Genomic DNA, 144,179 nt, shown 5'->3' on the forward strand with positions numbered 1-144,179 from the left:
GCCTTGTAGCAGAAGGTGCTTAGAGCATGATTGGGTTACAATTACACATCTGACACATAGATCTACTCCCCAGTTTCTGCAGTGATATAATATGCTCAGTGTGTTTTAATTTAGCTCAGAGGTAAAACTTATATTAGGTGAGGAATAATATGACCTAAAACAAAATCTTTGATTACTTTTCTCATATGCCAAACAGTTTCTATTTCAAACACATTGAGAGAACTGTGTGTTTAGAATAACTTCCTCTGGCAGGAGCAATTTCAGTTTAGTAGGTAAAACGGCACTGGATAAGCTGGATAGATGTTTTGCATTAAGGGCCCATTCACACTTTGTGGTCAGTTAACACACATTCCTGCAACGCTTTTTTGTGCATTAAACCAGCCCATTCATTTTGAATAGACTGGCAATTATTGCACAAAAAGGCTGACCCTTTTTTTTTTGTGGGGAATTGTAGTGTGGGTCCATTGCCAATGCCCACTACTGTTATGCCCTGTACACACGGTCGGACATTCCAACTACAAAATCCGTCTGATTTTTTTCTGATTTTGGCCCAAACATGTCTTGCATGCACATGGTCGCACAAAGTTGTTGGAAAATCCGATCGTTCAGAATGCAATGACATAGAACATGTACAACGGGACTATAAAGAGGGCAGTAGCCAATAGCTTTTGTCTCATAATTTATTCTAAGCATGTGTGCCACTTTGTCCGTTGGAATTATCTACACATGATCGGTATTTAAATGATCGGATTTTGTTGGAAAATTTTAGATCCTGTTCTCAAACTTTGTGTGCCGGAAAGTCAGATGGAGCCCACACATGATCGGATTTTCCAACAACAAGATCTGACCGCACATTTTCCGTCGGAAAGTCTGACCGTGTGTACAGGGCATTATTGTACGCTGAGATGCCATGTAAAATGGATGGCACCACGATACACTGTGGTTTGCACTTTATCGTGCCTTGATGTAATGCTATTGTAATGTGAAGATGCAAATGGGCCCTAAAAAAATTATTTGAGCAGGGAAGTATGAGAACTGTCACATCCATTAAGGCATGGAATCATGTGTTAACACAATATTAAAGCTGGGTATAAACTAGTAGATTTTCGAAAGCCATATGAAAATTTGTATGAACATTCATTCAAAAACGGTTTGATGAAATAACATTCTAAAACTGTTCCAAATTTTGTTTGCTTTTGCCCCGTTATTGTTGGGAACCTTCCCAGGGCCCTCTGACCATTATGGCTTCTGGACCATGCCAATCTGTTGCTGTTTTATCCGCTCTTGGGGGGGGGTTACATATCTTGTCTTCTTTGCCTTCTTTTGTAAACTAAGCTTTGTTAGTCACATATAGTACACTGTTGGAAATATATTAATTCCAGAAAAAATTTCCATCACCCACTTTTCTACATAAATGTTGGGATTAATTATAAAAATAGAAAAACCGCGCTATTCAACACCGGGAGTGGGTAAACAAAAACATAAAACGGCTCAATACAAATCCTATGTATGTCTTATATGCCTGTATATATATAATTCTAGGTTGCTGCCCCCCCCCCCCCCCCCCACAAGAAGAAAATCCCCTTTTAGGGTTTCTTCCAAGAATGGAAACAATATAACGACCGGGGAAACTGGCGCTACCTATTTACCATGAACCAAAAAAGGTTCTCATTCCACCTAAATGAAAACCTTTACCAGGAAGCCCTAAAACTTATAGACTCCTATTTCTATTGAAACCAGGAATAAATACAGGAACAGCTCCACCCAGAAGCTATTAAGTCACACAAATTATATAGTATGCCCTAGTGAGTGTGATAAGTCTCATATAATCCCAAACAAAAAAATCAAAAAAACAATAAAAAATAATATTAGTAGAAAATAAATAAAACTAAAAAGAAAAAAGTATATTATCCAATAGTCCAAAATATATATTCAATAGTGCAAATCCAGAAAAATGTTCATAAAGTGACTTTAGTGCTTCTTGTGCAATCTTCAACGTGACTTCCGTGCTCCCCCACAAGGAACCCCACTCACCAGAAGAATGTACCCCTGCAGGGGTTGTTCGCCTTCAGACCAAATCTACCGATGTCCGGCTCTTTAACCCGTAATTTGGTGATTGATCATATCCAGAAGAAAATTCCATATATCCTCATAAGAAAAAAATTGGAGTCTCCATAGTGTAATCCGTATAAAAAATCTATTTATTTCCACAAAAATGATAAAAAACATATAAAAAAGCAGCAGTAAAAAACTAAAAATAAATAAATAAAACCACAACTCTCATATAATGAGAAAAAAACTGTGGAAACGCAGTCCACCAAGAGATCTAATGAGTTAATTCATCCGAATATTCCGATGTTGCTCCAGAAAAAACAACATGTAATTAAACAAAGTTAAGGAAAAAACGCTAATTTGCTCTCTGTCCCAGGGAAACAAAAAAACTTCTACGAGTGAAACACACACTTCAGGGCAATATCCCGGGATTTACCCTGTTGAAGGTGGTAACTCTAGTGCTATACTTCCCCTTGGGATAGAGTCCTTATGGCGCAAGTTCCAATGCACCCGCGGATGCCGTACGGTGGATACGCAGCTTGCGCTCCACCTGCGTTCCAACCACCGTCGGCGACCCGGAAGTGACGTAATCAGCGTAACTCCGTCTAACGCGTTTCGTCATTGACGTCTTCACAGCCGCTGAAGTTGTCAATGACGAAACGCATTCGACGGAGTTACGCTGATTACGTCACTTCCGGGTCGCCGACGGTGGTTGGAACGCAGGTGGAGCGCAAGCTGCGTATCCACCGTACGGCATCCGCGGGTGCATTGGAACTTGCGCCATAAGGACTCTATCCCAAGGGGAAGTATAGCACTAGAGTTACCACCTTCAACAGGGTAAATCCCGGGATATTGCCCTGAAAAATAGAAGCATCCTCAATGTCAAAATGAATGTTTGAAAATTCAAACTCAACTGGAACTTTGAACATAAAATCTGAAAAATAGCAACCTTATTTAGCAAGTTCGGCATGCTTTTGTTCACATCTAAAAGTGAAACTTTAGTCATAAATGTAAGTCTTGCTAGATCACTTAATGCTGGCCTCTTTTGTAGGTCAAGCATTAAAAGTAAGTGACAGTAATACACTGTCTTGCTCTGTCTGTACATGTTCAGTTTCTCTCTACTTTTTGGCACTGTGCCAAAAATGTAGAGTCTGATCTCCTGATAGCCTAAAAATTTACTACTGTTCAGAGGCTCTGGGCTTCTGCAAAATGGCAGCCTCCAGCAAAAAGAAACAGGAAAAATGCTATAGGCACTTCACAACACATTTCTTAATGTGGAATGTTTGTTCCTTGCTAAAGAACATTATTTGTATCAAGTTGTTATGGGTAATGTTCCACTTTAAGCTTTTTTAAGTGTGTTATCAACAATCAAGCTTTATTCATGCATTGTCATCAATAGGTCCTATACCATATGCTGAATGAAAAAGTGGACATGCACATTAGTGAGCTAGCACAACTTAAAACATTGGCCAGCCTATGTATATCCATTGACATACAAGAAAATATACATCAACTTCTATTCAGCCGCCCTGACAGATTTTAGCCACTTGATCAGTGCATGCAGCTAATGCAATCTGTGTATTCGAATAGTAGGGGAAGTCTCCTGGCCTCCTTGCTGTCAGAATACAATAGCACAGCAGGGAGGATTCACTCATTCACCTCAAATGTGTGAATGTGGGAATCAGTTCATTTGTCTTTTTCATTCAGCCAGTGGGTGAATGAAAAAAAACTGAGCCATGTATGGCCAGCCTTGGGCTTACATTTGCTAAAGTTTGATATCTCCTCTTGTTCCAGAGACTCTTCAGAATTTTTGAAATCAAACGTTTAGAACACAATTTAATGGGGGAATTTGAAATGTAATGCTGTGCAATAAATATATCATGTGTTTTTTAGGAGACTGTGGGTGGGAAATTCTCTTATAAAAGAATACTCCTAAACATTATATAGGACCCTAAGAATGTCCTTAGGGTCTCATATGCTGTAGAAGACAATAAGTTATTTTGGAGGTTAATATTAAAATAATAATGATTACCAATAACTATCAATATTATTACTGTAATTCGAAACAATAGCTTTTTGTTTAGATGGAAATTAATTTTTAACAGAGGTCAGTACTGAAGAAGAGGCTGAGTTTTTGCTATTGCTTGCAGTAATACTTTTGTTTGAGTATTTAATACCCATTCACTAGAACAAACACAAGTACTGTACATGGATTTTCATTCAGAAAGGAATTCTACAACATCATAAATATGAAGAAAATATACATCACAGAAAGGAAGACTCTGCCTACGCAAACAGATTGATAAACATGAAGGTTTGTAACTTGAATATTTTGGGGAAAAATCCATGAGAAGAAGAAAATTGTCGTAAACCTTAATATAATTTAAAATGCGTATGTAAATCTAATTAAATAACAAACTTTTGCTCATAACACCTTTTTATATTTACATTTTTTAAACTCTGTTAAAGGAAATGAGTAGTAATGTTTTTTTTTTTTTATGGACAAAATAATTAAAATACCTCAATTTAAAAAAAAATCTAGTCAGGTTAACATGAACATTTATTTTTGAGCCAACCAAAAAAGCTCTCTGCTCCATTTCACATATTGTATATATCTATCTATTTACAGTACTGCCTGCTGAAAAAAAATGTTTTTGATTATAAGCTCTGTAGATTAAGCTGCAGTTTACACACAGAAGAGGATTCTTCAACAGTGACCCATCCCTTATGGTACAGTTCTTAATACAAAGTTTCAATCAAAGTCAGCCAATAACGATTGTGTTGTTTGTTTGTCCTGCCCCATAGTATTCTGGCAATTATCTGTCATGTATTAAATTTTTATGCGTAAAAAGTATACATTATATAAGGTATACAGTACATAGTTAAAGCACTACTCCTGGATAATCTTCTCCCCTGCTCACCCCCTTTAAAAAAATCGAAATGTCCTTTACTTACCTTAAACTGCAGTATGTGATTCTGCGGCCCTGAGTCATCTGTTCTTCTCTTTACTTCCTGTTTGGGGTCCTTCTTTGGGTGTCTATGTCAGTGCCTGCATGAATTGGACAGTTCCTGTTAGATGTCCAGCTGCAGGATCCTGAAGAGGATGACATTAGATGAAGGGGGTTGGCAGGGTTACCAGAGATCTGGGTAGGGTGTCATACCATTCCACCCACCCAGAACCAGAGGCAGAAATGGACCTGATGGGGGACTTAGGGGAGTATATTTGACTTCACAAGGTAAGGAGAAAATATTACATATCACATGAGTTGGAGGGGGGTGGAGGGCAAAGATGGTGACAAAAAACAGATATAAACAGTTTAAAAAAAAGCGAACTTAAAAAGAGCAATTAAACAAACAGGCAGTGTTTTAATTTTTTCTGAAACAAGTTTTGCCTTGCTTTGTTCTCTGCAAATGTTGTGCTGACTTAATTTTACTAAGAAAATCAGTAAAACACATAATTTGATGGAGGGACCCAATACGAGTCCCAACTGTCACATTATTTCACAGTATAGTACTGTACAAGTAGACTCACTAGCCGTTTAGGCCGACCCTACTTTCCAAGGTGGCCCCAGAGCAGGCATCTCCAGGTATGTTTCCAAGATGGCTTCCAGCTTTCATCTGAATGTTTATGTGCAGTCAAGGTTTAAATACAAAGGATGCTGTTTTTCCTCCAAAAATGTAATTTTGGGTTTATTATGGGGACATTAGGTGCAAATAGTGCTTCCTGTAATATGTCTTTAATGCTGCTGAGAGGTATTTTACATGGTCCAATCCAAATCAAAGATTAATTTCTTCACTGTTTACAAATATTACTCTAATGCCCTGTACACACTATAGGATTTACCGACAAAAAAAAATGTGAATTTTTTTCCGAAGGATGTTGGCTCAAACTTGTCTTGCATACACACGATCACACAAAGGTTTACGGAAATTTCAAACGTCAAGAACGCGGTGAAGTACAACACGTACGATGAGCTGAGAAAAGTTAAGTTCAATAGCCAGTGTGGCTCTTCTGCTTGATTCCAAGCATGCGTGGGCTTTTGTGCGTCGGAATTCTGTACACACACTCAAAATTTGAGAACCTGCTCTCAAACATTTGTTGGGGGAAATTCCGCCAACAAATCTTCCATGGAACATACACACAGCCGGACTTTCCAACAACAAGCTCACATCCAACATTTCTTGTCGGAAAATCCTATCGTGTGTAAAAGGCATTAGTCTACAGTGATACGCTACACAGCTGAGAAAACAGAAAGAGAATAGAGCTCTTGTGGACAGACAGACACATAGCTCAATAGCTCCATAAATATGCGCTCAGTTTTAGATTAATTTCCAGTTTAATCTGTAATTTTATAATGACAGATTTTCTCTTACTATAAATGATGTTGTATTCGCAAAGGAACAATCAAATACAAGTGAGAACAATTACTTGGGCTTTTTCTCTGTCTTGCTTTTTTAATATACTATGACATCCAGTTGTAGTTTTATTACAAACCATTAATACAATTTGATGTTAAAGTGGTTTCTAAAGTCGATCAGTTTTTTTAACCTTGCATTCCCTGCATTAGGTTAAAAACCCCATGTACTTACTGTTCCTTCTGCCTGTAGCTCTTTTCCCTTCACTTCCTGGTCTCGCAGGAAAGCAGCAGGAGCCATTGGCTCAAATCCTGTGAGGAGGAGTTGGGGGGTGGGGCCAAGCTGCACTGTGTGTATCTATGAAAGCACACCGACTGGGTTAGGAATGCGCCCACGTAGGTGCCCCCATAGCACACAGCTTGCTATGTGAGCACCCACAGGCAAAAAAGCAGACAGTGGCGGTGGGAAATTCCAGAAGTAGAGGTAAGGGACCCCTCGGTTCAATACCACTGTACAGAGCAGGTAAGTACAACCTATTAATTTATTTTAATTAAACAAAAATAGGCTTTAAAGAGGAAGTAAGTTTTCCTTATTAATTGTACCTATAGGTAAGCCTATTATAAGGCTTACCTATAGGTACAGTAAATATCTCCTAAACTTGCACCGTTTAGGAGATATTTACTATCTACGCCACTGACGACGTCATCAGCACATGCGGTCTGAAGAAACGGCCGTCCGTGCTGTTTCTTGAGGGCCCTGTGCCATGACCGACAGCTTCCACACGCAATGCGCCAATCACATCGGCGGAGCCCATGAACCTGGAAGAAACACCGGGAAGATGTGAGCCATCTTAGCGGTGTGTGGGCGCCGCTGCGGGGGCTTCGATCTAAGGTAAGTATTTCATAATAAACTAGTATGTGATGCATACTAGCTTATTATGCCTTTTTCTTACAGGTTTTTTTATACATGTTTTCTATAGGGTTTACTGCCTCTTTAATATCACTTTATCTATTTACTAACCAGAAGATAAAATGCTTTACATGTGGTAATAAAAGAGATTGTTGACCTGACTGATGATTAGAAACAATCCACCTAATTAAAACATACATTTCTTTATAACCATGTTCCCTTCTTTTAGTCCCTCCTCTAGTTGGTGCGTATCGATTTAAACAGATTCCAAGCACAGACAACACCTCCTTCTACAGAAGTTACAGAAACAGTTCACTCTTTCATCATGGTAGGATATAAAGGCAAATTAAAGTACGGTATATAAATGTTACCTGTTTATAAACTTATCTGAAAGTATTTGCCTTTTAGCACTTGACAAAATGTCTGTATGACAGTGACAAATATGGAGATGTTCAGCCAAAATGATTACCCACAGTAGAGGCACTGTTACACTGAGCAAAATTATAAACGCAACTAGGGATGAGCCCGATGTTCGAGATGAATATAAGTTCAACTCAAACATCGGGTGTTTGCCCGTTCGTCGAATTTAGAACATTATGGGGCATTCGCAGGAAATTCTAGCACCTGCAGAATGCACCATAATGAAAGGCGAAACTATCAATGCACTGCGAGAACTGCGTTGGCTGGTCGGGAATCGGTTAACAAAGGACTCTCAAATTGTCTACTGTCATTTTTACTTTTTTACACTTTTTTTGGTGAATATGTAGGGGTACAATGTACCCGATACCCATTCACATGGGGGGGTGGGATCTGGGGGTCCCCTTGTTAAAGGGGCATTTCCAGATTCTGATAAGCCCCCCACCGCAGACCCCCACAACCACCAGGCAAGGGTTGTGGGGAAGAGGCCCTTGTCTCCATCAACATGGGGACAAAATGTTTTGGGGGACCCCAAAACACCCTCCCCATGTTGGGGCATGTGGCCTGGTATGGTTCAGGAGCTCTCTCGCCCCCCCTTTTCCTGTGGCCTGCCAGGTTGTGTGCTTGGATAAAGGTCTGGCATAGATTATGGGGGGACTCCACGCCATTTTTTTAAAAATTTGGGCTCGGGGTTCCCCTTAAAATCCATACCAGATCTGAAGGGCCTGGTATGGATTTTGGGGGGACCCCCGTGTAAAATTTTTTTACATTTTAGTGCAGGGTCCCCCTTTAATATTCATACCAGACCCAAAGTGCCTGGGGGGCACCCATGCTGTTTTAAAAAAAAAAAATTATGTATATTACAATACACTACAGCCGCGAGCAGTTTTAAATTACATTTTTTCCTTTAGGAATTTAATTTTGCTCTGCTACTGTTCTAAACGGGAAAGATGCGCTACTTTACAGGCAGACTAAGGACAACCCCCAGGCACGATATTTAACCCCCCTGACGGTATTCCCGAGTCTGGCTCGGGGTGGAATTTTCATACCAAAAGCGGTATCCCCGAGCCAGACTCGGGACTGCATCGCTGGATCCAGGAGGACGTTTACTCACCTTCTCCCTCGGATCCAGCATTGTCTCCCCGCTGTACGAGCGAGCCATGTCTCGCTCGATGCATCACATCGCCGATCTCCGTGCCCTGCGAGCGTTGCAAACAAACAGTAAACATACAGTATAATGTAATCTTACAGCTTACATTGCTGTATGTAAATATTTCACATCCCCTTTGTCCCTAGTGGTCTGCCCAGTGTGCTGCATGCAGTTTTATGTAATAAAAACTGTTCTTTATGCCTGGAAACTGGAGATTGTCCATAGCAACCAAAACTGTCCTTTTACATCAAAAATGGTTTTAGACCAGCTAGAAAACAGCGATAATAAATTAGAATCACTCGCAGAATTGAGCGATAGCGATTTGTGGGGAGATCCGTCATCAAATACTGAAAAGTAATGACAGTGACAATTCTGCAACTGAGCAAATTTCAGTGTTTTTGATTTGATTACATTATTGAATAATTTTTATTATTGTTATATTATTATTTGGTACAATTATTTATAATTATTTATTATATTATAATTTATGATTTCATTTTTCAAACTTTATTATACCCGGGATGTCTGCTAGACTCTTGTTTGGACAAATTTAAGTGAGTTATTCCTAAGAATTGCAGGACTACAAGATAAAACGCCAAATTTTCATGCAAAATAATGGTACCGCTTTTAGCACCTAAAATCCGAAATAATCGTACCGCCAGGGAGGTTAAAGGAATATTTCATTTTTATTGTTTCAATTAAAGCATTATTAAAATCACTGCTCCTGAAAAAACTGCAGTTTTTAAAACTTTTTTTTTGCATTGATACATGTCCCTTGGGGCAGGACCCGGGTCCCCAAACACTTTTAGAACAATAAATTGCATATAAGCCTTTAAAATTAGCACTTTTGATTTTTCATGTTCGTGTCCCATAGACTTTAAGGGCGTTTGCAAGAATTTTTTGCCTGTTCGCAAGTTCTGGTGTGAACTGAACGGGGGGGGTTGGCTCATTCCTTAATGGAACACACATTTGTATTTGCCCCTATTTATCACGAGCTGAACTCAAAGATCTGCGACTTTTTCTCTGTACAAAAAAGGCCTATTTCTCTCAAATATTGTTCACAAATCTGTCTAAATCTGTGTTAGTGAGCACTTCTCCTTTGCCCAGATAATCCATCCACCTCTCACAGGTGTAGCATATCCAGATGCTGATTAGACAGCGTGATTATTGCACAGGTGTGCCTTAGGCTGGCCACAATAAAAGGCCACTCTAAAATGTGCAGTTTTATCACACAGCACAATACCACATATGTCACAAGTTTTGAGGGAACGTGCAATTGGCATGCTGACTGCAGGAATGTCAGCCAGAGCTGTTGCTCTTGAATTGAATGTTAATTTCCCTACCATAAGCTGCCTACAAAGGTGTTTCAGAGAATTTGGCAATACATCCAACCGGTCTCACAACTGCAGACCACGTGTAACCACAACGGCCCAGGACCTCCACATCCAGCATCTTCACCTCCAAGATCTACTGAGACCAACCATCTGGACAGCTGCTGCAACAATCTGTTTGCATAACCAAAGAATTTCTGCACACACTGTCAGAAACCGTATCAGGGAAGCTCATCTGCGTCGTTTTCATTGGGGTCTTGACCTTACTGCAGCTCATCGTCGTAACCAATTTGAGTGGGCAAATGCTCACATTCGGTGGCATCTGGCACTTTAGAGAGGTGTTCTGTTCATGGATAAATCCCAGTTTTCACTGTACAGGGCAGATGACAGACAGCGTGTATGGCGTGTGGGTGAGCGGTTTGCTGATGTCAATGTTGTGGATCAAGTGGCCCATGATGGCGGTGGGGTTATGGTATGGGCAGGTGTATGCTATAGTCAACGAACCCATGTGCATTTTATTGATGGCATTTTGAATGCACAGAAATACTATGATGAGATCCTGAGGCCCATTGTTGTGCCATTCATCCACGATCACCACCTCATGTTACAGCATGATAATGCACGGCCCCATGATGCAAGGATCTGTACACAATTCCTGGAAGCTGAAAACATCCAAGTTCTTGCATGGCCAGCATACTCATCGGACATGTCACCCAGTGAGCATCTGTGGGATGTTCTGGATCGGCGTATATGACAGTGTGTTCCAGTTCCTATCAATATCCAGCAACTTCACACAGCCATAGAAGAGGAATGAACAATATTTGAGAGAAATAGGCCTTTTGTGTACATATAAAAAAGTTGTAAATCTTTGAGTTCAACTAATGATAAATAGGGGCAAACACATAAGTGTTGCGTTTATAATTTTGCTCAGTGTATATTATGTATGGGTTTCTGTAAAGTTGCCTTTTTTCTGGTATTGTAATTATAAAAATGTTTTAATAACCACTTCAATACCGGGCACTTATACACCTTCCTGCTCAGACCAATTTTCAGCATTCAGCGCTGTCACACTTTGAATGACAATTCCATAGGTTGTAATTGCGTGGTCATGCTACACTGTACCAAAACTACATTTTTTATCATTTTGTTCCCACAAATAAAGCTTTCTTTTGGTGGTATTTGATAACCTCTGGGATTTTTATTTTCTGCTAAACAAATAAAAAAATAATAAAAAATTTTTTTTGAAAAAAATACGTTTTTTTTTTGTTTCTGTTATAAAACTTTGTAAATAAGTAAGTTTTCTCCTTCAGTGATGCGCACTGATGCAGCTGCACTGGCAGGAACTGATAAGGCAGCACTGATGGGCACTGATGAGGTGGCATCAATGAGGTGGCACTGATGATGGGCACTAATATGTGGCACTGATGGGGCACTGATGGGCACTGATATGCAGCACTGATGGTTACACATAGGTGGCACTGATGGGTACACATAGGTGGCACTGATGGGCACTGAAAGGCAGCACAGATGGTCACTGAAAGGCAGCACAGATGGGCACTGATAGGTGGCACAGATGGGCATGGATGAGCACTGATAGGTGGCACTGATGTACATTAATGGATGGTACTGATGGATGCCAATCAGTGCCAAACAATAATGCTTGCCAATCAGTGATGCCCATTGTGGACACTGATTGGCATCCATTGTAGGCACTGATTGGCATACCCGGTGGTGACTAGTGGTGGGCATCCCTGGTGGTCTTGGTAGCATCCCTGGGGGTCCAGTGTGGACATCCTTGAGGGGGCTACACTGATAATCAATCAGCACAGACCCCCCTCGTCAGAGGAGCAGCTGTCTGACAGACGCGAGTGAGGAAAAGCCAATCAACGGCTCTTCCCGTTTACATGGTGATCTGCCGTGATCGGACATGGCTGATCACGGTGGTCTCCATCAGAGGCTCTTTACCTAGATCGGAGTTGCGGTGTGTCAGACTGACACACCGCAACGTTTGCCGCGATGGGGGTGTGCATATGGCGTCCGGTCAGGATATCACAACCACTTTGCCGATGTCATATTGCTATATGGTGGGCAGCAAGTGGTTAAAGCTGAACTCCAGACAGATATAAAAAGCACACAATTATTCAGCTCGGTTTTCATAAATACATCAATTGCATTTATTTTTACAAATGCATGCAGTGTAAGTACACAAATTTGACTTGCTACTAGCCACTTGCAGTCTACTATATAGTCTGGAAAACGGAGATCAGAGCATTCAGGGGAGAAGCTGCACAAAGAGCAAATCAGTTGGCAGAGAGAAGAGCTCATCAGTGTGCTACTTCTCCTTTCACCGTCTAGTCACAGTAGGGTTGATTTACTAAAACTGAAGAGTGCAAAATCTAGTGCAGCTGTGCATGCTAGCTTATCAGCTTCTAACTTCATCTTGTTCAATTAACCACTTAAGGACCAGGCCTCTTTTTCAGACTTGGTGTTTCCATGTTTAAAACAGTTTTTTTTGCTAGAAAATTACTTAGAACCCCCAAACATTTTATATTGTTTTTTTTCTAACACCCTAGAGAATAAAATGGCAGTCATTGAAATACTTTTTTTCACACCGTATTTGCGCAGCGGTCTTACAAGCGCACTTTTTTTGGGAAAAAATTCACTTTTTTGAATAAAAAAATAAGACAACAGTAAAATTAGCCTAATTTTTTTATACTGTAAAAGATAATGGTATGCCGAGTAAATTGATACCCAACATGTCACGCTTCAAAATTGCGCCCGCTCGTGGAATGGCGTCAAACTTTTAGCCTCAAAAATCTCCATAAGCGACATTTAAAAAATTCTACAGGTTGCATTTTTTGCGTTACAGAGGAGGTCTAGGGCTAGAATTATTGCTCTTGCTCTACCGATCTCGGCGATACCTCACATGTGTGGTTTGACCACCGTTTTCATATGCGGGCGCTACTCACGTATGCGCTCGCTTCTGTGCGCAAGCTCATCATAACGGGGTGTTTTTAAAAAAAAAAAATTTTTTTTCTTATTTATTTTAATTGATTTTATTTATTTTTACACTGTTTTAAAAAAATAAATAAAATGGATCACTTTTATTCCTATTACAAGGAATGTAAACATCCCTTGTAATAGAAAAAAGCATGACAGGTCCTCTTAAATATGAGATCTGGGGTCAAAAAGTCCTCAGATCTCATATTTGGGCTAAAATGCAAAAATAAAAAATAAAAAAAATAAGTAAAAAGAAAATCTGACATTTAAAAAAAATATATACCTTTAAGAGGTATGGGCGGAAGTGACGTTTTGACGTCGCTTCCGCCCTCCTATGGTATAGAGACGAGTGGGGGCCATCTTAGCCTCACTTGTCTCTATGCCCAGCAGATGGAAGGACCCGATCGCCTCCGCCGCTACCGACGGCTCCGGTAAGCGGCGGAAGGTGCGGGAGGGCGGCGGGAGGGGGGTGGCACCTCTCCCGCCGCCGATAGCGGTGATCTCGCGGCGAATCCGCCGCGGAGACCACCGTTATCGTACAGCCGACCGCCGCCTGAAGAGATGGATATCTCGGTTGTGGCAGCAGCTGCTGCCGTTACCGAGATATCCCTCTTCAAAAATAGGACGTACATCGTCGTGCAGCGGTCGGCAAGTGGTTAAGCTTTGTCAAAAAAACTTGGAAGCTGATGATTTCTATGCAGAGAGAGCTGCACCAGATTTTGCACTCTCCAGTGTTAGTAAATCAACCCCATTGTGAGAGAAGACCTAGTAAGTAAGCTATAGGACTGGATGGACAGAGACACAAATCCTCTGGCAAGTAAAACAGCTCCTATATTTCTAAAGTGTTTGCAAAGGTCCAACGTTTTTTACCTTCAGGCAAACTATGTATGAATATACAAAAACCTTCTGAGTGCTGCTCTCCCCATAGCACCCACCCACCCAATACTCACCCGCCCACCCAATACTCACCTGAACTCCTTTTGGATCCAGTGATGTGCTTGGGAGGCTCAGCTGTCCCAGGACTCCTTCTCCTCATTGGCTGAGACAGCAGCTGGAGCCATTGGGTCCTATTGCTGTCAATCACAGCCAGTGAGTCAATGACTGGAGAACGTGGGTGGCTCTATGTGTCTTAGGGCACTTTCACACTAGGGCATTGGGGGCGTATGCGGTAAAGCGCCGCTATTTTTAGCAGTGCTTTACCGTCGTTTTAGTGGCCAACTAAAGGGTTAAAAGCACCCACAAAGCACCGCTCCCGTTGATTTTGCAGGGCAGGGGCGCTTTAGGAGTGGTGTATACAGCGCTCCTAAAGCACTGCAAAGATGCTGCTTGCAGGATTTTTTTTAACGTCCTGCCAGTGTACCGCTCAAGTGTGAAAGCCCTCAGGCTTTCACACTGGAGTGACAGGAAAGGCGCTTTTCAGGTGCTATTTTTAGCGCTATATTGCCTGCAAAGCACCTCGGTGTGAAAGTAGCCTTATGGTTGCATAGAGCAGGGCTCGGGAGCCACCATGCATTAGTGTCCCAATAGCAATCGACTTGCTATTGGGGGCACTGGTCGAGGGAGAGGAGGCAGGAGCATCCGCATGGGACTCAAGAAGAGAAGGATTGGGGCTGCTCTGTGAAAAACCACCACACAGAGCAGGTAAGTATAACACGTTTTTTTTTTTTGTTTTGTTTTTTAAGCCAAACCTTTATTGCCACTTTAATATTTCAAAGAAGTGAAAACAATAACAGACCTAATAAGAAAAAGAGATGTTAATCAATTTTTGGGAGCTTCCAGGGATGTACTTTCTGTGAAGTGGTAGGAGGTTGGGTTGACGGGATGACTCCCTTGTCAACAAACCCGGCACTCTTTGGATTTACATGTCTTTTAAAAATAGAGGCAGAGACAAGTCTATAAGATGCTTGTTTCGGATACCCTGGCGGAGCTGGGCATTACCCATGTTAGCTCTGGGATTACAATCCAGTATATAAGGCAGAGGTCTCAAACTGGTGGCCCTCCAGCTGTTGAAAAACTACAAGTCCCATGAGGCATTGCAACGCTGACAGTTAAGAGCAAGACTCCCAAAGGCAATGACATGATTGTACTTGTAGTTTCCCAACATCTGGAGGGCCACCAGTTTGAGACCCCTGATATAAGGGCTACATTGCATTGTGACAGACCAGCCCCAAAAAAAAGAAGTGAGTGTGGTGTGTTTGTCGGTGTGTGTGGGGGTAAGGGATACTAATGTACACCTGTACTCATTCCCCTAAGCCCCCGTACACACGGTCGGAGATTCCGGCAACCAAATCCGTCGGATTAATTCAGACGGATTTAGTCCGGAAGAGGTCCGGAAGTGATGTTGCATACACACGGTCGGACTCAGTTGTCGGAATTTCCGGTTGCCAAGAACGCAGTGACGTAAGCCGCGTACGGCGGCACTAGAAAAAGGAAGTTCAGCACCACGTCCGGCACCCTTTGGGCTCCTTCTACTGATCTCGTGTCTATCGCGTGTTAGTAGAAGTTTGGTGAGAGACGAATCGCGCTTTTCAGATTTGTGCTTCAGTTCGGTACTGCTCTTCAGATTATCAGTACGTGTAGTCAGTAAGCATTTGTTTCTCATTGTGGACTATATCTTGGTATAGTACGCTTTGATTTGCATTGCTTATTGTCTGCTTGCTTCTGCTTTTCAGGTCGTTCTTTCAGGCCTTGCTGTTTATCGGTGCTTTCTGTTGTCCGTTCTGACCAGCCGACCGTTTTAAACCATGTTTTGTGTACGTACTCGTCATAGAGTTTGTGCTGTGCAGGGGCTTTGTGTTGGGGTTCTTACTTTGACACAAGCCCGGTACATGAACATGGAGAGGAGGCGTTTGTGGACCAAGAATTGGTTGCACCAGCGTGACCAGTTCTCGCACATGCCTTTGCTCCGTGAGATCCAGGAGAATAATCCTGATGATTTCAGGAATTATCTCCGGGTGACGGACCCCGTTTTTCACCGTCTGCTGGCTTTGCTGTCCCCTTATATCACCAGGCAGGATACCTGCATGCAGCAAGCCATCACTCCGGAGCAGAGGCTCATCGCCACGTTGCGCTACTTGGCGACAGGGAGAAGCCTTCAGGACCTGAAGTTCTCCACAGGCATCTCCCCCCAGGCTCTGAGGATCATTATTCCAGAGACCTGTTCTGCCATCATTCAGGTCCTGCAGAAGGACTATATGAAGGTAAGTTTTATCCTTTAACATCACATTCTATGTATTTAATGATTGCTAATGTCTTGCATTTCTTTCCTCATTCCCTAATTACCATTATTGTAATATGCTCTAATTGATATGCTGTGCCCCTTTGTCCTCATGCATATTTGCCTCACTAACTTCCCCACCATGCTCTTCTTGGCCCATAAAACTATAGTCTAGTCACTTACCAATGTCTTTTGTCAGCTCCATAGTATTGCTTTCCCCTAAACACCCCCTAAAATGTCTACAAATGTTATATGTGTGCTTCAATTCATTCAATATTTTATTTTTTTGGTTATGCCAAACTCATTAGGAACCCCCCTCCCCCCAACTGCTAGGTCAGCTGATAGCAATCCTCTGCTGACTTTACCAAACCCAATACACACTCTACCTACCTTTTTTCTGGTCACATTTATGGACGAATTCACCAAAGCATGTAGTGCAAGGGCCTGCCTCAATACTTTCAAATGCTATAATTTTTATTTTTTCCCTATTATTATCTTGATATGTAATAGCAGAATGTCAAAATGTGCTTCAATTTTTTTAAATTTTTGGTATTATGACACTTCTTACCTGTCCGGTGGGCTGCCAATAGTGTAAGTAAGGAGGGCTTCCCAAAGTATCACACATTATTTAGGCATTCAGCTCTCAATCAAGTGGAGAGGGTTACCTGTCCAAAACACCCCCCCCCCCTTAATTTTTTGCAAGGGCCCATCAGATGGGGGGATGGGGGGGGGGGGGTGATGATTCTGAAGCCTGATACTTTAGGCTTTAAATACTCATTTCCCAAAATGTTATAATGATCTTGGCCAAAAATGTTGGTGTCTAATCTGCTTGCAATGTTGGTTATCAAAATTACAAATTTTTTGTCTTGTTTCACTCCACAGTTTCCTTCAACGCCACAGGAATGGCAGACTGTGGCCTCCCACTTTGCCAGTCGTTGGGACTTTCCCAATTGTGGAGGTGCAATTTATGGGAAACATGTCCGCATCGTCCCACCCCCCAACTCGGGGTCGTACTATTATAATTACAAGGGGTTTAATAGTATTGTGATGTTGGCGGTGGTGTCAGCGACCTATGACTTCTTGTATGTGGACGTGGGGCAAAATGGCCGGATGCAGCCTTTCCCGATGAGGACCCTCACCCCGGATCAGAGGATCTTTAATTTCCAGCTGGCCAGAGCCAGAAGAGAGGTGGAGAACACTTTTGGAATACTGGCCAGCCGGTTGCGCATTTTTTTAATGCCTATCCACATGGCAGAATATAAAATAAATCACATAGTGCTTGCCTGCTGTGTTCTGCACAATTTCTTAAAAAGACATTCAGCAAACTATGTGATCTCAGTTGGCCAAGATGCAGACTTGCTTGAAAATGAGAACCTCACGTCCCTTAAGCTGCTCGTCCTGGCTTGCCCCCCCAAAGCGCCCGTGAGGTCCGAACCCAATACATGGAGTACTTTGTGGGTAGGAGGGCCATTGATATGCCAGACAATGTCTGAAAGGCATTTTTTAATAAATTTTTCTTTGAAACTACAATAATCTTTGTTTTCATTTACTGCTTGGCTTGGTTTTTTAGGTGTCTCCTAGGTAAATTTTTGATTTTTGTTGTTGTGCCTTTTTCTACAACAGTGCAAACCCAAGTTCTGAGCGAGATGAAGGGACAGTCTCTTCTTCAGATAATCTTATTATGTTGTGGGTCTGCTTGTTAACTAATGTATGTAGTTCATTACTGACAAAAATCTTGCTCATTTTCAGCACCATGGCAGAAATATGTGGGGTCAGGAAAATGGCATGATTGTGAAAATTAACACATCACTGTGGGTGTTATTTACTAAAGGCACATCCACTATGCACTACAAGTGCACTGCGAAAGTACACCTGAAACTGCACTTGGAGTGCAAAGTGGAGTTGCCTTTAGTAAATAACACCCATTGTCACCGAAAACAACAATTTTACTCCAAATACTGCTTTTGCGCATTGAAAAAGGAAGCCACACATTGTTGATAATTTAACTTTTTAATCAAAGCACATTCACATGTGCGTTTAGAAAAGGGTTTTACAACAAACCAACATATTGGGTGTATCAAAAACATTATTTAAGGTAATTTTTTGGTAACTTGGTGTTTTTGTGTAAACAGGCATGTATCAAAGCGTAACATACAGAACACAGGAACTTACAAAGTTCAACTTTGAAAAGTGAAGACAATAACAGACCTGAGTATGTACAAACTGGGCTGATATTGCCTTCATCAGATGAGGTGTCACCCCTGGAAAAGCCAAATTTGGAAGATGCACACAGTGTGTCAACATGTGCTATCTCCCATCATGGAGGATCAATGTACATGTTTTGGGGCTGCAACCCCTTCATTTCAGCCACTTTCCACAAAACACGTACATTGATCCCCCATGATGGGAGATAGCACATGTTGACACACTGTGTGCATCTTCCAAATTTGGCTTTTCCAGGGGTGACACCTTATCTGATGAAGGCAATATCAGCCCAGTTTGTACATACTCATGTCTGTTATTGTCTTCACTTTTCAAAGTTGAACTTTGTAAGCGCATGTTGACACACTGTGTGCATCTTCCAAATTTGGCTTTTTGTAAAATACAAAGGTTGTTTTTTCAAAACACAAAAATAAAACCCTAGCTAGTTTGGGGTGTTTCACACTCTCCCCAAAACATCAATGATGTTCTTCATTTTATATTGAACATCATTGATGTTTTTCTGTATATCTTCTAAATCCCGATTGCACCCCATTATCTCCCCAATCAGGATCTGGGCACTTTCACTGGTAAAATGTGAGTCTTCTTCCACATCACCTACAAAAAAAGCAAAAAAGCACACCATGTATTAGAAATATGCCGACATACATTGATGAGCTTATCGGAAGCTGTGGTCTCCGACACTCACCTGTTGTGGTGACAATTTGTCCAACTTCAACGATCTCTCCTTCCTCCTGCTCCTCTGCTTCTGGTGTTGGAATTTCACCTTCTTTGGGAGGGGTGGGGTCTCTGGTGTCCTCAGACTTCCCGAGTCTTCTCTCCCCTAGGAGAATGTAAAAAAGGAATACTTAGCACACAGAGGGCAGAAATAGGAATATAAAACATTGCTTGGAAGTGTGGTACAATTGTGTTTTTTGGCCGAGTTCAAAGGTGAGAACATTATTGTGGACACTTTGTTAAGCTGGAATACTTACCTGCAGAACGATGTTTCTTACGAACGATTGAACCCATGAACTTGAAAGTGGCCATTTTAAACTGTACAACATGAAACCAAAGCACATGGAGCAGTATGCAAGCAAGAATAATCATATGAACACACGACAACTACTTACTTTTTTGAAGAACACGCCCCATCCTTCTGTACTGATCGTGCTCCCTTAGTTTCAGGTCTGACCAGCGTTTTCTCAGTTGATCCTTGGATCGTCGTACCCCAAAATTCTTCTAAAGACTCTTCACAACTTTAGTCATGATCTTGACCTTTCTGATATTTGAGTTTGGGTAAGGTCCATACTTCCCATCATAGTCGGTCCTCTTCAATATGTCCACCATCTTCAACATCTCTCCAAAAGACATATTTGAGGCTTTAAATCTTCTCATCCAGGATCGGGACGTTTCAGGCTCCGGGCTTTCCTCGCTCTCCTCCTCGTTAGTGGAACTCTGATTGCGCACCTGCATTCTCTCCGCCATGTTCTCTCCCCAGTGCGCCAAAAGCGAAGGGGCGGGGAATAGTCTAGAAAGAACGTCATGGGCGGGCGGAGTTTCACGCATGCGCACTGTATATAAAACGCAACATGCGTGTGTCATATGTACGATCTGTGAGGGAGAAGCTGACGCGACGATCGTGCAAACGAAGGCAACATTTTGAACTTGATACATCACTGCTTCTAGATTGAGGCCTAAATTAATGGAGTTTAGCCTGACATTAGGGTTTGTCTTGTGTTGTGTCTTGCAGACATTATGGACGGTTTCAACGATCACAGTTTCCTCCCTCTGTTCATTGATCAATACAGGGAGCTGCCCTGCCTGTGGCAATCAACACACCATCAATACAAAAACAAACTAAAGAGGCAGGCAGCGCTGGAGAAACTGATTGAGTTTGTGAAGTCGGTGGTCCCCAGGGCAGACGTCAATTTAAAAGTGAAAATTGGTGGCCTGAGGAGTACATATCTGAAGGAGAGGAAGAAGGTGCTGAAGTCCATGCAATCTGGAGCTGCAGCAGATAAAGTTTATGTCCCCAGGCTGTGGTATTATGACAGAATGCATTTTCTGTCAGACCAGGCTGAGGTCAGAGAATCCCTCTCTACCCTTCCTTCCACGCGTCCTATGCTACATTCCACAACCGCTGAGTCTTCTGACGCCCAACCTGGGCCTTCCACTCAGGAAGAACTGGAGGAGCCCAGCTTGAGCCAGGTATGGTATTGTTGTACATATTTTGGGAGTAAAAATGAATGATGTTAACTTGATTTTTGCTCACTAATTGCTGATTTTAGAAAGTGTTTCACATATCAATAGACAGTAGTGGCCAAAACCTTTGGGACAAGAATGAAAAATGCTGGGCTCAGAATGACATGTCTTTTCTATTGGTTAACAATTTGCAACAGTCTTGATGTGAAAATTGTGTGTGTTTGATGAACCAAAAACTAAAACTATGTCCCCTTTTCATACACAGGAGGATCTCAGCCAGGAACAGGAGGGTGTGGAGTGCAGCAGCCAGGAGGTGGCTGTGGAAAGTGGCAGCCAGGAGGAGGCAGGGGTAAGCGGCAGCCAGGCGGTGGGCAGGCGGAGGAGCCTGACAGAATGCCAGGTCCCTTCCCTCCGCTTTCCACACAAAAGGGCCAGAAGGGGGAGGAATGTGGAGGAGTCAGCTCTGAGGCTCATCGGGGAGGCTTCAGTGACCCTCCAAGCCACCCCCACCTATCAAGAGGCCTTTGCCGCCTTGGCTGCGTGCAAACTTGAGCAAATGGAGGAGGGGCAAAAGATCTTGTGCGAGGAGCTAATTCTCCACACCCTCAACAAGGGTCTTTTGGGCCAAATCACACAAGCAACACACTTGTGTGGTTTGACCCATGCCCCTCCTCCTCCTCCTCCTTCTGCCACACCTCCAGCACCACAGCCACAGCCTGGAAGGAAGCCTGGAAGGAAGACCAGAGTGTGATTACCTGGGTTCAGTCTGGTCTGACAGAAGATGCAGCCTCTTGTAGTACCACAGCCTGGGAACATAGATGTCATCTACTGCTGTTCTGGGTTTCTTGGACTTTAGGACCAGACTTCTCTCCCTCAGACATGTACTCCTCAGGCCACCAATTTTTGCGTTTAATTAGTTGATGTGTGCCCTGGGGGGCCAAAGGCTTCGCTAATCTCTTCAGTTTCTACAGCTCTGCCTCCCTCTTTATTTGTTAATGGTACCTAAATAAAGGTTGTTTTTTTTTGAAGAAATACTTGCGTATGTGTTTTACTTCAAAAAGGACAGTTTATTTGTGAGCAGGCAGGTACATTTCAAAAATACAAAGTGAAATGAATAACAAGGGGCACCAACACTAAACAACCTCCTGTAGATTAAAAAAAAAAATACAAAAAAGATAATAATGGTGTTGTGGTAAGTTGACACACAAAACACACCCCAAAAAATGCAAAGACGAGCAAACTGACAAAAAGGAGATGTTGATGAAAAAAAAACAACCACAAAATTCCCCCCCCCCCAAAAAAATGTGTAGATGTGACGATTTAAAATATTGTAGTGCTGAAATGAGTAAAAAAGACTCAGGAAATACGTTTGGGAGAAGTGTGTGTGACTATGAGCATCAAAAGAAGTTCATTCTTGCAGCATTGTAAAGAACAAGAGAATGCGCTTCATGAAAGAATTTTTAACATTGCAGCGTGACGAATGTGCTATATCGATTACGAGCAGTAGTTTTACCTGAGCGAGCGCTTCTGTGTCCGAATTTAATTGTGAGCATCCGTGGCACCTTGTCCGTCGGAGTAGGCTACATATGATCGGAGTATGTCAGATCGGAGCATTTTGTCGGAAAATTTTACCGGCAAGTTGGAAAAGCTGGTCCGTCGGATATTCCGACGGAGACAGTCCGATGCAGACCACACACAGCCGGAATATCCGACAAAATGGTCCGATAGGAATCTCCGACCGTGTGTACAAGGGCTAAGAGAGATAGATGTCTGGATATCCACTTATAATAAAGGGGACTTCCAGATTCCACCATACGTCTCCCCAATTTAACCCAAATTCTTTCTTGGGGCACCAGATGCTCATGAAAAGACTCTCTCCCCACTGTATAGTGTTTTTTTAATTTTTTAGGGGAGAATGTCCCCTATGGCAATGCCTAACTTACTATGAATAAGGTAGTTTGCCTAGTTCTCCTTCAAATTTCCAGAACTTACAAGATTTTCCTACCATAATGTGGTTTAATGCTAATTTGGGGTTTGAACATTTTTTTAAGCAGGATTTTACAAACCCCCCCCCCCCCCCCAGCGAACTGAACCCCACCAGATTTATTTATCTCTACTCATTATTGAATGCTGAGACTATTTGGTACAATCTTTTACATAGCAAGCAGTTTGCCAATGTAAAATTAAAAATATTAAATTGCTCACATCATGCAATTGTCTTCCTTTGTCATTGTCCACTACACTATGGTAACTCACCTTAGGGCATGGTCTTTCTTTCCTTTCTTTCCATGTCAAAATGAAAAGCAATGCCATGACTGAGGTTGGGGTTCTCCAAAAGTACATGAAACAGAAACCCTAACACACTTCAGTGACCTTCTAGAAGGGTTTTGTAAGCTGTATTTAAGATCAGCAAATCAAGCAGATCTGAAAATTCTTCCGCTGCTCAGTAAAATGTTGAAATTAGTAAATAGTAACACATGTGTTTACTTGGGTAAATAATAACAACTGAAGAACAGAGAGTTTTTTCTTTCCCATCTTAAGGCATCTCTGAGAATACCAATGTGTAGTATAACCATTTGTTAAACAAAGTGCTTACATTTGCCTCGGTGTCCCATGTCAGGCGATGTAACACTAATGATGTTTAAAGAAGACTGACACCTCCCCAGCGAAGGGCCATTATCCCAGCTGACAAATGTACAGCTAATTGACTTGTTTGTATGGCTCTACTCCTGGGAAAATAGGATCGTGTGCTCAGCCCCATGTCATCCAGTAGTGCCAGCTCACACCCACCGATAGAAAATCATTAATAGCATGCTATGGTTACAAATGTCTATTACAATCAATATTCTTTGTGTTATTTATTTCAATTCAGTCCATAAAATTATTTCTCATTGGTAGTCAGAAGTGACATGCTGATTGTGTTATTGGTGGGATACAAATCATCTTCAATTATTATTATGACCTGTATGATTATCATGTATATGCATTGGAATTTACTAACTGGAAAATACAAAATCTGGAGCATCTGGGCAGGACAACCAATCAGCTCTTGTCTTTTATAAATATATAGATAGATAGATAGATAGATAGATAGATAGATAGATAGATAGATAGATAGATATTTCTTTTTATAGATAGATATCTATATTTAGATATATATAGATAGATATCTATATCTATCTATCTATCTATCTATCTATCTATCTATCTATCTATCTATCTATCTATCTATCTATCTATCTATCTATCTATCTATCTATCCATCTATCTATCTATCTATCTATCTACCTGTCTGGATAGATAGATAGATAGATAGATAGATAGATAGATAGATAGATAGATAGATAGATAGATAGATAGATAGATAGATAGATAGATAGATAGATAGATAGATAGATAGATAGATAGATATATATTACAATTTTACCATTTCAATGCCACCATACATGCACCCCCCTCCAAGGAGTCACTTAACTTAATAAATATGGTGAAGTTGCTTTAAATTCAATCATTTATTACTAATTAAGCTATTTTCGTTTATTTTATTTTTTGCTTCAAGATGCTTTGGTAGTCTAAGAGGCTAATTAGGCAAAGGTCTAGAGGCTGTTTACTTAGCAAAGTAATCATTTCCAATTGGATTAGTAAAAATAAAATAAAAAAAGGGAACAACCAAAGATTTGCAAGCTATTGTTTAAAATTCGTTTTAGTATGATTCAGTGTTAAAAATTGTCACAGCTTTATCTTATTTAATAATATTCACTGATTCGCTTTACTATGTGAACACATATTTTGCAAAGTGAACAGTCTTTTGTAAATCAGTCCTAATGTGCGAGCTATAGCAACATACAATTTACAAAGTGAACAGTCTTTAGTAAACCAGCTTTAGCTTTTGAAGGTGAGCACAGATTTATACAATTTGCTAACTATAGGAACATACGTTTTGCAAAGTGAACAGTCTTTAGTAAATCAGTCCTAAGTCGCTAGCTATAAGAACATATACAGGCGTACCCCACTTTTAAGTACACAATGGGATTTATTTACTAAAGCTAGAAAGTGCAAAATTAAGCTCACTTCTACATAGAAACCAATGATCTTTCAGGTTTTATTACCAAACCTTTATTGAACAATCTGGGGTTAGAAGCTCATTGGTTTCTATGCAGAAGTGAGCCTGATTTTGTACTTTCTAGCTTTAGTAAATAAACCCCATTGTGTACTTAAAAGTGGGGTATTCCTGTATTTTGCAAAGTGAACAGTCTTTAGTAAATCAGTCCTGAGGTGCTAGCTATAAGAACATATATTTTGCAAAGTGAACAGCCTTTAGTAAATCAGCCCCTAAGGTGAGCAAAGATGTCTGTTATTTGCTAACATTCACTTAGTGGTACAAGTGCAAAGTGAACAGTCTCTACTCTTTTGGTAAATGAACCCCAAAGAGAGCACAGTTTCACCTTTTCACTGACATAACTGATCATTCACCTTACAAGTGAACATTGTCTTTTCCTTCAGTAATCACCCCCTCATTTACCTCTGGTTGTTAATTCTGATATTTAAAGCCTCAGTGATTGAAGCCGCCTGGATGGGTATTCCATATAGAAGATAGCACTTGTTTCCCAGCTGATAGTACTAGCCTGCTTATTATCAGTATACACTGACAGCAATTTACCAGTGCTGGATTCTCAGCAAATCTATATAGTTCATGTAGATTGATTGTTTCTTTGCTTTTCATCACTTACAATGAATTTCCTTCTTAAATTCTAGACCTCTCTACTTTGTCAAACATGCCAGATGGATTTTCTTCCTATTGCAGTTTTACGAGAGAGGAAAGGCTCCCATGTGTGTATACTACACATCGTCGTTAACAAACATGACAAAACAGCATCCCACAGCAAGACAAATAGAAGGCTGAAAGAACTCACATCCTCCAAAAAAAAAAAATGATTGGTTTAGCGTGCGAGAAATTTTATAAAAGTATCTAAAAGGAGATGACTGTCACATTATGATCTGTAACCATAATAGGAACATGTTGTGACTTTGTAACTGTATTTTGTTACCACTAGAATGCTTTTTCCCACAACATTAACCAGCTGATTCCTCCTTAGATAGCAAGTATCCAAACTCCATGATGACTACTTCGTCCTATAGTACTGATGTGCTGTCATAAAACCAATCCCTAGCAACCAACTAGACTTCAGGTAGCTGTGCATCCCATCACTGTGTTATATATATATATATATATATATATATATATATATATATATATATATATATTTTATATATATATATATATATATATATATAGTACATGTACACAGTATATAAAAAATATACACATACATACAGTAAATATATACACTGTGTACATATACTGTACATACACTGCATACATATTATGTATATTTTTCATATAGTGTGTACTGATGAGTTGCATTATATAGGTATTTTACAAATACTTATATGTTTATATGATTCAACTAGTGTGTACTGATGAGTGGCCTTATATAGGTACCTTACATATACTGTACTTATATGTGTATATTTTTAATATACTGTACACTGATGAGTGGCTACACACACATGCACATGCACACGCACACGCACACGCACACGCACACGCACACACACACAAACACACACACACACACACACATATTATACTGTACATATACTTATATGTGTACTGATGAGTGGCCTTATATAAGTACTTTGCATTTACATACACTTTACGTTTATGTGTATAGTGTTCAAAAAGTGCGTGCTGATGAGTGACTTTATATAGATACTGTACACATACTTAATGTGTATATTTTTCATATAGTGTGTACGGATGAATGTCTCTCTCTCTATATATATATATATTATACTGTACATATACTTATATGTTTATTTTGTTCAAAAAGTGTGTACTGATGAGTGGCCTTATATAAGTACGTTACACATACTGTACTTATATGTGTATATTGATCAAATAGTATGTGCTGATTAGTGTCTTTATATAGATACTGTATAATGTGTATATTTTCATATACTGTGCACTGACGAGTGGCTATATATATATATATATTACATGCACAATACATGAAAAATATAAAAATATACACACACGTATATACAATAAATGTATACAGTGTATATATATATATATATATACACTGCATGTTGTAAATTTTTCATATAGTGTGTGCTGATGAATGACTTTATATATATATTGTACATACTTATATGTGTATTTGTTTTTAATATAGTGTACACTGATGAGTTGCTTTATATATATATATATATATATATATGCTTTATATATATATATATATATATATATATATATATATATATATATATATATATATATATATATATATATATATATATATATATATATATATGTGTGTGTGTGTGTGTGTGTGTGTGTGTGCAGCACACATATATATTTATATGTGTATATTTTGCATATAATGTGTATTGATGAGCGGCTCATCAATATATATTCCCAATTTACTGGAAAAAAACACATTTCTTTTGAACAGTGGTGAGTGGGGTTGGGGTAAATAGGACAATAAGCCCCTGGTGACAACTCTAAATAAATATGTTTTTACAGCTATAAAAGGGTCACATGCAGACATAGCCCATTGGAGTTAGTGGGGTTTGACAGGTGTAGCTTGGACAATCATCAGAGTAGTATAACGTTTGTTATGATTAGCAAAATGATATGTGCCGAAAGGTAGTATAGAACTGCATGATTGTAAACTATGATTTGTCTATAGACCAAGAAATAGAGAAGAGCCTTGTTTTCTATGATGTCATAATGAATTGTTTTGTAAGCCAAATGGTCATATCATATGATAGAACATGGCATAGATTGTGCCCCTTTATATTGTATCCCATTTCCTCTTTATGCCATGATATATAATAGTCGTGGAGTGTGAGCCCTCTGTAATCTGGAGCTATGACCATGATAAGCCGGCACGGTGTACCCACCACTGGCACAGTCCACATCCACCACTTATCCTTCATTCTTCACACTGGCTCAGCTAAGGACCTTGTTATGGCTCTGACTGCAGGAACTCAATCCTCCAATTCCACTGGCGGAATCCGACACATCACCATACACCCCGACCTCGGGGAAGATGGCATTCATCACTTTAATTGCATCACCTGCTGAAAACTTAACATTGTAGCTGCTGGACATAAGAAGAGTTCGGTTATTATGCAACGCCTGCATCGTTGGCATAGAGAGGGCACCTAGGGGCTTATCATTCAAATATAAAGAAATACAGGAGTCAATCTGCTATTACTACTTCTCTAAATAATACCATTGCTCTCCGTGCTGTGCTTTTTTTTTCATTTGAAACTAATTTAAATGAATTCAAGAATTCCCAGTTTCTATTAAAATGATGTGTCCAAATGCCCATCAATACTATTACAGAAAGGGTACATAGGATACGTTTTTTATAGTTTACAATATTTCTGCACTATCCAGTTATTTATGCCATGTTTATTTTTGGCTAATCTACAACAGGATAACTACCAAGATCTGGGGGGGTGCTAAGACTAGAGCAACAGCATTTGGTGCAGCTTGGCATAGTAACCAATCAGTTTCTAGCTTCATTATTCAGTTCAGTAGCTTGAAAAATGAAAGAGAGAAGCTGATTGCCCCGCACAACTGCTTCAGATTCTTCTTACGTTGGTCGGTCTTAGTAAATATGTATGTTTGTTAATAATAATAATAATAATAATTTTGCTCTTATTATTATTATCATTTCCCCCATGCAGGCATACTGTTCTTACCTTCGTCAAATATTTAGCACACAATATTCAGAAAGCAAAGTTAGCTATTTAAAATGTTATAATATTTAATGCTATTGCAGGGCTAGGGTTCTGTGTGCGGTTACCTCTGCTTCAGCCATGTAGAAATTCTGCATATATAGCAGTATAACTTTAATTACTCCATTTATTTCATAACCGTAGCATGTATCGAGCAAACTCAACATAATGGTGAATGGGAGTAGAATATTTTGATCACAAAAAATAAATAACTAGGGAAATTCACTGACTTCTAAAGAAATCCTTTAAAATTCCCTTTCTTTTATTAATAAAATAGACAGATTGATTTGATAATAATAATAATAATAGAAATGATAATAATAATAATAGATATCATAATAATAACAATAATAATTATTATTATTTTGTGTTATGTATGTTATTATTAATATTAGCAGTAGTAGTAGTGGTAGTAATGATAACAAATAAATATTATTATTATCAAAGTAATATCAATATTAATAAAAATGATTATTAGTAGTATAATAATAATAATAATAATTATTATTATTATTATTATTTTGTGTTATGTATGTTATTATTAATATTCACAGTAGTAGTAATGGTAGTAATGATAACAAATAAATATTATTATAATCAAAGTAATAACAATAAAAATGAGTATTAGTAGTAGAATAATAATAATAATAATAATACTATTGCTATTAATACTACTAACAACAACTATAATAATAATGATAATAATACATTGTTATTATTATCGTTATTATTGCAATCATAATAATAATAACAATAATAATAATAATAATAATAATAACAATAACAATAATAAAAATATTAATAATAATAATAATTATTATTATTATTATTATTATTATTATTATTAATGATAATAATAAATCTATTATTATGATTGTTGTTGTTATTATTATTATTATTAGTAGTAGTAGTAGTAGTAGTAGTAGATTAATACTTGTAATAATAATTTGGTGTAATTACTATTCTTTGTTTTCTTTGTCTGATTGCAAAGCAGGGGTTAAAAGAAAGAAAAAAATATGATTCAGCCCACATGTGTGCATACCCTGAGATCCCCAGGTTCCAGCCAACACAAGTGAGCTGTATATGAGAGACTTAGAGGCTGAGGGTATGCTGGGAACAAAGTCCTATTTCCTTCTCCTCAGTCAGGAAAGCTGTGAAGTCCTCCATCCCGTTGCACCTCTAAACATTTTAACAACTCCCAGCATAAACCTTCTCAACCTATAAAAAGGAAGCCTTAACTTTTTATTAAGGTGCTAAATTCAACTTACTGTGGTAAAAACACCAATCTTCTTCTTCTTTTAGGAAGGGAAAAGCCTCAGCCAGTGTGATAAAATTATACTATAATTAGGTGAAAACCTGACTAATTGAGATGAAAATGCATGCATAAAGTTTAGAGCATAACTTGCAAGAGCCCATATGTTTAATGATGTTACTGGAACGTGTTTACATCTCCAACTAAAGTTTGCCATTCTGTCCAAAAGTTCATTTGATTGTGTCCCAAAATATTACCCACAATCCCAAGACCCTTTTACAAGCTCTCTTCTGGCTGACCCAACTAAACTATGGCTCATTTACAGATAGTTAATGGGACCCTGTCACCTGATGCAACACCCCAAGTCCTAAATGAGTTTTTACATATCAGCTTAAAGAAATATTTACTATTATTAACCAGCTCATGGACAATCTACTGTAAAAATGTATTTCTCGTGGAGAAGATTAATGGCATTAGAAGTAGACTTAAAAAAGGTTATGCACTACATATACACTCCAGTATAATACTACACTGCTACCGTTGCAGAGCCATTGATGCTGAATTACTAAGGAGTCATACACTGTATATTATAGTTGCAACGACTAGAGCCATTGATGATACATTTGTAAAGTGTATAAATATATATATATATATACATAGGTATATATATATATATATATATATATACCTATGTATATATATATATATATATATATATACCTATATTCATTGCAACTCTTATATATATATATATATATATATATATTAGAGTTGCAATGAATATAGAACCATTGATGCTGGCCTGAAAGAACTTAAACACTATGGGGCTGTTTTATTAAAATTGGGGAGTGCAAAATCTGGTGTAGTTGTGCATGGTAGCCAATCAGCTTCTAACTTCAGTTAATTAACTTTTGGCACAAAAAAATGGAAGCTGATTGGTTTCTCTGCAATTCTGCATCACATGTTGCACCCTCCAGCTTTAGTAGATCAACTCCTCTGTATATAGTATAGTTGCAAAGACTCGAGCCCTGCATGCTGAAGTATTAGGAGTAATACTAACTAGAGTTATTGTTGCTGAATTACTAAAAGCGTTATATACACGATTTGTAATATAGTTGCAATGACTTAAGCCACTGATGCTGAATTACTAAAGGGAGTATATGTTATAGTTGCAGCCACTAGAGCCAATGATGCTGAATTACTAAAGAAGTTTATATATATGCTATAGCTGCAGTGGATATCTATTGATGCAGAATTACAAAAAAAAAAAATCTAATATATATATATATATATATATAGATAGATAGATAGATAGATAGATAGATAGATAGATAGATAGATAGATAGATATAGATATATAGATATACTATAGTTGCAATGGCTACAGAGATTGATGCAATATATATATATATATATATATATATATATGTGTGTGTGTGCGCGCGTGTAATGTTGTAGAGACTATGGTATAGCTGCAATGAATAGGGTTGATTGATTGTTGTATTGTAATATTAATACTGAATTAATAAGATGAATAAAATAACAAAACATTTTCAGCCATAAATATTCATTGTAATTGTGCAATCGTGTGAAAAGCCAATTCCTCTCCCCCTATTTGATCGACACATGATTGGTTTGCATTAGTTATAGTAATCATTCACACAATTTGATGTGTGCAGCTTTTTTTTTTATACTCCTTTAGTAAATCAGTGTTGATGTGGATATATTGGATTGTCCAAACTTTCTTTGCAGACGTTGAGATGCATGATCAGCGAATTGTTCCCATAGTTAGTATGAGAGCAGATTTTTGCCTAGACTAATGAAGGCTGCTTGGAAATGATGGGCTGTGAGTGCAGTATTGGGTGGGATGAATGAGGAATAATAATGAGGAGAGCAGGGTTCCAGGCTTGAGGACATGACAAGCTCAGACCTTCCTCAGCCTAATTTGGAAGTAGGTCCGGCTCTGCTCTAATGATGGCACTGTGATTGGTCGGATGTCCGTGTGATTGACACTTGTGACGGCTCCTCCCTGTCCTGCAGCTTTATTGTCACTAATGAAGCAAGTTCTTCCCGGCCCTCTCCTATCCGAGTGCTGACAGTCCCAGGCTACAAATTTCAATTAGCAGCTCTAATTTGTGTCCGGGGCTCTGCAAGCCGTGTCAGTGTGTCCTGGGCCGCCGGACCAGTCACAGCTTGGAGGAGGAGGGAGACAAGGAGAGGAAGCCTTCACATCCCAGTGTGGGGGGACTGAACATTCCCGGGACTTATACAGGACTGGATTACACCTAATGCCTGAATAGAGCCTGAAATCTGCACCGGACATACATGGCAGACAAGAGGAGGTCACCTTGTACCATGAGCCTCAAGGCACACGCCTTCTCCGTGGAGGCTCTCATCGGGGCTGAGAAGGAGAAGAGGAAGAAGAAGAGGAAGCTGGAGGATGGACATGGCGACCGGAGTTCTGCAGAGGGATCCGAACTTCTCCAAGGACAACAGTCCGCGGTCACCGACCTGGATCACTCTGTGTGCGGGATACTGGGAGCCTGTGAGTGTACCCTACTCCTCCATGATATATCTACCCCCTTTCTATAGTAGGTGTACCCTACTTCTCTATCATAGATCTACTCCCTTCTATAGTAGATGTACCCTACTTCTCCATAATATATGTACCCCCTTTCTATAGTAAATGCACCCTACTTTTCTATCATAAATCTACCCCTTTCTATAGTTGATGTACCCTACTTCTCTAAAATAGATCTACCCTCTTTCTATAGTAGATGTACCCTACTTCTCCATGATATATGTACCCCCTTTCTATAGTAGATGTACCCTAATCTCCATAATATATGTACTCCATTTCTATAGTAGATATACCCTACTTCTCCATAATATATGTACCCCATTTCTATAGTAGATGTACCCCACTTCTCTATGATAGATCTACCCCCTTTCTATGGTAGATGTACCCTACTTCTCTATGATAGATCTACGCCCTTTCTATAGTAGATGTACCCTACTTCTCTATGATAGATCTACCCCCTTTCTATAGCAGATGTACCCCCATAGGTGTACCCTACTTCTCTATGAATGATCTACCCCCTTTCTATAGTAGATGTGCCCCCCATAGGTGTACCCTACTTCTCTATGAATGATCTACCCCCTTTCTATAGTAGATGTGCCCCCCATAGGTGTACACTACTTCTCTACGATAGATCTACCCCCTTTCTATGGTGTACCCGCCTCATAGATGCACCCTACTTCACTATGATATATACACCTCCCTTCTATAATAGATTCACCCCTTCTCTATAATAGCTGCACCAAACTTTCTCTATAATAGCTATATCTCCTTCTCTGTAATAGATGAATTCCCTCCTCTACATGTACTCCATTAAATGTACAATTAAATGTACCCCCCCTTCTCTGTAATACATGACTCCCATTCTTTAAAATAGGTGAACCCCTTCTTCATAATAGACGAACCCCTTCTTTATAATAGATGACGATTTAACCCCCTTTTTTTTATATAATAGACGACCCCCGTCTCCATGATGGGTAAACCCATTCTCCATGATCGATGAATCCCTTCTCCATAATACATGGACCCTTCTCTCTATAATCCATGTGCTCCATTAAATGTAACCTTTCTTTTTAATAAATTAACCCCCCTCTATAATCCATGGCTCCATTAGCTGTAACCCCTTCTCTATAATAGATTAACCCCATCCCCTATAATAGATGGACCCCCTTCTCTATAAAAGATGTATAGGCATACCCCACTTTTAAGTACACAATGGGGTTTATTTACTAAAGCTAGAAAGTGCAAAATCAGGCTCACTTCTGCATAGAAACCAATGAGCTTCCAGGTTTTATTACCAAAGTTTAATTGAACAAGCTGGGGTTAGAAGCTCATTGGTTTCTATGCAGAAGTAAGTCTGATTTTGCACTTTCTAGCTTTAGTAAATAAACCTCATTATGTACTTAAAAGTGGGGTATGCCTGTAACCCCTTTTCTTTATAGCCCATGTGTTCCATTAGATGTACCCGCCTGCCCCTGTCCCCCTCCCCCTCTCTCTATACCCTACTTATAATAACTGTACCCCCTTACCTATATATGTACCTTCCTTCTCTAACAGATATACTCCATTGGATGTAATACTTCATTAGCACACTGCTCCAGGAGGCACACTGGCAAGGGAAAAATAACTACTTTCCCTTCACTAAGCAGAAAACTGTACTTCTTTCTCTTTCTCCTCACTTTGAAAAAAAATCTCTTAAAAAATACAACATTTTTTATCTTTGTATTTCGATATATATATATATATATATATATATATATATATATATATATATATATATACCCCACTTTTAAGTACACAATGAGGTTTATTTACTAAAGCTAGAAAGTGAAAATCAGGCTCACTTCTACATAGAAACCAATGAGCTTCTAACCTTGGCTTGTTCAATTAATCTTTCTTTGGTAATAAAACCTGGAATCTGATTGGATTCTATGCAGAAGTGAGCCTGATTTTGCACTTTCCAGCTTTAGTAAAGAAACCCCATTGTGTATTTAAAAGTGGGGTATGCCTGTATATATATATATATATATATATATATATATATATATATATATATATATACATATATATATATATATATATATATAGTTTTTCTATATAGCTATTAATGCTTTCGCCTAAGATGAATATCTATCTATCTTCATATTTCTAAAAGTATTTCAATATGTTTTATTATATGAATTCTTAACTCTAAATATTTTCTATATATCTCTATGGGTCTATTTATCAATGTTTTCACCCAAGATTCACACATTTTTCAGAATGCAGAATTCCATTAGAAAATGTGTGAAAAGATATTTACACACTGATTAGATACAGAAATAAGGGTTTTTTTTTTACCCATGATTTACACCTTTCTCAAAACATAGACTTCCCTTAAAAAATGTGTGAGTCTTGGGTGAAAACCTTGATAAATAAATCCTTATGTCTGTATCTATATGTATATAAATATATTTGTCTATAGGTCTCTATCTCTGTGTATGTATATCATTGACCTAACGTTAACTTCACCTAAGAACGCGACACTAATAAATTACATTTACAAAAAAAAAATATTATATATATATATATATATATATATATATATATATATATATATCCTCCAGCAAAATGGACCCACTAATATATGCGTTCTATAAAACATATCTAGTTTAGAAAAATCCTAACTTTGGACCATTACATACATCGAATTACAGGCCCATAATGTGTTCTTCATTTTAGAATTAAAATCTTAGTATTTCCCCCAGACAGAAATGAAAAAAAATTAAGATGTTGTAATTGTCAGTGAACATGGATACATTTCCCGACGTTATCAAAGTGAGGGATGTTATATTTATGAATATTGTTGTGATCACATTATTTGGTATCTTGCTAGGATTGTCACGACAAAGTTACAAAATGTTTGCTGTGTGGTGTAATTGGTACAGAACGATGTGAACCGTTAAGCTGATGGAACTCGTATCTGCTCACACCTCTGAGCATAAACTTTCTATAGAATGCTAGAAAGAAAAAAAAATCTAGAATACATCAAATATATTTTAAAATAAATAGTATATATGTATATAAATATATATATATATATATCTCCTTTAACAAGTAAAAGAGCAGCTTGACACATTTATGGAGCACACATCCTTTGATATGTTAAAATAATATATATATATATATATATATATATATATATATATATATATATATATAGAGACATATATATATATATATATATATATATATATATATATATATATATATATATCTCAAGGTGGGTTACCAATCATCCAGCAAAAGAAATATATCAAAAACGTAAACACAATCTCCAATCAGAAAAATATTTACTTCCACGTGGAAACTTCTGTATAGTGAATGTAACGACTGTACAGTTCAAGTATCCCTGCTCTTCATCAAGTTGCATGGACAGTATATCTATATCTATAGCTCAAAAGATGTTTTAAGGGTTGCAGCACTCCGGGATATTTTATCACCAAAAAATAAAATAAAATAAATAAATATGCAAAACGGTTTCAAAATTGTCCCAGAAATTGTTTAGTATATTTATTTATTTTGGTCTTAAAATATTGTGGAGTGCCTTGGATCTTCTTTTGAAAAATATGATATATGGATAGGACAGTCTGGTTGCAAGACATTGGATTGGGGGTCCATTGGATCCAGGTGCGGTACACCCCATGTGTTTATATATATAAATATTTTTTTTTCAATGTATTTATTTATTTATGTGCATACTGATGCTTACACGCTGTTGCTCCCATTGAGGTTTATATTTATGTGTCAGAAGCTTGTTTTTGATCTCATACGACATTCTTCTAATAATGTATAAATATATAGCTGTCGCCCTGAGATGTGTGGTTATGCTCCGTGTAGTAGATCCTAGACGGTGTAGGTTGTCCCTGACTCCCGACCCTTGTGTCCTCCCAGCAGCTCCCAGTGAGGACTCCTATGGAGGAGTGAAGGCAGCAGCTGGCTCGTGCAGTCCCCCCCTGACGTCCCCCGTGGTGTCGGCCCCGGTGGGCTCCTCTTCCTCGGTGATTCGTGTTGATCTGCAGGGAGCAGAGTTATGGAAACGATTCCATGAGATCGGAACCGAGATGATCATCACCAAGGCCGGGAGGTGAGAGATCTCTTCATTCTCCAGAGCTCAGGCGATGGAGGTCACTCTCCAGGTTTCCAATCCTCGGTGGAAATGTTGAGGGAGATGTAAGGAATGCTGTGAAGTAGCTTGGTGTAAATGTACAAGAGCCAGGGAGCAGCCAAGCCTTAGGCTATCCATCATCGTGCTGGATGTAGGGTGATTGCCAGGGGGCCAGTGACATCCTCCTAGACATGTCTTGGCTCCCTGCTTCTTGGTAGAGGCCAGCTATTTCACTTAGAATATTTCCACCATGATGCATTTGTTGGATAAACACCATGCACTGTTAATCACCTCTGCCATTACCTAGACTACAGCCTGCCCCAAAACCTGAATTTCTCACACCATTAAGGGATATTCACCTGGAGCTGAGACCATGAGGCCAGCATCTCTGCCAGTAGTAGAAAATAAACAAGACCAAAGATAAAAGGGAACCCTGAAGCTGATTTATGAATTCTGGAGGTGTGATGTGCTCATAGTAGCTATTTCAATTGCATCTCTCATTTTTGGCAATGTATTGGTTGCTTTAGGCAACCCATTTTCCCTCCACTAGTTGTACTGTGTTCCCTAGCCTACAGGTTCATTCCTAGGTTTACAAGTATATGAAGGCTAGTCTGGGTTGTGTGATAACAGTGCCAACAGTGTGTCAACAAATGTTGCCTTAGGTCAAGATATGAGCTTACTTCTGATTTAGGAACTGCTTAGGACAGATTGACTTGGGTCTCTGACTCAATGATTCTGCTAAGGAACACATCCACATAGATTTCCTTCCTAGCACTGATGTCACCACTTTTACCCTGATCATCAAACAAATGCTGATCTTACAGATGTTTACAATAAGCGTTTTGCCTCACTCCCCAAGGAGATCGGACATCTAGATTTACATATTTGAAAGATATCAGTATAGGGTCCCAACACCTAAATTGAAACTTACAGCATGATGAAGTGACTACAGATGGCAAGTCTATTTTATCAGCCTTTAACATGGAGCTGAGTCTGTGTAGTGCTCATTAGAGCGAGATCCATGAATTCCGTCTTCTTCAGAAAAGACATGGTTCAAAGACAGATGTACAAGGAAACCTGGCTATTATACAAGGAACTCAGCTTATTAAAGATTGCAAAAACATATTTGATTAAATCCATGTGTTACAGTCTGCATTTCAGTGCCTCTATAGCAGTGATCTAAATGCTGTTCCAATCGGCACAATGCAGCATTTGTCCAGTGGATTTTCAGCCAAAGGCTGTGTGTTTTACAGGTGCACAGACTTAGAAAATATGAAGACATTTTCTTGGCTGTCAGTGCCTCTGTAGAGGGTCTGCCATACACCGGGGGCTCTAACTGGACACAGAGTCTTCATAAATCTTCTCAGAATCCACTGGAGAGTACTCTTATCTGGAGGCCTGATGTTTGTTGCATCCTCAGCAGTCAGGATATGGGGGTTTACAATATATTATCTAGCTTGTTACTGGGATTACGTCACAAGGGGAAAGTCAATATGCCAAATGGCCAACACAACCAATTGGCAATTTTGTTTCATTGTATTGATTTCACTCACTGATAAGAGGTGGCATTTGATTGATTTCTAAGAGGCTGATCAAAAAAACAAGGAGAAAAAAATTAACATACAACTAAAGTTGTTGTCTGTGGCAACCAATCAGGTTTTGCCTGTGTGAAAAATTAATCAGGAATTTGCATTGGTTGTTTTAAGTATCAACTTTAATTTGATGCTAATTTTTCATTTTGTTTTGATGAATTCACCAATATGGGTCAATAGGCCTTAAGCATTATTTTTATTTCATTAAGTGTCTCCACATAGCCATACTAGTCTCTCAATATGAATGGTTGTTTAATGGCAGCCTAGACAGTTTGACTTAATTTTGCCCCTAGAAATCATTTTTAGTCTGGAAAGAAATGTTGGGCCTGTTCACACCAGAAACTGCACACAACTGAGCGTTTTTGACTGCAGGTTTACATGCATTTGAAGTGAAATTTGAAGAGCGCTTGACATGCGATTGACGTTCGCCTGACTCGTGCTTGAATGCATTTTGCATATGTTCTGTGGTGCGCTTAGTACCACATTTGCAGTGCATTTCTCTATATGCTTTTGGGTTTAGCTTTCTAGGCTTAAAGGGACCCAGTGCTGTGCATTTGAAGCACATTTATAGTGCGTTTGTAGCATGTTCCCTTCATTTGAGGCACATAAAAATGCAGCTTGCAATACTTTTTAAACTGCGCTGAACTGCACTGCAATGATGTGAACTATGCCCATAGGATTACCTTGATTTTGGGCTATCTATGCAGTTGGAGTGCAGTTCAAAATGCATCCAGCTGCAGCAAAGTGCATCCAACTGCATTCAGTGTAAAAAGAGCCACTTTCCGACCTGCTCACTCAGATACACTGCGGCAGGTTGGCTCTCCTGTGCAAACTTACATATCTGTACGTCAGTCTGCAAAAGCAGGATAGCGGGTGCACGTGTGCCACGAGAGCATGCCACTGGGTCCCGCAGACTCGATGTCCACCGGCGGCATGCGATCACGGTGAGGAGAGGCAGAGCGGGGAACTGCCTATGTAAACAAGGAATTTCCCCGTTCTGCCTAGTGACATGACAGGGATCTACTGCTCCCAGTGATCGGGAGCAGCAATCTCTGTCACATTTCAGTAAACCCATCCCCACTACAGTTATCACATGCTTAACCCCTTGATCACCCCCTAGTGTTAACCCCTTCCCCGCCAGTGTCATTTTTACATTGATCAGTGCACTTTTAGCCATTTTGGTCCCCAAAAAGTGTAATTTGGGGTCAGATTTGTTCACCGCAATGTTGAAGTCTTACTAAAGATCGCAGATCAGTACCAGTAAAAACAATAAAAAAAATAAAATACAAGTCCCTAAATCTTTTCCAATAGTTTGTAGACACAATAACTATAAACCAATCAATATACGCCTATTGCGTTTTTTTTTTTTTACCAAAAATATGTAAAAGAATATATATCGGCTTAAACTCATGAATACGTTATTTTTTATATATTTTTTGGGGATATTATAGGAGAAAGTAAAAAAAAATATTTTTTCAAAATTGTTGGCCTTTTTTTGTTTATAGCGCAAAAAATAAAAACCGCTGAGCTGATCAAATACCACCAAAAGAAAGCTCTATTTGTGGGAAAAAAAGGACATCAGTTTTGTTTGGGTACAGCATCGCGCGAACGCGTAATTGTCAATTAAATTGACACAATGCCGTATCACAAAAAATTCTCTGGCCATTAAGGAGGTAAATCCTTTGGGGGGCTGAAGTGGTTAAGAGTTCATTTTTACAGTTTGGAAACAAAAATTACATAGCAAAATATTTTAAGTTATTCCATAATTGGTCTATTATCATAAAGACAGAGGATGTGCATGCTTTTAAGATAGAGCTGTATAACATTTAAATACAAATTCTGTAAATCTCTATTACAGGCGGATGTTTCCAGCTATGAGAGTGAAGATCTCTGGGCTAGATCCACATCAACAATACTATATAGCCATGGATATAGTGCCCGTGGACAATAAAAGATATCGGTAAATATGCAATTAATGTGCATGTGTACATTTGCTGTAAGCTGTCACTCAAATCTGCTTTGGAAGAAGCTTGCTGAGGGTATTTTAGGATGTAATGACGTGTGTGTTACATATGATGATTGCTGCATGAGAATGCCTATATGTGTATATGCAACATCTGCTGTTTAGTAGTGATGTGAAACATTATTATTTTGGTCCCTAAGGATCTAATTCAGCGTACAGATTTATATGATTTAATTATACGTATGTGAATTATAATTATTTATGGCCCGTCTAATCCCCTTGCTTAGGGTTGTGTCAGGAATATTGATTGTACTGCATGACCACGCTCTATTTGTAACTTTTTTTTTGCAGTACAGCATAAAAGCCTAAAGTGGAAGTTCAAATTGTGTCAGTCAGCAGCTGTTCCTAAATCTGTATATAGCTATAGATAGCTATATCTATTTCTATCTATCTATCTATATATATATATCTATATATATATATATAGATATATATATATATATATATAGATATAGATATAGATAGATATATGTAGATATATGTAGATATATCTATATCGATTTCGATATATATATATCTATGTAGATGTATATATCTATATATATAGATAAGTATAGATATCTATCTATCTATCTATCTATCTATCTATCTATCTATCTATCTATCTATCTATGTATCGATATCTATATCGATAGATAGATAGACAGATAGATAGATAGATAGCTAGATAGATAGATCTATCTATCTATCTACATATAAATATATATATATATATATATATATATATATATATATATATATTTGACGATGTGTGTTTACATTCAGTTTTGTTTTTCATGTCTGAGGTTTCAATTTATGTTTATATCAATTTTGCTTTTAATCTTTAAGGCCATGGATTATTTATGTTTATATCAATTTACTTTTAATGTTTGAGGTTGTAGATTTGTCTATATATCAATGTTTTGTGGCTGCATATATGCTTTATACAAATTGTGATTTTGGTGATGGTGTGACATATATATATATATATATATATATATATATATATATATATATATATATATATATATATACAATACAGGCATACCCCACTTTTAAGTACACAATGTTTTTTTTTTTTTACTAAAGCTGGAAAGTGCAAAACCAGGCTCACTTCTGCATAGAGACCAATGAGCTTCCAGATTTTATTACCAAAGCTTAATTGAACAAGCCAGGGTTAGAAGCTCATTGGTATCTATGCAGAAGTGAGCCTGATTTTGCACTTTCCAGCTTTAGTAAATAATACCCATTGTGTACTTAAAAGTGGGGTATGCCTGTGTATGTATGTGTGTATATATATATATATATATATATATATATATATATATATATATATATTCTTTTTTTTTTTACATAGTCTTGCCATGTAGCAATTTCAACAGAAATTATATAATTTATTTATTCTTAAATTCCCTAGACGTTTACTGGGTAACGTCAATCCCTTCATAAAGCAACTCCAATGTGTGATCACAATTAAAAAAAAATATTAAAAAAACACAAATACATCTATTCATCTGCCTGTCTGGGTATATTTCTGAATATCTTTTACAGCTGCTGCAAACAGTGGCTGATATATTAAGAAACCAAAGGACCATCCAACTTTTAGGTGTCCTATCAGGTTGAGGGATGTGACATCAATTGATTTATTTGATTGTTGAATTACATGTTGTGATTTTAATTTATTTCCTCTTATCCTGATTAGGTGTTTGAAGGGAAAGCAGGTTGGCTGGTACAATAATGCTTTTCTGAGTCATCCCCATGATTTAACTTGTCCATTTGAAATGTGCTCTTTGGCAGTGCAGTTATGGTTGGATTTGTACGCATACAGCTATAGAATGGTTTCTGTATATATCATTCAGAATCAGGACAATGTAATTGCTTGCAAAGTATGTGAGTGCTTAGAGTAATTGCTGTTTTTCAGTGGTAAACTGTTATACGGTGTACATGGAATAGTGTATTCCTAAGTGGCATGGACATAAATTACAAACATGAAATACAGCAGCATAACATTTGTATTTGTGATGGAATAACAGTGTCGCATTTGTATCAGAACTAGTCTCTTGTCACCGGGAGTGCAGTTCAGTGTTTTATACATATGCGTTTATACATATCTGCAAAACATATTATGTGCTCCACTGGGAATATTAGGGAGTATAGTACAGTTTTCCATACATATATTTATTAACTGTTATTTGTTTCTACTTTAACAGACACACGTATTTTATGGGTGGATTTTACATCATAATTTCTGTTAGTACAGTGCTCTTTAACCTTTGTAGTCATTTAAAATTTTAACTATCTGCTTTTATGTTATCCATGGCATTTACATTTTATGAATGATGAATGCCAAGATTTATTTTACAATTTGCATTTTCTTGGGAAGATCATTTATGTTACCTTATGTAACAATGGAAGTACCTGGTTACAGTAAACTGGCATCATTATTACATATCTAAATTTACAAAATACATTGTTTTTGAAAAATATTATGCTTTATAAAAACAGTAATTTCTGTAATGCATTGTAAAACTAAAGGTCTACCAATTGACCCAAATGAATAAAGGTGAATCTGTCAAATATGAGGGTCTCGGTGTAGAACAGCAGACTCTACTAACGCTAAAATAAAATGTTTTTGCCTATTAAATTCATGCTATCCATCCATCCATGCTATCCAGCTGTGGAAAAGTCAGAAATTTTAGAATCTTTAATTTAAATATGTCTCCGTATTGCAGAATGCTGCAAAGAAACTGCATTTGGCTTTACAGTGTGCTGTGCATGGCTGCTGTAATTATAAAGTATGTCCAAAGTGTCATTTCTGGCATTAGTTCAGATGTTAATAGACTCATTAAAAACACATTAGGGTTGATTTACTAAAGGGGTAGACACTGTGCAAAGTGAATGTTCACTTTATGAAGTGAATGTTCACTAATCCTAGTAAATAAAGTACTTCTGTATTCAAAATAAATACCCAATCGTGTGCAAAAAAATAATAAAAACAGAATTTTTGCTTGCACATGTTTGGATTACGTGAACACAGTTTCACGTTATTATTCCTTGCACAGTAATCAAAGACAGCACAGATTCACCTTTTTTCTACCAGCTATCACTTTGCAAGTGATTGCGATCTCCACTACCTTAGTAAATCACCCCCATTATTTTTTAAGTGAACAAATGCATGTCTAAGTATGATTTCACCTATTTAAGTGAGATTCTCCTTGGGGGAGGTTTAAAAAGTGTTTAGCTAAATGGCTTTTTCAGATTGGTAAACCTTTAGCCAATCAACACTTAACACCTTGGAGGTTATTTACTGAACTGGGAGGGTGCAAAATCTGGTGCAGAAACCAATCCAGGTTTTAGGCTACTTTCACACTGAGGCACTTTACAGGGCTATATCACAATAGCGCTAAAATAGTGCCTGCAAAGCGACTGTAAAACGTCTCTCCTCTCACTCCAGTGTGAAAGCCTGAATGCTTTCACACTGGAGCGGTGCACTGGCAGGATGCTCAAAAAGATTTGCAAGCCTTTTAACCCTTTTCCGGCCTTTAGCGGGGGTTAAAAGCGCCCTGCTAGCAGCCAAAAAGTGCAGAAAAAACTATAGTAAAGCCCGCTAAAAATAGCAGCACTTTACCGCCGACGGCCGCCTGCCCCAGTGTGAAAGTGCCCTTACTGTCAAAGCCTACTTAAACAAGCTGGTTAGATGTTGATTGGCTATGATGCACAGCTGTACTCGATTCTGAGTGCACCAGTTTTAATAAATCAACCCCACATTATTCTTTGTACTGAAGAATCTGAATGTGCAACAATTGTTGCATCCCTAGAAAGCCCTTTAGTATTCTTGAAACATTACATTTAATAAAATTGTACATTCGATGTAGAAAAATATATATGTACATATGGGAGAGTTTGAACAGTTTATTAAAATACCTCATTTAGAATGTGGGTTTACTTCTAGATCAGATTCTTTGTACCTGGGAAGAACCCTTGAACCTAGGTTCTAGATATACACAGGGCCTCCATTTCTACACATATGCAAGTTGACACTAAACCTCTTCATCATGATAGTTGCAGTCCAGTGCCAGAATCTTTGTGGCTCATGGAGGCTCTGTCGGTGCAGTGGGGTTATACTATGGTGAACAGAAGTTGAGAAATTATGTACAGCCTGGGCCTAGGCACCTCAGCCATCCCCAGTCTCATGGAAAATTATACCTCCTTTACCATTTATTTTTTGAATTTCCCTCAGTGCACTTGAATTCTGTCTACATTGCTGGATGATGTGCTTGACATTGAATTTACTGTACATCAGGGGACATTGTTTATTTTCTAGTACTTTTTTGTGGTATGTGTGTTTTTATTTGCTATTTAAATTTTTTGGTGAATAAGTAACAAGGAATGCTGCATATAGCTTACTCATTCAACTAGGAAGGAAGATGGATATCTGGGTGCTCCCTCATTCAACTAGTAAGGAAGAAGGATATCAGGGTGCCCCCTTATGCTAAAGGAAGCTTCCAGAATCCAATAGGCCCCCACAGACCCCCACATCTATTTTGGGGGACAGGGTGTGGGAATAAAGGACTCCATCATATGTCCCTTTGAGAGAATTGCATGGGGTCCCCCTGGAAATTCATAAATTATTTTTATCCAGGCATGAAGTCTGGGTCACCAGGAAAGAGGGGAACAGTGAGTATGTGCCCTCTCCTGAACCATAGGAACCATACCAGCCTGAGGAAGGAGATGGGGGGGGGGGGGGGGTTGGCAAAGCTTTCTTCCTTGGAAGGCACCTTGTTTCCATGTTGATGAAGGCAGGGGCCTCATCCCCACATTACTTATTGGAATATTATTGGAATCTGGAGCCTCTTTTAGAATAATTGAGTCTCAAGATATTCGCTCCACTCCCTAGGTTAAGTAAGGATAGAATAAGGAGTGCATAGTAGGCTCTGTTACTCATTCAATAAAAATAGTAGGTAACAGCATCCACACCATGAAAAAGTCCTTTACTGTCTCATGATGTACATCCAACACCAGTTAGATCATTCAGCTAACATGATGACCCATTGCTACTTCTTGTTGAAAATGCTAGTGCTTCTGGAATGTAAAGACAGGAAGTAATCTCAGGTGATGTCAAGTACGGTCACCCACGATCCATGGCCTGTTTGCTAGAACTGCTAAATTACAGATTTGTTGATTGGATAAAAGTTTGTCGATAAACACTAGCTGATGAGGGTCTTTTATTTTGCAGTGGTAGTACTACTGTGACTAAATGACATATCCTCGGCCACTGTTTCTGAAAAAGAAAAAGTCACTTTTAAAGGCGTACATCTTTCTACTCCACAGCATAACATTCATGTTTAAAGCCAATATCAAGCCTTATAGTGCAGAGGGCTCCACTTTTTTTATCATGGGCCCAGAGTTGGGCTTTAAAGCAATCCCAAAGAATGTTGTTTAGTTGATTTGTGTGTTTTCATTGCATTAGTACTTGTCTTCCATGGTAGTACCCAGCTACACAGACATACCCTTTTTTAGCAAATGCTTGCAAGTTGGCCTTGAGAAAGACAACATGCTGCTCTTATAGACTTCTGTTGGGATTGCTGCTATGTTCTGATTTAGCAGATTTTTTCCAGGGATTGCCAAACCTCTTGCAAATCAAACTTTGCTTGATTTACTTATCCCTATATGTTGATTCAGTTCACTTATACGTACAATATCACAGTTATATTAAATTGTTGAGCGTCTATGTACAATGCAACTATTCATTGTAAGTGCAGCCACTTTAAATATTGATATGTAGCTCCTAGGCCAAGCACACTCCCAATAATTTCTAAGTTAGGGATGGGTGACTTAATTATTGCAAAATTAATTGACTCCAATGTGTTTCATAAAAAAATTGCCAAACTTAATTTCTTGTCCCTGAAGGGGACAAAACTGAGAATATACAATGCAAATGCGTCAGTTTGAGGCTTTGTTGACTATGCATCTGTCAGCTGATCTGGTGGTATTATAAAACAGTAATCTCATCAGGAGGAGCCAGCAGGGGTGACTGAAATTTTTCAAGCAAGTGACGGTTTCACCTGCTGGAAAGGTGCGTATAAAGGTCTTATTTTACAGGGTGGATTTGCTATACATTTTTATTAGATAGTGTCTCTTTAACCTCCTCAGTTCCAGCATGTTTCACCCTCTTCATTACAGGCCTTTATCCTTATTTTTCCATTTTGAATAAAAAATACTACATAATACATGGAGTATTTATAGTATATAATAACCATTGGATTCTTCATTTTATACTATATAAAGGGAAATAAAAGATCAATAAATTTGAAAATAAAAATAGTTTCCCCTACTTTTTGTTATAAAATAAAAATGGCAGAAGTGTCCGAAAAAACTTCTGAATTGGAAAGTAGATATCCCAAGGTTATCTGAATTTTGACATCATTTTAGGCAATGGAGAAACATGGCAGTATTGAGGTGGTTAAAATATGGACTTTATTAATGCTGCACTAGATACAATGCAGTTCATACAAAGAGTAATCAGGAGGTGAAGAAGTTACTTTACAGGTCACATTCAGTGGGTGGATGGAGATGAAAGAGTTACTGTACAGATGTGCAGGACATGTGTGATGAGGGGTAATATATTGGTCAGATCACAGACAGGATGGAGCTGACATATACTGTACTATAGAGGAGTGAATGACAGTAGAAGAATGTATTTTAATACTGTTGGCACTGATACTGGATTGCATGGTGCTGGCTGATACTCAGAAGGCTTTCTTTCCTCTCACACACTAATCCCAATCATCAGCCAGTAAAGGAACTGTCCAGATTCCAATCTATGCATGGCCACTGTGGTTGAACAGAAGTGATCTCCCAATCAACTTCTGTTCAATTGCCCTGTTGGAAAAATTTCCCCTCGATCAGTGCTGTATGCTATAGACTGCAGCGCTGACCTGTTTATTCTGACAGCGGGGAAGTCTCCTCACTGTCAGAAAACAATAACAAAGCAGGGAAGATTCCCCAATATGTGGATGTGGGGAATTGGGTCAGTTTTTATCATTTAATCTGCTGGCCAGCATAAGTGTGACATGGCTGCTAACAAGAACCTTTCTTTACATTCTGTGATTCTATTAGGCACACACAATAGCACAGTTCCGCACTGATATGTCCTTGCAGAACTTTAGGTGGATGAATTGGCAGTTTATATACAGTGGCTTGTTCAAAATGTTAAAGTAGATGTGACACAAGGCCAAAGTACTTATGTATAAAACAAGGGATTAAAGGTGGCATTAGCTGACACTTAAGCTTAGTACACACAAGCCGAATGTTTGGTGGCATTGGCTGGTTCATTAGAAACCAGCAGACATTCATCCTGTGTGTATGGCAGCCGGTCTGTCGAAGGGTCATGACAGAAAAAAGTCTCCCAACCGCCTTCCAGTCAGCACTCTCAGCCAATGTCTGAGAGCGTTGTCTGGAGTGCTCTGGCAGTGGGGATGGGGGGGGGGGGGGGGGGGCGTCTCCCCATCAGAACACAATAGCCCAGCAGGAGAGATTGTTGTACTAACATCAGATTGTTAATATAGCGGCTCCGACCTGAGCTGTTGAAAAAAAACTAGTAGTGTGTACTGTACATTAGGTAACACATCATAATGTTCACTTAATTTGATATTCTTCAGTCACCCATTTAGTGACATCACTGTCCTAGCCCAGTGTACCTTCTAGGCAGGGGCAGACTGGGCTAGGGGGCAGTGTGGCAATTCCCCCCCCCTGGCTGCGCTAATGCCGCAGCAGGAGCTCCGCTTTACTTACAGAGTGACCCGGCTGGCCAAGACCTGTTTGTTCCACCGCTGTCCACTATCGTTTGCACTGGTTTCTAGGATCACCTGGCACCTAGCGTCTAGCAGTGACGTCACAGTCCAGAGCAGGAAAGTGAGGTTGAGGCCCCAGCATTCAGAGCGGAGGAGGCTCTTCCTCCTCCTCCGCACCTATTACTGCTTGACTCCACCTACCTCCTTCCTCCATCTTCTGTGTGGCCGTATGCAACTCAGAGCCTGCCTGAGGGAAGGAAATTGTCACTGACTAAGCCAGGAACACCTCTCCAGACTCAAACTGCCTAAGGTGAGGTTGTGAGCAGTGAATTAATTAGAACATATGTGTCATGTGGAGCATGTGTGTCATAGGAGCATGGGCTGGCAGCAGAGAAGGAGGTCACATCCTTAGATCTCAGCCAATGTTCATGCTTGGACATTTAGTGTTTTACTATTGGGGATGTGACCCCCCCAAAAGTGAAGGACTTCAGTTCCCAGCATGAACCCCTCAGAGCTCAGGATGTGTCACCCCCCTGACCCCCAACTAGTAAAGGACTGCAGGTACCACTGTCCCAGCTTAAACCCCTCAGAGCTGAGGATGTGTCCCCCCTCGGCCCTTCAACTAGTGAAGGACTACAGGTCACAGCATGAACTCAGGAGGTTCAATTGGCCAACTGACTGAACTTGCCCCCCAGGCCTAAGGCTGCCAGCCCTTCCCTGCTTCTAGGGTTAATAGCAATTTTAATGTAAGAATTTTTACACAGACGTTTTCCACTTCTGCTTACTTGGAAATAGTATCAATCAATAAAGTAAAAATACAAAATTCTCTATGTTTTAATCTGCTCTATATCATATTTGACAGATTTCCTTAAGTTATAAGAAATTATGTTTAACGATGACGGTGCAATGTTGAAAGTTAATGCATTCTTAGTTAATATATAAAGCAGACCATACCAAATTAACCTTTTTTCTTTTCAGATAGTTGAATAAATGCTTTTTTACTTAAATAGCTTCTACATTATTAAATTACTATATCCTTTTTTTTTTTTACAGTTATGTTTACCACAGTTCAAAATGGATGGTTGCAGGCAACGCAGACTCTCCAGTACCCCCACGTGTTTATATCCATCCAGACTCCCCAGCCTCTGGCGAGACATGGATGAGACAAGTCATTAGTTTTGATAAACTAAAACTCACCAATAATGAGCTGGATGACCAAGGACATGTAAGTATTAGCAATAACAAAATATCTTAATATAAAAGTAGTTTGTATGTGATCATTCTACTCTACGTTCTCTTTAAGTTCTACTCATTCCATATACTGTACACTACATATGGGAATTGGACCATTTTTTTTCCTGGTTGCTTTAAGATCTAGGCAGTGGTACTTTAGCAGCACTTCGTAGACTCACACATGCAGCTTTTTTGGAAAGCTTTTCATGCAGTGCCATGACAGGACACCTTCATTGTATTCAATATTCACTTTAAAAATCGCATGTATTTCTGAACTGCGGATGAAAAGGAGTTCCAAAGCATTAGTCCCCTCTAAACTTATATATATGTTTTAGGCCAATGCTGGTGGCCTCTTATGTCAGGAGTAGGATGGTTGTTTCTGCAACAGATTTTCATGACAGATATTACATAGTAACTTCTTATTTACGTTGTTGACTTCTGCACCAAAATCTCTCCATATGGGTTTCAGGTCCACTCACTAGCCTTGACCTATCTATCTGTGGAGGTTTACTTTGTCTCCATAATAATTTTCTCCATAATTAATTTGCTAAAATTTCCATTATTTTAAATTAGAGTGGTTGTACTAGGGGTATTAAGAATCTTAATTTAGCAAGACAGAGCTGGGAACTTGGATGCAGAAATCTCAGTGATGGAATCCTAAGAGGTACAGGAAGTCAATTCGGAGTGAACAGATAATTTGATGGTGTTGTTCAAGCAAGAAAATACAGTTTTAAACAAACACATGTGAAATGAATTATTATACGTGAAATCCTCTAATATGAATTTTAGCATGGGAAGACATATTGTAAGGCTTTGGAATCAATAACATTTTTAGGAAAATATACATAAATTTTTAAATACTTAATGAGCTTTGCAAATTAATCCAAGATGTATTTACTAAATTTGCCAACGAGAGAACCAATTGACATCTGCTAGCAATCTAAGATGAGGGATTGTAGTTTTATAGCGGTGCTTGAAATTATTATCTTTCTAAATAATGGCTAGATACAGTCTTGTCCTTGGAGAGTATCGTAAATAAATCAGCTAATTTTAGTTGTGTCAGTTTCAAAAGGAATATAATATTAGCCTTGTTTATCTGTGCTTATACAATTAAACGCTAGAATAAAATTATAACATTTCCATCTGTCATCTTTTCAGATGTATATCTGAAGACATGGCAGATATAAATTGTAAATGTTCTTTCTGTCCCCTACCTCTCCAGCGATGTACAAGTGAACAAAGGCAGCATTTGTGAAGGAGTCATATATTCATACCAGTTTATTTATTCATTACAGGTATATACATTTTTACAGATATACAGGCATATTTATTAATATAGCACCAACAATTTATGCAGCACTTTATTGTACGTTCACATTAATTTCCTTGCCTTCAGGAGTTTGTAATCCATGATCCCTATATCACATATGAATGTACGCATACACTAAGGCCTAAATAGACAGGCGCCAATTCACCTACCTTAATGTCTTCGGAGTGTGGGAGGAAGTAAGCTGGAATTACCTTTAAGAAACACACACAAGCACAGGGAGAACATGCAAACTCCATGCAGGTGGTGTCCTGGTTAGTAGAGGAATGCTCCTAGGCAAGTGCTAATTACTAAGCCATTGTGCAGTTTACCTTAATCTGTGATCTAGGTCAATGAAAACAGGGAAAATTCAGGAACATCATATGTATGCTTCTAATTCCTTTTTTCTTTTTTTTTTGCTACTGTGATCTGAACTCCTGTTAGAGGGTGGCTACATTCATTCTCCATGGCCACACTGTATGTATGAATGTAGCCAACCTCTCTTTCAGTGGTGGCTGGTGTTTTTTTAAAAAACCCCCCCCCCCCTGCTGCAATTCATCTGCCCCGTTTCCTGAAAGGGTCCCTACGCATGAATAGGGGGTGTCCGTGGCGTCTGTGGATAGATTCACGCAATGCATGAATCTATCCATTAACCATATAGGGGGTGGTGTGGACAGAGGGGGCAGCCTCAATGGACGGGCCATCCCTGCCCTCTTGTTATCATCTAAGATGAAATATATAGTATGTAAGGCCGTGTACACACGGGCGGATTGTCTGCCCAACTAAGTTCGTCAGACAATCCGACAGACAGTCCGTTCAAAATTTGCATGAACGGACTTGACCACACACGATGAGCAGACAGTCCGCTGAAAGCGTGCGCGATGACGTGTACAGCACGTACGACGGGACTAGAAAAACGACGTCCTATACACTGCAATGCAACCTTCGGCCGTGTAAATCCTTTCTGAGCATGCGCCATACTTAGTTCGTCCAACTTGCCTACACACGAGCGGACTGTCCGCTGAAACCAAGTTTGGACGGACAAAACCAAGTTTGAACTGCCAAAATTTCGGAAATTCCGTAAGACTTTGTTCGTCAGACAGTCCGCTGAAAAAGTCCGCTGAAGCCCACACACGAGCGGATTGTCCGCTGAAACACGGTTCAGCGGACTAAGTTGGACAGACAATCCGCCCGTGTGTACGCGGCCTAAGTGTAAAAAGGTTCGGGAGCTCACAGAGGCAGAAAAACACAGTAAGGAGCAATTTATTGAAAAATAGTTTACAGGGCTATTAAGCAAACAATGTGTATGGATCATTTTAGAGAAAAAGGACATTAGTTAATGTCAGTTTATTCAATAATAAATAGCTCAACAACAGAGGCAATATGTATCTTTTTATAACAGCAAAAAATATGCTCTCAGTTAATAATATATTGGCAACAGCAAGAACTCAGTCTATCATATTAACATTTTATTCCTCAGTCTAGCTATGAATCTCTTGTTTTTCATCAAAGTTTCTATAAGAATATACTGACCCGTTGGCAATATCTCCCCTATGGGTCAACTCTGGAAGTATTAGCCAATGTGATTGGGCCAACCATTTCATGCTTAGTCTGCTAAGCTTATGCCTTTGTTTTTATTTATTCAGGGAGAAAGCTGTAAATTCCAGCCTCTAGCACCACACTTACAGGTGCATTGATAATTAGGAGCTCCTTCCAGTGATTCTTTTGCCTTGAATGGAGTTGATTATTAGTTAGTAAGTGATTGTAAACTTTTATATATATATATTTTTTAAATAACAAACATATCATACCTACCTCCACTGTGAAGTTTGTTTTGCACAGTGTGGCCCCAAACACCGTCTTCTGGAGTCCCCCGGCTGCGCTCACGGGTCCTCCTCGTATCGGTAAACCCTCTGGGAGAAGTGCTCTCCCTGGGGGTTACCTTGCGGGCACGCTCCCTAGTCCAGCATTTGCGTACATAAACACAGAATGCCGGACTTGGCCCTGCCTCCGGTGCCCGCATCATTGGATTTGATTGACAGCTGCAGGAGCCAATGGCTGTGCTGCTATCAATCTATCCAATCAAGAGCCGAGAACCCCAGGCAGAGAAGGTGAGTGCGTCTCCGCTGAGGGAATGAACAGGCTCAGGGGAGTAAAATGGGGGGGCTGGCAGTGAGAAGTTTTTTCACCTAATGCCTATGGTGCATTAAGGTGAAAAAACACGAGGGTTTACAACCCCTTTAAAGTGGTTGTAATGGCAAAAAAGTTTTTTTACCTTAATGCATTCTCTCTCAAGGTAGAAAAGCGTTATCTGTCTATGCATCTCACCCCCCTCTCCACCGCAAACACTTACCTGACACCACTCAATCCAGTGCTGTCCTAGCTGGTAGCCCTGCTCTCCTCTCTTCCAGATAACATAGGCAGCAGTTGGGGCCATTGGCTTCCGCTGCTGTTAATTAAATCCTGTGACAAAGGAGCGTGGGGCAGGGCTGAGCACCACTGTATGTGTCAATAGAGGCACACAACATGGCGCGGGAGCAAGCATGCAGGTGAGTTTCTATGGGGGTTCACTAAGAGGCGGAGGAGTCAGAAGTGGGGAACCAGAGAAGAGGAGGTTGTGCTGCTCTGTGCAATACCATTGCACAGAGCAGGTAAGTATACCATGTTTTTTATTTTAATAAAGAAAAAACCTTTACAATCACTTTACGGCACCACATTGTGTTACAAATTATTGGTATGCACATGCCTGTGCCCATAATAGTTGCCCCTCCTATGTGCAACATCAAGACTGTCACGTGTATAATTCGGTATAGGTGACCACCCCTAGTTTGCACATCCAAAGGCACAGCAATGAGTGTGTGGCTCGGTGCAAAACTTCTATATACAAATAACCAAGTATAAGAGGTAAAATTAATTTTTTTTTCATTAACTTGAGTGTATTTCTTACTTTAACCACTTGCCGACCGCCGCACGACGATATACGTCGACAGAATGGCACGGGCAGGCATATGGGCGTATATACACGTCCCTGCCTTTCCGCGGGTGGGGGGCCCGATCGGACCCCCCCCCGGTGCCTGCGGCGGTCGGTATTCGTTCGGGAGCGATCCGGGATGAGGGGGCGGCCATTCATTCATGGCCACCCCCTCGCGATCGCTCCCGACAAATGGAAATGCTCCGTGACATCACTTCCTCTCCTGTAATGTAAACACAGGCAGAGGAAGTGATGTAATCTCTCCTCCGTGTCGGTATTTTTCGTTCCGGCACCGAGGAGAGAGGATCGGTGTGTGCACCAACACGACACTACACAGTAGAACATGCCAGGCACACTCACACTCCCCCTTCACCCCCCGATCACCCCCCCAATTACCCCTGCCCCCCCAGTCACAGTGACACCAATTGCATTTTTTTTTTTTTTGCATTGGTGTCATTTGTGACTGTAATAACTGTTAGGGCAGTTAGGGTTAGCCCCCTTTAGTTCTAATGTACCCCCCTAACCCCCCTAATAAAGGTTTAACCCCGTGATCACCCCCCATCGCCAGTGTCACTAAGGCTGGGTTCACATTGCAGCGGTTTATGAGAACGGATGTGATTCGCACCGCACTGCAGTGCAAATCACATCCGATCTCTGTGCGATTCGAGTTCAGCCATACAGATAGTATGGCTGAATTCGCGCCGCACCCGCCGCAAATTCGCACGGGACCCTTTTTTTGGTCCGCAGCAGAATCGGATCGCATGGGTGTTCACACCATGCGATCCGAGTTTGCAGATCGCACTGCGATATGCGAACTGATCTGGGGGTGTCATTAACATTTCACTGACACTCCCAGCAGTTCGCATAGGGCAGTGTGAACTGCCGCCGGGAGGCATGCGATGCGGGAGGCATGCAATGCGGGAACCCGCCGCGGATTCGTGGCGTTCCCGCATTGCTCCAGTGTGAACCCAGCCTAATAAGCAATCGTTTTTCTGATCGCTGCATTAGTGTCACAGGTGACGCTAGTTAGGCAGTTAGGTATTTAGGTTCGCCGCAGCTTTTTATAGCGCCAGGGACCCCCATATACTACCGCATAAAGCCCCCTGATTGCCCCCTAGTTAACCCTTTCACCAGTGATCACCATATAACTGTTACAGGTGACGCTGGTTGGTTAGTTATTTTTTTATAGTTTCAGGGCACCCGCCATTTATTACCTAATAAAGGTTTAACCCCCTGATCACCCGGCGGGTGTCATTTGTGACTGTAATAACTGTTAGGGCAGTTAGGGTTAGCCCCCTTTAGTTCTAAGGTACCCCCCTAACCCCCCCAATAAAGGTTTAACCCCGTGATCACCCCCCGTCGCCAGTGTCACTAAGGCTAGGTTCACATTGCAGCGGTTTATGAGAACGGATGTGATTCGCACCGCACTGCAGTGCAAATCACATCCGATCTCTGTGCGATTCGAGTTCAGCCATACAGATAGTATGGCTGAATTAGCGTCGCACCCGCCGCACCCGCCGCACCCGCCGCATTTGTGGGGGTTTTGTGCCATCTTGGTATTTTATGGCCTTCAAAACTGTAATAGGTAGTGAGAAGTGAAATCAAAAATGTACGCCCTTAGAAAGCCTGAAGGCGGTGCTTGGGTTTCGGGGCCCCGTACGCGGCTAGGCTCCCAAAAAGTCCCACATATGTGGTATCCCCGTACTCAGGAGAAGCAGCAGAATTTATTTTGGGGTGTCATTTCACATATGCCCATAGCATGTGTGAGCAATATATAATTTAGTGACAACTTTGTGAAAAAAAAATAAAATAAATAAAAGTTTGTAATTTTCCCGCAACTTGTGGCAAAATATAAAATATTCCATGGACTCAACATGCCTCTCAGCAAATAGCTTGGGGTGTCTACTTTCTAAAATGGGGTCATTTGTGGGGGTTTTGTGCCATCTTGGCATTTTATGGCCTTCGAAACTGTAATAGGTAGTGAGAAGTGAAATCAAAAAATTTACGCCCTTAGAAAGCCTGAAGGCGGTGCTTGGTTTTCGGGGCCCCGTACGCGGCTAGGCTCACAAAAAGTCCCACATATGTGGTATCTCCGTACTCAGGAGAAGCAGCAGAATTTATTTTGGGGTGTCATTTCACATATGCCCATAGCATGTGTGAGCAATATATCATTTAGTGACAACTTTGTGTAAAAAAAAAAATTTTTTTTGTCATTATTCAATCGCTTGAGGCAAAAAAATAAAATATTCAATGGGCTCAACATGCCTCTTATCAATTTCCTTAGGGGGTCTACTTTCCAAAATGGGGTCATTTGGGGGGTTTTGTACTGCCCTGCCATTTTAGCACCTGAAGAAATGAGATAGGCAGTCATAAACTAAAAGCTGCGTAAATTCCAGAAAACGTACCTTAGTTTGTAGATGTGACAACTTTTGCGCAAACCAATAAATATACAATTATTGACTTTTTTTTTACCAAAGACATGTGGCTGAATACATTTTGGCCTAAATGTATGACTAAAATTGAGTTTATTGGATTTTTCTAATAACAAAAAGTAGAAAAATTTGCGGTCTTTTTACGTTTATATCGCAAAAAATAAAAATCGCAGAGTCAGTCAAATACCTTTAAAAGAAAGCTCTATTTGTGGGAAAAAAAGGACGCAAATTTTGTTTGGTTACAACATTGCATGACCGCGCAATTACCAGTTAAAGCAGCGCAGTGCCAAATTGTAAAAAGACCTCTGGTCATTGACCAGCAAAATGGTCCGGTCTGAAAGTGGTTAAATGAAAAATTCCAAGATTATTAAAACACTTTATTGTGACAACATGTTTAGTTCTTTAGTTTAAGTCACCACTGCTGTTTTTATATTTTAGTATATTAAATTATATTTATATATAATGGTTCCTATGGGGACCACTGTTTATAAATGGATGGACTGGGATTGCATATTGAGTAGGAACCTAACATTCAACTTTACAGGTAAATAAATTTCAATATAAATTCCAATATCAGTTGAATTAGTTGAAGCTGAACGCTCTAGGCGATATTAACAAACAAATTAACCCAGCTGTTAAATAGTAAATCCTTCAATGTATTTTAAATACACCTGGGATAAGTAACTGAATTTTGTCTTTCTTTGATCCCTAGCACAGCAAGCCTGGGAGAAATAGTAGCAGCACTTTAAGCCAATCAGATTTTACACAGTCTAGCATTGGGAGCATGTGGCAGGCAGAAAGAGCAGGATGGTTAGCTTATCAACAGTGGCAAAGCTAGAAATTCTTTCACACAGAGTAAAGACTCAGTTTGACACACTCCCCCAGCCCCGGAGAGACGTTCTCCATCCACACACTCCCAGCCCCCTGCCCAGAAAGGGAAGTGTAATATATGCATAGATAAGTCAAAGAATGGTAATAATAATATATACCAATCTGCCGTGGGGGTGAGGCTTGAAATCTCCACATAAAGCTTTCTTCTGGCATGGAGGCTAGGGTTGCCACCTTTTCTTCAAGCCAATCCTGAACACAACAGTTTAACACAGTCATTTTTATCTTTTTGTTATATACACAATAGAATTGTAAAAAACCTGGGACACCTTTGGGTGCCCCAAGGAGAGCATGCGTGCCACAGAGAACACTGCGTAGCCAAATTGCAGTAGCAGTTGAAGGGGTTTAAAGGGGCATGGTTATATAAAACAAAAGCATTCTTGTACCCGTAAAATATGCTATGATTACTAAAACAAATGTTACTGTAACAATATGAACTTGGCCTACCTTATGAGTTGACAGTGTTAGTCAGGGTGGGGACAGTGTCAGTAGGACACTAGAGAGTGTCAATAGTGCAGTGAATGGTGTCAGTAGGGGACATATTGGTGTCAATAGGGCAGTGGACAATGTCAGTAGGGGAGAGGTTGGTGTCAGTAGGATGGTGTCAGTAGACCAATGGATGGTGTCAGCAGGGTAGAGGTTGTCATCAGTAGGGCAGTGGATTGTGTCAGTAAAAAGAGCAGTGGGTGGTGTCAGTATGGCAGTGAACTTGGCAGTAGGACAGAGGATGGTGTCAGTAGTTTTATATTTTAATAGTATTTTTTTTCTTACAATAATAATTTTTTAAAATATTTTTTACAATATTCTTTTTTTTTAACAATTTTGTAGGAGACCATTAGGGTTTTTTGGTGAAAAATCTGGGTCTAAAAAGACCCCTGATGTCTCCCTTTTGAGAAAGTGAAAGGAATTGAAGACACAGACTCTTTAATTCCTTTCTCTGAAGCTTCAGATGCACTGGACAATGAATGAATGGCAAGTGCCCTGTGCTGAGCGGCTTCCCATTCATTTACAAACTGAAGCATAGTACTTCAGTTAGTAATGAGCAGAGTGAGTGATCAGGACTGATCACTCACACTGTTCATTCAGAAAAGGAAGGGGCAGTAAATGACATATTTACCGGCCCCTTTCCCCATTCTCCATCCTGACACATCGCAGCAGCTGGTGGGGGAGTTGGAAAGGACAGGGGAGACACAGGCAGCAGAAAGAGAGGAAAGGCAGCAGGGGCAGCGTTTACTTAAGCCGATCGCCATCAGCTGTATTTTCCTCCTGCAGCTGCCGAATCTGGCCTTCAGTGGCTGCAGAAGGAAAATACAGTAGATGATACCTACTATAGTAATGACATTCCGTCACCCATCCTGCCCAGGTCTGAATTTAAGGCAGCAAGGTAGCAGGCTGAGTCCCCGGGGTCTGGAACCCAGCTCCCCTGTGATCAGTGGCAGTGCGGGCTCACAGTACAGCCGGTGATGTGTGAGCTTAGCTCCCTGTAAATGCAGCTCAGTGGCTCTGTCCAGTCTGATCCAACCTCCCAAATCCAAGCTAGTGTCAGCACTGCAGATATCGGACCCTGTCAGGTTGTCGCCCGGGGCATGTGTCCCCCCAATTTCTGCCCTGCTTATCAATATTCTGCTTGGTCCTTGTTGAATCACAAGCTAGGATGCAAGGTGGCGACCAAGCTGGTGACAGATGCTTTGGCAGGTAGAACTGTTCATAAACAATTATTCAGCTAATTATTTAATTATTTGACTAGAGTTTCCACTTTTTGCTAGACAGCTATTGTAGATGGCGAATCCTTGGGTTTTATTATATGGGTAACAGTTATCAAAAAGGCCTTTTACTAAAGTATAAAACACAAAGTACCTGCATTTTTAAAGTTGTAAAGCTGTAGATCATGTCCACAACAGTAAATGCCTAATTCTAAATGTAGAATTTTGGCGCAATTCTTGTTTATATTGCTATAACAAAATGTGAAAGAAGACCTAATGGTAATTGCAAAACTGTGGGGTTGATTTACTAAAGTAGTAGAGGTTGTTCACTTAGCAAAGAAAATGTTCACTTAGCTTAGTAAAGGCAAGCTATGTTGGTTTGGGGTCGCTTTTAAAATTTGTTTTAATGCTTCACTTGGAAATATTAATATGTTCTTTCTTATTGCACATATCTGTTTTAGTGCAGCTGATTCTTGAATGCATTAAAGTAAATGTATATTCAGATATTTCAAAGCAAAAGTACTTCAAGCTTTCAAAGGATACACAATTTTGGGAGTGGAGCACTGCAAACCAATGCTTTTTCTGACAGTTATAATGAGGACAGCCTCAACTAATGATCGAACCACGCACAGATTAGATTGTGGATGAGAATTATATAGGGTTCTTTCAATGCTGGCTGTAACAATGGAAATATTGTTTCTATTGGCCTCAAATTATGGTTTGGTGAAAGACTATTTTTAAAGGATTTGTAGCGGGATTGTTCTGTAAAGTAAGAAAAGAAATATTTTTACAAGCTGGAAATACAACTGTTTATTTTGTAAAAGAGAGTGCATGTATGTGTGTGTGGGTTCTTAGTGGGTCATCTGGGGTTTCTAGTTGCCTATTTTTTCTAGAGTAGTTCAAGATTTCAGAAAAAAACAAAGTTAGCACAGATAGCAAGTTTCTCACAGCTGCAAATGGCATTGAACTACAAATACACAGTAAATATACCTTCAAGATGATGTTAAAACAAGAGGTTTCACTAGTATATAGTATATAGCAGATAGACTCAGGGTTTCTGCTGGGGTCCCATTTGTTAGTGTGGTCCGATTCAAGACTGACATTGTCCAAACAAATTTTTAAAAGTGATTTAGCTAAATGTGTTTTACTTACAGGTCTACTCTAACAAAACCCTGGGGTTTTCTTGATGCAGGCTGTTGTTAAAATTGTTAAAATTGTTCTCGAATTATGGTTTGGAAAAGACTTTGAAATACTATTTCTAGAATATTTGTAGAAGGATTCTTCTATAATACAAGAGAAGATATATTTTGCAGACTGGATATACTCGTTATTTTCTAAAAGAGAGTGCATTTGTGTGTGTAGGTTCTTTAGTGTGTCTTCTGGGTTTTATCGTTGTCTATTCTTCTGGAATAGTTCAAGATTTCAGAATGTACAGCAGATGGACTCTGTGTTTTATGCGGGGGTCTTTTTTTGGCAATGTTGTTTAATTTAAAGGCAATTTTTTAAAATAAAAAAGAGGTTATTCTTATGTGCTCTCTGAGATGATATTGCACAGTGCAATCCCTTACCTTTTCTTTGGTACTCCCCTCCTGGTGTTCTCCCCTCTTTTTTTTTAAGAATGCATCCATAGAAAACGCTGTGCTATGGGGGAACCCGTGTCAGGCTGTGTGTCACACACAGTATGGCTGGGCCACACCCCCACTTCCTTCTCAAAGGATTCAACTGACAACAGCAGGAGCCTATGGTTCCCACTGCTCTCAGAGGCCAAGAAAAGCAAGCAGAGGCATTGCAAACAGGCACAGTGCTGGATTGCGAGAGGACACAGGTAAGTGTTTAGTATGGGGGGGGGGAGGGAGTAGTTAGTGGGGTGTTTTTTTAAACTTAATACAGGGTATACATTAGGGTAAAAAAGAAAAACAGACTTTAGAACCACTTTAAGACTGACATTGTCCAGACTCATTTTAATAGTGACTGGTTGAATGTCTTTCATATTTATATTTAAGGTTCACTTATAAATAATCCAAAGACTATGCGGGAAGGGAAAAAACAAAAAATTAGTACTTGATGAGTACTGCATCCTAAATATTACTATAGAAGCATGTGAAAAACTGCAATGAACTTTCTTGGTACTCCAAGGACAAAAATCACAGAATGTATAGTTTAATAATCTCCAAATGTTTACAATCCATAGATTAAATGAAGCCTAAAAATGGACCCCCACAGAAGCCAGGTGCCGGTCCAGGCTTCTGGGTGGTTCCCAGCTTTAAAGTGGGGATCTTTGTAGAGCCTTGACTGGCTGAGTGACATCAGCTGACAGCAGGATTTAGCCTGCTGATGGCTGAAAAGGGGTCACAGGAGTGCACAGTGGTCACAGTAGTGCTTTGGCTATATGTCTTTTTGTAAGGGCTAAGATTTTTTCACCTGTCATCCCCTTTCAAATAAAAGTAAGTTTCATTGATGGCTGCTTAGACAGGCAAATGGCAGTTTGACGCGGTTGCACTAGATATGGATTAAATCGAATCAGTTGGAGTAAATGCTATAATTGTGGTGTAAGGGACACTTTTGGATTGGATGTAAGTTGCATGGAATAAATATGCAATATAAATGGAGATATCTATGTGAACATTTATGTAAAATTACAATTTATGTAACAGGTACTTTCTTTCTCTAATGGTCATCCCAAAAAGTGAAACACTTTAAAACAATGCATTTTCTCATAATTTATGTTTCCATACCAACCCTCCAACCACCCATACCTTGCTGTTACTTCATCAATATGATGGGTGGCTTCACCATTCAACAGTGAGGTGCAAGTGGTAATCAGAGGCAATGATCATGGGAGCTGATTGCTGTCTCCTTATCAGAATGAAAAACTGCACCTACATTAACAAACATATTTGTGAGTACACATGGGCTGGGTGCACGTGGACTGTGAGTCACGTGGGCTGAGTCACGTGGGCTGTGAGTGCACGTGGGCTGTGAGTACACATGGGTTATGAGTGCATGAGTGCTGTGAGTACCTGTGTATTATCTTGTCGAGTACCTGTGTATTATTGAGTATTAGGCCGCGTATACACGAGAGGATTGTCCGTCCAACTTAGTCCGCTGAAACGTGTTTCAGCGGACAATCCGCTCGTGTGTGGGCTTCAGCGGACTTTTTCAGTGGACAGTCTGGCGGACTAAGTCTTTCGGAATTTCCGTAATTTTGTCCGTCCAAACTTGGTTTCAGCGGACAGTCCGCTCGTGAGTAGGCAAGTTGGACGGACTAAGTATGGCGCATGCTCAGAAAGGATTTACACGGCCGAAGGTTGCATTGCAGTGTATTGGACGTCGTATTTCTAGTCCCGTCGTACGTGCTGTACACGTCATCGCGCAAGCTTTCAGCGGACTGTCTGTTCATCGTGTGTGGTCAAGTCCGTTCATTTAAAAGTTGGACGGACTGTCTGTCGGATTGTCTGACGAACTTAGTTGGGCAGACAATCCGCCCGTGTGTATGCGGCCTTAGTGTCAGGAAGCTAGTTGTTAGTTAATTTGGACAGGGTATAATCCTGAATCCCCGTCAAATTAGTAGGTCCAATGCCTGGATGGGTGTGTAGATGCGACTCAGTGTACATCTTGCGGCATGTATGTGTTTCTTCATCATCCGATAAAGGGCGAATACTGTTGTGCAAAATGTAATCATGTTATTTCTCTGGAAGCCCAGGTTCTGAATCTAGGGATGAAATTATCAATGCTGAGAAGACTCTCCATACTAAAGGAGAGTTGGAATCGTACCCAGCAGGTGCCGGCAGGGGCCAGCACAGAGGTGGGTGGAAATGAGGGGCAGGCACCAAAGCAGTGTAGATGAGTGGCAGGTTAGAGGGGAAACTGCCAGGCAGGCTGGTCCTGGGCTGGAACATCCCAATAAGTATGCCTCATTGAGTGACATTGGTGAAACCAGTCAGGCACCAGCACTGCTTGAGCTGAGTGACTCCCTCAGCTGCCAGGGAAATAACTCCTCCAGTAAGGGTGGGAGTAAAGCCAAGGGAAAGGAAAGACAGATTCTGGTGGCAGGGGACTTAATTCTTAGAAGGACAGAGAGGGCATTCTGTACCAAATAGCTGAAGCACCGAACTGTATGTCCTCTACCGGGCGCTTGGGTTCGGCACATCACAGATCTGGTGGACAGATTATTGGGAGGGGCTGGGCAAGACCCGGCTGTCATGGTGCATGTTGGCAGCAATGACAAAGTAAGAGGAAGATGGAGTGTCCTTAAAAATGATTTTAAGGACTTAGGAGCTAAATTGAGGAAAAGGACCTCCGAGGTAGTATTCTCAGAAATACTACCAGTACCCCGACCCACACCAGAAAGGCAGAGGGAGATTAGGGAACTAAAGTGGCTCAGGAGCTGGTGTAGAAAGGAGGGGTTTGGGTTCCTGGAGAACTGGGCCGACTTCTCAGTCGGTTAACAGCTCTTTAGCAGGGAGGGACTGCACCTAAATGAGGAGGATGCAGATCTGCTGGGAGTGAAGATGGCCGACAAGTTAGAGGTGTTTTTAAATTACGGGGGGAGGGTCTAGAGGTAGAGATAGTGAGCGCAGAACAAATTCCAGAGGGTACCTAAACCCATGGTAAGTATAATAAGTCAGTTTTGCAACCTCAGAACACCCAATAAGGAGATAGTATGTGACCGGTCTAAACTATGTGGCATGTTCATCAATGCCAGGAGTTTGGCAGACAAGATGGGAGAACTTGAGCTACTGTTGTATGAGGAGGATTTTGATTTTGTAGCAATTTCATAGACTTGGTTCAACAGCTCTCATGAATGGCTGGCAACCATTCAAGGGTATTTCCTATATCACACGGATAGAGAGGGCAAAAGAGGGGGAGGGGTATGCCTGTATATCAAGAATGACGTACAAGGGAATGTCAGAGATGACATCACTAAGGGAGCAAAGTTGGAGGTGGAATCCTTATGGGTAGAGCTACAAAGGGAGGAAACTAAGGGAAAAGTAGTACTGGGAGTATACCTCTGGTTAGGCCCCCTAACCAGAGGGAGGAGGCGGAGGTGGACCTCCTATCACAAATTGGATTAGCGGCAAGAATGGAAAGTGTCATCATAATGGGGATTTTAATTATCCAGACATAGAGTGGACGGAAGGAGCCACACACTCATCTAAAGCTCACCATTTCCTAAATGTCATGCAGGACAATTTCATGGGTCAGATGGTAAACATACCAACTAGAAACAAAGCGTTACTAGACCTAATGATTACCAACAATACAGACCTGATCACGGATGTGGAACATATGGGGCAATTTAGGAAACAGCGATCATAGGTCAATTTGTTTTAGTATAAATCACACAAATAGGAAACAAAATGGGAATACAAAGACACTGAATTTCAAAAGAGCCAACTACCAAAAACTATGAGCCTTGCTAGAAGATATTAACTGGAATAAAATCCTAGAAACAAAGAACACAGAGGAAAAATGGGTGTGCTTTAACCACTTGCCGACCGGCTCATGACGATATACATTGACAAATTGGCCCGGGTGTGCAAAACAACGCACTCGTACGTCGCTGCGTCATTGGCGGCTAGCGGGCGCATACACGCCTGCCGCATGCTGCAGGGGCGTGCCTACAGGTCCCGCGGACTAGATGTCTGCCGGTGGACCATGAACGTGACACAGAGAGGCAGAACGGGGAGATGCCTATGTAAACTATGCATTTCCCTGTTCTGCCTAGCAACATGACAGGGATCTACTGCTCCCAGTGATTAGGAGCAGTGATCTCTGTCATGTCATAGTGAGCCCATCCCCCCTACAGTTAGAACACGCCCAGGGAACACACTTAACCCCTTGATCGCCCCTAGTGTTTAACCCCTTCCCTGCCAGTGACATTTACATAAATGCCAATGGTCCCAAAATAGTGTAAAAGTGTCAGATCCACCCACTGCAGATCGCCACCATTACTACTAAAAAAAAATTATAATAAAAATGCCATAAATCTACTCCCTATTTTGTAGACACGATAACTTTTGCACAAACCAATTAATATATCTTATTACATTTTTTTACTAAAAATATATAGAAGAGTACATATTGGCCTAAATTGATAAAGATTTTTTTTTTTTTGGGGGGGGGGGGGGGGGGGGATATTTATTATTGCAAAAATGAAAAAATATTGCTTTTTTTTCAAAATATTTGCATTTTTTTGTTTATAGCGCAAAAAATAAAAACTGCAGAGGTAATCAAATACTACCAAAATAAAGCTCTATTTGTGGGGAAAAAAGGATGTCAATTTTGTTAGGGTACAATGTTGCACGACCTCGCAATCGACGGCCTCACCTCCTATGTAACTATGTAACAATCAATTAGCCACCATTTTTCACAGCTGCTTGCTCTCAATTCTGTCTTTCACTGAATGTCAGGGGCTCCAGTGATGGTTGGGAACCAATCAGATGGGTTCCTGATCATGTGGCCACTATATCAGCTCTGGAGGCTTTGCTGACAAAAATGAAAGCCTTCAGCCTGCTGATGAACACTGCCACCTTTGGGCTGTATTGTTCATCTGCAGTACCATTTATTTATTAACTAGCAGTTTTCAAACTTTGTCAGTTTTTTTTTATTTTGCCAGACCTTCAGCCGAGCATTCACAGCGCATGTGCCGCTGACTTCAGCGGCTGCATGCAAAGTAAATATCTCCTAAATCGTACAGGTTTAGGAGATATTAATTTTACCTACAGGTAAGCCTTATTATAGGCTTACCTGTAGGTAAAAGTAAAAAAAAAGGGTATACAACCACTTTAACAAGAATAGAATGCACCTCTAAATCTTGTCAGAAATGCAATTTTCTTGTCACTTCCTGTGAGCCTAGAAAAAAGCACAAACATTCTTATCCTAATTCTGTAAGCTATAATTGCAACAATCCATCATGTAATAGAAATGAACAAAGGCAGACATGTTTGAAGTTCAGCCTGTGTGCAGATATATGTAGACATGAAGGGATGGATAAGAAGTGTAATATTTGGAGGATTACCAGATGAAAATAAGGCTAAAAAAAAGAAAACTAATGTAGCCATCACATCTAAATACTGGTAAGCTGCAATGTATTACATTTTTTGGCTTTGGGTTTCAATACAGTTAAACATATTAAAGCAATATGGACTAAATGTAAACATTTTTTATTATATCATTGTTAAATGAGATGATAGGTATCTTCCACATTTTTGTTATTAGTCTGTTTCATGAACACCTGCTTTACATTCTAGACACGTTTAGTTGATGTAGTTCATACAATTTGTATAGTGTGCCACTGCTCATCTATTTATTAAGGGATAAAAATCATTGTCTTGTTATTTAGTAGGCAGCTTCATGCTTGTTAGAAAGTATGGTTTGCTTATTTTTCATTTATTCAGTAAAATTATTTTATTATGGGTTCAAAATGCTTAAACATGTTGAAAAGATAGGGAATAAATATGAAAACACATATTATGAATTTAATCTGATTTTTTAATGAATCGATTCACATCAGTTAAATTAATTAATGTATTATTCCCTTAGAGAAGTGCTACCTCAGCGCGTGTGTCATCCAGAAGGTTTTCTAGTAAAAAGTGCAGATACGATTGTGCAGGGATTACCATTCCTTTCTCTGCTAGCAGTAACAGGCAACCACCTTTACCTATAAATCTTGCCAGAAAAGTTACAGTGGACTACATCCTGGTTCCCATGCCTTCTTCTTTCTTGTCTGGACGGGTGTATCGTTTCTTGTAGACAGGGCTGGACTGGGACAAAAATTTGGCCCTGGACTTCATCCAGACCAATGCACTTTAATTTAGCAAACACACACAAAAACAGTATATAAACTGTATGCAATTGTGCAAAAATGTCCCCAGAGAGCCCCACACTTACATCAGGGTCCCCAAAGAGCCTCCACCTTACACCAGGGTCCCCAGAGAGCCCCTGCTTACATCAGGGTCCCCGGAGAGCCCCTCTTACATCAGAGTCCTCAGAGAGCCTCCACCTTACACAAGGTCCCCAGAGAGCCCCTCCTTACATCAGGGTCCCCAGAGAGCCCCTCTTACATCAGAGTCCTCAGAGAGCCTCCACCTTACACAAGGGCCCCCTAGAGAGCCCCTCCTTACATCAGGGTACCCAGAGAGCCTCCCCCTTACATCTGGGTCCCCAGAGAGCTCCCTTACATCCGGGTCCCCAGAGATGCCCTCCTTACATCAGGGTCACCAGGGAGAGGGCAGGCAGTGAGAGCTGCCTACCCGCTCTCCAGCTCTCCCATGCTGCCCACCACATGGCTGCAGTGAGCCCGTGGCTCGGTAGTGGGCCGGGACCCTGTGGTTGGGGACTCCTGGTCTCCTGGTCTGACTCGGGGCTATGGGCTATCGGCCCACCATGAAAATCCTGGTAGTCCCGCTGGCCAGTACATGCCTGCTTGTAGAGTGCCTACAGCATCTACTAGTTGTTAGCATGCCACAGACCTGACCAAGAATCAGGTTATAAGTTGCTCAGTGCAGTGCCAATGATCAAAGATATTTTAGGCATGACCTTGACCTGATTTCTATATTCACCTTTCTGCCATCTGCCATAGCACAAAATATAAAGACCTTTGGGTGACTTAAAGCCCTAGAGTGGCTCAGTTGGGAAGCTTTAAACTGAATCTAAACCCCAAAACAAAAATGTATTATATTGCAGCATTGCAGCTGTAAGATATGATGGCTGCATTACTTTTCCATGCTTGTTATCCTTTTTTTTTCACCTACTAATCCCACAATAACAAACTTTCTGTCCCATCATGGCTAAACTCATATCTCCACTGTACCTATGGAGGGAGTCCCTTTTTTGTCAACAGGCTGAACTTCAAACACATATACCTTTGTTCATTTACTGTCATGGTGGATTGATGGTACTAATAATTTACAAAAGAAAGAAAAGATTTCTTTGCAGCTCAAAATTAGGACTCTGCATTTCTACTAAAGTGAAAAATGCTTTTTCTGTACATAGGAAAATGTTCCTAGGCTGAAAGATGAAACATTATACAGCCACCACAGCTGGTATTACCTCTAGATGTGGTTGTGTGATGATGAGGAGGAACTTTGAAGGAAACAGTAAGGGGACCGTTATGAGTTATTTTAACATTTTATATAATACATTTTTTTTTTTTTTTTTTACCCTTTAACTTTTGTGCATTGAATGCACAGGGTGTCAATGAACCATTTTACTGCTTCCCAGGGCAGGGTTAGCCGGTAGCTACTAAAACAAATAAAGTTAAAAGAAAGACGTATATGTAACCCTTTACTGTTTTTGAGATTATACGTCAAGAAAAGCAAGTACAAATAAAAATGACAAAATAGTATTCTCTGTTACTGTAATTCAACCCCAAACAGAAGAACTAACTCATTTAAATAACACTCTTGTTTTTTTTTCTTAATTATTATGTATTTCACAGTTGGAATGTCATTTAGCTGATTGAAGTCTATCACTGTAACAATGTACATTTTGCAGTGATGAAAGATGTGTTGTAACTTTTGCCTAATTGGAAACAAGTGACTATTTTCCCTATTACTGAAAGCAAGAGCGCATATTGTTCCTATGAAAAGCCAAGGCACATCGGCAACGACATCAATAGGATTTGGGAATGGTCAAAGTACCATTTCCATCACAGTTTGTTCTTGATTATTCATGCCTTCCATGACGATTTTGAAGTCATCAGCATTGAAATAAGTTAGTATTAGCTTTTGAAGTTGCAGAATGAAAACCAAACCACAATTGTAAACGCACTTTTGATGGCTATTCAACTGTGAATAATTAGGATCAGAATATTTAGCACTGAGTAAAATATTATTACAGGCTAAAATATGTAACTAATTTATAAGTAATGATCAACTTTCGGTCACCTCATTTCATTAAATTTTTTGGTCTCTTGGGGAAAAAAAAAATTCTAAATGAAAACAATAAAGGAAATGTCCACAGTAAATAATGAATCAATGCAATTTTTTTCACAGATAATTCTTCATTCAATGCACAAATATCAACCACGTGTCCATGTGATTCGGAAAGACTGTGGGGATGAACTGTCTCCAGTAAAACCAATTCCAGCAGGAGAAGGGGAGAAGGCATTCGCGTTCCCTGAAACAATTTTCACTACTGTAACAGCATACCAGAATCAACAGGTACTCTTTTAAACTTTTCATTACTTGCTTGGGCGCAGCTGGATAACAGAGAACAAATAATAAACCCTTTAATGCAAAACCTAATATGCTGAAATGTATAGAATATGAATGCAAAATGTGTTTATTTTAAATGGAAAAACAACTTATGCCCCGTACACACGAGAGGAATTAAGTCTGACAGACCTCCAAAGGAGTTCCGCCGGAGTTCCGCTGGAGTTCCGACGGAGTTCTGGCGGACTTTTCGACCGAACGGACTTGACCACACACCATCACACCAAACTCCGACGGAGTCGAACGTGATGACGTACGACTGGATTCGACGTAGGAAGTTCATAGACAGTAGCCAATAGCTGCCCTAGCGTCGGTTTTAGTCCGTCGGAGTAGCACACACACGAGCGGATTTTTCAAAGGGGACCGGGTCCGGCAGAGTTCCGTCGGGAAAATTTAAAGCATGCTTCATTTCTAAAGTCCGTCAGACTTTAGCTTCGCTAAAGTCCGTTGCAGCCCACACACGATCGGATAGTCCGCCGGACTCAGTCCGTCGGAGTTTGGATGTCGAAAAGTCCGCTCGTGTGTACGGGGCATAAGGCTGTGATTTTTGTGAGATATGACAGGAATATTTCCAGGTTTCCAGAAAGCACAGCAGGTATGCCAGGCTAGCCAACCTGTACTCAACACAAACATTGAATCAGACATTGAGGCTGGTTTAGTAAAGGAGTTGAGAATCTTCACTGAAAAATTGTACAAATATTCACAATTGGATGATTGAAGAAAATATTCACACTTTTTTTTTTTATTATTATTATGAAGATTACCAACTCCTTTACTAATGAGCCTCTATGAATAATTATTATTGTTTTTTTTTTGTGTTACAATATATATTTTTTTAATGAAAACACTATTAGTTTTGGAGATATATACAGCAGGTGATATCTGAACTAAGAGAAATTAAAGTAATAAGAACACACATATAAACCTAAAAAATATCAAATGATAATTTAATTATAAGTTAAAAAAATAACTTCATATCATTTTGTTTAGTTTTGGGGCAAAGGGCTATACACTTGGAAAAAGACAGTTACAACTGCTGGGAGGTATTCCCCTTTAGGGAATTTGTCTTGTTTTTAACTGCTTTGGACGTGCATATCCTATATCAGCCTTTCTCAACCTTTTTAACACAGAAGAAACCTTGAAATGATTCTCCAGTCTCGGGGAACCCCTGCTAAAAATTAGAAATTTACAACTCATGATACATTAGTGTGATGGTCAGTGGGAATAATGGTCCTTACATTTGTGGTCATTGGGAAGAATTACCTCCTTACAGATAGCTAAAAAGAGCAATGGTGTCAGTAGGAACTTATCCGAGAGGCAGAAATGGCCCAATGCTGAAGGAATCCCTAGCAACCTCTGGAGGAACCCTAGGGTTCCACAGAACTCTAGTTGAGAATCACTGTCCTATATACATATGCATATAACATTCGTTCATACTTTATGATATTAGGAGATAGTGTTGTCATTCTTCTTAGATGACTTTATATTGTTTCTTCATTTGCTAGGACAATATTTATTTTACGGCAATACCATTCCATCACTATCGACGCATTTAACTCTGACTCTGTTAGGGCAGAATTATGACAGACAAAGTTGCTTGTTTGTTTTTGAAGGTACATACTTTGAATTTGTCAACCTTATCTTTCTTTTACTTGGTGAGCTTCTAACCTGGAAGTAGCATGTGCATTTTAGGTGCTGTGACACTTGATATGCACATGCTTTCTACAGGTGAGTGACTCATTATGTAATGAAACAAGGACAAGAATGACAGCCATGGAGCATGCAACATTAGAAGCAAGTCAGCAACAGGAGCTCTTTCTTTGTGTCCTGACAAATTTCTTTAAGAATGCAGAGGCTCCTTGTTGCTCACAATGCATAATTCTTTGGCCAAACTTAATCATTAGTTGCCTACTGATTATCAGTAGTCACTTGTCAATTTTCACTTTTTATTAATTAATTGCTTCACTTACTGTTCTGATATATGATGATATCTAATACTAATACATTTAGAAATATTCTAAAACAGAAGCCATAAACTAATCAATAGATGTATGGAATGTAGAAAATATTTTCCTTTTAATTAATAACATGTATAAGGCTCCATGCACACTGAATTATAAATCGCTGCTTCTACAGGAGTTTTGTGTGTAGAAGCAGCTCAATGCTATCCTATGGGGTTTATTTACGAAAGGCAAATCTACTTTGTACTACAAGTGCACTTGGAAGTGCAGTCGCTCTAAATCTAAGGGGTAGATCTGAAATGAGTGGAGGCTCTGCTGATTTTATCATCCAATCGTGTGCAAGCTAAAATGCTGTTTTTTATATTACTTCCCCCTCGGATCTACAGTGATTTTACTTCCAAGTGCACTTGCAGTGCAAAGTAGATTTTCCTTTAGTAAATAACCCCCAATGTGTCCATACACATTATTACAATTATAGGCATATTTTAAGCTCAGTGTTTAGAGGCAGGAAAAAAAAACCCTTCCGGTTTGCGTTTCTGATTGGATCTTTCTGGTAGAAAAAATATTAAACACTTGTAAACTCGCCAAACTGTGTACAAATACCCTCTATATGAGCGTTTTTTTTCTGCCAAGGTAATTGATGTTATGCTGTAAGCCCAGTGTGCATGGAGCCTTAGTAATATTACTTGTAAATACCTTTTTGACACTGATATTTAAGAAAAGAAAGAGGAAACAATGCATTTTATATGATCAATTTGCTTAAGATTTTAAAGATGCATATGTTTTATTTATTTATTTTTTTAAACGGTATTAATCGCCTTTTCTGTCCTTTTTTACAGATAACGCGATTGAAAATCGACAGAAATCCTTTTGCAAAGGGATTTAGAGATTCTGGGCGAAACAGGTAAATGTTTTTTTCTTTATGCTAAATTAACAAATGGTAACACACTTAGTACGACTCTTTTTTTTTAAATTTTACACTGTACTGAATAAATTTCATGAAGAGAAAATGTGGTCTGTTTAAACAGCTTGTTTCTATACATAGTTTGCATTATTTTAAATGTATGTAGAGCTGCTTTCTATGTACTGTATATGATTTCTGATTCCTGATTGGCACAGTTTTTGTGTATTACCTTTTCTTTCTCTCTCACTTATGCGGTGAGGGAAACTGGCGTTTCATGTTCAAGCACTGCACTTGGGTTTTGCAGTGGGTGTCAATGCAATGCTAACGACACCCTGGTGTGAACCGGCCCCTCAATGTCAATCCGGCTGTTCAGGTCTGATTACTTAAAAACGCACTGGGGTTGATTTACTAAAGGAGGAAAAGTTATTCAATTTGCAAAGTGAATGTTGGTTAAATAAGGTGAACCCACTCTCTATAGGCATGATATGTAATATTTACCAAACATTTACTGCAGGTTAATGTCTGTGCTCCTAATTTATTTGTTTTAAATTACAGTGATTGATTTACCTGCCGCAAAATATTTGGTAAATGTTACATTGACTGAATTTTTAATACCCCTAAGAGATTGCTTTGAAATTGCATAAAACAAGTAAACATTACAATTAATGTGGATGATTAATGCACTATACTTTTGCTTTAAATCAAAACTGTAACTTCTAGTGTTCTTTATAAAAGTAAAAGTAAAAAAGAAAAAAAAAACATTTGCCTTTCTTAAAATGCTTACAGTTCTTGACCCTTTGGTCATATAAATGAATTCTGTACATTAATCTCATTGTCAGTCCTGAAGCGGATTGCTTCAAGCCTGCAAAAGACTTCATAAAGGCCTTGTGATTGGAATTCTCTGGCAGTTGTTTGTGTGGCTAACATTGGGGTGTGCATGTTTGGGGGAGGGGGGTGTCTAGTTTCAAAGAATACATGAGAAATAAAAATCTTTGACTTATTTTTTTGCTTTTTGTGATATCAAAGAAGACAAGGATTGCAGTCATGGATAATATCTAAATAATAACTAAATTAAACTTGTGCCCTTTAATATGATCAGCATCCACCTGGTCTTGCACTCATTTTTTAAATAATTAATGCTACAACAATCTGCTTCTCTAGTACATATTACCTCGCCCATACATAAAGAACATTATAATTTTCCAGTAGGATTATTTATTAGTTATTAGAGAAAGGCACAAAATACAAATTGCAAAATCTATAAAAGCCATCAAGAATCTTGTATGATTTTGGGTTATTTATTTTTCCTTCTTGCATAATTCATTGAATAATATCATAAATCCATTATTAAAAGGGTTTTAAAAATGAAGACCTTTAAGTAACGACACATCGGGCAGCAGGCCAGCCACATGGAACAGTCTCCATCCTAGGTGAACAATGTCCTGGTTTTTCATAGATACATTATTCTACCCAAATTATTGGGATGCCTGCCTTTACACGCATATGAACTTTAATGGTATCCCAGTCTTAGTCCATAGGATTCAGTATTGAGTTGGCCCACCCTTTGCAGTTATAACAGCTTCAACTCTTTTGGGAAGGCTGTCTACAAGGTTTAGGAGTGTCTATGGGAATGTTTGACCATTCTTCCAGAAGCGCATTTGTGAGGTCAGGTACTGATGTGGACAAAAAAGGCTGGCTTACAGTCTCCACTCTAATTCATTCCAAAGGTGTTCTATCAGGTTGAAGTCAGGACTTTGTACAGGCCAGTCAAGTTCTTCCACCCCAAACTCACTCATTGATGTCTTTATAGACCCTTTTTTGTGCACTGGACCAAATCATTTGGTGGAGGGGGGATTAAGGTGTGGGGTTGTTTTTCAGGGGTTGGGCTTGGCCCCTTAGTTCTAGTGAAGGGAACGCTTAAGGCGTCAGTATACCAAGAAATTTTGGACAATTTCATGCTCTCAGCTTTGTGGTAACAGTTTGGGGATGGCCAATTCCTGTTCCAACATGACTGCACACCAGTGCACAAACAAGGTCCATGAAGACATGGATGAGTGAGTTTGGGATGGAAGAATTTGACTGACCCGCACAGAGTTCCAACCTGATAGAACACCTTTGGGATAAATTAAAGCAGAGACTGCGGGCCAGACCTTCTCGTCCACATCAGTGCCTGACCTCACATGCGCTTCTGGTCAAACATTTCCATAGACACAATCCTAAACCTAAGTTCATGTGCGTGTGTAAAGGCAGGGATCCCAATAGTTTTGGTAGAATAGTGTACTATTGTTTTATTTACTAAAGGTAAATAGGCTGTTCACTTTGCAAGGGAATTATTCCCAGATCTTAGTGAATGAGGTGAAGTTTCACTTTACAAAGAATACCCAATCACGAGCAAAGAAAAGAAAAAAAGTGTTTTTGCTTGCAAATGATGATGATGGGAGTTATCTGAGCTTCACGGCATTTACTAAGCTCTGGGGGAAATGTCCTTGCAAAGTGCAACTTCTCTTGCAAAGTTAACAGTCTATTTATCTTTAGTAAATTCACCCCTATGTATCCATCAGCAGTAGAGATGAGTTTAAGGTTTGGTTTGTGTGTTTGAATGCAAATGTCAGCTTTTTCTGTAGTGGGTTGTATATATTGCACAGATGTGCCACTCCATAGGCAGGGTAAGGGCATCCTCCAGGCATGTAATTCAATAGATTTTGTCATTTTTAATGTTTCACTAAGCAGTACTAAAATTGCTGCTCCACACTAGATGGACTTAAAAAATAGTTTTGCCTCCCAGTCCCCATGCCATTTGTTTGACAATCACTTGAATATTAGCCTAGAAAATGGCCATAATATTTTAACATTGGGATCCCATTGACAACAGTGGGGTTCGGGAATTGACACCTGAACTTTTGTTCGCTGAGCCCTCCTCAAATTTAGCCCAGGTATATTCAGCTTACTACTACTCCACAGATGTGGTGCATTAAAATAAAAGAGAACCAGTTATTTTTAGTATCTTTTTGTAATTCTTTAGGGAACCTGAAATAACAGGGACTGTAATTCAGGTGTTGAAGCCTAATGCCTCATACACACGATCTGATTTTCCGACAATAAAACCGTGGATTTTTTTTCCAAAGGATGTTGGCTCAAACTTGTTTTGCATACACACTGTTACACAAAAAATGTTGGCCCAAAATTCCGAAAGTAGGAACGCGGTGACGTACAAGACATACGACGAGCCGAGAAAAAGAAAGTTCAATAGCTAGTGTGGCTCCTTCTGCTTAGTTCAGAGCATGCATGGACTTGTGTACACACGAACGGACTTTCTGATAACAAGTTTTGTTGTCGGAAAATTTGAGAACCTGTTCTCAAACATTTGTGTGTGGAAATTCCGACAGCACATGTTCAATGGAGCATACACATGGTCAGACTTTCCAACAACAAGCTCACATCAAACATCTTCCGTCGGAAAATCCAACCGTATGTACGTGGCATTAGGGCTTATGCACACTGCAGCTCAAAGAAGCTGCTCCTACAGGCTTTTGAGCTTTTTTATTTTTTTTTCTGCCTGGAAACTTCCCTCCATGTTAGCCAATGTGTCCATGCACACTATGGCTTTTTCAAGAGTTTACAGACATATGTTTTTACAGGCAGAAAAAACACCACCAAACTCACACTTTTGAGAGGAGCTTTTGAGCAGAAAAGACACCCAAGTCCCCCAAAACACGTGAAAAAGTGCAAAAGAGCATGAAAAGGCATGAAAAAGCTCAAAGAAGCTCAAAAACACACACACAAAAAGAAAAATTAGCCGAGGGGAGGGTTTGTAAAAAAAAAAAACGCTTTTGCTCAAAAAAGCTCAAAGAAGCTTAATAAAAATGTGCAAAAGAGCCCAAAAAAGTAGAAGCTTCTTCAAGCTGAAATAAAAGTTCAAATGCCTGTAAAAGCAGCTTTTTTTAGCTGCAGTGTGAATGAGCCCTAAGAAGTTCTAGGCAGGCAACAGTGGCTGAATTATAACTGAAATGCTAGATATTTATATTTGTACCTGAGAAACTGCTGTTCAGATAAGTTAACCTTGTACATGGGTTTCTAGCTTTGAATGATTTGTTTCCTTACTATAAAACAAGTATTCTATGACAATATCTTATCTGTCAGATGCCTTTAAGGAGACTGATGTCTAGTCTTAAATAGAGGTGAAGGAAGAAGAAAGGGTTAGAACGTCTGTCAGGTTTTTAACTTTCAGGTAAATCACACAGAGGTTTGCCTGATTTTTTTATTTTATTTTGATAGGTGTCCATTGCAGAAATGTCCTACCTCTTTGAAATCTCTCCAATGGGCACACGGACAGAAAAAAAAAAAAAAAAAAGAGTATATACCAAAACTATGATTGAACCATAACAGTTTTCTGCTGATTATGGTTTGTAAAAATTTGGAACATAATTTACTAAAAATACATGTTTTACATTAATTTTACATCCAATGTTTACATTTTATACTGGGTAAGATTACACAAAATGTTAACATAAAAAGAATATTTTTTAACCTAGCTTGTTTCTTCTGGATCCTAGCTTTTAGCTAAGTTCAAGCTACTCTCTACCTGTACATATTCACATTTCATATAAATGTTTACTCATGGCCTATTTAACTCTTGTATCAAAGTAATATTATTTATAACTTTAATATGCAATTCATATATTTTTGTACATTTATTAAAGTAATGCATGAACCGTTGTCATTGGAATGAGAAGGGTAGAATTAAATATTAGCGTGTATGCATTGCTGTTAGGAAATGACTTGCTTTGCCTCTTTATTGCTCTTGCTTCCACTGAGAAAAAAAAAGTATTTATTCTTTTACAAAAAGGAATGTTTTCTCCCTCTAGCTCATTGCTTTTGTTTGATCTACAAGAAGGGTGACAGGCTAAAATCTGGTTTAGTTTAAGAGGTGATTTAATCACAGCTCAGAATTAGTCTACTTTAAGACCTTGGGACCTTACTTCACAGATATTACAGTCTCTGGACTACAAAGAAATAGACTTGAAAACAGAATTAATTCCTGAAGCACACCATTTTCCAATAAATAGATTAAAGGGAATGTGTAATGCTTTTTTTTATATATTTGCTATCTAATGTTCAGGATTAAAAAAATAACATGTTCCTTTTTGCATTCCGTTTCTTGCCAGTTCAATGTGAACGTTTTCATATGAATACATCATATTTACCACTTGTATACAGCAGGTGGCACACTTACTGCTACTCTGCAGCTCTTCCGCAAGCTGACTTATCTCTGTGTTGTGAATAGCCCATGTTATGAATAGATTGTCAATTGAATTGCACATGCACCACTGAATATGCTAGTAGAAGAACACACCCCTCCTTCTTAGAATATATCTCCAAATATGTTTTCTTATATAAAAAGAAGCAGTTAAAAAGTAAGCAGTCAGTTCTTCAATTACTAATTAGAATTCTCTGCCACAAAACTGTTGGAAGCACCCTGTATAAAATATTTGTTTAAAAATGCAAACAATAATAATATAACAGATTATTTTACAAACTTATAAAAAAATTTAAAATAAAAATTGCCTAACATCCTTTGTTAACTTCCCTCTTAGGAAGACATTATTTGTTTATTTTATTTTTTTCCCACACTATTTTATTTTATTGTTAAGGCTATTTTAAATATTTTTTTAAATTATCTTACACCAAAAAATTTAAAATAAGTGAAAAATAATTGTTATAATAAAGATCAAATCATGAACCTCAAGGACTAAACATGCAGACTTCACTTATTTTAGTGAATATAGTCAAGCTCTGATCACTTTTTTTATTTACTAATATTAATTTTTTTTTGAAAAAACAGAATTTTTACATGCACGTGATTATGCACTAGGGTCGTCGGTTTGAATCTCAACCATGGCACTACCTGCCTGGAGTTTGCATGTTCTCCTTGTGCCTGCGTGGGTTTCCTCCGGGTACTCTGGTTTCCTCACACACTCCAAAGACCTGTTGGTAGGTTAATTGGATTCTGTCTAAACTGGCCCTAGTATGTGTATATATGAATGTGAGTTAGGGACCTTAGATTGTAAGCTCCTTGAAGGCAGGAACTGATGTGAATGTACAGTATATATATAAAGCGCTGCATAAATTGATGGCACTATATAAGTACCTATAATAAATAAATAAATGATTGAAGTGAACACAGCTTGATCATATTAACCAAGCTCAGTGAATATTCAGGTTGCTAAGTGAGCAAGCTGTACTCCCTTAGTAAATAAGTTCTAATGAATTGAAGTTCACAATACTACTCTTGTGCCTGGACACATTGGATAAATCTGGCCATATGCTAATAGGCTGAATGAAAGAAGTTGCACAGATTCCTCTATCTACACAAATGGTGTGGACAGATGGATCCCGCTGATGGGCTATTGTATTTTGACAGCCTCTAGCACCAGCTGTCAAAATACCCAAACAGTGGCTGCAGATTATTGGCTGCAGGTGCTATTTGGCTGATGATTTCTGGTCCTGAGTAATCAGCTTTTGTTGAGCCGGCAGGGCCACCTACTGTTAGAGTTAAAATGGATTCCTGTGAATCAGCCATAATTCTAATAGTGTAAGGCCAGTTTAATTATTCAACCTAGCTGCATTCAGGGTATATTTGTTCCATAATGATATTGACAAGCTCATCAAAAGCAAGTTACTAATGTAACTAATAAACAGTTGTATGCTCAAATGCTTTGTTGTTTGTAGCAAATAACTTTTAATACTACCACTAAAATTTGCAACATTTGTACTGGTGGTAAAGCTATTTATATTCATAATTATAATATATCTGTGAAGGGGTTAATTTACAAAATCTTCACCTTATCGTTTAAGCTCAGTGATCTTTCTCTTTCCAAATAAATATACAATTTTTTAAGTGAAAAGTCTCTACACCTTTAATAGACCAACCCCATTGTTTCAGTTTCTAAAGCTTTGAAGGCTAATTATGGGCAAAAGTCAAAATGTGACAATGTTTTAAAAAGAAATAAAATAGTTAAATGTTATACAATACCATTTTTTAGTTGTTCAAATCTTAAATATTTACCAGTTAAACAGTAATTTAAGGTATTAAACAATTTTATATATATATATATATATATATATATATATATATATATATATATATATAATTTCAACCTCCTTAAAGACATATATAATAGCAGGGTTTACTTAATAGATATCAGCAGCTTAAGCCGTTAAAAGATATCCTGGAGAATATTAGCAAAGTGAAAGCAAATTTATGTGGTGAGAATAAAGTTCCATTCTTTTGCTAAAGTTTCAGTTTAACCCTATAAAATGTTAAATCAGGAAGGCAAAACAATTTCTACCCTGTAAATAATTGTAAGTATTTCATTAAATATATGTGGCCACTTGATTGTATAAATTAAATTGGTGATAAAATGTGGAAATTGTTGGAAGGCATCTTGTATAAATTATCACCCAGCCTATACTTCTCCAGGAGGTACCTTTTTATCTCCTTTTTAACTAGAAGTGAAAAGTCTGGGTTACTGCTGAAAATAGAGGAATTTTTTTTGCCAAGGTTTGGCTAATAAACACTTTATAGCCTTTGCCTGCACAATATCTGTGATCTCAAAAAAACTTGGCGTAATACTGTTTGATGATTATAAGTAAGTTCTCAAACTAGCATTAAATAAAAACAAATCACTTACAGTAAAAGAGTTGAAGAAGTTTATTTTTAGCAAAAAAAAGTTTGTTTTTTTGGGGAGAAAATTACCTTTTCACCTTTTTCTAGGTTTTCTAACGTGCAATTTATAGGTAGGCAATGCGAGTGTACAGTTAATGCCTGAATCATTTTGGATTGTGAATTTTGTAGAGGCGGCTAAATTGTTTAATATTTTTACATTTTAATGTGGCAATTCTTTACATCTGTGCGTGCTGTCAAAATATAATAGTTGAACTATATTAACTGGAAATTTGGATTTTTTGCAGGATGGGTTTAGAAGCCCTTGTGGAATCTTATGCATTTTGGAGACCATCTTTGAGAACTCTGACATTTGAGGATATACCTGGCATTCCAAAACAGGGTAAATATCTTTATACTTTGTAAGATACCTAAATATATCAAAATTATTTTAATTGCAGAATAGATATTTAAGTAATGGATAATTTTAAAATTCATGTTTTATGATGATTCCTATTATTTTTAGAAAATGTCAGTTATTATTGTTTTTTTAGGGTGAGGCCCAGTTTTTTGTACACAAAAAAATATAAACTTTTAGGACTTAAAAGAATATATGTCGCTTTGCATTAATTGTGGTATCCGCATGCTATATACAGTTCCTAGCCTAAGTCAAGTTACAGAAATAGGTGACCGTGAACATTTTTATCTTTTTTATTCTTCTTTGAAATAGTAATCTGTCTAAAATGTAATCAATACTATTTAAAAAATATCTATTTTAACAGTGGTTTGAATTTGTATGATCAAATAAAGCCATACATTATCACAGTTACAAAATGCTAATAATTATATTTATGTATTCCCTTTTCCTTGTTATTATTACTTCATATGATAATTTTGTTTTGTAGCGTAAATATAGCTATTAACCACTTGATCTCCAGAAGACCCCCATCATGACCAGGGCATTCCTTACTACTCAGCACTGTGCTAATTTAACTGGCAATTACATGGTCATGCAACACTGTACATAAATTAAATATATAATTTAATATAATTTGTTTACAGAAATAGAGCTTTCTATAGGTGGCATTTGACTACCACTGGGCTATTTTATTTATTATATATATTTATTATATAAATTTATTATATAAATTAAAAAAGACTATAAATAATAAAAAAACATAAAACATATCCAATAAAAAAAAATCAAAACATCAAATTTCTTCATAATTTAGGCCAACATGTATTCTGCTTCATGTCTTTGGGAGGAAAAAAATGTCAATAGTGTATATTATTGATTTGTGTGAAAGTTATAGTATCCAAAAACTATGCTATATATACTGGAATTGATGCAGCTATAGATGCTATAATGTAATGGCGGTGAGTAGCAATTTATAGTGTGACTGTGATTGTGGGCAATCTGGCGCTAACAGACACTGACTGGGAGGGCCAACAACTGACACAGATGCCGCTAGAGACATAAATACAGTGATCAGTTATAATACTGTAAACTGACACTGTACTAATGACACTGGCTGGGAAGGGGTTAACACCTAGGGTCAATCAAGGAGTTAACTGTGTGCCTAACAAGTATAATGTGTGTAATTCAAGCTGCTTTTACTAACAGATATGTCTGCTTTTTCTCCCTACTTTTAATGATTTAATGATTTTAATGATTTATTAAAACTGGTGAGTGCAAAATCTGGTGCAGGATGGCTTAGAAACCAATCAGCTTCCAGGTTTTTTGTCAAAGCCTAATTGAAGAAGCTGAAGTTAAAAACTGATTGGTTGCCATGCAGAGTAGCACCCGATTTTGCACTCTCCAGTTGAACACATTGAAGTGAGTTTTTAAGTTCTAGCCAAAATTACAGTGGGTACTCATTACCTTAACACCAAAAACAAAAGGACAGCGAGGCTCTTCTATGACAACTGGTTATTTTTTGTTTCCTAATGGAAATTTTAAATAGTATAGTGAACTATTCTCAGACATTAATTTATTTGGTTTCATTTTAAAGGACAGACATTAGTTCTCCATCTAAACAACTGCCTCCTATACCAGCATCTTCCTTATCTGAATTTGCACCTTAGTCATCTGGTGGTCTAAATAAGCCCATTCTTTTTAGCTAAGTTTAAGAATGCCTGTTATTGAATCCTTATCGCATTCTGAAAGCCCTCTTTAACAAGAGGACCCCCAGATCCTGCCCCCCACTATGTGAATGGGTATCGGTCACATTGTATCTCTACCCATTCACCAAAAAAGTGTCAAAAAGTAAAAACCCCATGAAACTGTTTTTGACAAGTCCTTTATTAAAAAAAAAAAAAAAAAAAATAGTGCCCCTCGATGTAAATCCATCGTCAATCACGACGACCGCCTGATCTGAAAAATAGAAAACAATAAAACCGCTCTGCCTCCTGGTGGGCATCCCACTGACTGCCTGCTCTGGGCTTTGACGGTTCTTATATAGGTAAGGGACGGGCCACCCGGCTATGTCATGGGGGACTCCATGCTATTTTTTCTTTATTTTTTCAATAACTGGGTGACGGTACTTGCAAGTCATTTTAAATGTGATTCGACTTTTTTTTTTTTCTTTAGAAATTTCTTTTTTTCCGTAGCATGTTTTATGCATGTTACAAATGCGCCACTTTACAGGCAGACTAAGGGGACCCCAGGCACTATATTTAAAGGAAATTTTTATTTTTATTGTTGCATGTTAAGTATAATTAAAATCACTGCCCCTGAAAAAAATATTATTTTTTAACCCTTTCATGACTAAGCCCATTTCTGACATTTGCTGTTTACAAGTTAAAATACGTATTTTTTTCTAGAAAATTACTTAGAACTCCCAAACATTATATATATATATATATATATATATATATATATATATATATATATATATATATATATATATATTTAGCAGAGAATCTAGAGAATAAAATGGCGATTGTTGCAATATTTTATGGTACACGGTATTTGTGCAGCAGTGTTTTAAACGCAACTTTTTGGGAAAAGGGACACTTTCATGAATTTTTAAAAAACGAAACTGTAAAGTTAGCCAAAATTTTTGTATAATGTGAAAGATGATGTTACACTGAGTAAATAGATATCAAACATGTCACACTTTATAATTGCACGCACTTTGTTTGGCCCATCCTTAATTGTCATGTGTATAACGCTTAAGGAAATTGAAGTAACAAACTACGGTACCTAAAAATCTCCATAGGCGACGATTTAAATTTTTTACGGTTACCAGAGGAGTTCTAGTGCTAGAATTATTGCTCTCACTTTGACAAACGCGGTGATACCTCACATGTGTGATTTAAACACCATTTACATATGCGGGAGCGACTTCTGTATGCGTTTCCTGTGCTGCGCGAGCTCGCGGGGATGGAAGCGCTTTAAAAAAATGTTTTTCTTATTTATTTTATTTATTTTTATATTAAAAAATTGTGTTAAAAAAAATTGATCACTTTTATTGCTGTCACCAGGAATGTAAACATCCCATGTGACAGTAATAAGTGGTGACAGGTACTCTTTATGGAGGGATCATGGGTCTAAAAGACCCCAAATCCCTCCTTTGCACTTCAAAATATTCAAATGGCCGTTTTTGGCAATTTCCTGCAGCTGCGGGCATCATCCCGGTATAACCCCCGAAAGCCGAGGCCGCATATCTGCATACGTTCAGCAGGAAGCGGTTAAAAAAAGTTTTCAGTGACACATGTCCCCCAGGGCAGTACCCAGACCCCCATACCCCTTTTATAGCCAATTACTTGCATATAAGCATTCAAAATAGGCACTTTTGATTTTTGTTGTTCGGCTCACAAAGACTTCAATGGGGTTTGCACTTCTGGTTAAAAGATTTGTTTGGCCCATCCTTACTTGTCATGTGTATAACGCTTAAGGAAATTGATAAGTAACACTGTAACCTTAGGATTTTCATATTGGTGTTGCTTATCCAATAGTGTTACAGTGTTTGAACAGGATATGTGAATTCTGGACTGGCAGCATCTACACACAAAAGAATTTGCACAATTTCCTTGGTTTGTAATGTAAATAAAAGATCTGAGACCGAAACATCATATTGTAAGTTATTCCTCTATATACAAATGATTCCATTGTGTGATCCAATAGTAGACAGAGTCATGTTTCAGGGGTCAGAGACTGACCCTTTGTCAAGGCTACAATGATAGAGCAAAAGGATAAATAAATAAATCTAGTGTACAGTTTCATATTGGCAATATTTAAAAAAGCAGCTTATTTGAGCAGCAACCATATGCTTAATATGGTGAAAAGGACACCGAAGCCCATGTGTAGGGGGAGCTTTCAGACCCACTCTCTAATTGAATCTTCATATGGCCCCTGTGTAAGCAGAAAAGTCAGGGAAAGATGAAGAAAAATGATTTACTTTTCTAACACATTCAGCTGTATATGTAAATCTGAGGTTGAACTATTAAAGTACTATAGGCAAAACCTTTTTTCATTTTGGAATAGAGTAAGGGAGTCTTAGAACTCCTATGAGATTCCTCTTCTCTCCAGACTTCCTTTCCCATAGCCAAAATCCCTCTGAAATGTGGGAATCCTCGAGTGTAACCAGGGTCATCAGAGCTAGTGTCCCATTTAGGTGAACAGGACAAATCGAGAGAGGGAATCTTCATAACAGGGATACAGAGAACAAAAAAAAATTAAAAAATTTAAGGTGTTCCTACCCCCCCCCCCCCCCACTCTATCCAAACTTAAAAATAATGTACTGCCTTTAGTGATATTTTAGCCTTTTTAAGGAGAATGTTAAAATGGAGCCTTGTACACATGGGAGAATGGACTTGATATCTTCTATGTGATCAAAATATGACACAATAATTTGCAATATAATATATATTGTTTACCTAAAAAAATATACCACACTTTTTATTTTACCTAAACATAATAAATAAATAAAATACTTATTAAATAATGTATGGATTTGCTTTAATGATGAACACTTGGAGGTAACTTGTAGACAGATGGACTTGATTTGAAACATTTTTCATGATTCATTCTTAAGAAATAGCACATTCTGTAATGAATTACCTATATAAAAAGCAAAATATTTCACTATGATTGCAGAACTTTAATACTTAACACATTGTCCTATATCTAAAAATGAAGGCATTGTATGAAGAAGGCATTGCACTCACTCAAACTGAATGATTAATAAAAACATTAATATATGATATATTGATTTATATGTATAAATGTATATGTGCAATTTTATAGTATTTGAGGACATAACTATGAATGGATTTTATGGAAGCTCATAAGAGAGCGATGAATGTAAATGGTGAAATGTATAATGGATATGTAAAAAAACAAATAAAGAGATATTTAAAAAATATATATATGCAAGCATACTAAGGAACCTACCATTCTATAAATCATATATGCATAATATGACTCATAATATAGGTCCTAATACACCAGATATCAGAATAAGATGTTGACAATCACTTTCACCCTAAAGAAGAAATATACTAATACAGAAAAAAAATAATTGTACTATTTATTTGCCTCCCAACTACTGTATTGTAAAAAAATTGATGGGGAAGTATATTTCGGGAGTGGTGGTTATAAACATCACTCCGGGAAAAACACACAGGTGGCAAGTGCGCTTGTTACAGTGCAGTTTAGATCACAGACACAATATACAGAGCTGATCCAAGCGGCTCTTTACATTGTGATCACTGTGATGACTGATCAAAAATGTAAATACTATAGTGATTACATCTTACAGCCTACCCCTTCCTCTTACAGCATGGTAAGGAGGAACTAATGAATGAAAGAATAAATTAGTATAAGATCACAGGCAGTGGCTATTTAATCTGTTTATTTAAATGGGAGATCATTTTTTTTTCAATTTCTTGGGAGATCATTTTAACCCAATCCCCACCCTCCTCTCTTGTACATATTAGCGCCAAGCCTTTTCTATAGTTATATTAAGGTGTTACTAAACCCACAACAGTAAAATGAGTCTGTATATACAGTAAAGCATCTTTCTTTTACTCACTGTGGAACTTATGGGGTTAAGCCTGCTTATTGTGTAAAAAGACTGTTTGATCCTATCTTCTCTGATCGTTCCCTTCTTCCACAGTCCCCAATCTATCTCCTGATGCCTTGGGGGCACTATGCACATGCTCAGTTTGGTGTGTATTGCTATAGAGTTTTTTTTTGGGAGGGTATATGTGATCAGCACAGGGCCAGCACTGTCCAGACAGAGGGTTAGGGGTCCTGCAGCCTCATAGGACAATCAGAGGAGAATGAAAACTCCTCCTACAAGCTTTAACCAGTGCTGAAAGAAGTCACAGGACTGCTATATACTACTGATGAGAAAAGGTGATTAGCAGTTTATATTTACTAAAATTGCATTTCCATTGGAGCTTAAACCATAATTATGTGTTGGGATGTGGCCTGGCTGGAGTCCATGCTGAGGCTGCCATTCATCTCACTTCATGCACATGGTTCTGCTTCATAATATGCGGCTTGTGGACCTTTTCTTTGACATTGACACAGCTTGGAGCTAGGACAAGTTCCCTGTCCCTGCCTGCACTCATAGCGGTCTAGTTGGTCTTTACCTGAGCTGCACCTAAATTGTGTCTGTTTGGGTCATGGTATATACAGACTGCTAACAAACAAAGACAGTGGTTAAAAAGGCTTCAGTAAGCATGATGTTAACCAGGTAGCCATTGACTGCCTTGCAAACAGTAAATTAATACTGTGCTTTCGTCTAACAGTACTGTTGATTTGCTTGTCCTGGGTGCAGTGTTGACTACCTTTCATGCCAGTGCTCCCAATACAAGTGCCTAGCTGTATCCTTGAGCTACAGACAAGTAGGTGGGATCTGGCTTAACCTAGCTTAAAAGAATGATGGCCGGGCTAGGGCAGATTCCACCCATTTGTATGCAGCTTGTGGACCTAGCCATGTACTCTTAATAAGAACAGTGCAGCAGTAAAGTTTTTGAGGTAACAAAGTACTTATTACTTATATACTGTTCTCAAGGAAAAAATTGTATAAAGGATGTAATAATCTTCATTCCTGAGAAAAAAGCTGTTCCAGTCTCCTTCCACTGCAGGACACCTGTGTGAAGCTCTTAGCAATTGGTCAAAATGTCTGATTAGAGGGAAGATCAAAACTTTTATCCTCCCCTTCAGCAAAGATCAAATGACCAAGTATTTAGGTCTTCACACATCTAGCTACCACTGAAGGAAACTTAGAGTAACATTTACCCTATCAGAGATAAATATTTCTGCCCTATTTTTACTTTGAATGTATCCATCCTTGCAAGACTATTAATATAGCATATTAAAAATATATATATATATATATATTCACAGTGTATTTTTTGTTTTTAGGAAATGTAGGCACTTCCTCTTTACTCTCTGGATCTGGAGCTGCAGCCACTCATCCACATCTTTTGCCAGGTTCTCCATGTTCTTCCCCTGCTTTCCATCATTTGGGAGCAAACACGAGTCAACTTTGCAGCCTGAGTCCAGCAGATTATTCAGCCTGTGGTCGATCTGGCCTAGCACTTAATAGATATAGCACGTCACTTGCTGAAACTTATAACAGACTCACCAACTCAACCAGTGAAGCTTTTGCAACCCCAAGAACCCCTTCCTACGTTGGAATGGCAAGCAGTGCCACAGTAAATATGTCTATGACAGGAGCTGACAGTGACAACTTTGGATGTCCTCAAACAAGCCTATCTATGCAAATTTCAGGAATATCTCCTCAGCTCCAATATATTATGCCTTCACCAACGGGCAATGCATTCAGCAGTGGACAGCCGCACCAAAGCTCTTATAATGCCTTTCGACTGCACAGCCCATGTGCACTGTATGGATATAACTTTTCCACTTCTCCCAAACTAGCTTCTAGTCCTGAAAAAATTGTCTCATCTCAAGGAAATTTTTTGGGCTCATCTCCAAGTGGAACCATGACTGACAGACAGATTCTGCCTTCAATGGATGGGGTTCACCTTCTTAGTGGTGCTGGACAGCAAAATTTCTTTGACTCCAGAAGTTTAGGAGGTCTAACACTATCAACATCTCAAGTACCTGCACATATGGTTTGACCATGTACTCTTTATATAAAAGGGTTCCTTTCAGGATTTTTTTTATTCAGTTTAAATATTGATTGTAAATATAGTACCTTTTAAGAACTGAACTTTAAATCATTTTAAATTTTGTTTGTAGATATGTATATATATACATTACAAAAAGACAAATGCACTAACTTGCTATTAACTATTTTGTTCTTTTTTTGTACGTTTTGTACTTCTTGTATTTTGCCTATGCACAGAATAAATAACAAACCAAGCACAACCACTTACATAGCCAAAGGCTTTCAAGTGTCCCATTATTAAACTTGTACATTTATCAACTTCAGTATTGATTATAAACATAATTTAATGCAAACAACTGAAAATAAGACATAAGAGTTTGACTGCTTGCTTCCTACCAATCAATGGACAGTTTCATAAACATGTGTATTCCTAGAGATACTTAAATCTGAACTCCAGCTCTCCTTTTTTTCTTCAAATATGTAGCAAAGCCTCTGCTTTGCTCAAATATATTAATCTCAATTTGCTGCCTGCCATCATCTTCACAAAATGCGTCTATATAATCTGCAGAACCTCTCTGGAGCGACTTAGTTTTCACAATGGCTTCATTTGTCATTAAGCCTTTTCTTTCTATTCCTTCTGTTATTGGTCTGCCGTCTTGTTTTTCCCACCGTTAAACAATATTGGTGGCAGCATGTTTGGAGGTGTGCTTATTCCATCCAACATAATTTGTGGGCATAGTTCTTATGTTGTATTTGATGGGCATTGTCTGTATGCACAACCAAGTCATCCAATAGCACCCGCGCCTTGTGATTTATAGGTATCTTCTAGCAGTGTATAGATGCTGCTACACTTACAACTGCTAGGAGAGGAAAGTTTTTGTTCCACCCGGGTTTTTATTAATGAATTTTCTAATATATTGCATTGCACTGAATACATTTTGAGGGGCTTGGATAGCATTATATGGTTTTTATGTCTGGGTACTCTGGTACACTGACTAGAGAGCTGCACACTGCTGCTTCTGATCATTAGGTGAAATGATATTTGGGCAGCACAGAGGACTCAGGGCATGTTGATCTTCTTTGTAACAAAGACCACTTTTCAACTGAGCCAGTGCTGTAGCTCAACTTTGAAGACTTTTTTGCAGGGGTTCAACATAAATTTTACATAAAGGGGGTTGAATTTGTACGATGTGTGCAATTGTAGCAAATGGAAGGGTGGTATTGTTAAGGAGGTACTCCTGCAATACTGCTAATTTAAGTTGGATTGACAGTGTTAAGTATATTTAAAATTAAATAAAAGGATATAAATATGAAAGCTGGAATATAGGAGATGTCTTTTCTATCTTATTTATCTTAGTTGCATTGTGCTACCAAAAGTAAGAAAAAGTGCACGTGCTTAACAATAAATCAATAAATATACACTGATAATAAATAAATCAAATTCATAGAAATTCATAAAAATTCAAAGATTCTAAAAATGTGCTTCACAAAAATCATAAAAATTTGATATCCCCCAAAAAATATGTAAAGTGCTATAAACAGAGTCCATAACCAAAGAAAATAGTGTGTAGATACAGCAGCCCAGATGATCCCAAAAAATAAGCACTTCTTCACCACTTATGAACACCAACAAACAAAAGCAGTTTACCTGATCTCAAACTAAAGGACGTCTGGCCACGCTTTTGTTGTGGGTTATATAATATAGTGTAAAAGTGTACTATTTTTAGAAAACCATTCCTTCTGAATATTTAAAATCATATTTCAACTACCAGGGTTGCAAAGGATGCACTTGCCACTGGGCCCTGGTGTTCCGCTGCTGTGGGAGGAGGGGGGGAGCTAAGATCCAACATCCCCCTGCACCTCTGGCTAGCAGTTCACTATGCAGTGTGGGGGGGGGGGGGGGTTGATCGGCAGCTCTGTGGTGCCCGTAGCATCTCCCTCTTCCCCTCTGGCTAGACATTCACTCCATGCAGTGGAGAGGGGCCTCTGACCCAGGTAGGTATTGGCTTCAGTGCACAGGCAGATTGACTTACTTGTGGACTGAAGCTGGTGCCCTTCTCAGGTCAGAGGCCCCTTCCCTCTCCACTGTATAGCTGAACTGCTGGCAGGAGGGGCAGAGGGAGATGCAACGGGCATCACAGAACTGACAATCAATATGTGCAGGTGAGTGGCCATGGGGTGACCAAGTTACTGAAAGTACACTGTTATATGTCTTGGGAATGTGGGAAGATACAGAGATGTGCTGAGGGTTGGAGGCACAGAGATGTGCAAGTGGGTACAAAGCACAGATGTGTTTAAGGGGTTTAGGGAGTGCAAAGATCACTTGCTGCAGTGTACAATGGTGTGCTAGAGAGATACAGAGGATGCTGGGGGGTGCAGAGATGTATGTGTGTGTGGGAGGGGGGTTATGGATGTGTGGGGGGTACAGAGATGTGTGGCAGAGTATATAGATATGCTGGGGGGTGTTGATGTGTGCTGGGGAATACAGAGGATGCTGGAAAATACAGAAGATGCTGGGAGGTGCAGAGGTGTGCATTGTGCTGGTGTATGGAGACATATTGGGGAATAAAAAGGATTCTATGAGGTTTGCAGGTGTGTGGGGGGTGCAAATATCACTTGCTGCGATGTACAATTATGTACTGGAGGGATACAGAGAATGCTGGGAGGTACAGATATGTGTGTGTGTGTGTGTGTGGGGGGGGGGGGGGTTGTGGTACAGAAGTGTGGGGGGTGCAGAGATGTGCGGCAGAGTACATAGTTATGTTGGGGGGTGTTGAGGTGTACTGGGGAATAAAGAGAATGCTGGGGAATATAGAGGATGCTAGGAGGTGTGTGTGTGTGGGGGGGGGGGGAGGTGTTTGGAGGCGTGTCGGTATTTTAAAAGGCTTGCTGGGTGTATGGAGGCATATAGGGGTTAAAGAGTATTCTGGGAGGTTCAGAGGTGTTTGGGAGGTGCAGAAGTGAGCTGGGGGGTGTATGGAGGATGCTGGGAGGTGCAGAGGTGTGTGTAGGCAGTGCAGCAATGTGAAAGGGTGGGTGTACAGAAGTGGGAGGGGGTACAGAGGTGTGCTAGGGGTACAGGTGTGATTTGGGAGGTACAGAGATGTTTGGGGGTAAGGAGGTATGCTGAGGGGTATGGAGGCATTCCAAGGCGGCAGAGATGTGCAATTGGTTATGGCATTGGGTATTTTTTGTAGAACCATGCCCATTTTAAATGCCCCACCCCTACTTACAGTAAGATACGTTATCCGACTAAAATGGCTGGTTGAACACATAGAAAAAAAAAGGTGTCCCTGATTTTTTTTTGGAAAGGTTAGCAGCTATGCAGAAAGAGGTCCCACTGCAGAACACGTGAAAGGGTCCTGCTGTGGGACTGTAATAAATTGCCCCGAGACGGGAGTAAAGGGCCCTGGATCAGTGGGAAGGGCCATGGGACCAGTGACAAGGACCAGGGCGGAATCTGGGGGGCCCTTCATGGTTTCTTGCACTGAGGTCCTGCAAGTTCCAGTTATGCCTCTGTTTAAAATATTTCTTTAATATAATATTATTATTTTTAATATTTTTGTAATAATTTTCCCCAAAAAAAGAAATTATAAATTTTCTCCAAAGTACAAGATAATGGAACACATGTTAATCTCAAGATTCCATGTACAATAACCTAGCTTTCTATCATACTAATAATATAACATGTAGAAATACAACAAAAAATGAAAGTGAGGAGGAAAGGAACATTACAAAGGGTAGGGGTAAAACAGGGAAAAGGAGCTGGGGGGGGGGGGGGGGGGGGGGGATATGGGAGAAATATTGTTCAAATACAAGGTTAGTTTCTGGGATTACTATTCACTATTATATTCACTATTTGGTTTATGTGTTGAGAGTAGATCAACAAAAATGAGGAAGACTTCCAAGAGATCTTGCATTAATGAATATGCACATAGTGGTAGTAGGTCATTATACAGCCTAATCTATAATATCTAACTGATTGGAAGCAAGCGAGCTCATGATGTCAGGCATATGGCGAATCAGAATCTCTAAATGCTTGCCAACATATCCACTGGGTACGGACCTGTTCAGGGTCACCCTTATCCTCTGCTACCATGGTCTTCATTGTCATAATATCATTGAGCATCTGGACCCATTATAGAATATGTGGGGGGAGAGGTAGAATTCCAATGTTGGGATATGGTCACTCATGCCACCAAAAGACAATGGGATTGATTTACTAAAAGCAAATAGACTGTGCAGTTGCACTCTGCAAGAACAGTTGCTCCAGAGCTTAGTAAATGAGGTAAAGATTCACTTTGCAAAGAATACCCAATCACGTGCATGAAAAATTAAAACAAACAGCATTTTTGCTTGCAAATGATTGGGTGATGGAAGTCAGCAGAGCTTCTGCTCATTTACTAAGCTCTGGCGCAACTGCTCTTGCAGAGTTTATTATCCTTTAGTAAATAAACCCCAACATCTTAATATTCATTTCTTAGTTTTCGAGATGGACCTAGAGATCATTGCTAGAAGAGCCATTTTGAGGGGAAGCTATGGTATCAGATACGCATATTTTGTTGTAGATAATTCCTTCAGAATTTTATTGCATTTATCCAAACATTTTTTCTCTAAAGTAATACACAAAAACTCATTACAATGTGCATATAGTGCATTTAGTGTATTTTGCTATGCATAAATCCCATGTAATATCGTTAAAAGGAGACAAGACCAAATGTAAAATGTAAAAAAGAAAAAAGTATAAAAAAATTAAAATAAGCATAAAAAAATGTCAATGCACGAAAACATGGTAAACATGTATAAATGTACATACATTTTCAAATACAGTGTGAACAGATATTGAAATACATAAATGTTTACTATTTTACCCGTCAAATGATTTGTAAATCTGTACAGGCAATCCTGTGATTTTCTACACCACTACAACACTGCAATGCCACACAATACTGAGAAATCTTTTGCTAAAGTCTAAATGACCCTGACATTCCAAGAGTGTCGGTCTATTGTACCCCCTGCAGCTCTCTCTGGTTTCCCTTTGTGACCTCCACCCATTACAGGACAGAAAACCGGTAGGTCAGAGGCAAGTCAGAGCTGTAAGGGATCCAAGAGGTTGACATTTCCAGAAGTGAAAATACATTTCCTCTTGGACTTCAGCAGAAGATTTATCAGAATCAGAGCCACATTCTGCACCATGGGCAGTAGGCAGGGTTAGTATTTATTGACTTATATTTATTGACTTATTTTACTGGCAAGGCTGGGTATAAAATATTTACTCTAGCAACAGAGTCACTTTAAAGTGGTAGTATACTACTTTTTTTTCTCTGTGCCCCCTGTAGCTTTATGCTATAATGAGCTAGCACCACATAAGAAGATCCAGAAAACAGTAAAGAGAAACAGGAGGAGTTAAAGGGAACTCCTCCTTGAGCTTCCTACCTGTGCAGTGTTCATTTTTTTTAAATAGTCTAAATAGTCTTATAATCATTATTTAGCCCCTAGCCGATCAGCCGCCGCAGTTGTACTGTGGCAGCATGGCTCGGCTGCGCGAATCGCCGTTATGCTACGTCGTTAGCATAAACCGCACTAGGGGGCGATTGCGCGCCACCGGAGGCATGCCACACAGACCCCGCTCGCTCCCCGAGCTGATACGAGTGGCTGTGTGTGTAAACACACCGTTTCCGGTTCTCTGAGCAGTGAACTGACAGATCGTCTGTTCATACAGAATATAACAAAGATCTGTTAGTTTTCCTGCAGAGTCCCCTCCCCCCTTCAGTTAGAACACTCCCTAGGATACATATTAACCCCTTCACTGCCCCCTAGTGTTAACCCCTTCACTGGCAGTGACATTTTTACAGTAATCAATGCAATTTTAATCGCACTGATCCACCATAATGTCGCAGTCAGAATAAAATCGCTGATCACCACCATTACTAGTAAAAAAAAAAAATTAATAAAAATGCCATAAAACTATCCCCTATTTTGTAGAGGCTATAACGTTTGCACAAACCAATCAATATACGCTTATTGCGATTTTTTTAACCAAAAATATGTAGAAGAATATCTATCGGCCTAAACTGAGGAAAAAAAATGTTTTTTTTTATATATTTTTGGGGGATATTTATTATAGCAAAAAGTTAAAAATAATGCGTTTTTTTTTTCAAAATTGTCACTCTTTTTTTTTTTATAGTGCAAAAAATAAAAACCGCAGAGGTGATCAAATATCACCAAAAGAAAGTTCTATTTGTGGGAAAAAAAGACGTTAATTTTGTTTGGGAGCCACATCGCATGACCACGCAATTGTCAGTTAAAGCGTTGGAGTACCGAATCGCAAAAAGTTGTCTGGTCCGTGGACAGCAAAATGGTCCGGGGCTTAAGCAGTTAAGTGAATCACCATTGCTGATTGTACTGCTCAAGCATGAATTAAAAGTTTTGCAAATTGACCATTTATTTATATTTAGCTTAGCTGCTTTTTATGCAATTTTACATACAAACAAGAGCTACCCCATTAAGATATTTACCATTACATAGAAACATAGCAACTCTGTTTTATTGTTAAGGTCAGTTATACGCATTGCAAGGATTTTAAGCAAGCTTCATTGCAAAATCTTAAAGCGGTAGTAAAGTCTGCTTTGTGATTTTTACCTACAGATAAGCCTATAATAAGGTTTTCCCATATGTAAAATGAATATCTCCTAAATGAGCACTGTTTAGGAGGTATTCACCTTGGATGCAGCCAGTGACATCACCGGTGCATGCGCTCTGAAGGTCTGGCATACCATCATTGCGGCTCCGACCACTCACACAGCCTGAGTCTGCGAACCTGAAAGGAAGACCGGGGGAAGATGGAAGCCCTCTCAGCGGTGACCACACATTATGAAATAGTAAACTAAAATGAAGCCCCCCCAGTGGCACGCAGTCACTGCTGAGAGGGCTTCCGTCTTCTCCTGGTCTTCCCTCTGGGTTCATGCACTCCAGCTGTGTGAGGGGCCAGAGCCTCGATAAAAGTATGCCGGACATTCAGAGCACATGTACCGGTGACATCCCCGGCTGCATCCAAGGTGAATGTCTCCTAAATGGTGGCAACTCCACAGTGCTGCGGAGGTGGGTAGTTCACTGGGGAGGGTGGGTTCCTGCATCTATCCTCTGAGAAAAAAAGCCCTGCAAATAATACAAGGTTTCCTCTGCTTGCAGCAGTACAGGGGATGTCCTGTCTGCTGCCAGAGATAAAAAGAATCAGGCTTCTCAGCCATTCAGGAGAAGACTTGTATTTTTAGATCAATTTATACAAGACTTCATCTGATTGACTGAGGTATAAAGGTGCACAAATGAGGTCATGATTTCCACTTCAGTCATTTAGAGCAGGGATCCTCAAACTACAGCCCTCCAGCTGTTGCCAAACTACTCATCCCATGAGGCTTTGTAAAACTCTGACATTCACAGACATGACTAGGCATGATGGGAATTGTAGTTCCTGAACAACTGGAGGGCCATAGTTTGAAGACCCCTGATTTTTAGAGGAAGCCTTCAGTTCACTGATAAAAAAATACAAGGCTTCTTACGAATGGCTGAGAAGCATTCAGCCTGATTCTTCTTAATTCTGGCAGTGGACAGGAAGTTGCCTGTACTTCTGCTGGAACACAGTGCGACTTACTGTACGTAGTTAACTCTACAACAGCAGCTGCATCATTACGTAATGGAAATAGTTAATTTGGGCCAGTTTGGCCTAAAATAACTATTTAAAATAATGCTGGAATTCTACTCTAATGTTACTCAATAGGCAAGGCATGAGTGGATTTTACAGTACATTTTTTACATGATATACACATACTAAAAGCCTAGTGAGAGATTATACAAATTCACTTATTTTGAGCACACATCCCTGTCAGTGTAACTATTTCTGAATATTAATCTTATAGCTCATAATGCAGCCTATTTAAAGTGTATCACCTATGTCTTAAGTGCACCTTGTATTTGATGTATATTTTTAATAAAAAAAATGACATAAACATTAAAAAATTGTAGCCCCACCCCCATAGGAGCCGCTCCTTGACTTGATTCTGTATTCTGCCTTCTGACCCCAGGAACAGTCTCAGCCTCTCTGACACACCTGGTTGAACTCCTCCCCTTTTAAATGATATGATTGTAAGACATCAGATTGCAATAAGTATGATTTCACTTTTATTGATTAACTCCATAATAGACAAGATAACAATCTCTCAGCAAAGATTGTGACCTGCAGCAGTAATATGATTGCACATGTAGACAAAGAGAGGCATACAATGTACTTAAATCTTGGCATGTATATATACAGTATCTCACAAAAGTGAGTACACCCCTCACATTTTTGTAAATATTTTATCCTATCTTTTCATGTGACAACACTGAAGAAATTACACTTTGCTACAATATAAAGTAGTGAGTGTATAGCCTGTATAACAGTGTACATTTGCTGTCCCCTCAAAATAACTCAACACACAGCCATTAATATCTAAACTGCTGGCAACAAAAGTGAGTACACCCCTAAGTGAAAATATCCAAATTGGGCCCAATTAGCCATTTTCCCTCCCCGGTGTCATGTGACTCGTTAGTGTTACATGTGTGAATGGGGAGCAGGTGTGTTAACATACGAGAGGAGTAAGGCCGCGTACACACGCGGGGACTGTTCACTCAACTTTGTTCGTCAAACAGTTTCAGCGGACAGTCCGCTCAAAATTAGCATGGACGGACTTGCCCACACACGACGAACGAACAGTCCGCTGAAACCGTGCGCGATGACGTGAACGGCACATACGATGGGACTAGAAAACGACGTCCTATACACTGCAATGCAACCTTCGGCGTGTAAATTCTTTCTGAGCATGCGCGAGACTTAGTTTGACGAACAAGCCTACACACGGGCGGACTGTCCGCTCAAACCAAGTTTCAGCGGACAGTTTTTCGGGATTTCCGAAAAACTTTGTTCGTCAAACTGTCCGCTGAAACTGTCCGCTGAAGCCCACACACGAGCGGACTGTCCGCTGAAACACTGTTCAGCGGACAAAGTTGAGCGAACAGTCCCCGCGTGTGTACGCGGCCTTAGTTGCACCACTGAGCTCCCCCTCCCTCAGTCTCGAGTGACATCACACAAGCGTCTGCTGGTTCATGCAAGTGTTTAGAAGGGAGAGTGATATGAGCTAATAGGCGGTTTATGCATGCTGAAATCTTTCTTATGCTGCAAGTCCCAGTGAGCAAACCGTTCCGCACAGAGCAGGAGAGGAGGTTACTGTGGAGCTGTATATGCTGTTATACACCGGATGTCAGTGAGTGCATCCTTTATATGTTACACATTGAACTTTTTAATAAACAGTAATACACTAAGGTCGGCATGCACTCTGGGGCTGCATGAGTGCTGCCGGCACTGGGCAGCTACAGTTCATTGAGGGAACCATGAATGCCAAAATGTACTGTGACATACTGAAGCAGAGCATGATCCCCTCCCTTCAGAGACTGGGCCGCAGGGCAGTATTCCAACATGATAACGACCCCAAACACACCTCCATGATGACCACTGCCTTGCTAAAGAATCTGAAGGTAAAGGTGATGGACTGGCCAAGCATGTCTCCAGACCTAAACCCTATTGAGCATCTGTGGGTCATCCTCAAATGGAAGGTGGAGGAGCGCAAGTTCTCTAACATACACCAGGAATGGAATAGGACTCCAGTGGCAACCTGTGAAGCTCTGGTGAACTCCATGCCCAAGAGGGTTAAGGCAGTGCTGGAAAATAATGGTGGCCACACAAAATATTGACACTTATGGGCCCAATTTGGACATTTTCACATAGGGGTGTACTCACTTTTGTTGCCAGCGGTTTAGACATTAATGGCTGTGTGTTGAGTTATTTTGAGGGGACGGCAAATTTACACTGTTATACAAGCTGTACATTCACTACTATACATTCACACAAATTTTAATATACAACACAATGGATGGCAACACACAAAATCAAATTCTATACCTTTTTGATTAAAAGTTTTCCTCTTTTGATAAACCAGTTGGAAGCATCCAGTATCCTTGGCTGGGCCAACTCTTCTGGGAGAGCGTGTACACTCAACAATCCAGGTGGACCAACATGCAATGTCTATTGTTTAAGCTTAAACAATAAGGGGGGGGTAATAATACTGCTGGTAGTGTTTCTGTGAAAGCAGGCTTAGCGTGGGCTTCAGCCCTCTAACTAATTCCAGCAAACCCACGTTTTTCTGGGCAGGATATCCTGAGACTGACTCTTGAAGAAGGCCCGACTGACAGCCTGACAAGGAAGGGACTAAGGATATCTGCGCAGACACTAGTGTGGTAGATGAAACACTCATGGCGGTGAGTCTGCATCTGACTATGGAGCTGCTTAGAGAAAGTCTATTCCACTATCTAGACCACAATGCCCCTTGGTTCCCATTTCTGGACCACGCAAACACACACACTCTCATTCCTTTCATCTGTTATCCGTCATGTGGTGTCCCCTCTTCCCATCTCTCTCCACATTTTTCCACTCGCATGCTGGGGATTGTATTTTCTTTTCCTTAGGTTGTCATCAGGTAACTCGATACAGGGACTACACATCCCAAGATCCTCACCACTCGCTCCCCCTTTGATTGGTCCTAGCTTTGTCCACTGGGGAGCGAGTATCGCCAGTGCATTACACGGGCACTGCTGCCTGTGTGTCTTCTTTCATATCAGTTAGAGCTGAAAAGCTGGAGGTACAAGTTAGCGCATGCTACAAAAGCTATAAATCAATAGTTGGAAACATATTAACTTAAAGGAGAAGTACAGCCAAATCTCCTTTGGCTTTTCTTCTCCTGTGGATCACAGGAGTGCAGTTTGTTCTGAACTCCTGTGACCCGTTCATAGCAGACAGCTTGCTGAAGCCAGTTGTCGGCTGATGTCACAGAGCCGCTCCAGGCTCAGACAAGATCGCAACAATAATGTTGGGAATCACCCACATGCCTGGACTGGCATCCGGCTGCTCCCCTCCTCTTCACATTCCAGCGCTCCAGTGAGGGGGGGGGGGGGCAGAGCAGACATTGGTGACTGACTGATCATTCGGTTTTCTGTCTTAGAGTCGGCGAGGGACAGGTGCAGCGTTGGACCGATGCTACATCCACCTATGTAAGCATGATTCAGAAAAAAAAACATACTTCTCTTTTAAATAAATAAAAAAAAAAATACAACATGACAAGCTTTTCATTACAATTAGGCGCCATGCATGCTAGGAACAGAAAAAAAGTCAGAGTTTTAGCTTTAAAAACGTGGCATAAAAGACACAAATTCAGAACTTATTGTACAAAGTTTAGGAGAGTCTATGAGAGTTTAAGAGCATTTTAGTTTATAGGCGTTTTTTGCACTGCACTCCCCTCTGCAAAAGTTTTACTCCCAAAATAAGCATTTCACAGCCTTTTTTGCTGGGTGCCATTTTGGACAAAAAGAGCAAAGGATATTGTGAGCAGAGATTCCTGAGCCATCAAGAGCCATGCCACTCTACTCTTCAATTCTACTCTTCCGAATACGCAGGGTGCTCCAGTTCACGCTATCTCCTCCCAGCATAAATGTTTTATAATTTTGTCTTTATAATCTGGGTGAGATTTATCCCAGAGGTTGGCATGTCCTTGCACAGCTGCAATCAACTGATGTTGTGTGACCTCCATCCTGGTCTGAACGCGTGATGCCGTTTACACACGAGCGGAATGTCCGACAGAAAAAGTCAGACGGAATCTTTTCACATCGTATATTCCGATCGTGTGTATGCCTCATTGGACTTTTTTTTAATGTAAACTCTGACGGACCTAGAAATAGAACATGTTTTAAATCTTTCCGAGGGGAACCAATTCCTATTGGGAAAACCGTTCGTCTGTATGCTGTTCCAATGGACCAAAAATGACACATGCTCTGCAACAAGTACGAGACGGAGGCTATTGGCTACAGGCTATTGAACTTCCTTTTTATAGTCCCATCGTACATGTTGTACATCATCACTTCTTAACGATTGGACTTTGGTGTGATCGTGTGTACAAACGACAGTTTCAGCGGAAATCTGTCGGAACTCCGTCGGAACTCCATCAGAACCCTGACGGAAAAACCTTTGGAGTTTATTCCGACGGGAAAACCGGTCGTGTGTACGTGGCATGACTCTCTCATAGAAAGATGGGAACGATGGACAGGGTCAAAAGATACTTCCTGTAAAGCGAGGAAATGATGTACAATGACAACACACCTTTTTTTTTTACAAAAAAAAACCTGAAACTTGACATTTATAAGAGATAAGAGGAGTTTAGAAGAGACTAACCTTTTTACAGCTCCTAAACTTCTCCAGAAAACGCAATAGAGAAGGTTTTTTTTTTCCTGCCTCTGAACATCTCTCACAGAAAATGCCTGTAGTAGTCATAATGTGCAAAGACACATAGAACACAATAGAAGTGCTTCTAGAGGCAGTGAAAAAAATGTCAAACGCCTGTAGAATCTAAGTTTTTTAAGTCCAGTGTGAATGGAACCTTAATGTTTTCCTGTCTTTTGCATGTGTAGTTTTCCTGTTCAAAAATCTGCAACCTTCCTGGAAAAATACCAACCTGGTCCACCAAGCATACAATTTAGTATAAATGTAGAAGGATCCTTGCCATGCTGACAGTAGCTCCAAAACCACCAGCCTGGTACTGCTACTCCGGGGGATGGTGGGATACATGCAGGGTTTTTCTGGTATGTACCTGTCCCCAAGTTATCTTCTAAAGCAAAATAAAACTAGGGTCCATTGGGCTACTTTTCTGTAGATGTAAGACAAAAAATATACAACAAATTGCTTGCATTTTTTTTAAATAAACCATCCAGCTATTTTTTTTCTATTTTATTAAAGAAACAACTAAACAAGTCCTGGTAAAAGGCAGTCCTCTGTTGTTGAAGGTATCCTTTTCTATAAAAAACCCTTCTGCCAAAAGTACTGCTGTTGTCAGCATGATGACCAGATAAGTAGCAGGATGTGGCCTTGTGTGTTTCTTAGTACAGGTTACATTTAATCTGTTATGTTTATTCAGTATGGCTGCAAGACCTATTTTTACTGTCTTCCAAGAATCACATACTACTGTGACACATGACAGATTCTGTAACACCTTAAGACCAGGATGCTTAGTAACGTTAGTAAAGTGTCACAAAGAGCTTGTTAGTTCTGTTTTACATAATTTGTTGTAGCAGCAGTTCCTGAAATTATCAATTTTAACAGGGAAAATTGCAACCGATTCTTCTGTTGCAGGATATATCTGAAATCTGACTTGTACTGCAGTACAGATCTCTGAGAAAAGCTGTAAGTCAATCACATGAAGAGTTTTTAGAGCACCTTCAGGCTCCCATTAATCGCTTCAGCCCCTTTCTGACCAGGGCAGTTTTTGCAATTCGGCACTGTGTCGCTTTAACTGACAATTGTGCACTTGTGTGACATTACACCCAAACAAAATTTACGTCCTTTTTTTCTCACAAATAGACCTTTCTTTTGGTGGTATTTGATCACCTCTGTGGTTTTTATTTGTTGCTCCATAAACAAAGAAAGAGCAACAATTTTGAAAAAAAAGTAATATTTAGTACTTTTTGCTTTCCTCAGTTTAGGCTGATGTGTATTCTTCTACATATTTTTGGTAAAAAAAATCTCAATAAGCATATATTGATTGGTTTGTGAAAAAGTTATAGTGTCTACAAAATAGGGGATAGTTTTGTGGCATTTTTATAATTTTTTTTATTAGTAATGGCAGCAATCTGCGATTTTGTATCGTGTATGGCAGACACATCGGACACTTTTGACACTATTTATGGGACCATGGTTATTTATATAGCGATCAGTGCTATAAAAATAAACAACACTGATTACTGTGTAAATGACAATGGCAGGGAAGGGGTTAAACACTAGGGTTCAATCAAGGGGTTAAGTGTGTCCTAGGGAGTGATTCTAACTGTGGGGGGGGGGGGGTGGGCTACTACTCACATGACAGAGATCACTGTTCCCGATGACAGGGAGCAGTAGATTTCTGTCATGTCACAAGGCAGAGCAGTGAAATGCCTTGGTTACATGATCGCTGGGACACCGGTAGACATCGAGTCCGTGACTCCCATGGGCATGGTCATGCTGTACATGGAGTGCCCACTAGCCCCGCAAATTAAATTAAAGGGGACATACAGGTACGCTCATTTGCCCACCCCTTCCATTGTGCCAACGTATATATCGGCGTGCAACGGTTGGCAAGTGGTTAACCAGTTGCCGACCGCCGCACGACGATGTACGTCGACAGAATGGCACGGGCAGGCATATGGGCGTACCTGTACGTCCCTGCCTTCCCGTGGGTGGGGGGCCCGATCGGGCCCCCCCCCGGTGCCAGCGGCGGTCGGAATCCATTCAGGAGCGATCCGGGATGAGGGGGCGGCCATTCATTCATGGCCACCCCCTCGCGATCGCTCCTGACGAATGGAAGTGCAGCATGACATCACTTCCTCTCCTGTAATGTAAACACAGGCAGAGGAAGTGATGTAATCTCTCCTCCGTGTCGGTATTTTTCGTTCCGGCACCGAGGAGAGAGAATCGGTGAGTTGCACCAACACTACACTACACAGTAGAACATGCCAGGCACACTCTCACCCCCCCCTTCACCCCCCGATCACCCCCCAATCACCCCTGCACCCCCAGTCACAGTGACACCAATTGCATTTTTTTTTTTTATTGCATTGGTGTCATTTGTGACTGTAATAACTGTTAGGGCAGTTAGGGTTAGCCCCCTTTAGTTCTAGGGTACCCCCCTAACCCCCCCAATAAAGGTTTAACCCCGTGATCACCCCCCGTCGCCAGTGTCACTAAGGCTGGGTTCACATTGCAGCGGTTTATGAGAACGGATGTGATTCGCACCGCACTGCAGTGCAAATCACATCCGATCTCTGTGCGATGCGAGTTCAGCCATACAGATAGTATGGCTGAATTTGCATCGCACCCGCCCTTTTTTTGGTCCGCAGCAGAATCGGATCGCATGGGTGTTCACACCATGCGATCCGATTCCTGTCCGAGTTTGCAGATCGCACTGCGATATGCTAACTGATCTGGGGGTGTCATTAACATTTCACTGACACTCCCAGCAGTTCGCATAGGGCAGTGTGATGCGGGAACCCGCCGCGGATTCGTGGCGTTCCCGCATCGCTCCAGTGTGAACCCAGCCTAATAAGCGATCATTTTTCTGATCGCTGTATTAGTGTCACAGGTGACGCTAGTTAGGCAGGTAGGTATTTAGGTTCGCCGCAGCTTTTTATAGCGCCAGGGACCCTCATATACTACCGCATAAAGCCCCCTGATTGCCCCCTAGTTAACCCTTTCACCAGTGATCACCATATAACTGTTACAGGTGATGCTGGTTGGTTAGTTATTTTTTTATAGTTTTAGGGCACTCGCCATTTATTACCTAATAAAGGTTTAACCCCCTGATCACCCGGCGGGTGATATAAGTTTGAGGGTCGGATAGGGTCTGCGTCGCCCCAGGCAGCGTCAGGTTAGTGCCAGTACCGCTAACACCCACGCGCAAAGCATACACCTCCCTTAGTAATATAGTATCTGATCAGATCTATATTAGCGTCGCCAGCAGTTTAGGTTTCCCAAAACGCATTGTTAGCGGGATCAGCCCAGATACCTGCTAGCACCTGCGTTTAGCCCCTCCGCCAAGCCCAGCCCAGCCCACCCAAGTGCAGTATCGATCGATCACTGTCACTTACAAAACATAACTGCAGCGTTCGCAGAGTCAGGCCTGATCCCTGCGATCGCTAACAGTTTTTTTTGTAGCGTTTTGATACAGTCGCTGACAGCCTAGGTGCTTTTTTACCTGTGAGTCTCACTAGTGTACCCATAAATTTAGGGGTGTCTACTTTCCAAAATGGGGTCATTGGGGGGGGGGGGGGGTTGTGCCATCTTGGCATTTTATGGCCTTCAAAACTGCGATAGGTAGTGAGGAGTGAATTCAAAAATTTACACCCTTAGAAATCCTGAAGGCGGTGCTTGGTTTTCGGGGCCCCGTACGCGGCTAGGCTCCCAAAAAGTCCCACACATGTGGTATCCCCGTACTCAGGAGAAGGAGCAAAATTTATTTTGGGGTGTCATTTCACATATGCCCATGGCAGGTGTGAGCAATATATCATTTAGTGACAACTTTGTGAAAAAAAAAAAAGTTTGTAATATTCCCGCAACTTGTGGCAAAATATAAAATATTCCATGGACTCAACATGCCTCTCAGCAAATAGCTTGGGGTGTCTACTTTCTAAAATGGGGTCATTTGGGGGGTTTTGTGCCATCTTGGCATTTTATGGCCTTCAAAACTGTAATAGGTAGTGAGGAGTGAAATCAAAAATGTACATAACCATGGCATGTGTGAGCAATATATCATTTAGTGACAACTTTGTGTAAAAAAAAAAATAATTTTTTTTTTTGTCATTATTCAATCGCTTGAGGCAAAAAAATAAAATATTCAATGGGCTCAACATGCCTCTTATCAATTTCCTTAGGGTGTCTACTTTCCAAAATGGGGTCATTTGGGGGGGGTTTTGTACTGCCCTGCCATTTTAGCACCTCAAGAAATGAGATAGGCAGTCATAAACTAAAAGCTGCGTAAATTCCAGAAAACGTACCTTAGTTTGTAGATGTGACAACTTTTGCGCAAACCAATAAATATACAGTTATTGACTTTTTTTTTTACCAAAGACATGTGGCTGAATACATTTTGGCCTAAATGTATGACTAAAATTGAGATTATTGGATTTTTCTAATAACAAAAAGTAGAAAATATCATTTTTTTTCAAAATTTGCGGTCTTTTTACATTTATATTGCAAAAAATAAAAATCGCAGAGTCAGTCAAATACCTTTAAAAGAAAGCTCTATTTGTGGGTAAAAAAGGACGCAAATTTTGTTTGGGTACAACATTGCATGACCGCGCAATTACCAGTTAAAGCAGCGCAGTGCCAAATTGTAAAAAGACCTCTGGTCATTGACCAGCAAAATGGTCCGGTCTGAAAGTGGTTAAGCAAGGAAGCAGATTTTGAGACTGATTAGCTGAACAAGTTGAGAATCTCCATACAATATTCACTTCAAATATACAAACATGTGAAAAGCAAAATAATCATGTTTACTTATTTTATCTGCACATGATTTGGTTTTCAGAGTGAACAGGAATTTGTGTTTCACATGATTAGATAATTAAAGTGAATATGCACACAAATTAGTGTCTGAATTTTCTCCATTCCTTTACTAAATCAGCCCATGCATCAGCCATACTTTACGAAATTCATGGCGGTGAGTGAGCATAAAAGGGGGCGATTTACCAAGACTGAAGCATGCAAGATTTAGTGCCGCTCTGTATAGAAAGTATTCAGCTTCCAGATTTTATTGCAAGTACAAGCCAAAGTTAGAAGCTGATTGGCTAACATGCACAGCTGTACCAGAGTGCTCCAGTTTTAGAAAAATCTCCCCCAAAGTGTTTGAGAGCTAAGTATTGCCTCTATAGACAGCTAGTGTGGTATATTAAATTGCACATTTTGTGACTGTAATAACCTAAAGAGTAACTTCACTTGTGTACAAAAAAAGACATACTGACCAGTAGATGAGGTCCAGCACTGTCTTTCTGGCACACAGCCACCTAAAAGTTCTGTAGACTGGTATAAAAGTAAAAGCAGGAAATGTTATTGAATTGTCTTGAGCAGCAGCGCAGAGGATTACTCCACCTGCTTCCAGCCCTGCCCCCCCGCACTGATCTGATGTGGTCCAGAAAACTTTTCTTTAATTTAAGAGAGCTGTATGATTATCTCTCCTGTGTCCAAAAGTAAATGACGAGTCTCCTTTCTGCCCCCTGCGAAACTGAATGGCTCCAGGCCTAATATAGAAGGGCTGTCTCTACCCTATTTCTGTGGCCCTGATTATATTTCTAATCACTAACCCTAGACACAATTTAGTGTAATATACATTAAACAGAAAGCATCATTCCTCTTACTCGTGGAGAGAAGAGATATACAAGTGCAGCAAGCAAGTAAAAGGCAACAAATTGTCACTTTTATTGAGTACACAATATAATAACATTTGTGAACATAAACAATAACATTAAAATATACAAAGTATACCAATGAACCAATTAATACATAAATGTATATATCAACCTTTAAGCCTAATGCCGCGTACACATGTATCAGACTATCCGGCGGACTTAGTCTGGCGGTCTTTCCGCCGGACTTTCCGAAACAAGCTACCTGCCCACACACGGTACTTTTGTGGCGGACTAGGTACAGCAGACTAAGTCCGCCGGACTATCCACCGTACTTTTGAAATGAAGGGACTCGCCCACACACGCGGAGGAAAGTCCACTCATTTTGAGTGCGTCTCCAGGTAGCCGGGACCAGCGAAGGAGGCGTCGCTGGCCCTGTCACCTGGTATAGACTTACAGGGGAATCCCTATGCTGAAAATACGGCATGGGGGTCCCCCCCTAGGTCCATATCAGACCCTTATCCGAGCACGCTACCCGGCCGGCCAGGAAAGGGAGTGGGGACGAGCGAGCGCCCCCCCCCCCTCCTGAGCCGTACCAGGCCGCGTGCCCTCAACATGGGGGGTGCCTTGGGGAAGGGGGGGACGTGCGTTTTTTCTGTGTAGGCATTCCCCTTTAAGTCCATACCAGGTGATGGGGCCAGCGACGCCTCCTTCAATGGTCCCAGCTACCTTGAGACGCGCTCAAAACGAGCCGACTTTTCTCCGGGCGGGGGAAACTCCGTTCATTACAAAAGTACGGCAGACTGGCACACACACGGCCGTACTGTCCAACGAAATGCGAGTCCGGCGGACAGATTGGTGTGCAAAACTCCAATCTTAGTCCGCTGGACTTTTGGGTAAAAAAAGTCCGCCGGAGCCTACACATGGTCGGAATGTCCGCTGGACTTTTCCACCGGATTGTTTGATCGTGTGTACGGGGCATAATACTATATAGCTTATTATGTAAAACTACCTGTTCTTATGTACTATAGTGCAAACATTATGTAACTATACCTATGTTTCAGATAAGGATAAAGTCACCCAAATTTAAACCTGCCCTGATGAAGGAAAATACATACCAATACATTTCCGAAACATGTTTGGTTACATGCTATAAATCTTCACGGACTAACCTCAGCTTGACTTTGGCAGTACCTGGATTATCCGCCTTGGGTTTGATATATACATTTATGTATTAATTAGTTCATTGGTATACTTTGTATATTTTAATGCTATTGTTTATGCTCACAAATTTTATTCTATTGTGTACTCAATAAAAAGTGGCACTTTGTTGCCTTTTACTTACTCTGTTACTCCCATTTCTGTCTTCTCTCTATTTTCAGGATGTTTACGGTCCCACGCATTCAATGCCCATTAAATCGTTTTTTGTCCTTTTACTCATGTATCTTCTTAAAAGAGATAAGTAAATGAACATATTATTCTATAACCTTCCATAACATTCTTCACACTTGATCTGTTGGTTTCAAATTTCCCATGGGTACAGGATAAAGATTTAATATGTTCCTTACAAAGAAATTTAAAGTCAAATAATATGGAATAAAATAGAGAAGTTACTGGTGAAATACAACCTTTTATGGAATTAAAACTATATATAAATATTTACTATACTTTTAGGTAAACTCCTTGTACTATACAGTACATCTTGTACTAAATACATGAAGAGTATGAAAACACACAGTATATTATGTACATATATATGATTTCTGTTTATTTTTTCAGGTAAAGCACATTCCAAAAACAACATTACAATCTAATGATCTACTTACAGTTTAGAATTTTCTGAGTGCTGTATTTTAAAGTACCCTATGACCAGAGACTTTGCCTGTCTTTAAACTGACACCTGTTTTAACACACAAGCAACCCCTATCTATGTCAAAGAAGGAATCTGCTGGTGACTGGCATAACAAGGTCTGAGAATTGTTGCGTACATCACAGTATAGTATTCTGATGCCTCTAGATTATTGGTGATGTTTCTTGTCTACAACATTCCAATGTCAACAAGTCAAACTGAGTATCCCAGTTGTTATCATTTGCAAAGTCGAACATTCTGTTTAGATGATTGGTGAACTTGCTAAATAGGAATAAGATATGTCCTGATCTGAGTAATTTCCAGCTTATTAGACTGTTTACTGAATTAAACATTTTATGCTAAGTTTTAAACTGGAAAAATTGCAATGTACATAAGATTTGTGTTTGCTAAATAGAAGGCGTAACGTGGAAACATGCAGGAATGCATAAGGCAACTGTCCATCCATGGTAGTATATGGCCTCCGATTAAAACTGACCATACATTTGCAATGTAATTGTACAACCTCTTTAGATTTACCAACAAACAATTAATATGAATGCCTACCTAAATTCAGTGGATTGTATGAAGAAGATTGTACAGAGATTGAATTAGATGGCAGGGTGTATTATCATTTTTTGTGTAGGATGCCCAGTTCTAGTTCAGATAAATTATCACAGGATATGCAACCAATTTTAGCAGAAATTTTACCTTTCTCATCCTATGTGTGCAACGCGTTATCCTAGAAGTTCCTGGCTTCATTTTTTCTAGTCAGTAAAAAAAATAATGTTCAAAGTGCCATACCTCTAAAAGCTATCAATGGTTATATGCTATCTAATGGACTTGGGAACACAGTTAACTTGCTAAGCAATTATTTAAAAAAAAAAACAATTGTTGCCTGCATTTTAAATGGCCCCAAAATTGGTATTTTTGTTATAGGTGGAACCTGATGGGTTTAACAACTCTCTGGCTTCTTGTGTTACCAGACACCTTTGCATGTTCTCACTCTCATATTTGTATTCTTAGTATTATAAAACAAATACAGAGTCCCATAATGGCCACTGCTGGTGTGCTGACTTGATACTCAAGAATAGAGCATAGCAGGGTTTAACTCCACAATCTACAAAAAAAGGAGATATTGCTTGTCTGTAGACCCTTTCATTGACCCAAAATATGACTCTCGTAATGTTTTAATATGGGGATAACATGCATCGTTGTCCTTATTTTTTATAATTTATTTATATTAGATGTACCGGTGCCCCTGTGGGTTCACTGTTTCACATGTTTCAGCATCCACACATCACCCTGCTTGGTCCAACATCCATGCTTGTTTTTTTTTTTTTTTTTTTTTAGGGGATTAAACTTGGATGGGGAAAAGGGACATGGGATGCCTAAATGATGAATCCTTAGTAATGGAAATAAATATAGTTAAATCTAAACTGACAGTCTCTGCTACTTCACATCTCCTCCAGCACGCTACTTGAGATCACTTGCTTTCCTCTCACTGTCCCATTCTAGATTCCTGTCACCTTTAGTACATGGTTAGGCCTCACTCAGAATAAGTCCTAACATTTTCCAAGTAGCCATTTTAGATAAAGAAGATAACTGTGCTAACTGATCCTTGGTGGACTACTGCTCCCAGCACGTCCAATGCAAATACTGCCAACCCTCCTGGCTGCAGGGATTTAACTTCAACAACACCACAGTCTCTCCCTCTGGCTCCACATCCAATCCTGGCATTTCTCTCCCAGAGCTTCTTACTGTGCTTCTCACCCACCGACCCCGACACAGATCCCTCCTGAATGACTTTCCTGGATGTGTTCCTTGCTTTTTGCCTCCTGCTCCCGTTCCAGGACACCTCTCAATGACCTTGAAGAGGGAGGCTCCCTCCCATCTTCCGAGCTCCAGGCCTGAGGTACATACCCCAGAAAGGGGGTCCCTCAAGGGCCACCTCAGCTTAACATGCCATGATCTCAGTTCTTCCATCCGACAACTCCTTCCACAACAGGCTGACCATGGGTACATGGTCACGACCATGGGTATATGGCCTGCCCCCTGGATGTCCTAGTTGGGGATTGGTCAGGGCTCCAAAATACACCCCATGTCACTCCAGCACTCTGCTCTGCCTCTTTTCCAGAACATTCTCACTGGAAACATAGGAGGCACCCAAGAGCTGAAGCACATGTCAGTCACCTGCTGCTACACTAAACCACTCCCCTGCCCCAGATCAAAAACAAACAGGCCTAGCTGTGAGCTAGACCTGCCTAAATTGACCTGCACTGACAGTAAAACACAAACACTATTCTAGCACCTACTTACCTAAGGAATAGGGTGCTACATAAAGAATAAACGTTGTTGTTCAAATGAAAAACAACACAAAGATGTGTCTCTTCTTCAAGATGTGGAACATTATAAATACTGTAAAATGTGTGAATAGAGCCTTATAGGTGTCAACAATTTTGTAGAGCAAGTGCCTATTAAGTTATGCACAGTTGGGTAGGCCTCAATAAATCATAGTTTTTGTGACATTTTTGTGCAGGCTGCCCATCCAGATGCAATGGTACAAAATTAGCAAATGGAAAACATAGTCCATCAACACACAGGAATCGGTTTATATTTTAATTCAAAAACATCTCCCGTTCACATTAATAAATCACCCAAATATCACTGCAGAATTACTGGAAGAAAACACTTTTGTGCATTCAAAAACATTAACAAGAGGAAGGATGGAGGAGGTAAAAAGATAAATCCAAGCCTGTAGGGAACCCACGATATTTTAGTGTATGACGTTAAACTACAGTTACATTTTATCTGGGCTCATGAGCAATTGCCATTTTTCCCATTGCGTGTTATTGAAGCTGTTTCTATGGAAATCAAACACTGATAACATACCAACTTAAGTGCTGTTGTTTGTACAAGTTACATTAATGTAACCACAATGCCTCCCAAAAGGACATAGTGGTACTTTGGAAGTAAAAACCATGAAAATATTCCAGAAATCAATGTTTACAGAACAGCACTGTTTTCATGATTTCCTTCTGTCTGCATTTATATATTTAAACATCTCGAATAAAAGGTTGCAAGATCCTCTGCAAGACCTTTTAATGTCTAAACTATATATATATAATATATATAGAGAGAGATATATATATAGATATATATAGAGATATATTGTTGTTGTCCATTGCAGAAAACACTCACACATCCATATATAGTATATAAAAGTATTCCTACTCCTTGAAATTTTCCACATTTTGTCATGTTACAACCAAAAACAAAAATGTATTTTATTTGGATTTTATGTGATACACCAACACAAAGTGGCACATAATTGTGAAATGGAAGGAAAATGATAAATTGTTTTCAAGTTTTTTTTTACAAATAAACATCTGAAAAGGTGAGGAGTGCATTTGTATTCAGCCCTCAATCCTGATACCCCTAACTAAAATCCAGTGGAACCAATTGCCTTCAAAAGTCACCTAATTAGTAAATAGAGTCCACCTGTAATTTAATCTCAGTATAAATACAGCTGTTCTGTGAAGCCCTCAGAAGGTTTGTTAGTGAAAAAACAGCATCATGAAGGCCAAGGAACACCCCAGACAGGTCAGGGATAACGTTGTGGAGAAGTTGAAAGCAGGGTTAGGTTATTAAAAAATATCCCAAGCCTTGAACATCTCACAGAGCACTGTTCAATCCATCACCCAAAAATGAAAAGAGTATGGCACAACTGAAAACCTACTAAGGCATGGCCACCTAAACTGACAGGCCGAGCAAGGAAATCATTAATCAGAGAGGCAGACAATAGGCCCATGGTAACTCTGAAGGAGTTTCAGAGATCCACAGCTCAGGTGTGAGAATCGGTCCAAAAAACAACTATTAGTTGTGCACTCCACAAATCTGGCCTTTATGGAAGAGTAGCAAAAAGAAATCCATTGTTAAAAGAAACCCCTAAGAATTTCAGTTTTTCAAGAAACCATGTGGGGGACACAGCAAATATGTGGAAGAAGGTGCTCTGGTCAAATTGAACGCTATGTGTGGTGGAAAACTAGTACTGCACATCACCATAAACACACCATCCCCATCCTGAAACATAGTGGTGGCAGCATCATTTTGTGGGAATGCTTTTCTTCAGCACGGACAGGAAAGCTGGTCAGAGTTGATGGGAAGATGAATGGAGCCAAATACAGGGCAATCTTAGGCCGCGTACACACGGGCGGATTGTCTGGCCAACTAAGTTCGTCAGACAATCCGACAGACAATCCGTCCTACTTTTGAATGAACGGACTTGACCACACACGATGAGCAGACAGTCCGCCGAAAGCTTGCGCGATGACGTGTACGGCACGTACAACGGGACTAGAAATTCGACGTCCAATACACTGCAATGCAACCTTCGGCGTGTAAATCCTTTCTGAGCATGCGCCATACTTAGTCCGTCCAACTTGCCTACACACGAGCGGACTGTTTGCTGAAACCAAGTTTGGACGGACAAAATTACGGAAATTCCGAAAGACTTAGTCCGCCAGACTGTCCGCTGAAAAAGTCCGCTGAAGCCCACACATGAGCGGATTGTCCGCTGAAACACGTTTCAGCGGACTAAGTTGGACGGACAATCCTCTCGTGTGTACGCGGCCTTAGAAGAAAACCAATTAGAGTCTGCAAAAGACTTGAGACTGGGTTGGTGATTCACCTGCCAGCAGGACAACGACTCTAAACATACAGCCAGAGCTACAATGTAATGGTTTAGCTCAAAGCATATCAGACCTAAATCCAATTGGGAATCTGTGGCAAGACTTGAAGTAAAAATATAATATATATATATATATATATATATATATATATATATATATATATATATATATATTTTTTTTTTTTTTTTATTTATTTATTTTTTTTTTTCAGAAATCAAAAACTGATAATTGGGATGTGCGTATGTATTCACCCACTTTGTTTTGAAGCCCATAAAAATCTTTGGTGTAACCAATTACTTTCAGAAATTGTATAATTATTGAAATGATTTCCACCTGCCATAAAGCTCCATAGAGTTGGGCTTTATGGCAGAGTGGCCAGAAGAAAGCCATTACTTTCAGCAAAAACGGTTTGCGAAAAGGCATGTGGGAGACTCCCAAAATGTATGGAGGAAGGTGCTCTGGTCTGATGAGACTACAATAGAACTTTTTGGCCATCAAATAAAATGCTATGTCTGGCGCAAACCCAACACATCACATCACTCAAAGAACACCATCCCCACAGTGAAACACATGTGATGCTTTGGGGATGTTTTCCAACAGTTGGGACTGGGAAACTGGTCAGAGTTGAGGGAAAGATGGATGGTGCTAAATACAGGGATATTCTTGAGCAAATCCTGTACCACTCTGTGTGTGATTTTAGGCTAGGATAGAGGTTCACCTTCCAGCAGGACAATAATCCCAAACATACTGCTAAAGCAACACCTGAGTGGTTTAAGGGGAAACATGTAAATGTGTTGGAATGGCCCAATCAAAGCCCAGACCTCAATCCAATAGAAAATCTGTGGTCAGACTTAAAGATTGCTGTTCACAAGTGCAAACCATCCAACTTGAAGGAGCTGGAGCAGTTTTGCAAGGAGGAATGGGCAAAAATCCCAGTGATAAGATGTGGCAAGCTCATGGAGACTTATCAAGAGCGACTTGGAGCTGTGATAGCCGCAAAAGGGGGCTCTACAAAGTATTGCTCTTAGCGGGGTGAATAGTTATGCACATTGACTTTTTCTGTTATTTTGTCCTATTTGTTGTTTGCTTCACAATAGAAAAAAAAACATGTTTTGTAAATTAAATGATGCAAATCCTCAAACAATCCATGTTAATCCCAGGTTGTGAGGCAACAAAACACGAAAAATGCCAAGGGGGTAAACACTTTTGCAAGGCACTGTATTTGGCAAAGAAAAATGGGCAAAAATTTTACTCTCTAGAAGTGCAAAGCTGGTAGAGACATGCCCAAAAGATTTGCCGCTTTAATTGCAGTGAAAGGTGGTTCCACAAAGTATTTCTCTTAGGGGGGTGAATAGTTATGCACATTGATTTTTTCTGTTATTTTGTCCTATTTGTTGTTTGCTTCACAATAAAAAAAAAACATGTTCTGTAAATGAAATGGTGCAAATCCTCAAACAATCCATGTTAATCCCAGGTTGTGAGGCAACAAAACACAAAGAATGCCAAGGGGGTGAATACTTTTGCAAGGCACTGTATGTAGGCAAAGAAAAATGGGCAAAAATTTTACTCTCCAGAAGTGCAAAGCTGGTAGAGACATACCCAAAAGATTTGCCGTTTAATTGCAGTGAAAGGTGGTTCTACAAAGTATTGACTCAGGGCGGCTGAATACAAATGCACGCCACACTTTTCAGATATTTATTTGTAAAAATTTGTAAAACCATTTATCATTTTCCTTCCACTTCACAATTATGTGCCACTTTGTGTTGGTCTATCACAGTGTTAATTTATTCCATTAAAACATTTTAGTAGACTAAATGAATATTATTTAAAAAAAATTGGGAAAGACTCTGCGCTTAGGATCAGGCAAGGTGTGCAGCCTTCCCTAATAGACCCCCTAAGGGGCTATTTAATGTGAGTAAGTGAAGTGGGGTAGATGCCACTACCTATATATGGGAGAAAATCTATTCCCTAATTTACAAACAAATGTGTGCACCCTTACACGCTAAAGTGCTCAAACAATCAAATGGTGGTACTACAATCATATATATCAACATGTGATCTACAAATAATAGTGCAACCAAACCAAATCATTAATGACATATATATAGTAAGTGACCAAAATTAATTACTCCTGTGTATAAAAAATGGATACCAGAAAAAATTCCCAAATTCATCAGAAAAATTCAGCAAGAAATTAATATGTGTATCACCAAACAGTCCAAATAATAAAAAGTCCAAAAACAGTGTGAAGTTGGTGAAGCTCCAAAGTGGCCAGGTGTTCAAACAATCAAGTGACTCTTGTGCTCAACAGATCAGGTGACCCTTGTGGGTCCCTACTCACCAGCTCCTTATACCCCTGCAGGAGTGGTGGGTATATATGGATAACCGTGGGTTGTCTCTCTTGGTGGCTTTTCCAGTGGTCTGCCCATAGCCTATTGTGACGTTCCTCACTAGCTTCTCTAGCTATTCCATCGGACCAGGGTGCCCAAACCGGTCTCCTGCTCAGCACTTCACCGATCGCTGTATCCAAAGAACTGGTCAGTAGCTTCACAAGATTAGATCCTCATAGGAAGAGATAAGGCTCCCACAGCCCCACCGCATGTCTTCACTCGGAAGTCCTCCAGAGTCTTGGGATAGGCTCGGAGCACTTCCGAGTGAAGACATTTTCTGGTATTCATTTTTTATACACAGGAGTAATTGATTTTGGTCACTTACTATATATATGTCATTAATGATTCGGTTTGGTTGCACTATTATTTGTAGATCACATGTTGATATATATGATTGTAGTACCGCCATTTGATTATTTGAGCACTTTAGCATGTAAGGGAGCACACATTTGTTTGTAAATTAGGGAATAGGTTTTCCCGCCATCTACCCCACTAAATGAATATTATTTTAGTCAACTAAAATATGACTAAAACTAAAACAACTGAGATGACTAAAATACGACTAAAACTAAAATGTCATTTTAGTCAAAAGACTAAAATGGGACTAAAACTAAAATGCCATTTTAGTCAAAGGACTAAGACTAAAGCCGCGTACACACGGGCGGACTGTATGGCCAACTTAGTCCGTCAGACAATCCGACGGACAGTCCGTCCTACTTTCGAATGAACGGACTTGATCACACACGGATGCACAAACAGTCCGTCGAAAGTTTGCGCGATGACGTGTACAGCACGTACGACGGGACTAGAAATAGGAAGTCCAATACACAGCAATGCAACCTTTCGCCGTGTAAATCCTTTCTGAGCATGCGCCATAGCCTACTCACGAGCGGATTGTCCGCTGAAACCAAAGTACGACGGACAATATTACGGAAATTCCGAAATACTTAGTCCGCCAGACTGCACGCTGAAAAAGTCAGCTGAAGCCCACACACGCTGAAATGTGTTTCGATGGACTAAGTTGGCCAGACAGTCCGCCCGTGTGTACGCGGCTTTAAACTAAATTGAAATTTGACTTTTGGTCTGTAGTGCATGTTCATACCTCAATGCCATAATAAATAACATATTAGATTGTTCACTCCAGCAGTATATAATGAGTTTGGAAATTGTAGAGAAATGTTAACTAATGCATTATAATTTAAAGCGGTAGTAAACCCGCATTTTTTTTTTTTTTTTTTTAAAACCTGCAAAGCAAAAGGCATAATGAGCTAGTATGCACCGCATACTAGCTCATTATGAAATACTTACCTTAGAACGAGGCCCCGACATCTCGCCCGATCCACGCCGAGGAAGCCGACATGCTCCCTCGGCGTCTCTTCCGGGTATCGCGGCTCCGGCGCTGTGAGTGGCCGGAGCCGCGATATCGTCACTCCCGCGCATGCGCGCGGGAGATTTAAATCCGGCCGGACGAGCGCTGCCGGATTTTCGCGGAGAGAACCCCCTTGTGCGCATGCGCCGCTGCAGTCAGCGGCGCATACCGAGGGGAATATCTCCTAAACCGTACAGGTTTAGGAGATATTTTTTTTACCTACAGGTAAGCCTTATTATAGGCTTTCCTGTAGGTAAAAGTTAAAAAAGTGGGTTTACTTCCACTTTAATTAGACCTATTCGATTTTAGACAACTAAAATTAGTTTTAGTCGACTAAAATGTACTGGAGATTTTAGTTGACTAAAACTTGGACATTTTAGTCGACTAAAATGTACTGGAGATTTAGTCGACTAAATACGACTAAAACTAAAACAATTGTAGAAGACTAAAATGGGATTAAAACTAAAATGCTATTTTAGTCCGAAGACTAAGACTAAAACTAAATCGAAATTTGCTGCCAAAATTAACACTGGTCTATCACATAAAATCCCAATAAAATACATTTCTGTTTTTGGTTTTAATCTCTTGCCGCCCGCCGAGCCGTCATATGACGGCCAGGCAGCGTGGCTATCGTTCTGGGCAGGCATCATATGACGTCCATCCATTTATATAGGAAATGCGTGTAATCGCCACCGAGGGGGGGGTGAACAGCCATTGGGCCAATCACAGACTTAATCAGGGCCAATCACAGATGGTACCACCCCACTTTGCGTGGCACATGCACGCGATCACGAGCATGCTGCACATGCACGTCAGTTACAGTGTGTTCCTGGGAACACTGCTCGTCACCAATGCTGGTAAGCAGCCACTGTTTACCACGTGATCGGCTGTGATCCTTTTACAGCTGATCACTAAATGTAAATACAGATCGGTAACGAGATGCTACTGGGTTCTCCTCACACATCGATCATGTGTGAGAAGGAGATTGTGGTAACATCTCGTTAGCGCTTACAGTACACACCAATCACACCGATTCCCCCCCAATAAAGAGGACCTGTCACAAGCCATCAAAGTACCTGTCACCACCCACCAAAGTACCTGTCACAGTTCATCTGAGTACCTGTCACAGTCCATCAGAGTACCCGAGTACCTGTCACAGTCCATCAGAGTACCTGAGTACTTGTAACAGTTCATTTGAGTACCCGAGTACCTGAGTACCTGTCACAGTCCATATGAGTACCCGTCACAGTCCATCCGAGTACCTGAGTACCTGTCACAGTCCATATGAGTACCTGTCACAGTTCATATGAGTACCAAGTACCTGAGTACCTGTCACCACCCTAAATACCAGTCACCAGCCTATCAGAGTGCCCAAGTAAATATCAGTAGCCCATCAGAGTACCCGAGTACCTGTCACCAGGCCATCAGAGTACCCGAGTGCCTGTCACCAGGCCATCTGAGTACCCGAGTACCTGTCACCAGCCCATCAGAGTACCCGAGTACCTGTCACCAGCACATCAGAGTTCCAGAGTACCTGTCTGCAGCTCATCAAGTTACCCGAGTACCTGCCTGTTTGCTTTCCAAAATGGGGTCATTTTGTGCATAATTCCATTGTCCTGGTGCTTCAGGACTTTAAAAAGTGTGATAGGTAGGAATGAAATGAGATGTGTCATTTATGCTCCTAGAACACCTGAAGGTCCTACTTCAATGTTTGGCCTCTGTATGTGGCCAGGCTGTGTAAAAGTCTCACACATGTGGTATCGCCGTACTCGGGAAGAGTAGCAGAATGTATTTTGGGGTGTAATTTGTTGTATGCATATGCTGTGTGTGAGAAATAGCCTGATAATATTTTTAGATTGTAAGCTCTAACAAGCAGGGCCCTCTGATTCCTCTTGTACCAGATTGTAATATAACTGTAATGTCTGCCCTCATGCTGTAAAGTGCTGCACAAACTGTTGGCGCTATATAAAACCTGTATAATAATAATAATAATAATAATAATAATAATAATATGACAATTTTGTAAAAAAAAAAAAAAATCTTAAGTTTGCAAAGAATTGTGGGAAAAAGTTACAACTTAAAAAACTCACCATGCTACTTACTTAATATCTTGGAATGTCTACCTTCTAAAAAGGGGTCATTTGGGGGGTATTTTTACTTTCCTGACTTGTTAGTGTCTCAAAAAATGAGATACACCTGATGTACTGAAGACCTGATCAGATGTGATAAATTTTCAGTGATTGGCACCATAGTTTGTAGACTCTATAACTTCCACAAAGACCAAATAATATACACTAATTTGGGTTATTTTTACCAAAGATACGTACCAGTATAAATTTTGAGCACAATTTTTGAAGAACAATTACTAATTCGCAAAGTTTTATGACATAAAAAAAAAAAAGGCATTTTTTCACAAAATGTACGGTCTTTTTTTATTTATAGCACAGAAAATAAAATTCTCACTAGTGATTAAATACCACCAAAAGAAAGCTCTATTGGTGTAAAAAAAAAGGACGCAAATTTCATATGGGTACAATGTTGCATGTCATTGTCATTCAAAGTGTGAGAGCTCTGAAAGCTGAAAATTGATCTTGGCAGGAAGGGGGTAAGTGCACTGTATTGAGGTGGTTAACATGACAAAATGTAGACAATTTCAAGGGGTGTGAATACTTTTTCAAGGCACTGTGTTTGTGTATATATATATATATTGTAAGGGATCTTCCCGGGGTAGGGTGTGTTTGGACACAGTTCACAGCAGACTTGGAATTTATAAAGCAGATCTTGGCGTTTATTCGTGGTACAAACAGTCCAGCAAACAAAATATATAGCAACACCGTGCTTTCTAAGTACAACAAAAATAAAAGTCCTAGCCCGGCTGGGCGCTTACTAACAGGTTCTGCTCACCTATCTGACACTTACAAACACAGCGTCTTTCGCCTGGATATCGCAGGGTGAGTTTTAGCTCCAGCAGTGGCTGTGCTTGCAGCTTCCTTCAACACACAGATTGTTCATTCCCTGGCTGAGAGCAACCACCTGCAGACCCTGCAGTGCCTTTAGCTTCCCAGGCCAATTAGGATCAAAGCTCACCTGATCCCAAACCCAGAACTGGATCGGGGGATGTGGAATGACAGGTCCCTCTACCAAACCTACCTGCCATTCCATATAAACCCAGGCCCGGCAAAATTAAATAACAACTCAGCAGCATATCGCTGCTGAGAAACTGATCCATCCTGGATTTACCATCTCACACTGTGTAGCAACCTAGGTGAGATGTACACCCCCTCGATCACTTCTCCAGTGACATGTCTACATATCCCCCCCCTCTTTTTCAGACCGGAGGGCTGAGCCTTTTGTCCCCACAGACAACTCACCCTTGACAATGCGTCAGCATTTGCCTGTAATTTCCCTGGCCTGTGTTCCACAGTGAAATTAAAGTTTTGTAGGGAGAGAAACCATCTAGTCACTCTTGCATTTCTCTCCTTGTTTAACTTCATCCATGTTAGGGGGGCATGGTCTGTCACCAACTTGAATTTCCTGCCTAGCAAGTAATACTTTAACGATTCTAGGGCCCACTTTACTGCCAAACATTCTCGCTCCACAATGGCATAATTTTTCTCGGCCGGGGTTAGTTTTCTACTCAAGTACGTCACTGGATGCTCCTCACCATTCACTACTTGTGAGAGTACTGCACCTAAGCCTGTGTTAGAGGCATCTGTCTGGACCAGAAATTCTCGCCTGAAATCGGGGGTAACTAACACAGGTGGTTGGCACAAGGCAGACTTAAGGCTTTGGAAAGCCTTCTCGGCCTCTGGGGTCCACGTGACCATTGCTGTCTTTCCGCCCTTTGTCAAGTCAGTTAGTGGAGCAGCAACTGAGGCAAAGTTCGGCACAAATCTACGGTAATACCCCGTAATACCCAGGAAAGCTCTAACCTGTTTCCTTGTCAGGGGTCTAGGCCAATTCTGTATTGCCTCAATTTTATTAAGCTGTGGCTTAATCAACCCTCTCCCAATAATGTAGCCCAGATATTTGGCCTCTTCTAGGGCTAGAGCACACTTCTCGGCATTTATGGTCAACCCCGCATCACTTATGGCATCCAACACGGCCTGTACCTTACAGAGGTGACTTTCCCAATCAGGGCTAAAAATGACCACATCATCGAGGTAGGCAGCTGAGTAATCACGATGTGGTCGCAGAATCAAGTCCATCAACCTCTGGAAAGTTGCAGGCGCTCCATGTAACCCGAATGGCATCACTACATACTGGAATAGCCCATCAGGGGTGGAGAATGCAGTTTTCTCTTTAGCCTCACCAGAAAGTGGAATCTGCCAGTAGCCCTTTGTGAGATCGAGAGTGGTTATGTACCTGGCGTTACCCAACTTCTCAATCAACTCATCTACCCTGGGCATAGGATACGCATCGAACTTGGAGATCTCATTCAACTTTCTGAAATCGTTACAGAACCTCCAAGTTCCATTGGGCTTTGGGATTAGCACAATTGGGCTGGACCATTCACTCTGTGACACCTCAATTACCCCCAGAGCAAGCATACGTTTTACCTCGGCAGATACGGCTTCCCTACGTGCCTCCGGTATCCTATAGGGCTTAAGGTTTACTCTGCTTCTAGGCTCAGTTTCAATGTGATGATGGATGAGGTGTGTACGCCCTGGGAGGTCAGAGAACTTGTTTTTGTTTTTCTGTAAAAATTCCTGAGCCTCCTGTTTCTGTGACACTGATAGAGTATCACCTACCTTGACTGGAGGGATTGGTTGTGACAAATCATTAACAGTATTTGTCGCCACCAAGGATTCCCTGTCTTTCCAGGGCTTGATCAAGTTTATGTGATAAACTTGGAAAGGCTTCCTTCTACCTGGTTGGTGCACCTTGTAGTTCACCTCACTGATCTTTTCAACAATTTCATAAGGACCTTGCCACTTCGCCAAGAATTTACTCTCAACAGTGGGGACTAGTATAAGGACCCTATCGCCTGGGTTGAATGTCCTGATTCTTGCGGACCGGTTGTAAATTCTACTTTGGGCCTCTTGAGCCCTCTGGAGGTGTTCCCTTACCAGGGGCATTACAGTGGCTATACGGTCCTGCATTTGTGCTACATGCTCAATAACACTCTTGTATGGGGTGGACTCATTCTCCCATGTCTCTTTTGCAATGTCCAGTAGACCCCTAGGGTGATGACCATAGACCAACTCGAATGGTGAGAACCCTGTGGACGCTTGGGGCACCTCCCTAATAGCAAACATGAGGTAGGGTAATAAATGATCCCAGTCACGACCATCTTTTGCCACCACTTTCTTCAACATATGTTTCAAAGTTTTATTAAATCTCTCCACCAATCTGTCCGTCTGGGGGTGGTACACAGAGGTACGGATGTGTGAGATTTTAAATAGTTTGCATAATTCCTTCATTACTTTCGACATAAATGGCGTACCTTGGTCAGTTAGGATTTCTTTGGGGATCCCAGTCCTAGAGAACATATAAAACAACTCACGTGCAATTGTTTTAGATGCAGTGTTTCTTAAGGGTACAGCCTCAGGATAGCGGGTCGCATAATCCAGGACTACCAAAATATACTGGTGTCCTCTAGCTGACTTTACAATGGGACCCACTAAATCCATGGCAATACGCTCAAAAGGCACCTCTATAATAGGGAGCGAAACCAAAGGACTGCGAAAATGTGACACTGGGGCACTAACCTGACATGTGGGGCACGACTCACAGTATTTTTTAATGTCATCATATATGGCCGGCCAAAAAAACCTCTGGAGAACCCTCTCTCGCGTTTTGTCAGTCCCCAAGTGTCCCCCAAGAACATGGTTATGTGCCATGTCAAGCACCTGACGCCGGTACGGCTTAGGTACCAGAAGCTGTTCCACAATCTCATCTTTAACCTTATTGACTCTATAGAAAAGATCATTAGTCACCGAAAAATGTGGAAATCTTTTTTCAGCATCTGGTTCCTGAGGTACCCCGTTCATAACAGCAACCTGCTCTCTCGCATTTTTGAGAGTGGGGTCCTGTAATTGTGCAGTCCCAAAATTATCGCTAGACACCTCTAAGTCTAGTATATTTTGCTCAGTGGGAGGAGCCTCCTCCTCCCCAGCCAGGACCTGCAAAGGAAAACAATCATTTTCATCCTGCACATTTTTATCATTCACAGTGGACAAGGCAACCCCCTTAGAGGTATCCTCACTCCTTTTGGGGATTTTTCTTTTTTCCCAAAGAGCCCAGAATAATGGAAAATCGCGCCCCAATATTACATTATGCATGAGGTTTTTAACCACACCCACTTCATATTGTACGGTGCCTTGTTCAGTCCCGACTTTAGCCAGCACTATAGGGTACACTTTTGTATCACCATGTATGCACACAACACTCATATGCTTTTTAGACTCTAAGTCCCCAGTCACCAGGCTAGCATGCACCAAGGTTACAAGGCTTCCTGAGTCCATTAACGCTTTAACAGGAAAGTCATTGATTGTGATGTTGCAGATTTGCGGTTCAGTCTCTAGTCCAGGAACTGCAGCACAAGATGGTTCCGCAAATAGCGACTGACGCCGGCTAGCGTCACATTCCATGGGTTCAGAGGTAAGAGGGCAATGGGCAGACACGTGTCCCGCCTCATGGCATCTCCAACACTGGATAGGGCCTGGTCTCTTTGGCAAGGAGTCCTTTTCAGAGCCCCTTAGCCACCCGGGACCATCACCAGTCTTTTGTCCCTGAGACACCACTTGAGCCCTTTTCCCCCCATCAGCACCCCTCCACACTCCCCCAATAGATGGAAGTCTCTTACCAGCTGACGGCACAGATCTGGCGCTCCGGGGAGGTGAAGATGCTGCAGGAACATCACGGAGGTAGTCCTCAGTCGCCTGGAACCTCTCCACAAGGTTGACAAGTTCGTTTGCGTTCCTAGGATCACCTTGTCCCACCCAGCGTTGCAGGTCAGTAGGAAGCGCTCGGAGGTAGCGATCCATCACGACCTTCTCTAGGATTTGTGCAGGAGTAGAAGTGTCTGGCTCCAACCACTTTCTTGCCAAATGGATTAGGTCATACATCTGGGACCTCGCTGATTTGTCCAGACTGTAGCTCCAGTTGCGTACCCTCCGGGCACGGACTGCAGTAGTAACTCCTAGTCGGGCAAGTATCTCCTCTTTTAGCCGAGTATAGTCCTTAACCTCTTGCTCACTGAGGTCATAGTAGGCCTTTTGAGGTTCACCTGTTAAATAGGGCGCAATTACCTCTGCCCACTCAGCGGCTGGTAACTTCTCTCGCTCAGCCACGCGCTCAAATACTGTTAGATAGGCCTCAACATCGTCCTCAGCAGTCATCTTTTGCAGCGCTTTCTGCACAGTCCTTCTCCCAAAAAAAATCTCTGGAGCGGCTCCCTCCATTGTGGGTGGATTAGCAACCACAGGCGCCTCTCGATTTACTATCAGGTGCTCGATAAGTTGTTGTTGGCTTTGGCGCAAAGCTTGCAACTCTTCCTTATGCATCCGCTGTTGTGCAGCCATCATCTGCTGTTGTGCAGCCATGGACTGTTCATGTCGTCTATTGGCCTCTGTCTGCGCCTGCTGTTGTTGCAAACTCACTTGCATAAACTGCTTCAGCATCTCCTCCATGTTGCTGGACTGTTTTTGGAGTGTAGTTGCAGCTTTCACCCAGGACATCAGCAGCTGTAGCCAAGTCTGTCCACACCGTTGCCCCTAGCAACCGCGTTGCCCGCATTCTCCACCAATTGTAAGGGATCTTCCCGGGGTAGGGTGTGTTTGGACACAGTTCACAGCAGACTTGGAATTTATAAAGCAGATCTTGGCGTTTATTCGTGGTACAAACAGTCCAGCAAACAAAATATATAGCAACACCGTGCTTTCTAAGTACAACAAAAATAAAAGTCCTAGCCCGGCTGGGCGCTTACTAACAGGTTCTGCTCACCTATCTGACACTTACAAACACAGCGTCTTTCGCCTGGATATCGCAGGGTGAGTTTTAGCTCCAGCAGTGGCTGTGCTTGCAGCTTCCTTCAACACACAGATTGTTCATTCCCTGGCTGAGAGCAACCACCTGCAGACCCTGCAGTGCCTTTAGCTTCCCAGGCCAATTAGGATCAAAGCTCACCTGATCCCAAACCCAGAACTGGATCGGGGGATGTGGAATGACAGGTCCCTCTACCAAACCTACCTGCCATTCCATATAAACCCAGGCCCGGCAAAATTAAATAACAACTCAGCAGCATATCGCTGCTGAGAAACTGATCCATCCTGGATTTACCATCTCACACTGTGTAGCAACCTAGGTGAGATGTACACCCCCTCGATCACTTCTCCAGTGACATGTCTACAATATATATATATATATATATATATATATATATATATATATATACACAAACGCGCACACACACTCAAAAACATTACATGTACTGTCAATGTATTGCTTGATACTGTTATTCTTAATATTACTGTGAGCTATGGGTAAAAAAAAAAAATGTAAATATTTTTTTGTTCAAAAAAGACATTGCTTTGGCGATACGACATTTGTTTGATATGAATAAGTTTACATGTATCTCCTGGGTGGTAAATTGCTTTGCAGTGTATACAGTGAATGTCCTTAAAAACTCATCAGGTTCACTAAGCTGAAATATTACTCGGGATTAGCAGGAGCGCATTACTGCATGTTATATTTAACCAGCAAGTGTAAAAATGCCCTGTCACTTGAAGGTTAAGGCCATGACAAATGTGGAGTATATGAACTTCTGATATAAATACCAGGCAAGGGATTTTTATTTTAGCATTGAAGAATGAGTGGCTTGCAAGCCTTGGCTGCACATGACAGCTCCCTGCTATGTCCACATATCTCAGCTCCTACTAGGAAATAAGCTGATCCTATGGTGAACATTTCTTTACAAGCCAATGGTAGGAAATGAGAACTGGTAAGAATAACATGTGCTCATGTGGGTGTTTTATCACCTTGCAAGAGATTTCCCATTTGTAGTGTGTTTGGTCAAATAGACATCATCTCAGAATGCTGTTTATATTGTGAGGCTGGCAACGGAATAAACAAAGCATATACTGACAACTTTATACTTGTATAAATATAAGGACATGGTTATTGCACCACCAAGAAAAGAAAAAGGCAAGGCTGAGACCACAAGCATAGGGGATCAGCTAAAAAAGAACTTATATATAACATAGGTTACATGAACTGCCATAATTAACAATTATTTGTTTTATTTGAGTTGTAGCCGTACCTACACTGCATATTATGTGTCGCTTACCCACAGCTGAAAGAATATCCCTAGCACATTTGTGAATGGGGTGCTTCAACATCGGATAGAATTGCATTTTGTGTAATGGAATGTTGGAGAAAAGCAGGTAATGATCCTGCTCAAGTATAAAGCTCATCACGCAATATCATTCTTTTATGTGAATTAATACAAGCTGTGTTTAATTGGAGTGCTCCTATAGTAGAAAATGAGCATTATACGAAGAAACACAATTTATGAAGCTGTCACTGACTTACCAGTTCTAAATCCTCTGCAGGCTCATCAATTTGTCACTTTTCTTTAAGTTAAAAAAACAAGTAAAACATATTTTCAATGATTAACTGTTGGTGATGTCTATAGTTTATAAACTGTCTTTGTCTTGATTGCAACTTAAAAACACATATGCAATAACTGATATAAGTGCAGCATTCAAACCAGCCTTAAAAAGTGGTTCCCACCATCGAACATACAGGCAACAATTGAAATAAGTGCTGCTCCTGAATCTATGAGAGGAAATAATGTCTCCTAACTACCAGCTTTCATCAGTGAAATACAGCACAGTGGCAATAAAAAAGAACAACCCTGCTAATGTAATATACCCCTCTACTGTATGTATCAGCCCCTCCCTGTCTCTGATCTGACCTATATATTAAGCCCTCATCTCCCTTATCCTGCACATCTGTACATCAACCCCTTAACCTTCATCATCGACCAACAGCTTCTGTTGGAAATGTTATACACAGATTCTAATTGGAGTGTTCATTGCCACTATAAACAAACTGCTAGCATGCTTCAGTAGGCTTTAAACAAGCGTCAAGCACCACTGAAGCCTGCTAGCAGATTGTTTAAAGTGGCAATTAACACTCCCATTAGGATCTGTGTTCAATATTTACCAAATTGTAGCTGCATGGTACCTTAAAAGATTGAACAAAGCTCGCTGAATGGTCTGCAAAAGCTTTGTAAAAACGCATTGTTCACATTGCTCTTATACAAGCTGAAGTCTATGTGAAACAGGTCAAAACAAGAAAAATCCAACCCAGTGTAGAAAAAGACAATAAAAACCTATCAGATGGTTTAATATTTTTCCATTCTATCCAAAACTTAGAGTATAAAAGTAAAAAAAAAAACTGGCCTGGAGCTAGAAGCAAACAATCATCCAAACTGGACAACGATTATTTAATATCTATGGCTACCTCACAAGGCAACATTCTTGATTCTGGTATATAATCGGTAAACCTGTACTTTAGCAGGGCTTACTGTGTTAACTTAATATTACTTTGCAACAAACAGAGGTTCAAGAGACCAGTGGTACGTAACAGACATTAACAGTCCCTGATAACATTTGAAACATAATAAAGTCTTTGAGAGAATCAATAATTTTGCCCATTCAAGACCCGAAAGCACCTTAAGTAGGCCAAGTTAGGTGGGCTGACTTCTGAAGGGCAACAGATCTAAGACTACCTTTACCTCATTCTATAGGCAGTTAAAAAATGCTCTTTACATAAGGGATTTGGAGTTTGGAAATAAGACTTACTAACCCACTTGCAGATGCACACATACTCTCCTTGATGGTGTTGCAAAAATGCTCTGCTTCTAGATATGGGGGAGCATATGGCTTCCTCTAGTATTCAATGCTCGAGTCTCAGTGGTCAGTCACTTTAACCCTGTGTAAACTCTGACATCATCTGGAACAGAGCTTATGATTTGACTCCTGGAGGACCGAAGTGGTAGAGAAGTAGAGAGAAGGTGCGCTATGGTGTGTGTGTGTGTGTGTGTGTGGGGGGGGGGGGGGGGTGGGGGTGGCGTAGTTGAGGAAGGGGTTGACTAGTAAAAGAATTTGTGAATTTGGCTTTAAAGAACAAAATGACAGAGTCTCTTTAAATTACATTCCAATTACTCTGTATGGGGAACAATCTTTAATAGTTTGCACAGTGGGGCAAAGGCAGCCTGTGATCTCGGATCTGGCCAGGCACATTCTGGCACTGACCAATAAGAAGCACTCTAATCTGTCCTGGAAGACCTGAATAATGAAGAGTGAGAAATTCCTGGAGCTCTACACCACCTGGAGGACTAGGTCCAAGGACTAGGGATGGTGAGTGTAGCGTGTTGGCTCACCTTTTTTTCAGAAGTGGTGAATGGACACTTTAAGGTACTGTACTTTACAGGTAGAACCTTGTCATTGTGTGTTTAGTTTTATGTGTAATCAGTGCTCTGAATTGAGAGGTCCCCAATGGTGGCTGGCTTTCTGCAAAATTATTTAGGATAATGGCTCCAAACTCCTACACCTCAAAGTTCTTCTCCTTGGATCAGGTCTGCCTCTTTTAAAGGACAGATCATTTTGACTCTCACACCTGCTGTGCTAAAGCTCATGTAACGCACCAACTAGGGATGCCCTTTGCCATGCTTCCCAGTCTGGCCATAATGAATATTAGGGCTGGTTTACGCCATTCTGATACATCCATTTTACCTTTACATTTAAAGGTAACTTACACTTAGTTCTTTGGTAAAGCATTCACAAAATGATTATATTATCAGGCTATATATACTATAACTGTTTTCTTGAATGAGAAAAATCGGAATTTAGAAGCTAAGTAAGACAAAACTGTTTATTCACAGGCATTAAAGGACAACTGTACTGTCAGAAATAAGGTTTCTCATTGCTTGAACATGCTTGTTGCCTGGTTGACCCTGGCATTTAAATCTTATGAGAAATTGACCTAGGACAGGTCTGCTGATCAGAAAAATTAAAGTAAAATCAGAGCTCCTACTCTGCAGCCAAACTCAAAAAATATTAAAGCCATAGTAACAACATGACAGTACGGCAACTTTTTGCATTTTTTGAAGAAGTCGATTTCCTAACTACAACTATACTATAAATGACAAAGACTTTTTACATCTAATTTCAAGGGTCACTTTCTACAACAACAATGGCAACAATACAGTTAAAGTCTGATGTGGATCCATGGCATGTACTGGCTTTGGTAATGTATTTGAAATTGGGAAGAACTTTTACAGTGCTTATGTCTATGTAATATTCCAGCAGCTGTGATCTGTAAAACAGATGGCAAATTATTACAGTGTCTGCTTGATACAGGTTTCAAAATGCCCAGTCCTTCCACTGTTCTTGGCTTTCACTGTGCTCAGCTTTTAGAGAGTAATTTTATCCATTTTGAAGCCAAGTGAAGAGGGATTTTAGTATGAAGGCACCTACTGAGTAGCTGTTTTGGATTCAGTTTAATCAGTGAGGCTGAATGAGTATGTTTAATACTATGCTCCTGGTGAGCTGCAAGAACAGTGTGTATATTTCTACAGAAATCCAAAAAGTAAATGCTTTATTTGTAATGTCATTTTCTTTTTCTCAGACCTATAAAAGAAATACATTCCATGGGTTCAACAGGGTAGCCAAAAAAAAAAGATTTACTGTCTTTCATAATTACTTTTATTGTGTATATGTTTAATACTGTTTACCTATAGTACACAAAATGTTATAGTGCTTTTATAGTTGGTTGTTACTGGTTTTTACTGGTAGTTTTTTGTTTATTTATAAATAGATCCCATCCCTAAAGGGTACAAAATCTGAAAATTAGTACATACTAGTGCAATTGCATAGAATAATCACTGACACATTAATTCAAAGGACTGCTAGGGAGTTGAAACATTTACATCCTGGTTATCTACTTACCGCTGATAAAGACAGCTTGTATCCCCCTTAAACATCCAGATTTTATTATTATCTCTTACCTTCCCTCTAATACAGCTCCTATATCCTACCTCTATACTCCTCTGTCTCAGTGCCTATACATAATTTTCATACAGGGACCACCAGGGAATATCCCTGTCCGTGTGCACACCTATTAGTTTGCCCATCTTCTATCTGACCTATTGATTCAATGTGATACTGTGATACTAAAATAACTAAAATAATGCTTTTCCTATCCTCCACCCTACTGTTCTATTCTTACTTGAGCATGGGCACTACTGATGTATTGAAGTTACATAGGCCACACTTTCTAAGGGGCCCTTATCCCTTCAGAAGACCTTTCTACAGCTCTTAGGTGTATTTGATGTAGACCAATGAGTGAGGATGCCCCTTTTTTTGTAAAATCTTTTTTTTATTGAGTTTTTCATTGGCATACCAACTTGCCCACGTAGGGGCCAAACATTACCCACACAGGGGCAAACCTTCTGATGCGGCAACAGGCCACAGAAGGACACATCACATAGTACACAATCTGCCTCTGAGGCAGCAACAGACTGCAACAGGGCAGATCAACACAAACATAACCTTATCTATCTATACCCCAATGTGGGGAGAGGTTATTTCAGGAGATTCTGTGCTCAGTGTTATAATGACAGGATAATGTGACATAGGAGTATTTGGGTCAATCTATAATCATACTATAGACATAATGTTGAACTATGGGTTATTTACTACATCCGTTGCCGTAGTGTTATTGTCCAACCAGCAGGTCCACACCTTCTCAAATTTTTGTGGACAACCCCTGCTCGAGTAGGTGGCCTTATAGAGGGGCAAACTAGCGTTCACCAGGTTTTTCCAGAACTTGATAGAGGGGGGAGACGATTGTTTCCAGGTCATGGTGATGGCCTTGTGTGCATAGTACAGTAACAGGGATATGAGTGTTTTTCTAGCTCTGAGGATTGACATTTGCTCCACTAGCACTAGCAGACAATATTTAGGATCATAAGGGATACTTATCTTAGTAGTCTTAGCTATCACCCGGAGAACCTCCTTCCAATAATACACAATCGCTGGGCAAGCCCAGAAAATGTGAAAGAAGTCTCCTGGCTGATAGGAGTAGCACCAGCACGCCGGGGAATGCGTCGGCGACATCTGGTGCAGTCTGTGGGGTGTGTAGTGGGCTCTGTGTATAATTTTGTATTGGACCAATTTGTCTCTGGCTGAGACCAGAGGGCAGAACGGAAAATCCCAAACCTCCCTCCAGTCATCGTCATCCAGCCCCGGTATGTCCCCCACCCATTTCCTGCCGAGGGAGGACAACTCAGGGATGGCAGCAACCAGTAGGGACCCGTAAATCTGAGACATGGGTTTCTCCAAGTCTTTTACCCGAAGGATGGATTCAAGCTCATAATATTCCAGTATGACCGGTTGACCCAAAAACTGACACCAATAAGCATGTGCGATTTGAAGATATCGGAAATGGGCCCATGCAGGTACATTAAATTTGGTACGCAGTATATGAAAGGGAGTGAGTTCCCCGTTGGTGACAACATGCTCGAGAGTCAGTATTTTGCACTTGGCCCAGGCCTGTGGATCCGGGATGGTACTGAACTGTGGTAGGTTAGGATTCAGCCACAGGGGGGTGTGAGGAGACCAGAAGTTCGGCAGGGATGCCCTCAGTGCCTCTCCCACCTTCCACGCCCCTATAGTGGTGCTCATAGAAGGGGTGAGGCAGTGAGGTGTTTTTGGCCCCCTGAATATCAACCTCTTCAAGGCCTCCAGAGACCCCATTATAGCTGCCTCCTGGACCACCAGTGGGAGGTTACAAGCTGAGTGGCCAAGATATATTTGTGACAATCAGGAAGAGCCAAACCCCCACTACCCACAGGCCTGGTGAGAGTGGTGTATTTGAATCTAGGGGATTTAGATCCCCAGATGAAGGAGAGGAAAAGTTGTTTAAGAGAATTAAAGAAGGTTTTAGTCAGCCATTGTGGAGAGTTCCTAAATATGTACGTAAGTTTGGGGAGGACCTTCATTTTTAGAAGGTTGATGCGCCCAATGAGGGAGAGGGGAAGATTGCCCCTTCAATTTGGACTTGATCCCTATCAGAACAGGTTCAAGATTGAGCCGGACAAAGTCCCTGCTCTCTCTTGAAATAATAATACCCAAATAGGTAAACGTATCCACCCACTGAAGCGTGGTAGAGGATGGTGAGGTCCTGGCCCCCTCGTCCACTGGAAAGAGCTGAGACTTATGCCAATTCACCTTCAACCCGATGAAGGCAGAGAAGGCACCCATGATTCCGAGTGCGCCCTGCAGAGAATCACCAGGATCGTTTAAAAAAAGCAGTAGATCATCTGCATAGAGAGCCCCTCTCTCCTCCAGCCAGCCCACCCTAAGACCATGGACCTCAGCCAAACTCATGAGAGCCTCAGCAATAGGTTCCATGGCCAGGGCCAACAAGGCCGGGGAGAGAGGACATCCCTGCCTGGTGCCCCTCTGCAGGGAGAAGGAAGGAGACAGGGAGACATTCAGTTTAATGCATGCCAGGGGACCGGTGTATAGTGTGCGTATCCAGGCAATAAACCTCAGTGGGAAACCTATTCTTCTAAGCACCTCCCACAGATACACCCATTCCACCGTATCAAATGCCTTCTCCATATCAAGGGTGGCAATGGTCCTAGTGCCTTGATTATCATGGGGGGCATGAATATTAGAAAACAGTCTACGTATATTGATGTCAGTGGACCTACCTGGCATAAAGCCTGTTTGATCAGAGTCAATCAGAGATTTGATTACTTTATTGAGTCTAGTGGCCAGTATTTTGGTCAATATTTTTAAATCACAATTTAGGAGTGCTATTGGCCTGTAAGAGGCGCACTGCTTGGGGTCCTTATTAGGTTTTGGAATGAGAACAATATGGGCCTCCCTCATAGAGGGCGGCAGGGAGCCCTGTTGAAGACAGGCTCGATACATCTGAGCCAACATGGAGGCAAGCAGTTCTACGTGGGCTCTATAATACTCTATGGGTAGTCCATCCGGCCCCGGGGACCTCCCTGCCGGGAAAGACCCGATGGCCATCGTGACCTCTTCTGGTGTGATCTCCGGGACAAGGAGTTGTCGCTCCGTATCAGAGACCCATCCCAGTGCCAGCGTATCCAACATCAAGGTCATTGGTGTGGGGTCAAAGTCATCAGGGAGTGAGGAGACATATAGAGAGGCATAAAACCTGTTGAAAGCAGACAAAATATCCTCTGGAGAGGTAACTAGTACCCCCTCTGCTGTGAGTATTTCTGGTATAACCGCTAAAGGCCTGTCCTGCTGTGCCAGCATAGCTAGTAGTTTGCTATTCTTATCTCCATGTTCAAAGTATTTCTGTCTACTATCTTGTAAACCAAGCCTGGTGGTGTCTGAAACATGGAGATGCAGTTCTCGCCTGAGTGATGAAAGGTGCTCGAAGTTGGGGACCGTTGCCGAGGCCACGTATTGATTTAGAGCCTCCTCAACTCTGTGCTGCAACTCAGACACCTTGTCCCCAAGTTCTGCCCTAACAGCCACCACAGCAGAGATATACTGCCCTCTACCGTAGGCTTTGGAAGCATCCCATGTCATCTCCAGGGAGGCTGACCCCGCATTGCGCACCCAGTAGTCCTGCAAGGAGGGAGAAACTCTATCATGGACTGTCACGTTATTGATCCAATGGGGTTGTAGCCTCCAAAGGACTTTACTCCTTGTCTTGGTGGTCCTAATAATTTATTTAAGGGGGTGGTGATCCGATAAGCCGGAGGGAAAGTAGCTGGCCTCCTGGACGTTAGCCAGGAGGAGGTCATTAGCAAACGCCAAATCAATGCGGGAGGATGTTTTAAACGTGGATGAAAAACAGGAGTACGTTCTATCCTGGGGATGAAGCCACCTCCATAACTCCTGGAATTCTGTTGCCTGGGCCCCCGTACCAAGATCAGGATTGAAAGTAGATTGTGGGGAGGGTCTATCTAGGTCACGGGACAATGTGGCATTGAAATCTCCCATGAACAGGACACACGCCTGACAATGAGGAGCCAACCTTTCATATAATGTGTACAGAACGTGTACCTGGCTCGGAGGAGGCAGATAGACGTTAACAATGACATACTTCTTATTATAAATGCTCAACACCACCATAGCAAATTTCCCCTGGGGATCTAGATGAACCTCATGAATCACGCATGGCACTCGTTTACTGATCAGTACTGATACCCCTCAAGAGTACGAGGAGTAAGTTGCATGCAGCGCCCTTTGCACCCAGGGTTTTTTCAGAGCTAGAACCTTACTACCAGTTAAGTGTGTTTCCTGCAGCAGGACTATAAGAGGGTTATGTAATTTTAAATATTGGAATAAGAGCGAACGCTTGTATTTGGAGTTGAGTCCCCTGACGTTCCACGATATAATAGTCAGTGACTCGACATCTGAGGGAGCCATCATGGAACACCAGGGGGGAACAGAAGCAGGATGATCCTAGACAACCAGTAGGTGTAGGCAAACCCAAATTCGGTACACATACTCATCAGCATTGGAGCAGCACAGTACTTAAACATAGCTTTAAAGCAAAAAAAACTCTCCCCCCAGAACATATAAAACCCTACCCCAACATCATGAGAACCGAGGTCAATGACCAAAACTTTAGGCCATCGAGCCATACAAAATGATGTAGGGTTTCTTCCCATAACTTTAGAATCTTTAGATCACTGAGACCCCTGGATGGTGGGCCACAGGTGGGCGCAGTCCTTCCCAGTAGAGTCCGTCTCGGTTTGGGAAGGGGTAATCCAATCGTGGAGGGGGGAACATGGGGGAGTAAACAGGGGGCGCTTCTAAACAAAAGTGGGGTAAATCAGTGGCATTCAGTGGAGCTCCTTAGGCAGGAGTAAACTGCAGTCTATCCCGCAACGTAAGACAAAAAACAATCAGTAAGGGCAAAGTGGGATATAATGGGGAGAAAAGGGCTGGGGACAGAGAACAAATGATGCCAGGAGTCTGCTCAGGTTAATTCTTTTGAATAAGAAGAGGGATACTTGGCTACTTCCTGCCGGCCACGATCAGCCACTCCTCCCCCCTGGCCGTACATGATCAGCGGGCATCCAGCCACGCTGCCGCAGCCTCCGGAGTGTCGAGAAATTGGGTGTTATCACCATCAGTAATTCATAGCCTGCTGGGATACAGAAGGCCAAAACGAATTCCTCTTTCTCTGAGCCGGCGTCTCACATCGGTAAAGGACTTGCGTCTTTGCTGTACTTTCTGAGAGAAGTCCGGAAAAAAAAGAAGTTTGGTATTCTCATACTTGATTTCAGGCATGGCACGAGCCGCCGCCAGGATGCGGTCCCGGTCGCGGTAATTTAACAGCCGTGGCAGGAAGGGGCGCAGAGGTGCCCCAGGCCTCGGAGGGAGTGGTGGGACCCTGTGGGCTCTCTCCACTACAAAGGTGGGCGGCATCTCCCCCAGGTTGAACAGGGTGGACAAGAGTCTCTCAGAAAACTCAGCGGGTCTAGAGCCCTCAGCCCTTTCGAGGAGTTCAAGTATGCGGATATTGTTTCGCCTGAGGCGACTTTTACTATCTATTGCACGTTCCTGGAGCGCTTTCACTTGGATCTGCAAGGCCTTCAGCTCCCTGGAATCTGAGCGGACCATATCCTCCACTGCGGAGAGTCTATCCTCCACCTCGACGACACGCAAGCGGAACTTATCCATGTCCTGGAGGATGAGACCAACATCTACACTCAAGAAGTCGATCGTTTCTTTACAGGATGTTATGGCTGCTAGGATCTCTGCTCCTGTGGGAGCCCCCACCTCCCCCAAATCCACGGCCTCCCGCGCACCGGACGCCATTGTAGCCGTGGACCGCCTCGTAGAAGAGACAGCAGCCGGCAGGGGGGCATGAGGAGTCCTTGAGCCGGATTTGGAGCAGCGGGTCTTAGGGTGGCCCATCCGAGGTTCACCCTGTGATGAAGGAGGATCTTGGAGGATTCTGTGGGCTGAGAGCCTGCGTCTTGGCAACAACAAAGCTGTGTCAGTGTTGGTGCCCTGGGACCGGGCTAAGTTCCTTTACTGGGAGGGGCGGCGGGCAGGAGCCCGGATTCTCTTTGCAGGATAGAGGGTATGAGTGTGATGCGCTACCTGCACAAGGTCAGGGCCTCCAGTAGAGCACAGTCTCTATAGGGGGGAGACACAGAGAGGGCAGAGCAATACTTGTACGGATGGCCACACAGGGAAGGGGTAATGTGTTTACCTCTGGGGCACAGTAACAGTCACTGGGAGGGCAACACAGCAATGCTGCAGCACTGCACCTGAGGGCGAAGGATGAGGGTGGAGGATGAGCCCAGGAGAGTAGGCCGCAAGATGGCGCCTGTAATGGATCCCTCTCTCTTTCCCCAGGCCCCCCCAGACCAACCTTCCTCCAGGGACTGCCGGCGGATGTGCAGGGATCTGACGTCTAACCACCCGCGGACAGCGGAGCCTGAGTCCGAGGATGATGGATGCAAGGTAGGCCTCAAGATGGCGGTAGGGGTCCGAGGTGTGGAGTGGCCCCACGGAGACTGATCGGCCGGCCAGGCTCCACAAATTTCTGCTGGGGCGGGTGCCGCAGACGCCTGATGGCCTCCAGGGATTATCAGGAGTCCCCCCAGGTGTTGGAAACAGGAGGGTGGCGGCGGATTGTTAGGCCGCAAGTTGGCGGCGGGCCGCGAGCTCCCGGGAATGGCTTTGTGGCACTCTCTCACTCCCTCCTGCCTCCTCACCGTCCTGCACTCTCCCAGGGGTGGCCGATGTGGATGTGCCACGGTGTGCTGCCTCTCCTCCCGCAGATCGTGGCAACGGAGCCCGAGGATGTCGGAGGCGAAGTAGGCCTCAAGATGGCGGCGGGTCCACGGAGCAGGAGGCCGATCATGGCCCTGTAAATCTGCGATCAGCCGGCCGAGCTCCACAATACCCGCCAGGGCCGATGCAGATGATGGCTGGCGTCAGGTAAGGAGAATTTGGAGACCCTCCCATCACTCTAAGCCTCAGGATGGTTGTGGATGCTATCAGGATCTATGGAGCTCCACTGGAACACGTTTTGTTCCTGCTACATCTGGACACGCTCCATGAGGATGCCCTTTTTACATAATGTTCATATCAATGTTATCTAACAATCTATCTGTGCCAAAAATTACATTATTATGCTGGATGCTGTAATTACAATGGACTTGTGCTGAATTGCCAATGTGATGTATTGTCTTTAACAATTGCAAAGTTTAAATAAAGAATGTCTAAAAAAAATAAAAATAATAATAATAATAATAAAAAAAGATTCTCATTCTCAATTTCTTTGTAGTTTCGGGTGGAGGTTAACTGTTAAAAAAAGTAATAAAAATTATCTTTGCTTTCAACCAAATGAAAAAATGAATAAATTAAAGAAAGCCCTGCATTTAATTTAGAGAAAGACAAACAAAACGTATAAAGCATGCTATAAAGCAGAAAAAATACCCTCCTGATCTCCAAAGGAAATCAAATACTCCCTTGATCAACATTGCACCTGTCCTATTGATCAGCTGATTTATTAATCTAGTAGATAATAGTAGGTGAAAAGGAAGGCAGAAGGTTATTGTGTTACTTATCCTTATCTACAAAGATTATGCCATTCACTAGTGGGCCTTCTGCATAAGTGAATTGAGAATCAACTATAATGCTACAATTTTACAGGAATAGCATGAGTACAATTGATATAGGAAAAGTCAAAAGCCAGTGTTTTTTTTTAACGTGGCTGATACAAAGTTCAATGAGTTGTGGGACATAATAGGAAATGGAACCAAGGTAGAACGCTACCCCTATGAAATGGTTGAAGGTATAATGCAATTCAAAGAAAATCTGTTGTGGGCATGGGCAGTGGTCAAATGGAACCTTACCAGAGAACATTATCTTAGGAAGACGATAACTAACAGATAAGCAGAACAACAGTGATTACACTTTATTGCTATACATGGGCCTTCTGCAGTTCACTGCTAGATATGTAGGCCATATTTTGTATTGATTATGTTTTATACATTCTTAGAAATACATCCCAACCACTGATCATTACTTTCTAACAAATTATTTTGGAAAAAAAAAATGATTACTTTTCACTTTTATAAGGCTGGACCAGTACAAAATGGGTTCTGACTGATTGCTTCAAATTCTACATCTTGTACTTATGGTAGCTCTTTGCTACTTACACATTCAGGCCCTATAATTTGCACTTAGTTCTTTTATATTTGCAATACTTGTTGAATACGCCCATAAAAGTTGCACAGGATGCTAAAACACATTGACAATACATAGCTATTCACAAGATGCAGAAGTACACTCAAAAAACAAAACAACAAGAGACATAAGAAAACATGCAAATATTCTACAACTTGTGCACTTGACCTTTGGCTAACATACTAACATGTGCCCAATCTTTCCTTGCTACTGCTTTCTGTTCACACTTACTAAAGTGTCTCTGAAGTGATAGAGGATATGATCGGGTGATTATTGACTGCCAACAAGAAACAATTGACAACAGCTGAATATGTGTAAACATGTAGCTTGAAAGTATTTAGGAGTTTGCTGACTGGGAATTTCAAACAGGGCACTTGTGCTGTTGACAGGCAGTAGAATAAATGTTTTAAATGAAAGGGTGAGTCATAGCCATGAAGATGTGGTGAGGGTTGCTGAAAATTAACAAAAGCCACTGACTTGGGGATTGCTCTGTAGCTGGTCCTGTCTTGTTGAAAAAATAGGGTATTGCTTCACTCAGTGAAGGGCTGAATTTATAAATTGTGGTAAGCTCAGGACATCTATCCCAAAGAATCCCACCCTCATCTCTGATTATGCATAGTGTATTCAGTTGTGCACTGGATGATAAATATTTGCTCTCCTCGGCAGCATTGCACAATGCTTCTTAGCACATCCTTGCAATCAAGTTGCTGATTGGACAATATAACTGTCAATCAATAGCTGTCATGAATCGGCAGTTCACAAATCAGTTTGGTAGTAGGAAGAACACTCATTACCTGTTTAGTAGCAACAACTGAGAAGTGAGACATGTGACTTGTTGTAAAGAAGGCTTACAGACTAAAGGATTAAATCAGCTTGTCTGTTGGGCTGGAGGTATACATGAGTAGAGTGGTAAAGTTGAATTTCCTCGTTGATATATAATTATCTCTTTATAGGAGAAAGGTACTTTTATGACATTTTTTTTTTTTTTTTTTTTGCAATTGCATGAGATGAATTACATATAGGTGTTGATTTACTAAAACTGAAGAGTGCAAAATCTGGTGCAGCTGTGCATGGTAGCCAATCAGCTTCTAACTTCAGCTTGTTCAATTAAGCTTTGACAAAAAAAACCTGGAAGAGGATTGGTTACTATGCAGAGCTGCATCAGATTTTGCATGGTCCAGTTTTAGTAAATCAACCCTATTTTGTTGTGAGCATTTTAATAATGACATGAAAGGTTTTATTCTATCTAAATGGTTCATAAACTCTGGATATTGTATAAATGAACTAAACCCTCCAATTTAACTGTTTCCCAAAACAATTAAATTCAAGGCACGCCTCTGGTAATCACTCTCACAGTTGCTAGTGTAGTATATCAGTTCTTAACCAAACTTTTAAGCCCTCAAGCTCCACAGCAACTGAACATGAAATAGATCAAAAGAGACTAAGACGACAGCTTCCTTTGCTATAAAGGAGACAAAGGCATAGTTAATTTTTTTAATATGTAATTGGCAATAATACATTGTATGTCCTCTAAAATCTAAGATATCTGTAGCTAGCTTACACAATAGTGCATGACATATGTTATATGACAACAGAATATTTTTGTTTGGTTGGTTTTAGACTTTGATGTTTTTATCAATTTCTTTCATGTATCCAGGTGTTCTAAACCAACCATTCAATCTATTTTCATTGAGAGTTGAGCTGTAAGAGCATTTCAAATCTATAATAAATAAATATACATTTGACATTACAGTTCTATCACATGACATGGGTTGATATTTTGGCATTTAAAGTCTTTATAAGCATCCCTATCTGCATCTTGTAGTTTTATCACCTGCATAAGATGTGTATTGATCATGTAGTTTCATGGGTCATTTGTTGGCCCTAATGTACAGTCAGCCTATAGTAAGTATAGTTCCTGTGTCAGAAACTTCTGTTTGTGTGATATATGAGGCATTTGTTGTGGCACTGCACAGTTTAATTTATGACCTTTGTCTGTAGTGCACCTGGCATTTCCTGTGAAGAAACTACCTATCCAACAATCCTTAAGGCTACTTTCACACTAAAAGCACCTGGGGTTGGCGGTAGTCTAATTTTAATGGTGCTTTACCAACATTTTAGCTCCACTTTTCGGTTGCACTTTTAAACCCCCCTAGTGACTGAAGAAAGGGTAAATAGCGTCCGTGTTGCTGTGCTGCCAAAGCACTTTTGCAGGCACTTCGGCAGCACTGCCCATTCATTTCAATGGGAAGGGCGTTTTGGGAGCGGTGTTTACACTGCTCCCAAACCGCCCCAAAGATGCTGCTTGCAGGACTTTTCAGAACGTCCCACAAATGCACTAGTGTTAAAGCACTCAGGCTTTCACTCTGGGGAGACATGAGAGGCACTTTGCAGGCTCTATTCTTAGCACTAAAATGCCTAAAAAGCGCCTCAGTGTGAAAGGGGTCTAAAGCCTGTTACACACTAACCCAGCGGGTTGAACAAAAAAAGCTTGAGAGGTTGGAGCTGCTGTACTAACGATCTGCCCGGCTGAGCTGTTGTGTTCTGACAGGGGGATAGCCCCCACCGCCAGAACACTTTGATCAGCGTTCTCAGCCATTGGCTGAGAGCGCTGAATGGGAGCCAGTCGGCTGATAGTTTTCCAGCATGCTTGTCAAACAGAAGTCGGCCGACTTCTGTCGGACTAGCTGACATATACACGGGCCCGAATGTCGGTTTTTATTGAACCGGCTGATGTCTCCTGACATTTGGCCAGTGTGTACTAAGCATTAGTCTCTTAGTCTAGTGCTCCCGCAGATGAAAGTTTTACAGCAATTAGATCTGACACAGACACAAGCAGGCAAATAATTCACTGACACACATAGAGCTCACTCAAGCAGATGGAAGATGATGTGTTTTATTCCATTATCACTCCCACATTTGTGATGCCAAACAGGGGGATGGTGAGGCAATCACTGATCTGGAACAGGAGGTTGTCCTATCCCCTTTGCACATACAAACAGGGTAGGCATATTAATGCATGGATTTAGGGAAATTGATCAGCCATGACACTAATGGCTGCGACCACAACATGTGAGCCCATCATTACAAGGTAAGACAAACAAACATTTTAACATTGCTAATACCTGGCTAAAACAACAACACATACAATGCCTTAAGAGTGCTGTATGCAGTTGTATGAAGTCCTACAAACTGGGAAGTCTTTTCCAAGCTTTGGCTACTCTTTAAATAAAATAATACTTCCTAAGTTTCGTTTTGAACTTTCCTCGAGTTTGTTTGAGGTTGTATCCCAGTGTTTTTGAGCTTGGCTTCATATTAAAAATACTACCCTCCTGAACCTTATTTACCCCCTTGATGTATTTAAAAGCCTCAGTCATGTCTCCCCTTTCCCTCCTTTCTTCCATACTGTACAAATTCCTAAAGTCTCTCCTGATATGTTTTATCCCTCAGACTTTTCACCATTTTTTATCAATATCTTTTTGTAAGTGAGGTCTCTAGAACTGGACACAGTATTCTCAATAAGGTCTAATTAAAGATCTATATAGAGAATCAGGACCTACTTCCTCCTGCTGGTGGTCTTTTTCCTCTTTAGTGCTGGACACCACTGTATACCCAATATTGTAGTCTACCAATGGATTCTTTTTTCACAGATGCATCATTTTACATTTAGAAACATTGATCTGTAGTTTCCACTTCTTTGATCAATCTTCCAATAGTTTCTTGATAATTTCCTAAATATTACATACATCTTTTCAGGTACTTATTTACCAGGATGTTCATTTTATATTACCACAAATAAATCAAAAGCAGCAGTTCTTTATTACAAATAAAGCTGTGGCCAGATGAGCCTTTTTAATGCCTTTGATTATATCATGCAAGATCTTTTCCCGCATATCTGAGAGTGCTTCCCACTGACTTGTACACTGAGGTCAAATAATGACGCATAGCTCAGATAGGGAATTTTATGTTGTGTTTTGGAAATTAAATTACTGACATGAAAAACTCTTGTAAGACCCTAGCAATTGACATTATGAACTGATGGGAGTGGGAAACTTGCTGTATTCAAGCAGAATAAATTACTATATCTGAATTTGGTGTTACCTGAAAAATTTCAATTACATGTTAACAAAGGGGATGACACCCTAATGTTACTTACCTTATGTGAAATCATTGCTTTGCAAATTAATTAATTTTCAAGAAAATACACATTTCCTCTATTCACTATAACCAGTACAAAATTTAATTATCATAGCTCCATATACTATTCTTACAGACATAAAAGTCTCTTATTTTGTGCAATGGCGTGGAATCAATGACAAGTCAATATATTTTAGAAAGACAATGTTCTATTTCATATTATTGTTTAAATAAATACGTGCTTTCTCAATGATAATTTAATATAGTACAATATTTATTAACATAACCTTGCTCTCAGTGTCATTAGGAGCAATATCTTGAAAATGAGAATCTTCTGCCAGTTTGTTAGTTTTTAGAGATTCTTGGCACACACTCTGTATTAGGACGGGGTGTTTATTTGTTTTCAGATCCCATGGGTGCTATCTAACGACTTCCACAGAAAACAAATATTATTAGGGAAATTGTTCCAATTTGTTACCATTTTACTTTCCCACATTTCTTTTTATTTAAACAAGCTTTATACAATTTTCCATACATATTTGCAAAGTCTGGAACTCAGCAGTCTATAGTTGGATATACATATGGGGTACATATGGTGGAGTTACCACATTAGGGTTTCAGTGGGTACAATAAAATAGAGGTGGACATGATTTCATTGCTCCCAGTTACTGGTGTGTTCTGCTCTAAGCCTATGCTGAAGCCTGAAATACAGTAGAGCAGCTAAACTGTTTATGTTCTATATCGGTTGTATAAAACGGGGGGTTTATAATATTTTGGATGAAATTAGTATTTAGCATGTGAATCCTTTTTTATTTCAAATATCTTTATATATATATATATATATTTTTTTTTTTTTTCTCCACATGTATATGCAGACTAAGTTGTCCAGCAAATGTAGAAATGGTTAGGACAAAATTTAACACTGCCAGGGATGCTTACCAGAATAGTTTCCATGTAGTTTAAAGTTTAAATATTCCTTTAAAAAAAACTGCTCAAGCTCCTCTGGCTGGGTTATTATTTATCTCGAGCACTGTCGAGGAAAGCTACGTCTGTTGTGCATAAAATATTCAAAGGCATGTCAAAAAAAAATTGTACATGCTGAATATATTTACATATGTACATACTGTGTATATATATATATATATATATATATATATATATATATATATATATATATATATTTACTTATATAATATACCGGTAATTTATCTTTTTTCATTTTTAATTATTTTTATGTCATGATTGACCAGCAGACAAATATGTTGTTAAACTGACGTGTAGACACATTTGTAATATTTTTAAAAGAGCGATTGAGGTTAATTAGGAAAGCTTACATGCAAACATTTCAATTATTTCTTACTATATACACAGTTGACAAAAGTCTTTGTTAAACAGATGACATTAAGAAATACTTGTCAGCAGACACATTGCTCTTGGAAGTTGTCTGAAGCTATTAAGCTGCAAGCAAAGTTTTTCTAATGAAACCTTCGAAGAGACATTTATATAGCAGACGGCTCTCTTGACCTTTTAATGGTTGTCAGAGTATTTGATGACAGTTGCAAGAATATGATGCACGGCAGTAACCTTTTTAATAGTTTAATCTTTGTCATCAAATCTCCCAGCAGTCATGATTAATGACAACACTTGAGTATGTTTGCAAAGTTTTATTTTTGGCAGCAAAGAACTTTGATCTATAGTTTTGAAGTATCATGTCATGCATATTTCACTGTGATCCTTTTTACCCCACTCAAGGATATATTAGGAATTCACAAGGACACTTGACAATAGTTTATAATGTGTTAATTGCAACATTTATAGCTTCTCATAAAAATGGATCAAAGAAAGACAGTCAATGATCCTCCGCATATACATAGATAATTTTAGGTGTTTTTCTAAAGCTACGAGATTATAGTTGTCTGTTGGCCATACGGTCTTCCTCTGCAAAATATGACATAATATTATAGTATCCTTATGAATGGAAAAGTAAAAAGGCTAATCTGTTATTACTAGCAGTTGCTACTTCTTATTTAAATCACTTTTGTTGTCCAAAGTTTTACATATTCTTTTATATACACATCATAAAATATATATAAACCCAATCAATACAATCATATATAGCTTTAACATTTGAATGTGATTTCAAAAGTCATTTTTAATCTGCTATTCCAACCATGAAGGTTCTTATTCAGGCACTTCCTGTTATAAGGTGTAATCCTGTGTTGTCAAATACATTTTGGAAACTACAAATGCCTGTTTCAACTTACATTATAAAAGTGTGTTTCACTGTTATCGCCAACGGGAAACTAGTCTTGAGAAATGCCATGTAACCATCATTGGAGTGCATGCAAGTGGATTGGAAGTGGTTACAAAAAGGCTAAGAGAAATCATCAGCACTAAGATGCAAGAAACGATGAAAAAAAAAGAAAGAAAACGTATTTAATTGACATAAAAAGGCAATTCTTTATGATACACAGATTACGATGGCATAATACATATTCAGTTAGGGTTTACATCTATTTTATACTAGAATTGCCTTTTGTGTTTAAAAATTAGGGATGAGCCTGCGGTTTGAGTCGAACGTTAGTTCAACTTGAACATCGGGTGTTCGTTTGCTCTCAAACTAACCGATCATATGGGACGTTTGCAGGAACCTGACCTGCATGCTTTGGCCAATCACAGCACGCTCTGCTGCGAGAGCCATAATTGGCCAAAAGCAGGGTGCCCTTGGCCAATCATGGCTCAGGGAAATTAAGTCCATGCCCCACACTATATAAGGCTGCTTTGCTTACATTGCGGCCGTGTGTAGGGCGGGGACAGAAAAAAGTAAAAAAAATTGCTTTTTTTTCAAAACTGTCACTCTTTTTTTGTTTATAGCGCAAAAAAGAAAATCCACAGAGGTGATCAAATACCACCAAACGAAAGCTCTATTTGTGGGAAAAAAGGATGTCAATTTTGTTTGGGTACAGCGTCGCATGACAGCACAATTATCAGTTAAAGCGACGCAGTGCCGTATCACAAAAAAGGGCTTGGTCAAGAAGGGGGTGAATCTTTCCAGGGCTGAGGTGGTTAAAGGAATATTTCATTTTTATTGTTTCACTTTAAGCATTCTTAAAATCACTGCTCCTGAAAAAAA

The 144,179-nt window shown here is 40.3% G+C and overlaps 1 protein-coding gene across 2 annotated transcripts; it reads left to right on the forward strand.

Moving 5' to 3' along the window:
- Window positions 1-31,925: 31,925 nt before the first annotated feature.
- TBX18 (T-box transcription factor 18) lies at window positions 31,926-87,709 on the forward strand. 2 transcript variants are annotated; one of them, XM_077487307.1, is made up of 8 exons: window positions 31,926-32,448; window positions 36,415-36,607; window positions 40,079-40,180; window positions 49,069-49,240; window positions 68,547-68,714; window positions 71,566-71,630; window positions 79,602-79,696; window positions 86,675-87,709. In XM_077487307.1, the coding sequence occupies exons 1-8, from the start codon at window positions 32,229-32,231 to the stop codon at window positions 87,394-87,396; spliced, it is 1,737 nt and encodes a 578-aa protein (XP_077343433.1). In that variant the 5' UTR covers window positions 31,926-32,228; the 3' UTR covers window positions 87,397-87,709. The 2 variants fall into 2 exon arrangements, with proteins under 2 accessions (XP_077343433.1, XP_077343434.1); XM_077487308.1 differs by having other exon boundaries at window positions 31,930-32,448; window positions 36,418-36,607.
- Window positions 87,710-144,179: the final 56,470 nt, after the last annotated feature.

This window comes from Lithobates pipiens, unplaced genomic scaffold, assembly GCF_037356315.1.
Source record: "Lithobates pipiens isolate NorthernLeopardFrog02 unplaced genomic scaffold, aLitPip1_a1.2 Scaffold_18, whole genome shotgun sequence".
NCBI lineage: Eukaryota > Metazoa > Chordata > Amphibia > Anura > Ranidae > Lithobates > Lithobates pipiens.

Excerpts from the sequence above, each read along its gene's own strand:
- TBX18 (XM_077487307.1), top strand. The coding sequence starts at position 32,229 with ATGGCAGACAAGAGGAGGTCACCTTGTACCATGAGCCTCAAGGCACAC. Across the intron at positions 36,608-40,078 it reads ATCATCACCAAGGCCGGGAG|GCGGATGTTTCCAGCTATGA; the intron begins GTGAGAGATCTC and ends TCTCTATTACAG. Across the intron at positions 49,241-68,546 it reads AGCTGGATGACCAAGGACAT|ATAATTCTTCATTCAATGCA; the intron begins GTAAGTATTAGC and ends TTTTTTTCACAG.